This window comes from Tachyglossus aculeatus, chromosome 2, assembly GCF_015852505.1.
Source record: "Tachyglossus aculeatus isolate mTacAcu1 chromosome 2, mTacAcu1.pri, whole genome shotgun sequence".
NCBI classification, from domain to species: Eukaryota; Metazoa; Chordata; class Mammalia; order Monotremata; family Tachyglossidae; genus Tachyglossus; species Tachyglossus aculeatus.
In genome coordinates this window covers 166,734,063-166,878,241 of record NC_052067.1, presented here as the reverse complement: position 1 = coordinate 166,878,241, position 144,179 = coordinate 166,734,063, and the positions used below count along the sequence as shown (strand labels likewise).

General features: G+C 45.9%; 1 protein-coding gene across 1 annotated transcript; it reads right to left on the bottom strand.

Moving 5' to 3' along the window:
• Positions 1 to 36,247: 36,247 nt before the first annotated feature.
• BCAT1 (branched chain amino acid transaminase 1) lies at positions 36,248 to 113,711 on the bottom strand. The gene is made up of 11 exons (XM_038771452.1): positions 113,633 to 113,711; positions 109,754 to 109,825; positions 92,436 to 92,636; positions 84,920 to 85,030; positions 82,643 to 82,762; positions 73,609 to 73,772; positions 61,370 to 61,512; positions 57,906 to 57,991; positions 52,326 to 52,466; positions 47,700 to 47,774; positions 36,248 to 36,471 (listed from the first exon to the last, which is right to left on the bottom strand). The coding sequence occupies exons 1-11, from the start codon at positions 113,690 to 113,692 to the stop codon at positions 36,430 to 36,432; spliced, it is 1,215 nt and encodes a 404-aa protein (XP_038627380.1). The 5' UTR covers positions 113,693 to 113,711; the 3' UTR covers positions 36,248 to 36,429.
• Positions 113,712 to 144,179: the final 30,468 nt, after the last annotated feature.

Below are 144,179 nucleotides of genomic sequence, written 5' to 3'. Positions count from 1 at the left end.
GATAATAATTGCGGTATTTGTTAAGTACTATGTGCCAAGCAGTTAGTAAGCACAGGGACAGATCCAAGATAATCAGTTCAGACACAGCCCCTGTCCCGCACGGCACTCACAGTTTTAATAGGAGGGAGAATGGGCACTGAATCCCCATTTTGCAGCTGAGGAAACCGAGACACAGAAAATTTAAGTGATTTGCTCAGGATTACAAAGCAGACAAGTGATGAAGTCAAGATTTGAGTCCAGGGTCTAATGTTCACTCATCTTTTTGTTGGCTTAGCTAGTAATGCCCACACCCAAGGAATTCAGTAATTAGAACTGCTTTCCCTCCTTAGCCAAACGAAAGTGCAGGGATCTTCTTCCATGTACTTTTTTGTGTATTTTTTGTTTTTATTTTAGTGGTATTTGTTAAAGCCGTACCATGTGCCAAGCACTGGTCTAAGTCCTGGAGTAGATACAAGTGAATCAGGTTGGACACAGTTCCTGTCCCACATGGGACTCACATTCTAAATCCCCATTTTATAGAAGTGATAACTGAGGCCCACAAAAGTTAAGTGACTTGCCCAAGGTCACACAGCAGACGAGTCTCTTTTGAAGGCTCCTTCTCTGCCTCTCACCCGCTAACTGTGGGGGTCCTTCAAGGTGCAGTTCTGGGTCCCCTTCTATTCTCCATTTACACTTATTCCCTTGGAGAACTCATTTGCTCCCACAGCTTCAATTACTACCTCTATGCGAATGCAACCCCAGTCTCCATCTCCAGCCCTCATCTCTCTCCCTCTCTGCAGTCTCGCATTTCCTTTTGCCTTCAAGACATCTCTATTTGGATGTCCTTCCGTCACCTCAAGCTTAACATGTCCAAAACAGAACTCCTCATTTTCCCACCCAAACCCCGTTCTCCCCCTGACTTTCCCCATCACTGTAAATGGCACCACCACCGTTCTGGTCTCACAAGCCCTTAACCATGGTGTTATCTTTGACTCCTCCCTCTCTCTTTCAACCCATATATTCAATCCATCACTAAATCCTGTCAGTCCCACATTCACAACATTGCTAAAATCTGCCCTTTCCTCTCCATCCAAACCGCTACCACATTTGTACAGTCCATCCTATCCCTCCTGGATGACTGCATCGGCCTCCTTGCTGACATCCCAGCCTCCTGCCTCGCCCCACTCCAGTCCATACTTCACTCAGCTGCCTGGATCATTTTTCTACAAAAACGTTCAGGACATGTCACCCAGGTGATTGCTGGCCTGTGGGTGGGGGGAAGCATGGAGGGAGGAGGGGGTTTCTCTCCCTGTTCTACCTGGTAACAGGCCTGGCCCAATCAATGACTGCATGTAAAGCCCCAGCTGTGACACCTAAGGCAGATAAAAAGCAGTCATTTTGAATTGGAAGGGGGCATCTGGAGGCCCACAGAGGAGCAGGAACATGCAGGTAAGCAAGAAGAAAGCATGCCAAGAGCAGCAGCACATAATAATAATGGTATCTGTTAAGTGGTTACTATGTGTCAAGTACTGGGGGGGATACAAGGTAATCAGGTTGTCCCATCTGGGGCTCACAGTCTTAATCCCCATTTTTTTTACAGATGAGGGAACTGAGGAACGGTGAAGTTAAGTGACTTGCCCGAGGTCATACAGCTGATAAGTGACAGAGCTGGGATTAGAATCCGTGACCTCTGACTCCCAAGCCTGGGCTCTTCCCATTAAACCACGTTGCTTAACCCAGATGCTTCTCATTCCTGGACCCCTGCTCTATCCACTAGCCCATACTGCATTTCAGTAGGTTGAGAAACTGTATCCTTGTCCTCAAGGAGCTTACTACTGTATGTAGAACACTGTATTAAGCGCTTGGGTGAGTACAATAGAGTAGGTCGACATGATCTCTGCCCTAAATAAATTTTTCAGTCTTTTGTGTGCAGAGCACTGTAATAAGCACTTGGGAGAGTTGGCATGCACTTTCCCTGAACACTTTTAGGCAGATATGATTTTTGAAACTCTCTAAAGAACTTGAACCACAGTATTTATGAAGTCTGATGCACTAACAGACTGACCAGTCAATATCTCAAAGGAAGTCATCTGAGTAATTTCAATTGTTCTGCCTAATTAAAGAGTAAATAGTTACTTGAATATTCTTTCAATGCTGCATTAGGAAAACAGTGAAAGAGGCAACACCTGTCTTGTCAGCCTGTTTTTGTGGAGTGGGAAGTAGTGAATGGAATGCCTATTTGTGTGCAGTGGAGGGTATAAATGAAAATCAAAACTATTAAGCTGTTTAAAGGAAAAGGCAGATGCCTCCCATCACGATGGTGGTGGTAGTGCATATAGATTCCTTACCTTCCTGGGCCTAGGTTCAGAGTCTTAGAAAGTTGGATGAACAATGACAACCACAATAATAACAACAATAATTATGGTATTTGTTAAGCACTTACTATGTGCAAAGCACTGTTCTAAGCACTGGGAGGTTAGAAGGTGATCAGGTTGTCCCACGGGGGGCTCACAGTCTTAATCCTCATTTTACAGATGAGGTAACTGAGGCACAGAGAAGTTGTGACTTGCCCAAAGTCACACAGCTGACAATTGGTGGAGCCGGAATTTGAACCCATGACCTCCGACTCCAAAGCCCGGCTCTTTCCACTGAGCCACACTGCTAAGCTCTTGATAAATACCACTGATTGATTCCTTCATAGTCAGCTCATCTGGTTTTCCTGGGATGAAGAAGTCTTGGCTAGGGGCACAGACATATTTACTCACTAAAACAGATATTGTATTTATTGAGCACTTACTGTGTGCAGAACACTGTACAATGAGCTTGGGAGAGTTGGTAGACACATTCCCTGCCTACAGCAAGCTTACAGTCTGGAGGGGGAGACAGTAAATACATTACGGATGTGGACAAAAATACTGTGGGGTGAATATCAAGTGCTCAAAGTGTGCGAGGCTACAAAAGATATCAGGTGCTCAAAGAGTACAAGCGGCATGGCTCAGTGGAAGGAGCACGGGCTTCGGAGCCAGAGGTCACGGGTTCTAATCCCACTCTACCACTTAGCTGTGGGACCTTGGGCAAGTCATTTCACTTCTCTCTGCCACAGTTACCTCATCTGTCAAATGGGGATTAAGACTGTGAGCCCCACGTGGGACAACCTGATCACCTTGTATCCCCCCCAGCGCTTAGAAAAGTGCTTTGCACATAGTAAGCACTTAACAAATGCCATCATCATCAAATGATAGCCTAGTCAGGGAAGGCCTCTTGGAGGAGATAGAACTTTATGAGGGCTCTGAAGGTGGGGAATGTGTTGGTCTGTCAGATATGAAGTGGGAGGAAGTTCCAGGCCTGAGGCAGTTTGTGGGCAAGAGATGTAAGCTCATTTGGGGCAGGAAACAAGTCTGCTAATTCTGTTGTAATAGTGATAATAATTATTATTATGATATTTTTAAGTGCTTACTATTCTAAGCGCTGGGGTAGATACAACTTAGGTTGAACAAGTCCCTGTCCCAAATAGGGCTCACAGTCTAAATCCCTATTTTCCAGATGAGGTAACTGAGACACAGAGAAGTTAAGTGACTTGTCACAGCAGACAAGTGGCGGAGCCGGGATTAGAACTCATGACCTCTAGATCCCTAGCCTGTGCTCCTGCCACTAGGTCATGCTGCTCTCCCTGTTCTAAGCAATGAAAGAAGAATCCCACTTCTGACACTGTTCACTCAGTACTTAGAACCATGCTTGGCACATAGAAGCAGCATGGCTCAGTGGAAGAGCCCGGGCTTTGGAGTCAGAGGTCATGGGTTCAAATCTAGGCTCTGCCAACTGTCAGCTGTGTGACTTTGGACGATTAACTTCACTTCTCTGTGCCTCAGTTCCCTCATCTGTAAAATTGGGATTAAGACTGTGAGCCCTCTGTGGGACAACCTGATCACCTTGTAACCTCCCCAGCGCTTAGAACAGTGCTTTGCATATAGTAAGCGCTTTATAAATGCCATCATTAGTATTATTATTATAGAAAACACTCAACAAATACCATAATTTTTAGTAATAGTAGTAATTCAGTACTCTGTGCATAGTAAGTGCTCAATAAATACAATTGATTGAGTGACTGATATTGATTAATTGATGGCAAGATAGATATGATCAAGGTACAGTGACTTGGTTGGTATTGGGTGGGAAGATGAAGAGTTCCACAGCACTTAGAACAGTGCTTGGCACATAGTAAGTGCTTAACAAGTGTCATCATTATTATTATTCTGTCTGGGATACGTTAAGTTTGAGGTGTAGGCCGGACATCCAAGTAGAGACGTCCTCAAGGCAGGAGAAAATCCGAGAATACAGAGAGGGAGAGACATCAAGGCTGGAGATGAAGATTTGGGAATCATCGGGTAGAGTTGAAGCCATAGGAGTGAATGAGTTCTCTATTCAATCATATTTATTGTGCACTTACTGCGGGGAGAGCACTGTACTAAACACTTGGGAGAGTACAGTATAACAATAAAGAGAGACAGTCCTGTCTACAACAAGCTCACAGGGAATGGGTGTAGCTAGAGACTGTCTCTAAGCTGTGAAGAAGAGGCAGCAGCGTGGTATAGTGGATGGAGCAAGGGCCTGAGAGTAAGGAGGTCATGGGTTCTAATCCCTGCTCCACCACTCTCCTGCTGAGTGATCTTGGGCAAGTCACTTCACCTTTCTGGGCCTCAGTTACCTCATACATAAAATGGGGATTCAGGCTGTGAGCTCCACGTGTGGCAGGGAGTGTATCCAACCTGATTTGCTTATATCCACCCCAGCACTTAGTACAGTGGTTTCAACATAGTAAGCGCTTGCTTAACAAATACCACAATTATTATTATTAAACTCTGAGATCTCCCTCTAGCCTCTAAACTCTTTGTGTGAAGAGAACGTATTTGCCAAATCTGTTGTATTGTATTCTCTCAAGCGCTTAGTACAGTGTTCTTCCCATAAAAAGTGCTCAATAAATACCAGTAATTATGAGAATGGAAGACAACCAGCAGTGAACTCTGACAGAGAAGCAGAACTACACACAGTGGCCTACACACCAAGAAATACACACGTCCTCTAGACTATAAACTCATTGTGGGCAGGGAATGTGTCTGTTTACTGTTGTACTGTTCTGTTCTCCCCCAAGTGCTTACTACAGTGCTCTGCACACAATAAGCACTCAGTAAATATGATTGAATGAATGAGTGAATTCTCTCAGATACATATGCACAAAGACACACTGTCAGCTAGGTGTACACATGCAGCCTGTCGCATTTTAGGGAGAAAATAAATAATGCCAGGTTGTTAAGTTTATGATCACCCTTCAGAAAAGTCCATAAACCTCAATTTGGATCTCAAACTTTAAGCATCCTGTTTGAGAGCACGCATTCTTTTGAATCGGTTTTCTCCCTAAGCACCTCAATGGGAGCTGGGGAAATGTTTGTTGGAATGAAATTAATAAACTGAATTCCTTCCCGCCTAATTATCTAAGAAGGCATTGGCTGGCCGACCTCCTGCATTGGAGAAGTCACCTTCTTGCAAATCCCCAGGCTAGAAAAAAGCATTCATGTAGCCCTCACACATGCTAATGATAATAATTAATATTATTTGTGGCATTTGTAAAGGACTTACTATGTGTCAGGTGCTATAATATGGTGGTATTTGTTAAGTGCTTACTAGGTGTTCTAAGCACTGTACTAAATGTTGGGGTAGATATAGGCAAATCAAATTGGATACGGTCCCTGTCCCATGTGGGGCTCACAGTCCTAATCCCCATTTTAAAGGTGAGGTGACTGAGGGCCAGAGAAGTGAAGTGACTTGCTCAAGGTCACCCAGCAGACAAGGGGCAGAGCTGGGATTAGAATCCAGGTCTTTCTGACTAGTCTGGTCTAGTCTATCCACTAGACTTCTCTCATTTGGGCACATAACAACTCTACCAACCCTGAGGACCACCATATCCCAAATGCCAGTTACTTTCAGACAACTTTCTCTGGTAGTGTTGATTCATTCAGTCAGATTTATTGAGCACTTACTGTGTGCGGAGCACTGTACTTAGCATTTAGGAGAGTACACCAATAAACAGACACATTTCCTGCCCATAATGAGCTTACAGTCTCGAGGCGGGAGAGAGACATCAATAAAAATAAATCAATTACAGTTAGGTACATGATAAGCTACAGATAAATACATAAGTAGCCAAATGTCATAGTGAAAACACTCGTTCCAGCAGAGCAAGTGAGAAGCAGTGTGGCCTAGCAGGTAGATCACAGGCCTGCGAGTCATTCATTCATTCAATCGTATTTATTGAATGCTTACTGTGTGCAGAGCACTGTACTAAGCACTGGGGAGGTTACAAGGTGATCAGGTTGTCCCATGGGGGACTCACAGTCTTAATCCCCATTTTACAGATGTGGTAACTGAAGCACAGAGAAGCTAAGTGACTTGCCCAAAGTCACACAGCTGACAATTGGCAGAGCTGGGGTTTGAACCTGTGACCTCTGACTCCAAAGCCCGGGCTCTTTCCACTGAGCCACACTGGTCCCTACCCAAAAACGGGCTCACAGTCTAGAAACATCCCAGGTCCGCCACTTGTCTGCTGTGTGATCTTGGGCAGGTCATTCTACTTAGAGAAGCAGCTTGGCTAGAGAAGCAACGTGGCTCAGTGAAAAGAGCCTGGGCTTTGGAGTCGGAGGTCATGGGTTCAAATCCAGGCTCCGCCAATTGTCAGCTGTATGACTTTGGGAAAGTCACTTAACTTCTCTGTGCCTCAGTTACCTCATCTGTAAAATGGGGATTAAGATTGTGAGCCCCACGTGGGACAACCTGATCGCCTTGCATCCCCTCAGTGCTTAGAACAGTGCTTTGCCCATATTAAGTGCTTAACAAATACCATCATCATTATTATTCTTCTCTGTTCCTCAATTCCATCATCTGTAAAATGGGGATGAAGACTGTGAACCCCATGTGGGACAGGGACTGTGTCCACCCTGATTTGCTTGTATCCACCCCAGTGCATAGTACAGTGCCTGTACTTAGTAAACGATTAACAAATACCACAATCATTATCATTATTCATGATCCCTGCCCACCAGAGACTTACGGTACAGTACGTGCTGAATAAAACCATTGTTATAAATATTTTATTTTAAAATTCTGCAAAGTTCCCAAACATAGGAGCTAATAGGGCTAATATTACAAACGTCCCACCGAAAACTGAGCTTCACACAGCCAAGCCCAACCACCCAAACATAAATAATACGGTTCATTCCCAACAGTTAACTGAAAATGCCATCATAAAATAAATTAAAAGAAAAAAAACATATTGACCAAAATTACGGCAGTGAGCCCGAGATTTTAAGGACAAAGTGTCTTTTGTACAAGGCCGCTGTTTTTCCTTTAATGTCTACACTCACAATTTATCCTTTGAAAATGGGGGGAAAGAACGGTGTGTTGTGGAGCAGTTGGTAAAAAGTCCCCACAGGAGCTCATTGTTTTAGAGTATTTGAGCTCAGAAAATCATGAGCAGCCCAAGGAATCCTCCAAGCCCGTTTTCTGGCCTGGATCAACTGCATCGAGAGAAGAGCGAGCCAACCAGACGTTCCTAAATCTCACACGGCCAACCCGAGATAGCCGCTACAAAAAAAGCACAAGTCTGAGAGTCAGAGAACCTTTTTTGGGGGTGGAGGTGGGGGTTTCAATGGTATTTGTTAAGTGCTTACTATGTGTCAGGCACTTTTCTAAGCACTGGGGTAGATACAAGTTAAGGACACAGTCCCTGTCAATCAATCAATCAATCATATTTATTGAGCGCTTACTATGTGCAGAACACTGTACTAAGCGCTTGGGAATCAATCAATCAATCAATCAATCGTATTTATTGAGCGCTTACTATGTGCAGAGCACTGTACTAAGCGCTTGGGAAGTACAAATTGGCATCACATAGAGACAGTCCCTACCCGATAGTGGGCTCACAGTCTAAAAGGGGGAGACAGAGAACAAAACCAAACATACTAACAAAATAAAATAAATAGAATAGATATGTACAAGTAAAATAAATAAATAAATAGAGTAATAAATATGTACAAACATATATACATATATACAGGTGCTGTGGGGAAGGGAAGGAGGTAAGATGGGGGGAATGGAGAGGGGGACGGGGGGAGAGGAAGGAAGGGGCTCAGTCTGGGAAGGCCTCCTGGAGGAGGTGAGCTCTCAGCAGGGCCTTGAAGGGAGGAAGAGAGCTAGCTTGGCGGATGGGCAGAGGGAGCAGTGCATTCCAGGCCCGGGGGATGACGTGGGCCGGGGGTAGATGGCGGGACAGGCGAGAACGAGGTACGGTGAGGAGATTAGAGGCAGAGGAGCGGAGGGTGCGGGCTGGGCTGGAGAAAGACAGAAGGGAGGTGAGGTAGGAGGGGGCGAGGTGATGGACAGCCTTGAAGCCCAGGGTGAGGAGTTTCTGCCTGATGCGCAGATTGATTGGTAGCCATTGGAGATTTTTGAGGAGGGGAGTAATATGCCCAGAGCGTTTCTGGGCAAAGATAATCCGGGCAGCAGCATGAAGTATGGATTGAAGTGGAGAGAGACACGAGGATGGGAGATCAGAGAGAAGGCTGATGCAGTAGTCCAGACGGGATAGGATGAGAGCTTGAATGAGCAGGGTAGCGGTATGGATGGAGAGGAAAGGGCGGATCTTGGCAATGTTGCGGAGCTGAGACCGGCAGGTTTTGGTGACGGCTTGGATGTGAGGGGTGAATGAGAGAGCGGAGTCGAGGATGACACCAAGGTTGCGGGCTTGTGAGACGGGAAGGATGGTAGTGCCGTCAACAGAGATGGGAAAGTCAGGGAGAGGGCAAGGTTTGGGAGGGAAGACAAGGAGTTCAGTCTTGGACATGTTGAGCTTTAGGTGGCGGGCAGACATCCAGATGGAGATGTCCTGAAGGCAGGAGGAGATGCAAGCCTGGAGAGATGGGGAGAGAGCAGGGGCAGAGATGTAGATCTGGGTGTCATCAGCGTAGAGATGATAGTTGAAGCCGTGGGAGCGAATGAGGTCACCAAGGGAGTGCGTGTAGATCGAGAACAGAAGGGGACCAAGCACTGAACCTTGGGGAACCCCCACAGTAAGAGGATGGGAGGGGGAGGAGGAGCCTGCAAAAGAGACTGAGAAAGAACAACCGGAGAGAAAAGAGGAGAACCAGGAGAGGACGGAGTCTGGGAAGCCAAGGTCAGATAGCGTGTTGAGGAGAAGGGGAGTGGTCCACAGTGTCGAAGGCAGCTGAGAGGTCGAGGAGGATTAGGACAGAGTATGAGCCGTTGGCTTTGGCAAGCAGGAGGTCATTGGTGACCTTTGAGAGGGCAGTTTCCATGGAATGAAGGGGACAGAAGCCAGACTGGAAGGGGTCGAGGAGAGAGTTGTTGTTGAGGAATTCTAGGCAGTGCATGTAGACAACTCGTTCAAGGAATTTGGAAAGGGATGGTAGGAGGGATAAGGGGCAATAACTAGAAGGAGAGGTGGAGTCAAGAGATGGTTTTTTTTAGGATGGGAGAGACATGGGAATGTTTGAAGGCAGAGGGGAAGGAACCAGTGGAGAGTGAACGGTTGAAGATGGAAGTTAAGGAGGGGAGAAGGGATGGAGCGAGAGATTTCATGAGAGATTTCATCATATCTGTAATTTATTTATTTATATTAATTTCACTCTCCCTCTCCCTCTCTAGACTGTAAGCAAGTTATAGGCAGAGAACATGTCTACCAACTCTGTTATATTGCCCTCCCAAGCTCTTAGTACAGTGCCCAGCACAAAGTGAACACTCAATAAGTACAATTGAATGATTGACTTGCCCACAAGGAGTTTATACTCTCTCAAACAGAAGTTTGGTGAAAAAACATTTCTGAATTAAAAGTTTTAATGCTGGAACACCTAGGATGCAAAAAAACCTGGGAGTGGGGACTGTTGGTAAAAAGGTAGCAGTGTGGTCTAATGGATGGGCATGTTACTTCCCTCCTCAAAAATCTCCAGTGGCTACCAGTCAACCTATGCATCAAGCAAAAACTCCTCACTCACGGCTTCAAGGCTGTCCATCACCTCGCCCCCTCATACCTCACTTCCCTTCTGTCCTTCTCCAGCCCAGCCCACACCTTCCTCTCCTCTGCCATGCTAACCTCCTCACTGGGCCTCGTTCTCGCCTGTCCCATCGTCGACCCCCGGCCCACATCCTCCCCCTGGCTTGGAATACCCTCCCTCCGCACATCTGCCAAGCTAGCTCTCTTCTTCCCTTCAAAGCCCTACTGAGAGCTCACCTCCTCCAGGAGGCCTTCCCACACTGAGCCTCCTTTTTCCTCTCCTCCTCCCCATCCCCCCCGCCCTATCTCCTTCCCCTCCTCACAGCACCTGTATATATGTTCGTACAGATTTATTACTCTATTCATTTTACTTGTACATATCTACTATTCTATTTATTTTGTTAATGATGTGCATCTAGCTTTATTTCTATTTATTCTGATGACTTGACACCTGTCCACATGTTTTGTTTTGTTGTCTGTCTCCCCCTTCTAGACTGTGAGCCCATTGTTGGGTAGGGACCATCTCTATATGTTGCCAGCTTGTACTTCCCAAGTGCTTAGTACAGTGCTCTGTGCCCAGTAAGCGCTCAATAAATGTGATTGAATGAATGAATGATAGAGCCCGGGCCTCAGAGTCAGAAGGGCCTGGGTTCTAATCCAGCTCTGCCACTTGTCTGTTGTGTGACCTTGGGCAAGTCACATTGCTTCTCTGTGCCTCGGTTCCCGCATCTGTGGAATGCGGATTAAGGTTCTGAGCCCCATGTGGGACAGGGACCGCATCCAACCTGATTATCTTTTAGACTGTGAGCCCACTGTTGGGTAGGGACTGTCTCTATATGTTGCCAACTTGTACTTCCCAAGCGCTTAGTACAGTGCTCTGCACACAGTAAGCGCTCAATAAATACGATTGATTGATTATCTTGTATCTACCCCAGTGCTTAGAACGGTGTTTGACACACAGTAAGTGCTTAACAAACACCTCATTAAATGTAAAAACATTTCAGACAAACTGTACAAAAGGAAATTGGGAAAAGGGATGTTTCAAACAGACAAAAAAAACCCAACCCCCAAAACTACACTGGCTAATCATGTTCCACCCTTAGTTCTTGCAGGACTTATATCTGTGCAATTTGAATTTGAGGAACTCTTAATTTCCTGTAGAGTCTGACTATTTCTCTCTGTGCAACTTATTCTTGGAATAATCATTCCGACTTCAAACTCAGCACCCGCCCAGTGTACCCTGTGTGATTAATGGCTTCTCTGTGAGGAAGCGAAATTTGTTTTTGGTCTGTTTGGTCTTGGATTTTGCCTTGGTTTCTGAATTTCAATGATCAGTCTAGAAGCAGTGTGGCCTAATGGGATGAGCTCAGGCCTGGGGGTCAGGAGACCTTGGTTATACTTCCAGCTCACCAATCAGCCGGTGTGACCTTGGGCAAGTCACTTCACTTCACAGTGCCTCATTTCCTCATAAGGAAAATGCAGATTGAATAGGGATTTCTTCCTCATGGGCAGGAAATGTGTCTACCAACTCTGCAGTACTGTACACTCCCAACTTACTTCAGTGCTCTGCACACAAGTGCTCAATAAATACTAATGATTGATTGATTAGACTGGTTTTCCATTTCAGCCCCCATGCCCCAAGTCAGTTGGGGATAATAAACTATTTGATATAAAATATAATAATAATAATGACATTTGTTAAGCACTTACTATGTACCAGACACTATACTAAGCCTTGGGATGGTTACAAGCAAATTGAGGTGGACACAGTTCCTGTCCCACGTGGGGTTCACACTCTCAATCCCCATTTTACAGATGAGATAACTGAGGAACAGAGAAGTTAAAAGACTTGCCCGTGGGGCTCACACTCTCAATCCCCATTTTACAGATGAGATAACTGAGGCACAGAGAAGTTAAAAGTCTTGCCCAAGGTCACACAACAGACAAGTGGCAGAGTTGGGATTAGAACCCATGACCTTCCAAGTCCCAGGCCTGTGATCTACCCACTGTGCCATGCTGCAGATAATTACTTCCCTTCCTTCAAAGCCTTACTGGAGGCCCATCTCCTCCAAGAGGCCTTCCCAAAGTAAGCCCCATTTTTCCTTATCTCCCACTCCCTTCTGCATCACCCTGATTTTCTCCTTTTACTCCTCCCCACCTCCCCCTCCACAGCACCTATTTACATATCTGTCATTTCATTTATTTGTATTGATGTCTGTCTCCCCCTCTGTAAGCCCATTATGGGCAGGGAATATGACTGTTTATTGCTGCACAATAAACAAGCGCTCTCTCCCAAGCGCTTAGTACAGTGTTCTGCATACAGTAAGAGCTCAATAAATACGACTGAATGAATGAACGAATGCAGTTTGATATCTTTTATACAGTTTTCTCCCACCTCTAAATAGTGATGTTGGACCCACAGGAAAACATGGGAGTTTCTTTAAAACTCAAGATGGAATATTTCCTTTATCCCTAATCTATTTAAATGTCTCTCTCCCCCTCTGGTCTTTAAGTTCCTTGTGGGCAGAGATTGTGCCTACCAACTCTCCAAAGCAGTTACCTCAGTACCTCACAGCACTCCTCTATCTATTAGAGAAGCAGCGTGGCTCAGTGGAAAGAGCACGGGCTTTGGAGTCAGAGGTCATGGGTTCAAATCCCTGCTCCACCAACTGTCAGCTGTGTGACTTTGGGCAAGTCACTTAACTTCTCTGTGCCTTAGTTCCCTCATCTGGAAAATGGGGATGAAGACTGTGAGCGCCCCCGTGAGACAACCTGATCATCTTGTAATCTCCCCAGTGCTTAGAACCGTGCTTTGCACATAGTAAGCGCTTAATAAATGCCATCATCAATAAATCAATCAAATTCCTTGTGGGCAGGGATTATGCCTACCAACTCTCCAAAGCAGTTACCTCAGTACCCCACAGCACTCCTCTATCTACATTTATGTAATTTATTTATATTAATGACTCTCTCCCCCTCTAGACTGTAAGTTCGCTGTGGGCAGGGAATGTGTCTACCAATTCTGTTATGTTGTAGTCACTCAAGCACTTAGTACAGTGGTCTGCACACAGTGCTCATTAAATGCCATTGTACTTTCCCAAGCACTTAGTATAGTGCTCAGCACAGTGTAAGCGCTTAATAAATAAGATTGAATGAATGAATGATCATGATGATCCATCACTTGTATTTGTTGAGCACTTACTAATAATAAGAGAAGCAGAGAAGAGAATAAGAGAAGCACCGTGGCTCAGTGGAAAGAGCACGGGCTTGGGAGCCAGAGGTGATGGGTTCTAATCCCAGCTCTGCCACATGTCTGCTGTGTGGCCTTGGGCAAGTCACTGAACTTCTCTGAGCCTCAGTTACCTCATCTGTAAAATGGGGATTAAAACTGTGAGCCCCACATGGGACAACCTGATTACTTTGTATTTCCCTGAGCACTTAGAACAGTGCTTTGCACATAGTAGATGCTTAACAAATGCCATTATTATTAATAATTATGGTACTTGTGAAGAGCTTACTATGCCAAGCACTGTTCTAAGCGCTGGGGTAGATACAAGTCAATCATGTGGGACACAGTCCCTGTCCTACATGGGTTCACACTCTAAATCCCCATTTTACAGATGAGGCAGCTGAGGCCCAGAGAAATAAAGTGACTTGCCCAGGGCCACATAGCTGACAGATGGCGGAGTCAGGATTAGAACCCAGGTCCTTCTGACTCCCAGGAACATGCTCTAGCCACTAATCCATGCTCCTTCTCACACTTACCCTGTGCAGGATGCTTGGGAAAGGATAATGCAACAGAGTTAGTAGACACATTCCCTGTCCACAAAGAGCTGCAGACAGGCTCTGCTCTCTGGCAAAATTATCCCTCCATGTATTCCTAGACTCCAGAGAGACAAATTAATTTTTGCAGTTATTTTGGAGAAGGAGCCCAGGACAGAACCTGAATTCTCCTTCTCCCTCCTCCGCCCCAATTCACAATCCAGTAGGAACTCATAATCTCTTTCATGTGCTCTGGTAATTGGGCTCTTTGAAGGCAATCTATGAATATGCGTATGGCCTTTAGGCAATTTAATTGGCATTTCATCCAATTAATGGGTAATTAACCATGTTTCATGTAAGCACCTTTTTCCCTTCCTTTTATCACCAAAGCCTGTACCATGCCTGTAATGATGGAGAACAGGAAATATGCCACATCAGTGAGAGAGCTAACAACCTATAAAAAATCAACACACTAGATATCTGACTTAGTTTGTACTATGTCCTCTGAGATGTCTTCCGTAAATTCTGACATGCTACCTAAAAATAATGATAATAATAATTGCGGTATTAGTTAAGCACTTATCATGTGCTAGACACTGTACTAAGCACTGAGGTGGATACAAGCAAATCAGGTTGGACACAGTCCCTGTCCCATGTGGGGCTCACAGTCTCCATCCCCATTTTACCAATGAGGGAACTGAGGGCCAGAGAACTGTGGTGACTTGACTAAAGTCACCCAGCAGACAAGTGGCGGAACAGGGATTAGAACCGACGACCTTCTGACTCCCAGGATTGTGCTCTATCCACCATGCCATGATAATAATAATTGTGATATTTGTTAAATTTTTACTATATGCCAAGCACTGTTCTAAGTGATGGAGCAGATACAAGTTAATCAGGTTGGACACAGTCCCTGACCAGCATGGGGCTCACAGCCTAAATAGGAGAGACAAGAGGTATTGAATCCTCATTTTACAGATGAGGGAACTAAGGCACAGAGAAGTGAAGTGATTTGCCCAAGGTCACACAGCAGGCAAGTGGTGGAGCCGGGATTAGAACTCAGGTCCTCTGACTTTTAGGTCCCTGCTCTTTCTGAGAAGTTGAGAGGCTGAGAAGCAGCATGGCCTAGTGGATAGAGCCTAGGCCTGAAAGTCAGAAGGGTCTGGGTTCTTATTCGTACCACTTGTATGCTTTGTGACCTCGGGCAAGTTAGTTCTCTGGGCCTCAGTTGCCTCATCTGTCTTTACTTCTATTTATTCTGATTCATTCATTCATTCATTCAATCGTATTTATTGAGTGCTTACTTTGTGCAGAGCACTGTACTAAGCACTTGGGAAGTACAAGTTGGCAACATATAGAGATGGTCCCTACCCAACAGTGGGCTCACAGTCTAGAAGGGGTAGACAGAGAACAAAACCAAACATACTAACAAAATAAAATAAATAGAATATGTACAAATAAAATAAATGAATAAATAGAGTAATAAATATGTACAAACATATATACAGGTGCTGTGGGGAGGGGAAGGAGGTAAGGCAGGGGGGATGGGAAGGGGGGAGGGGGAAAGGAAGGAGGGGGCTCAGAATGGGAAGGCCTCCTGGAGGAGGTGAGCTCTCAGTAGGGCTTTGAAGGGAGGAAGAGTAAAGCATTTACTATGTGCCAAGCACTGTTCTAAGCACTGGGGAGGTTACAAGGTGATCAGGTTGTCCCTCGGGGGGCTCACAGTCTTAATCCCCATTTTACAGATGAGGTAACAGAGGCCCAGAGAAGTTAAGTGACTTGCCCAAAGTCACACAGCTGACAAGTGGCGGAGCCAACATTTGAACCCATGACCTCTGACTCCAAAGCCCGGGCTCTTTCCACTGAGCCATGCTGCAGGGACTGATGACTTGACACTTGTCCGCATGTTTTGTTTTGTTGTCTTTCTCCCCCTTCTAGACTGTGAGCCCGTTGTTGGGTAGGGACCGTCTCTATATGTTGCCAGCTTGTACTTCCCAAGTGCTTAGAGAAGCAGCATGGCTCAGTGGAAAGAGCCCGAGCTTTGGAGTCAGAGGTCATGGGTTCAAATCCTGGCTCTGCCAATTGTCAGCTGTGTGACTTTGGGCAAGTCACTTAACTTCTCTTTGCCTCAGTTACTTTATCTGTAAAATGGGGATTAAGACTGTGAGCCCCCTGAGGGACAACCTGATCGCCTTGTAACTTCCCCAGCACTTAGAACAGTGCTTTGCACATAGTAAGCGCTTAATAAATGTCATCATTATTATTAGTAGTACTACAGTGCTCTGCATACAGTAAGCGCTCAATAAATATGATTGAATGAATGAATGAATGAATCTGTAAAATGAAGATTAAGACTGTGAGCCCCATGTGGGAAAGGGACTGTGTCCAACCTGGTTACCTTGTATCTACCCCAGTGCTTAGGATAGTGCCTGGCACCTAGTAAACGCTAACAAATACTGCTATCATTTCCACTGGGCCACACTACTTTCACATCCCAAGTTTGTATTATTCAAGAAGAAGTGTTTCCAAAGAATCCTGCCACCACTAATTTTACTTTTAGGCAGAGTAAAGATGAAGTCATCCTTCTAGACACAATAAAAATAAATCAGTCTGCAAAGATTTCTTAGCCAATCCATCTCACCCTTACCCACGCTCCGATGGATAGCACCCAGGCCTGGGAATCAAAAAGAGCTGCGTTCAAATTTCGGCTCTGCCACGTAGCTTCTGTGTGACCTTGGCCAAGTCACTTCACTTCTCTGGCCCCAGTTCCTTCATCTGTAAAATGGGGATTAAGAGGGTGAGCCCCACGTGGGCCTGGGACTGGGTCCAACCTGACTGAGTTGTATCTACCCAGTGCTTGGAACAGAACTAGACTTCTAAGCAGTAAGTGCTTAGCAAATACCATTACAAACAAACAAAGGAATCATCTGATGGAAAGTATCAAGGAATAGGAGACCTGGAGGATTTGGTTTCCAGGAAAAATTTGACTTGCCCCACCTAACTTCTAAGGGACCTGGAGTCTGATAAAACCCTGCTGCATTGCAGGACTGAATCGATCGGACACTCAATAGTATTTACTGAGTGCAGAGCACTTTACTAAGCGCTTGGGAGAATGCAAAATAATAGAGTTGGTAGACATGATCCTTGCCCTCAAGAAGCTTCCAGTCTACAGTGTGGAGGCAAACATAAAATAAATTATTATTAAGTGCCATTGAGCCATTTCCAATTCATAATGACTCTATCGATTGATTTTCTCCAGAGCATCCTGTCTTCTACCATAATCTGTAACCTTGCTAATGGTTCTTCCATTATTATTGTTATGGTTTCTATCCATCTGGCTGCCGGTCTGACTCTTCCACGTCTTTCCTGGACTTTTCCTAGCATTAGTGTCTTCTCCAGAGAATTAGTCCCTCTGATTATGCGTCCAAAGTGTGGTAATCTAAGTTGAGATACAGATAGGGAAATAGCGGAGTACAAGGATATGTACCTCAGCTAAGTTGGTAGGCAAAGAATGTGTCTACCAACCCTGTTATATTGTACTCTCTCAAATGCTAAGTACAGTGCTCTGCACATAGTAAGTGCTCAACAAATGTGGTTGATGAAAAAGTGCTGGCATCGAGTAAGCATCGAAATGCTTGCACACAGTAAGCGGTCAAATATCATTGATCAAGTGATTGATGGGGGGGCAGATATAAGGACATAGATGAAGCAGAAGGGAGAGAGAAGAACATGAGGAGGAGGTGAGACTGAAGAAATCTAAAATAAAGGTCTAATGGAAAAGTTCTGGGTAGGTGAGCCATTCAAGGGCTGGAGAAAATAATGCGATTAAATGCAATTATCTTTCAAAGGGAGATAACGCCCCCATGTGGTTATTCACACTATCAAATTTGCTAAGATGTCAAAAGCAATATTCATTCGTTCATTCGTTCAATTCATTTATTTGTATTTACTGAGTACAGAACACTGTACTAAGCGCTTGGGGGAGCACAATACAACAGTGAACAAACATGTTCCCCATCCACAAGGAGCTTACAGTCTAGAAGGGGAGAGTGCCTTTCATTTTTTTTAATGGCATTTATTAAGCGCTTACTATGTGCCAAGCACTGTTCTAATCACTGGGGGAGATACAAGGTAATCAGGTTGTCCCACGCAGGGTTCACAGTCTTAATCCCCATTTTACAGATGAGGGAATTGAGGCACAGAGAAGTGAAGTGATTTGCCCAAAGTCACACAGCGGACAAGCGGGGGAGCCGGGATTAGAACCCACAACCTCTGACTCCCAAGACCGGGCTCTTGCCACTGAGCCACGCTGCTTCAATAAGAAGCATTTAAGACAGAATGAGAAAAAGCAGGGGAAGAGACTTCAGTGAATGCCCAAGGATGTCAGAAGAATAGGGCAAGTTGGTGACGATGAGGTGGAGCTATTTGGGAAACAGGGAGGAGAAGCTGGGGTGAAATGAGGGTAGAGGAGCCACATTATAATAACAGTAATAATTGTGGTAATTATTAAGCACTTATTCTCAAATGTAAGCTCATCGTGGGCAGGGACTATGTCCGTTCATTGTTGCATTGTACTCTCCTCAGAGTTTAGTACAGTGCTCTGCACACAGTGAATGCTCAATAAATATGATTTAATGAATGAATGAATATGTGCAGGCACTGTATTAAGCGCTGGGGTAGATACAAGCAAATCGGGTTCAACACGGCCCCTGTCCCACATAGCGTTCACAGTCTTAATCCCCATTTTACAGATGAGGTAACTGAGGCCCAGAGAAGTGAAGTGACTTGTCCAGGGCCACACAGCAGATAAGCGGGGGAGCCAGGATTAGAACCCATGACTTTCTGTCTCCCAGGCCTCGCTCTATCCATTAAATGTGATGTTTGTTAAGTGCTAACTATATGCCGAAAACTGTAATTAGTGCTGATGAAGCTACAAGATAAGAAGCAGCATGGTATAGTGGATAGAGCACAGGCCTGAGAGTCAGAAGGTCACGGGTTCTAATCCTGGGTTGGACACTTGTCTGCTGTGTGACCTTGGGCAAGTCACTTCACTCCTGTGGGCTTCAGTTACCTCATCTGTAAAATGAGGACTGAGATTGTGAGCCCTACATGGGACAGGGACTGCGTCCAACACAATTTGCTTGTATCAACCCCAGTGCTTAGTACAGTGCCTGGCACATAGTTAAGTGCTTAACAAATGCCATCATCATTATTATTATTAGGTTGGACACAGTCTCTGCGCCACGTGGGGCTCACAGTCTCAAATCCCCATTTTACAGATGAGGTAACGAGGTACAGAGAAGTGAGTGACTTTCATTCATTCATTCAATCGTATTTATTGAGTGCTTACTGTGTGCAGAGCACTGTAATAATAATAGTAATGACATTTATTAAGTGCTTACTATGTGCAAAGCACTGTTCTAAGCGCTGGGGAAGTTACAAGGTGATCAGGTTGTCCCACGGTGGGCTCACAGTTTTAATCCCCATTTTACAGCTGAGGTCACTGAGGCACAGAGAAGTGAAGTAAAAACAAAAAAAAAATGTTTTGTGAATTTGTAGTTGTGTTTGTCTCTTCCCAGTATTGATTCAAGGGGCACTAATAGGTGACCCAAGTTGAGTGATTTTACACGTAGTCATTTGGGTCATTTCTCAGTAAACTAATAGGCTCTGGCATGGTGGGGGTGTGGAATAGACCTTGAAATGGTCATTTTAACTCTGCATCGACCGAGAAGACTACAGCTTTGGGATTTTTTGGGATAACAGCAGCACCTATAGTCACTGGGATTTTTGCAGAATCCCCACAATTTTCCAACCCACTACCTGACCCAGCAAGAAGGGGTGATAGAAGCAGAGTCTTGAATTTGTTGCTGGGGACTCATGATTAGGAACCCTTTTAAAGAGCTAACACTTTCCAGTTCACCTGAAAGAAACTGGACGTTCAGGTAGCATGTTGGAAAAAGGCAAGGAAGGTCTCTGTCTCCCCCTTCTAGACTGTGAGCCCACTGTTGGGTAGGGACCATCTCTATATGTTGCCAACTTGTACTTCCCAAGTGCTTAGTACAGTGCTCTGCACACAGTAAGCACTCAATAAATATGATTGATTGATTGAAGTGACTTGCCCAAAGTCACATAGCTGACAAGTGGCAGAGTCGGGATTTGAACGCATGACCCTGACTCCAAAGCCCGGGCTCTTTCCACTGATCCACGCTGCTTGGGAAGTACAAGTTGGCAACATATAGAGACGGTCCCTACCCAACAACAGGCTCACAGTCTAGAAGGGGGAGACAGACAACGAAACAAAACATGTGGTCAGGTGACTTGCCCAAGGTCACACAGCAGCATGGCTCAGTGGAAAGTGCATGGGTTTGGGAGTCAGAGCATTGAAGCGAGGCTACGTCTGGTGCCTGGTACACTGGATGAGTTTCCCCAGAGCTAATGTAGAGTAAAAAGTGTAGGGTAGCCAGCAAAGAGCCTAGGAAGAACATCACGGGGTGAGAGGAGGAGCAGTCAGAGAGGTGAGTATGTCAGCAAACCTCCTGTCTCCCCCCACTCCAGTCCATACTTCTGCTGCCCGGATCATTTTACTACAGAAATGTTCAGTCCCTGTTTCCCCACTCTTCAAGAACCCCCAGCAGTTGCCCATCCACCTCTGCATCAAACAGAAACTCCTCACAATTGGTTTTAAACCCTCCCTCACCTTCCCCCTCCTACCTGACCTCACTACTCTCCTATCACAGCCCAGTTTGCATGCTTCACTCCTCTAATGCTGACCTTCTCACTGTCCTTCCATCTCATTTATCGCTCAGCCGACTTCTCGCCCATGTCCCGCCTCTGGCCTGGAGCACCCTCCCTCTTCATATTTGACCTACAATTCCTCTTTAAAGCCTTACTGAAGCCTCATCACCTCCAAGGGGCCTTCCCCGACTAAGCCCTCTTTTCTTCTTCTCCCACTCCCTTCTGCATCACCCTGATGCAGTGCTCAGTGCTTAGAACAGTACTTAGTGCAGTGCTGTGCACACAGTAAGCGCTCAATAAATACGATTGAATGAATGAATGATGTGTTACCTTGATTCATTCCCCCCTCCCAGCCCCAAAGCACTTATGTCCAAAACTGTAATTTATTTCTATTAGTGCCTCTCTCCCCTTCTAGACTGTAAGCTCATTATGTGCAAGGAATGTGTCTGCCATATTGTTATATCATCCTCTCCCAAGTGCTTACTACGGTTCTCTGCACACACAGTAAATGCTCAATAAATATGATTGACTGACTGACAAGTGTGGAGAATCAGTTTTGAAAGCAGCCTAGAGGTGAAGGAGAATTAAGTCCGTGAATCATTCATTTAACATAGCCCAAAGGAAGTCTTTTGAGAAGAGCAGGCTCTTCTCTGCCGATCTTGTTCCCACTGGGGCAAGGAATGCAAAGAGCGAGTAGACTGACAGAGGTACAGCATGCTGACGTGAGCATCACTCAATCAGTAAATTATGTTATTCTGTCCAAGTCCCCTCTAGACTGTAAGCTCATTGTGGGCAGTCAGTCATATTTAATAATAATAATAATAATAATAATAATAATAATAATAATAATGGAATCTGGTAAGAACTTACTCTGTGGTTAATAATAATTGTGGCATTTGTTAAGCACTTACTATGTGCCAGGCACTATACTAAGTGCCAGGATGAATACAAACAAATCGGGTTGGACATAGTCCCTGTCCTATGTGGGGCTCGCAGTCTCAATCCCCATTTTACAGGTGAGGTAACTGAGGCACGGAGATGTGAAGTGGCTTGCCCAATATCACATAGCAGACCCATGGCAGAGTCAGGATTAGAACCCACATCCTCTGACTCCAGGGCCTGGGCTCTTTCCGTTAGACCATGCTGAGTGTCCACAGCATCAGAGAAGTTGAGGAGGATGGAAGGTGAAGTAGAGTCCATAAGTTTCAGCAAGGAGGAGGGGACAAGTGATCCACTTTAACCATGGTCTGACTCTCTGTTTTTCCCTGGAACTAATGACATAATAATAATAATTATGGTATTCATTAAGCACTTACTAGGTGACAAACACTGCCCTAATCTCTGGAGTAGATACAAGGTTATCAGGTTGGACACAGTCTCTGTTCACAGTCTTAATCCCCATTTTGCAAGGTGGCTCAGTGGAAAGAGCATGGGCTTTGGAGTCAGAGGTCATGGGTTCAAACCCCGGCTCTGCCAATTGTCAGCTGTGTGACTTTGGTCAAATCACTTAACTTCTCTGTGCCTTAGTTACCTCATCTGTAAAATGGAGATTAAGACTGTGAGCCCCCAGTGGGACAACCTGATCACCTTGTAACCTCCCCAGCACTTAGAACAGTGCTTTGCACGTAGCCTTACTATAATGCCAGCTTAATAAATACCAGCATTATTATTATTATTATTATTATTATTATTATTTTCCAGATGAGGTAACTGAGGCCCAGAGAAGTGAAGTGACTTGCTCAAGGTCACACAGCAGACCACTGGCAGAGCTGGGAGTAGAACTCAGTTCTTTCTGACTCCCGGGCCTGGGCTCTAGCCACTAGGCCATGCTGCACACACTTGGAGCAGGTGATTTACCTGCAAAGACTCAGTCATCATCATCATCATCATCATCAATAGTATTTATTGAGCGCTTACTATGTGCAGAGCACTGTACTAAGCGCTTGGGAAGTGCAAATTGGCAACATATAGAGACAGTCCCTACCCAACAGTGGGCTCACAGTCTAAAAGGGGGAGACAGAGAACAAAACCAAACATACTAACAAAATAAAATAAATAGAATAGATATGTACAAGTAAAATAAATAAATAAATAGAGTAATAAATATGTACAAACATATATACATATATACAGGTGCTGTGGGGAAGGGAAGGAGGTAAGATGGGGGGGATGGAGAGGGGGACGAGGGGGAGAGGAAGGAAGGGGCTCAGTCTGGGAAGGCCTCCTGGAGGAGGTGAGCTCTCAGCAGGGTCTTGAAGGGAGGAAGAGAGCTAGCTTGGTAGTCCATCAATTAACCTATCAAATCAAGCAATGGGAGTGATCAAATAGTTCCTGTGTACAGAGCATTGTGTAAGCACTTGGGAGAGTACAATGCAACAGAATTGGTAGACACATTCCCTGCCCACAACGATCTTACTGCCTAGAGGGGGAGACAGGCGTTAATAGGAATGAATATGTGACAAATACTGATTTAAATAACTGTCATATTTGTTAAGCATTTACTATGTGCAGAAGAAGCACATAGTAGAAGCAGCTTAGAGAAAGAGAAGCAGCGTGGCTCAGTGGAAAGAGCACGGGCTTTGGAGTCAGAGGTCATGGGTTCAAATCCTGACTCCACCAATTGTCAGCTGTGTGACTTTGGGCAAGTCACTTCACTTCTCTGTGGCTCAGTTCCCTCATCTGTAAAATGGGGATTAAGACTGTGAGTCCCCTGTGGGACAAACTGACCACCTTGTAATCTCCCCAGTGCTTAGAACAGTGCTTTGCACATAGTAAGTGCTTAATAAATGCCATTATTATTATTATGTGCCAGGCACTGTACTAAGCACTGGGGTAGATGCAGGATGTTTGGGATGGACACAGTCCCTGTCCCACACTGCACTTACTCTTTTAATCCCCATTTTCTAGGTGAGGTAACTGGGCAGAGTAAAGTAACTAACTTTACTTTAAGTAAAGTAAAGCAACTTGCCCAAGGTGACAGAGCAGACTCATGGAAGAGCGTGGATTAGAACCCAGGTCCTACTACCTCTTAGGCATGTGCGCTGTTCACTAGACCTTGTTGTTTCCCTAAATGCTGTGTGGCTGAGGTGGGGTGAATGTCAAGTGCCCACAGGGCTTTGGATCCAGGTGCACTGGGATCATTAGTCTCCCAAAGCAAGTGGATAGGAACCCCTTGGAGCCGGGATTTACCCCACCCGGTGACCCAGAACCCACCAAAACAACAGCTGCAGTTCTTGTTTGTGCGTTTGAAATGGGTAAATATGCCTAGGGGCTCTCCCATGGTGGCAGAAATTCACCAACCCAAAGAAGATATTGTAAACAGGTAAGTGATAATTAACAGACTGTTTTTTTGGCTTAGTAATTGCAAGGGGGACCACCATGATAAGAAGTCTGGTGATAAGGAGAGATGTTAGGAGTAAACAGAAGGTAAAGGTCAAGGTCAGGAGATCATACCACTAGGAGTTGAGGGGGACAGATTAGAGGTAAATCAGGCCAGATCTTGGGCAGACACATCCATTCGTTCATTCAGTTGTACTTATTGAGTGCGTACTGGGTGCAGAGCACTGTACTGAGCGCTTGGGAGAGTATGATAAAACAATAAATGGATGCATTCCTTGCCCACCATAAAAAAAACCCTCCCTGGACCCCACAGCTTCCTTCAGTTATCACCCTATCTCCCTCCTACCTTCCCTCTCCAAACTCTGGGCGAGTCTATACCCGCTGTCTCAAATTCCTCTCGTCCAATTCTCTCCTTGACCCCCTCTAATCTGGCTTCCATCCCCTTCACTCCATAGAAACAGCCCTCTCAGAAGTCACCAAGGAGCTCCTTCTTGCCAAAGCCAATGACTCCTACTCCATCCTAATCCTCCTTGACCCTCAACTGCCTTTGACACTGTGGACCATCCCCTTCTCCTCCACATGTTATCCAACCTTGGCTTCACAGACACCGTCCTCTCCTGGTTCTCCTCTTATCTCTCTGGCCATTCATTCTCAGTCTCCTTCGCCAGCTCCTCCTCCCATCCCCTAACTGTAGGGGTTTCCCAAGGGTCAGTTCTTGGTCCCCTTCTGTTCTCCATCTACACTCACTCCCTTGGAGAACCCATTCGCTCCCACAGCTTCAACTACCATCCCTATGCAGATGATACCCAACTCTACATCTCCTCCCCTGGTCTCTCTCCCTCTCTCCAGGCTCGCATCTCCTTCTGCCTTCAGAACAGGTCTACTTAGATGTCCTTCCAACACCTCAAACTTAACATGTCTAAAACAGAGCTCCTTATCTTCCCACCCAAACCCTGTACTCTCCCAGACTTTCCCTTCACGGTAGATGACACCGCCACCTTTCTAGTCTCACAAGCCCATAACCGTGGCATTATTCTTGACACCTCTCTCTCAGTCAACACACAAATTCAATCTGTCAGCAAATCTGGTCGATCTCACCTTCACAACGTCACTAAAATTCTCCCTTTCCTCTCCATCCAAATTGCTACCACATTAATATAATAACTCATCCTGTCCCTCTAAAATTACTGAATCAGCCTCCTTGCTGAATTCCCAACCTCTTACCTCTCCCCACTCCAGTCCATACTTCACCCCACTGCCCCAATCATCTTTCTACAGAAAAGTTCAGGAATGTTACCCCCCTCCTCAAAAATCTCCAGTGGTTGCCCATTCACCTCCGTATCAAACAAAAGCTCCTCGCCATTGGCTTTAAAGCCATCCATCACCTCGTCCCCTCCTATGTCACCTCACTTCTCTCCTTCTACAACCCAGCCAGCACACTTCTCTCCTCCCTTCTCACTTTCTCTCTTTTTCTTTCTTTCTTTCTCCCTTTCTTCCTTTCTCTAGAGAGTAATATAATAAAGGATGAGTGAGCCCCACCTGGGAAGGGGTCTGTGTCAGAACTCATTAACGCCCAGGGTCTAGTACAATTCTTGGCAAATAGTAAGCGCTTTACAGACACCATGTTAATGTTGCTGATGATGAGGATGATCCCTTTAATATTCAGGCTCACAATCAATCAATGGAACAGTGAGTTAATACAATGCAAAGGAAAAACACAACATCTCTCATCTATCAAGTGTTTTGTACAGTGTTATGCACATAGTAAGCACTCAATAAATATCACTAACGAAGACCTTTTTTTCCTCCTTTACTCCTTTTCCTGTGAGTCTTCCCCTATGAAGTAATATTCTCCATTCCAAAGCCTCCCCGGATATGCTGAGGGCTACTCACTAAATAGCTACAATACAGAGATGCAGCATGGACTAGTGGATAGGGCACAGACCTGGGATTCAGAAGGAACTGGGTTCTAATCCAGGCTCCACCACTTGTCCGCTGTGTCACCTTGAGCAAGTCACTTCACTTCCCTTGACCTAAGTTACCACATCTGTAAAATGGCGATTAAGAGTGGGAGTGGGACAAGGACTGTGGTCAACCTGATTTGCTTGTGTCTACTCCACAACTATCATTATTATTATTATTAGAGAAGTGAGGGAAGAATATTGTGATGGCGGGATTTCGGCTCAATATTATCCCAAATGCCAATAGGTGAAGAGGTCATAAGGGGTGACTTTTCTTGGTACCCGAACCCATTGATTCCCATATGGTCAACCGACAGGGCATGTGATGGAGTGAAGGCAACCACACTGCTAGAGACATGGCCAGTGACAGGGCGGAAACAAGGATTTCGCCAGGCTCTAAACAAGCCCAAGTCCTGCTCACCAACAGAACCAATGGGGGAAAAAAAGGGAAGCAGCGTGGTCTAGTGAAAAAGAGTCCAGGCCTAAGATTCAGAGAACTGGGGTTCTAATCCCAGGTCTGCTGCTTATCTGCTGTGTGTCCTTGGGCAAGCTGCTTAATAATAATGATAATAATAATAATAATAATAATAATAATAATAATTATAGTATTTGTTAAGCACTTACTATGTGCCAGACACTGTTCTAAGCACTGGGGTAGATACAAGACAATTGGGTTGGACACAGTCCCTGTGCCACATAGGGCTCACAGTCTTAATTCCCATTTTACAGATGAGGGAACTGAGGCCCAGAGAAGTGAAGTGACTTGTCCAAGGTCACACAGCAGACATGTGGTGGAGCCATGATTAGAATCCATGACCTTCTGATTCCCAGACCTGTGCTCTATCCATTAAGCCATGCTGCCTAACTTCTCTGTACCTCAGTTCCCTCAACTGTAAAATGGAGTTTAAATCCTGCTCCCTCCTAATTAGACTGCAAGTCCCGTAAGTGACAGGGATTGAGACCAACCTGATCATCTTGTATCCACCTCAGCGCTTTGAACAGTGTTTCACATGGAGTAAGTGCTAAATGAGTACCATTAAAAACCAAAAAAAAAAAAAAAAAGCCATTCACAATGGTCAGTTTCCTCATCTGTAAGTAAAATGGGGATTCGTTACCTGTTCTTCTTCCCAATTAGACAGTGAGTCCCATATGGGACAAAGGACCATGTCCGGCTAATCCTGTATGTACCCCAACGCTTAGTACAGTGCTTGGCACACAGTAGGTGCTTAGCAAATACCATCATCATCATCGGTTTCCTCCCTCAGGCAGCCTTTCTTTTTTAATGATATTTGTTAAGCGCTTACTATGTGTCAAACACTGTTTTAAGTTCTGGGATAGATACAAGTGAATAAGTTTAGACACAGTCCCTATCCTGCGTGGGAGGCAGAACAGGAGAACTGAGGCATGGAGAGGATAAGTGACTTGCCCATAATCCTTCAGGGCAGGGATCGTGCCTATTCACTCTAATAATAATAATGATAGTGTTTGTTAAGCACTTACTATGTGCAAAGCACTGTTCTAAGTGCTGGTGGGATGCAAGGTGATCAGGTTGTCCCACGTGGGGCTCACAGTCTTCATCTCCATTTTACAGATGAGGTAACTGAGGCACATAGAAGTTAAGTGGCTTGCCCACGGTCACACAGCTGACCAGTGGTGGAGCTGGGATTCGAACTCATGACTTCTGACTCCCAATCCCGTGCTCTTTCCACTGAGCCACACTGCTTCTCAGTACTCTCCCAAGCTCTTAGTAGAATGCTCTCCACACAGTAAGTAATCAATGAATACCATTAATTGATTGATTATCAACCAGCATGACCCAATGAAAAAAGCTTTATCACTTTCCGCTGGGTGACCTTGAGAAGGTCACAACTTCTCTGAGCCTTAGTTGCCTCATCTGTAAATTGAAGGTAAATTACCCCCACTTGCTACCTCTTAGATTATGAGCCCCCCTTGTCTGCCAGGGACTGTGTCCGACTAATTATCTGTAGCCACCCCAGCCCTTAGTACAGTGCTAACCCGGTGCTTAGAACAGTGTTTGACACATGGTAAACACTTAACAAGCACCATTAAAAAAAATACCCCAATAAATACCATAATCGCCAGAAACACCATTGTTGTAAGAACTCCTCTCCCCTTTCTGGGCCTTCATTTGGTGAAATAGTTTTAAAATGCCACACTCTATTTTACACCCACTCAACCAAAATCTGAAGCTGTCGTAAAAATCCATAATTTGACTTTATTACCCGCACCCAACAATGCTGGTTTCATAACACAGTACAAACAGGTGTCCATTAAATTCTTTTATTGAAAATGGAAAAACTGTGTAATTACAGGATTTAATGAGGAAACTGCAAACAATAAATGCATCCACTGCCAGCAAAATACAATTATTACAGGTCTTTCAGATGTACAAATATAAAGCATTTTTTCACACAGGATGGTTTGTGTGTAGCAAAGCCATTAAGCCTGTTTTCATTGTGCTTCCACGAAACCCTTCTTTTAAAAGAATGAGGTAGAATGTCCTCAACTAGACCTACATCTCCGAGATACTTTCTGTGTGCTTAGGCACAGTGCAAAATCACCTTGAGCGGGAACACTGAGGAGATCTAGGAGTCCTGTAGGCCTTTTCATTATCGGCAATGATCCATCTCAATCAATAAATGATATTTATCGAGTACTTAACAATAATAATAATAATAATAATACGAAGAATGGTATTTGTTAAGCACCTACTATGTGCCAGGCACTATACTAACGACTGGGGTGGCTAAAAGCAAATCGGACACAGTCCCTGTCCCACATGGGGTTCACAGTCTCAATCCCTATTTTCCAGATGAGGTAACCGAGGCCCAGAGAAGTGAAGTGACTTGCCCAGTCACACCAAAGATAAGTCGCGGGTCGGGATTAGAACCCATGACCTCTGACTCCCAGTGCTTACTGGGTGCAGAGCACTGTACTAAGCATTTGGGAGAGTCCAATACAGCAGACTTAACAGACCCATTCCCTGTCTGTAATGAGCTTACGGACTGGACTTGTTAAATGTCCTACTTCAAAGACTGGGTCATTTGGAAGAGTCGCTGGCCACTCCGGGAGAAAATCTGAGCTTTCAACAAAAGAGCCAAGGGCACAGATATTTTTGCACCAAGACAGTTCTTCTCCCTCCCCTTCAATCTCTTGAAATCCCAAGGCTGGAAATCTTCCTTATCCCTCAATCTACCATTCTTTTCTCCTCCCGATCCCTTTGGTCCGGCACATCTTTAAACGATGACCCAAGGAGCACAACCGTGTGAACTAATTCTCCTCTTCTTAGGCCTATACTCTCTCTCCACAAAAAGAAAGGACGATTCCAAGGTGCCCAGGGATTAGCTGACTTCTCGACTGGCCACCTAAACTCGATGGGTTTCCCTGTAGCCTAGGAAATCCTGGGCAGGGACTGTCACTCTTTATTATTGTTGTAGTGTGCTTTCCCAAGCGCTTAGTACAGTGCTCTGCACATAGTAAGAGCTCAATAAATACGATTGATGATGATTATTGTTGTAGTGTGCTTTCCCAAGCGCTTAGTATAGAGTTCTGCACACAGTAAGCGCTTAAGAAATTCGATTGAATGAACTAGTTGAGGAGCTCTCTCATGCTCTCTCTGTTCGAGCAAAGAACTTGTTCTGGGTTCAAACATTCAGCCTCCCTCCTCCTGAGTACCATGAGGTAAAAACAAAATGATGTGACCACTGGGCAATTCCTGAAGCTCCCAGGGCCGCCAGCCATGAGGCAGGGAGAGGAGGTGTCGGGGGTGAATGTCCCAAAACTGGGGATCCTGATCGGGCTCACGACCATGAGCGACCATGAGCCCTGTGGGGCTCAACTGACTGTAAAATATGAGATTTTGCGTAGTGGATAGAGACGGGGAATGAGAATGTCTTAGGTTCTAATGTCGGCTCTGCCACTTTTTTTTTTTTTTGATGGCATTTATTAAGCACTTACTATGTGCAAAGCACTGTTCTAAGCGCTGGGGAGGTTACAAGGTGATCAGGTTGTCCCACGGGGGGCTCACAGTCTTCATCCCCATTTTCCAGGTGGGGGAACTGAGGCCCAGAGAAGTGAAGTGACTTGCCCAAAGTCACACAGCTGACAGTTGGCGGAGCCGGGGTTTGAACACATGACCTCTGACTCCAAAGCCCGTGCTCTTTCCAGTGAGCAACACTGCTTGCCTGCTGTGTGACGCTAAGCAAGTCATTTCACTTCCCTGGGCCTCAGTGACCACATCTGGAAAATGGGGATTGAGACTGTGAGTCCCACATGGGATAGGGATTTGCTTAGCTCATCCCTCAATCTCCTGTTCTTTTCTTCTCCCAGTCCCTGTGACCCAGCACATCTTCAAACGATGACCCTAATTCGCCTCTCCTCAGGCCTATGCTCTCTCTCTGCAAAAAAGAAGATTCCAAGGTGCCTAGGGATTAGCTGACTTCTCAACTGGACAACCTAAACTCAACCAAACTATACCAATTCAATTTGCTAGTGCCTGGCACATAGTAAGCGCTTACTAAATACCATTTTTATTATTATTATCATTATTATTAGGAGGTGTTGTCTTAGAGGGGCTCGGGTGAGAAACCTGGAGTGACAAAGAGGTGGCAACCTCTGAGTCAGTGAGGGAAATCTGACCAGGGTTATTGGCCACTGAAAAACGGAGGAGGGATACGGAATCTGCCAAACCAACTCCTGAAGGGTCGGGGGGCCACTTCATCACAAGCACCTGCCCCCTGAAACTGCTGCTACTGACACCTGGGTTGCCAAGCCAAGCCCCCTGACAGCAGGAAAGATGGAGCAAGATGTGGGAGAGTTAGAAGGAGGCAAGGCCGGGTTGGGGCAGAGGCCTCCTTCCCTCAGTGTTCGGCCCCTCTTCTCCTCAAAGCCCCTCCAACGAACAATCGGGGAACAACAGGAGCTCAGACTACTACTACTACTAGTAATAATAATAATAACTGTGGTACTCATTATGCACTTACTGCGTGCCAGGCACTGTACTAAGCGCTGTAGTGGATACAAGCAAATCGGGTTGAACAAAGTCCCTGTCCCATGTGGGGCTCACAGCCTCATTCCTCAATTTCCAGATGAGGGAAATGAGGCACAGGGAAGTGACTTGTCTGAAGTTCTACCACTGGGTCAGTGAGTCTCTTATCCGCCACAGTGTTAGATGCTAAAAAGGGGTGACCACCTGCCCCCCAGTCACTGGACAAGCAGAGATTTCCCTGGTGAGGAGCCTAATCTGCATCCTAACCTACACTGGTTTTATTGCTTTAGTAACAATAATAATAACGACAATAATAATGACATATTTTTTGTATTGCACTTTTGTCCTTCCGAAACACTTTGGCAAAAGTGATCTCAATTTATCCTCACAACATCCCCGGAAAGCAGAGGCAGATAATATTATCCCCATTTGTCTGATGAGGAAACCAAGACCCAGAAAGGTCAAGTGACAGGCCCAGGGTCACACATCAGGCCAGTGGCAGAGCAGGGACTAGAGACCGGGTTTCCTGACAGTGCTAAACTTCTCAAATTCCCAATCCTGACCACAGTAGGGAATCCAATAAAGCACATTCCAATAGATAAGGATGCTAAGAAAGTTAAAAAGTGCAGTTAAAAGGGCAGCTTCGATCTCAAAACCCAGAGTTGCGTATCTTTACCGATACCTGAGAAAGAGGGGATCAGAAAATGATACCGTCTTGTTTGGATTTCAAGAAATAATTCCAATATGACCACTTTGCCTTGGTCAATCTGGCTCGCTCTCATCATTAGGACCGGGAGAGGAGGTGATGACGTCTTTGATTCAGTGGCCATGTGGAAGTTGGAATAAGACAACAGAGCTTTTGGGAACACCCCCGTAAATCATGGTCATTGGAGCACTCTGAAGGATTTCTGTTTGGAATCGAGAAAAGCTGAGGTGCTTCTTGCTCATTCGTCTCACAGATGAGATTTCGAATCCCAATCTCAGACCCAGAATCACTCGAAAGTGGGTCTAGACTGTAAGGTCCATGTGGGCAAGGAACCCTGTCTACTAACTCTGTCGTACTCTCCCATGTGCTTAGTACAGTTCTCTGCACCCAGTGAGCGCCCAACAAATATCTCTGATTGATTGATGGTGTCAGAGGATTCTGCAATTTCAATTTAAGAGCCTATTTTTTTGTTTTTTGTTTTTTTGTTTTTTTTTTTTATCCTGGGGTGTTCTGAGACCGGGAAGGTCAGACTACAGAAAACAGGCAAACATTTCCATTCGTCATCATTCAGTGTACCAGAGGTTTTTATACGCTGGTTCATTTTCCGAATCTCATTTGGTAGACCCGATTAAACATTAAATAACTGAGGCCAATTATGCAAATATCAGCCACGATATTAATTTGTTAATCTGTTACCGGATTAGCCTCATTCGATCCTAATGGAATTCTATCTCCTGTCTTATATGATCAATTAGTGTTACTCTAATGCAGGGCTGATGAATGGATAATTTAGCTAGTTACAATGCACTCTCCTTGCTCTATTAATCCACTACAATTAGATCCACAGAGCCTGGGGAAAAGAGAAGTTGAGGAAGTCCTCTCTTTTTGATTTTTTTTGTTGTTTTGGTTGTTTTTAACGGTATTTATTTAGCGTTTACTATGTGCCAAGCATTGTACTAAGCCCTGGGGTAGATACAAGCTAATCAAGTTGGACACCGTCCCTGTCCCACGTGGTGCTCACACTCTGACTCCCCATTTTCCAGATGGGAGAACTGAGGCCCAGAAGTGAAGTAACTTGCCCAAGGTCACACAACAGACAAGCGGCAGAGTCAGGATTAGAACCCACATCCTTCTGACACCCAGGCCCATACTCTATCCAATAGACCATGCTGCTTCTCAGCAATGTTTTAGAACCATGGGGGCTTAGTCCCAGAACACAAGCTAGAACAGGAAGAAAGAGTAACTTCTGGAAGAGAGAAAATCTGTCCTCATGACGTCCCGGTGGGCGAACAAACTGCATCTGGTGAAGCTCAACGCTAGCTCAACGCTCCCTCCCTTTTACAACTACCATCTTGAGGAAAAAAATCGAACTACGTCGGTGTTTCATCTCTCCCGTCTCTGTATCAGGGCTTTGCCTCTGTCCCAAAAACGTAGCTTAGAACAGTGCTTTGCACAAAGTAAGCACTTAACAAATGCCATCATTATTATTAGCTGCTCAGGTCCGGACCAAGGGCCATCCTGCATTAGATTGGCCTGGGGAGGAAAATGCACCTTCTCGGGGAAATTGATGCTGACAAAGGCATGGGAAAGGAAAATGTGAGCTCCCAAGGGCAGGCTGAGAGTTGGGGATGGTGGGGGGAGGCAGCACCTGGGAATTCAGATCCCTGAGGGGGTTGGGGCGGGGGGCAGAGGGAAGCAGGAAGCAGGCCTTCAACTGGGAGAGGGGAAACAAGGGTTGGTCCACCCGCTAGGCCCACTGGTAGCCTCTGAAGGCCAATCCAGCGAGCTGCCTCGGTCCTGTCATGCCCTCTCCCCTCCCCACACCGTCCATTTGGCCTTGTTCCTCTGTGGACAGGATGTCCAGCCTGCCAACGCTAACCCTGCTGTCTTCCTCAGGGGCCCAGGCCTGTGGGTGGCCTCTCCCCACCCACACATTGACGGCCAAGGATGGCTTCCAACCAGTCCACTCAACGTTGATGTTTGCTCTGAACATATCCTCGCTCCATCGGACGGGGACCCGCTGGGCCCGGATGCCCTGGCGGGGTGGGGAGAGGGGAGGCATGCTAGACCACCTGGGCATCCAGCCCACCATGCCCCGCCCCTCCCTGGGGAATTTCTCCCTGTTTCCTCAAAGAGGGTGCCGGGGGAGAAAGGAAGTCAGGCTGGGGATTACCTCCCTCGTATCTCACTCTACTCAGTCTTTAGGTGCTCTTCAGCAAGCAATACCCTGAACACCAGTGGTTGCCGAGAGGCCAAGTGAGCCATTTTTCCTACCTGATTCATTCATTCAGTCATATTTATGGACTGCTTACTGTGTGCAGAGCACTGTACTAAGCCCTTGGGAGAGTCCAAAAGAATATCGTACCACTTTCAGTCCAATACATGATGTAGTTCATCCTTTGGAAGGATTCCCTAAACCTAATATGTTTCTCTGGGGTCACCTTTAATAATAATAATAATTGTGGTATTTGTTAAGCACTCACTATGTGCCAAGAATTGTTCTAAGTGCTGGGGTAGATACAAGGTAATCAGGTTGGATACAGTCCACGTCCCTCATGGGGCTCACAGTCTTAATCCCCATTTTACAGATGAGGTAGCTGAGGCCCAGAGAAGTGAACTGACTTGCCCAAGGTCACAGGGCAGGCTGTGGCAGTGCCGGGATTAGAACCCACAACCTCTGACTCCCAGGCCTGTGCTCTATGTACTAGGCCATGCTGTTTTAGAGTGGCAACCGATTGACCCCAAAAGTTCCAGGCAAGGGAAGGCAAAAATCACAGTGAGGGCAAAGGGGGAGCAGTCAAGGCAGCTCAAAGTGGACAATAAAATACAGACCCCAATAACAAGCTCTTGTAATTCAGGATCTGGAAAGGGTTACACATGGTGTAATGTTTCTAGACCAACAATTTTGTTCTTAGGTCAGATTGGAAATAGAATGTGGACCTACCTACATAAAAGATGTTGCTGGGAATATTCCAATAGTTTGGAATCCAATTTCACAGCCCAGAATTAATGGCTGGGGGTGGGAGTGAGCCGTGAAGAAATTAGAAAAGGAAACAAAACAGAGAGAGACAGAGACAGAGAGAGAGAGAGAGAGAGAGAGAGAGCATTCTACATCTCAAAGAATATCCTGGAGGTATGGGTACACACCTTTGAGGAACATCAAAGGGAGGCCTTAGGGAGTAGAGTAATACAGAGAAATTTAGGAGTTCAAAAAAAATCCATTTGCAGAGGCTATTAATGTCATTTGCCATGAGATAAGTGTGACAATTAAGCTTTCCACGTGGGAGTTTGCTATGCTCAAGGAAGAACAAAAAGCAATTAAAGAGAAAATGTTAGCACAGACTGGTGTGGGAGGAGAGTCAGGAACCTCTGCTCCTTAAGAAGTAACAACAGTGAGGCTCTTACTGGGAGGTCTTAGGGGAGAAAGTTCCCTGAAAAGAGGGAAAGAGAGAGAGAGAGAGAGAGAGAGAGAGAGAGAGAGAGACAGAGAGACAGAGAGACAGAGACAGAGAGAGAGACAGAGAGACAGAGAGAGAAAGAAAGAGGAAGAGAAAAAGAAAGGGAGGGAGAAAGAGATGAGAGAGGGAGAGTGAAAAAGAGAAAGAAAGACAGAGAGAGAAAAAGGCAGAGAAAGACGAGAAAAAGACAGAAAGACAGAGAGTGAGAAAAAGGGAGAGAGAAAGAGACAGAGAAAAAGGGAGAGGGAGAGAGTGAAAGACAAAGAAAGAGAGAGAAAAAGAAAGGGAGAGAGATAGAAACAGCAAAAGAGAGATGGAGAGAATGAAAGAGAGAATCAGAGAGAGAGAAAGAGAAAAAGAAAGGGAGAGAGAGAAAAAGAGAGGGAGAGAGTGAAAGACAGAGATAAAAAGGGAGAGAGACAAACAGAATAAGAGAGATGGAGGGAGTGAAAGAGAAAGTCAGAGAAAGAAAGAGAAAAAGAAAGGGAGAGAGAAAGATGAGAGACGGAGAGTGAAAGAGAAAGAGAAAGAGAGGGAAAGAGGCTGAGCTCCTTGTGGACAGGGAATGTGTCTGTTTCTTGTTGTATGGTACTGTCTCAAGCATACACTAAGTTTTGCACACAGTAAGTTCTCAATATTACAACTGAATGAGAGAGAGAGAGAGAGAGAGACAGAGACAGAGACAGAGACACAGTGAGAGAAGCAAGAACGAACTAGGGTCTTGGGGTCTAGAAGCAGGCAGGAAAGAGAAGCCCCTTGCCCAACCAACTGCTCCACTGACTCATCAGTTTGCCCATGTGGATTTGGGGATGGAAAAGGGGCGTTCAAGGGGCCGGCCTTCTGTCAGGGGAGCTCAAGGGGCGCGGGAATCTGCCACGACACAGAGACAGGGGCTGAGAGCTGGAGAAGAGGAGAGCATGGGGAAAGGGAGGGAGAGGAGCAGACCCCATTCTCCCAGAGGATGAGGAGGAGGATGAAGTCAGCCGGGAAACTGGAGGTTGTGCTTGCCTCACTTCCCCAAGATGCCGGTGACAGAAGGAACCGCCAACCACAGCTCGTAGACACGGCCCTCTACAACTGGCGGGGAAAGGAACGGGCTTTGTGCTCTGGAGCAGAAGGAGAAGGGGGACTTTGTGGGTGGCACCTAGGGCTTGTGGGGAGCACGAGTCTTGGAGACGCCTCTGGATTTTCTGGCCTCAACTCATTGCAGGAGAAGTTTCCACCAGAAAGCCTGAAGCGTAGAGTAGTAGGGTTGTTATTCACATTTTCTGGCACGAAGAAACAAAATAACCTCTCTGGGAACACAGGAACTACGTTATGCATTTCTCTAAACAGGTAATCAAAGACATCTACCGGAACACAAATATCATGGTGTCTTCTTTTTGAGAGGGAGCGGTTATCCTCTGCTTTTCTCTTTTCTTTCAAGATACGGAGATTGTCCAGTCGCTCTCTTCTCTTCCATACTGCAAAGGAAGCAAAGAGCGGGTTTCAGGAGTGGAGTAAGACACTTCAGGAGGCAAGGAATCAAACCAAACCTGACCTTGCCCGACCCTACATCTCTACCAACTGTCCCTTGAGCACTTCCAGCAGAGGCAGGGTGGCCTAGAGGAAAGAGCACAGGCCGGAGAGTCAGAGGACCCTTGTTCTAATTCTGCCATGTGCCTGCTGGGTTACCATGGGCAAGTTGCTAAACTCCTCCGCACCTCAGTTTCCTCATCTGTAAAATGGGGATTGGCTACCTGTTTGCCCTCCATAACTAGTACATTTTCGGTCATTTCAGAATCAGATACTGCATATATGTATATGCAGTATATATATATATATACCCTCTCATCCCCCTCTCCACCCCCCCGTCTTGCCTCCTTCCCTTCCCCACAGCACCTGTATATATGTATATATGTTTGTACATATTTATTACTCTATTTACTTATTTAACTTGTACATATCTATTCTATTTATTTTATTTTGTTAATATGTTTGGTTTTGTTCTCTGTCTCCCCCTTCTAGACTGTGAGCCCACTGTTGGGTAGGGACCGTCTCTATATGTTGCCAACTTGTACTTCCCAAGCGCTTAGTACAGTGCTCTGCACACAGTAAGCACTCAATAAATACAATTGATTGATTGATTGATTGATATAATAGTAGTTGTCCTTTGGTTGAAAGCTCACCCTGCTGTGGGGGAGACAGTACCCATGAATGTCACTGAGAGAGAGGCTCTAGCCCCTTGAACATTTTCTTTTCAAGAGCATAGTTGTGCACACTTTCTGGCCGTGAGGGATTTGAGGTGAGCGTGGCTCAAACACCGATGGTAAAGAAAAGCAGGGTGGCCTAGTGGATAGAGTATGGATCTGAGAGTCAGAAAGACCTGAGGTCTAATCCCAGCTCTGCTATTTGTCTGCTGTGTCACCTTGGACACGTCGCTTCAGTTCTCTGTGCCTCAGTTACCTCACCTGTAAAATGGGGATTAAGACTGTGAGCCCCATGTGGGACAGGGACTGTGTCATCTAGACTGTGAGCTCACTGTGGGCAGGGAATGTGTTTGATGTTATAATGTCCTCTCCCAAGTGCTTAGTACAGTGCTTTGCACACAGTAAACGCTTAATAAATATGATTAATGATAATAATAACCTGATTAGCTTGTATCTACCCAAGCGCTTACAGCAGTGCTTGGCACATAGTAAGCACATGATTATTATCATTAAAGAGGGGACAGGTATGTACCACCACCAGCAAGCAGGAGTCTTCTTTGCAGTAGCGGCAATGGTTTGCACTGAGCATCCCGTGGCTCAATGGAAAGAGCCTGGGCTTTGGAGGCAGCGATCATGGGTTCAAATCCCAGCTCTGCCACTTGTCAGCTGTGTGACTTTGGGCAAGTCACTTCTCTGGGCCTCAGTTACCTCATCTGGAAAATGAGGATGAAGACTGTGACCCCCCCGTGGGACAACCTGATCAGCTTGTAACCTCCCCAGTGCTTAGACCAGTGCTTTGCACATAGTAAGCACTTAATAAATACTATCATCATTATTATTATTATCCACATTCTTTCACATGGTCACACTTAATTCACTTGAATCTACCTGAGTGCTTAGAACAGTGTTTCACACATAGCATTTAGCAAATACCATTTAAAAAAAAAAAAAAAGAACAACCTGGTCCTCCTGTGCCCAGCATTGCCAGGCGGCTGGTGGGAAGAAGGGGTGCAGTTGATGACCACGGAAAAAATTTTATCTGCTAGCAATTCATTCATTCATTCGGTCGCAGTTATTTAGCACTTTGCAGAGCACTGTACTAAGCACTTGGGAGAATACAATAAAAAAATAAATGGACACATTCTCTGCCCACAACGAGCTTACAGTCTAGAGGTGGGGAGACAGACATTAATAGAAATAAATGATGGACATGTACATAAGCAATGTGGGGCTAGGAAGGAGGATGAAGAAAGGGAGCAAGTCAGGGCGATGCCGAAGGGAGTGGGAGAAAAGGAAAGGAAGGCTTAGTCATTTAAGGCTACTTGGAGAAGACAGGCCTTTAATAAGGCTTTGAAGGAGGGGAGAGAAAATTGTCCGTTGGATATGAGAAGGGAATAGTGCTCCTGGATGGAATGTCTGCAGTTGGAGGCCCAACGGGTCACCTTAGTGCACGCAAGCGCTTAGTGCAGTACAAAGTAAGGACTCAATAAATATCACTGACAAATGGATTGTGGAGTCCAGACCCACCTAAATCCCAAGGCAGCAGAATTTGGTTTGGGAACTCCCTCTCCCTCTTTTGTAAAATGGTATTTGTTAAGCACTTTCATTCATTCATTCATTCATTCATTCATTCATATTTATTTATCGTATTTATTGAGCGCTTACTGTGTGCAGAGCACTGTACTAAGCGCTTGGGAAGTACAAGTTGGCAACATATAGAGAAGGTCCCTACCCAACAGCGGGCTCACAGTCTAGAGTAATAAATACATACAAACATATATATACATATATACAGGAGCTCTGGGGAGGGGAAGGAGGTAAGGCAGGGGGGATGGGGAGGAAGGGGGAGGAAGGAGGGAGGTTCAGTCTGGGAAGGCCTCCTGGAGGAGGTGAGCTCTCAGTAGGGCTTTGAAGGGAGGAAGAGAACTAGCTTGGTGGATGTGCAGAGGGATTGGGGGCATTCCAGGCCAGGGGGATGACGTGGGCCGGGGGCCGACTGCGGGACAGGCGAGAACGAGGCACAGTGAGGAGATTAGCGGCAGAGAAGCGGAGGGTGTGGGCTGGGCTGGAGAAGGAGAGAAGGGAGGGGAGGTAGGAGGGGGCGAGGGGATGGATGGACAGCCTTGAAGCCCAGGGTGAGGAGTTTTTGCCTGATGCGTAGGTTGATTGGTAACCACTGGAGATTTCTGAGGAGGGGAGTAACATGCTCAGAGCATTTCTGCACAAAGACGATCCGGGCAGCGGCGTGAAGTATGGATTGAAGTGGGGAGAGACACGAGGATGGGAGATCAGAGAGGAGGCTGATGCAGTAACCCTAGAACAGTGCTTGACACATAGTAAGCATAGTAAGCATTTACTATGTGTCAAGCACTGTTCTAACTAGAGGCAGTGTGGCTTAGTGGAAAGAGCACGGGCTTGGAAGTCAGAGGATGTGGGTTCTAATCCCCGGCTCCACCACTTGTCTGCAGTGTGACCTTGGGCAAGCCACTTAACATCTCTGTGCCTCAGCTACCTCATCTGTAAAATGGGAATTAAGACCATGAGCTCCATGTGGGACAACCTGATTACCTTGTATCTACCCCAGTGCTTAGAACAGTGCTTGGCACATAATAATAATAATAATAATAATAATAATAATAGTAATAATAATAATAATAGCATTTGTTAAGTGCTTACTATGTGCAAAGCACTGTTCTAAGCACTGGAGAGGTTACAAGGTGATCAGGTTGTCCCACTGGGGGCTCACAGTCTTCATCCCCATTTTACAGATGAGGGAACTGAGGCACAGAAGTTAAGTGACTTGCCCAAAGTCACACAGCTGACAATTGGCGGGGCCAGGATTTGAACCCATGACCTCTGACTCCAAAGCCCATGCTCTTTCCACTGAGCCACACTGCTTCTTAACAAATACCATAACTGTTATTATTATCACTATTATTATTATTAAGTCCTGGGGTGGATACAAGATAATCCATTTTGGACACAGTCCTTGTCTCACAGGACTCACAGTTTGTCAGAAGAAGGAAGATTTAATGCCCATTTTACAGGTGAGGTAACTGAGGGATGGAGGAGTGAATTGACTTACCCAAGGTCACATAGCCAACAAATGGTGGAGCAGGATTAGAACCCAGGTCCGCTGACTCTCCAGACATGGGCTCTTTCCAATGGGCCACACTGCTTTTCCCTGAACCCTTACCAAAATCATTCACTCCAGGTCCATAAGAATTTACAGGCAATGTCCTAAGTTAAAATGACATCCTTCTATTACCTCCCCATTTCCACAACTGTGGCCAATGGATTTTTATCGGGATTTTTTTTTTTTTTTTTTGCTACAGGGTTTTTGGCATTTAGCGTAATACTCTTGGCAACACAAAAGAAAATCTTGGATGCTTCTCCTCATCCAACCCTACCACTAAAAACAATCCTTGTGGCCCGGTGGGTTGTGGTTTTTCGTTCTTGTTCTAAATCCTATTAAATGGCTGCTTATGGCTCGCTCAATCCTGCTCGTGATAGAGAACTAGAGAACTGTGAAAGGATAAACAAAGGGAGCCTGGAGGCCTGGTCTAGAGGTAAAAAGAGTGCCATGTTCTGAAAATGTTCACTTAGCCTGGCTGTAGGGAGAAGGGATTGCTTATGGAACTGTAGGAGAAGAGAAGGAAGGACAGAGAGGGATAAAGAGAAAAAGAAAAACAGAAAGAGATTGCTTTACCTTTAAATGACTCATGAATCTAATCCGTGTTCACTAGGACCCAAATCAATCCAACTACGGAATTTAGTGAGCACTTACTGTGTGCAGAGTGCAACGCTGAGCATTTGGGTGAGCACAATACCACAGATCCCTGCCCACAAGGAGCTTACAATCAATACAAACATCAGCCTGATCACCTTGAATCCCCCCAGTGCTTAGAACAGTGCTTCGCACATTGTAAGCGCTTAACAAATGCCATCATTATTATTATTATTATTATCAACTTAAAATTTGGCACCCTCACTTTAATAATAATAAGAATAATGGTATTTTTTTAGCACTTACTATGTGCTAGGTATTGTACTAAGAGCTGGGGTGGATACAGGCACATGGAGTTGTACACAGTCCCTGGCCCATGTGGGGCTCATAGTCTTACTCTTCATTTTATAGATGTGGTCACTGAGGCCCAAAGAAGTGAAGTGACTTTCCCAAGGTCACACAGCAGACGACAGGCAGAGCTAGGATTAAAAACTATGAGTTTCTGACTCCCCAGCGCATGCTGTATCCACAGGAATAGCAGACAAGTATCTTCACAAAGTTGCCAGTGAAAGACTCGGGGCTAAATACTCTTCCTATCTCGCTGGGAGTTTAGGTTTATTTTGTTTGCTTTTTTTTTCTTTATTTCACTCTAAATCACTCAATCAATCAATCCGTCTATTGCATTTATTGAGTGCTTACTATGTGTAGAGCACTAAGTGCTTAGGAAAGTACAAATCGAAGAGAATTAAGACTGTGAGACCTATGTGTCGCAGGGACTGTGTCTAACCTGATTATCTGGTATCTACCCCAGCTCTTAGAACAGTGCCTGACATATAATAAGCACTTAATAAATACCATTATTATTATTATTATTAATTAGCATATATGCTCCCTGCCCACAGTGAGCTTACATTTTAGAGGGGGAAACAGACATGAACAGGAATAATTTATAATAAATAATTTTAAAATATGAACACAAGTGTTGTGGGTTTGGGGGTGGGATGAATACCAAATGACCAAAGACATCTGTCCTTCACTCAAATGTTTCATTCATCTGAAGCTCTAGCCAAGGGTTGGAAGGAAAATGAAGTTTATTATTAACCTGGGAACTGACAGACAGGGGAGGGAGAGGAGAGTGAGAATGGCAGACAGGTTTGGTTGGGTTTCTGGTCCCAGAAGCTACAAGAAGAAGAGCCCGTTGTTGGGTAGTGACCGTCTCTATATGTTGCTGATTTGTACTTCCCAAGTGCTTGGTATAGTGCTCTGCACAAAGCAAGTGCTCAATAAATATGATTGAATGAATGAATCAATTAATGAAAATACCCTCATCGTGTTGAAGCAATGTGACCAAGTAGCCAGAGCCCAGGACGGAGTCAGAAGGGCCTGGGTTCTAATCCCAGCTCTGCCACTTGTCTGCTGGATGACCTTTGGGCAAGTCGCTTCACTTCTCTGGGCCTCAGTTATCTCATCTGTCAAATGGGGATTGAGACTCTGAGCCCCACATGGGACAGGGACTGTGTCCAACTCAATTTGCTTGTACCCACCCCAGTGCTTAGTACAGTGCCTGGCACATAAGAAGCGCTTAACATATACCATCATCATAACAGACACTTTCCCCATCCACAACATGCTTACTGTCTAGAGGGGGAGATTGTCTGTCCCCCAGCTTAGGCAGGATTTTTTCCTTAATACAAAAAGTGCAATAACTACAATGAATATGATTGGTTATTAATAATATTAATTAATTATGATGGTACTCATTAAGCACTTACCATGTGCCAAACACTGTTCTAAGTGCTGGGATAGATACAAATTAGTCAGGTTGGACACAGTCTTTGTCTCACGTGGGGCTCACACTCTTCTTCCCCATTGATTGATTTACTGGTGGGGAAAGAGATAGTTGTTTCAGGGATGCCAACACCTCTCGGGCCGTGAGCTGGATTTCAATTTCCCTACTTATTGCTGATGGCTTTGCATATATCAAATCTAAACCTTGTCTTGTCTTATGCCGTCGAGTCGTCTCCAACCCATAGCAACACCACGGATACATCTCTCCCAGAACGTGCTGCTCTCCAACTGCAATCGTTCTGGTAGTGGATTCACAGAGTTTTCTTGGGAAAAATTGGGAAGTGGTTTACCATCGCCGCCTTCCCCGCAGGCAACTCGGGCTCCACTTTGGACTCTCTCCCGTGCCACTACTGCCCAGCACGGGGGAGTTTTGACTTTTAGCAGATGGCCTGCCACTCGCTAGCCACTGCCCAAGCTAGGAATGGAATGACTAGGTCTTGGCTTGACTCTCCTTCCTGTAGCCGAGACTGGTAGAGGACTGGAAACTCCCTAGGTGCCACCCTGAGAGGGGATCAAATCTAAGTAGCTTCTCTCAAATCTAAGTAGCGTAGCCTGGCAGAAATAGCTCGGGAATAAGAGACAGGAGGATCTGGATTCTAATCCCAGCTCCATCATTCTCCTGCTGTGTGACCTTAGGCAAGTTACTTAACTTCTCTGAGTCTCATTTTCCTCATCGGCAAAATGGGGATTCAATACCTGTCCACCCATCCCCTTGAGACTGGGATTCCATGTGGTACTTGACTTAGACTGAATGCTTAAAAAACACCACAGTTATTATTAGTTTTGGTCACTTTTTTTCAAGTGTATTCTAAATGCAAGAAAATCCTAAATATTGGATCCTATTAGAGCCCAAAAGTGGGGTGTGGGTCTAAAAGTATTCCAGTAGATGAGTTTTTGCTAGAATATTTTCGGCTTAAATTCACTCATTTGGGGGCCTGAAAGAAAACCAAATCTGCAGACGTGATCTTGGAGGAAGTGACTGTTGAGCCATCGCCACCTCAAAGGCTTTGTGCACTACAATTTTCCCTCTGCACTTTGACTTTCATTGCTCTGTCCAGCCACCAACACAGGACACCTCGTATTGGAGAACTCCACATTTTGCGGTAATGGTCTCGCAAGATATTTCCAATTTCACCACCTAAATAATCCTCTGCTATAAATCCAATTGGATGTCAGAGGGGGCTTTGCTTCTTTAAAAACTAGAAAAACAGGGGCGATAGTTGCTGAATTCAACTAACCAAGAAGACTCTAAAGGATCATTATCTAAATTGGATTAAATGCTAGACCACAGGGATCCTCTCTCAATAGCAGAAGGTTAAAAGGAGAGCCAAATTTGTGGTTGGGAAAGGATTTTCCCCTTGGGACTTCCTGGCTACAGCAGTGAAAGGTTGGTTTTTTTTCTTCCCTCCCAACCCCACCCCATCATTTATTAGAGTATTTGATAGAGAGTATCCACAGTTCTGCGAGATGGCAGAGAGATAAAATGAAAGACACGATGCAAGTCTATGCTTCTCTTTCAATGAGAATTTAAATTATTTTTCTTGGAGAGAATTGCTCAAGCTGAAATCTTGGTTGACAGAACGGATTTGCCACCATTTAAGTCTACTTCACACTACATAGAGCTGGGAGGCCAATGCACTGTTCTGATTTCCAAATGGTCAGGGCTTATATATGCCAGGGATTCAGCATGCACCATTCATTCATTCATTCAGTCATATTTTTTGAGCGCTTACTGTGTGCAGAGCACTGTACTAAGCGCTTGGAAAGTACAATTTGGCAACAGATAGAGACAATCCCTACCCAACAACGGGCTCACAGTCTAAAAGGGGGAGACAAAGACATCTTGACAGATCTGCAAGAAAATAAATGGAAGAAGAGAAAAAACAGCTAAAATTCTGGATGGCCTAAGGACTTTGGATGGATTTTCTCCTTCCCCATCTTCTTTTTTTAGGGGGTCTTTGTTAGGCATTCAGTATGTGTTAAGCACTGTTCCAAGCGCTGTGGCAGACACACACTGATCAAGTAGGACACAGTCTCTTGTCCCACATGGTGCTCACATTCTATGAGAAGCAGCATGGCTCAGTGGAAATGAGCACAGGCTTTGGAGTCAGAGGTCATGGGTTCAAATTCCGGCTCCGCCAATTGTCAGCTGTGTGACTTTGGGCAAGTCACTTCACTTCTCTATGCCTCAGTTACCTCATCTGTAAAATGGGGATGAAGACTGTGAGCCCTCTGTGGGACAACCTGATCACTTTGTAACCTCCCCAGCATTTAGAACAGTGCTTTGCACATAGTAAGTGCTTAATAAATGCTATTATTATTATTATTATCATCATTATTATTATTATTATTATTATTATTATTATGTGGGTGGGAGAACAGGGATTGAATCCCCATTTTACAGTTGAGAAAACTGAAACCCAGAAGTGAAATGATCAGGGTCACGCAGTAGCGGGGTGGCAGAGCTGGGATTAGAACCCAGGTCTTCTGGCTCCCAGGCCCGGGCTCTATCCACTAGGCCACACTGCTTCCCTTCTATTATCTTTTATGTGTTTTTAATTCTGTCACTTGATGGTCTTGGAATGTGGGAGGTTGAAAGTTTCGCCGAGTTTTAACACTGCTAGCTCTGATCTAGACTAAGAAAATGACCGAGGTCGAGAAGCAGCGTGGCTCAGGGGAAAGAGCCCAGGCTTTGGAGTCAGATGCCATGGGGTCAAATCCCACCTCCGCCGATTGTCAGCTGTGTGACTTTGGGCACTTAACTTCTCTGTGCCTCAGTTACCTCATCTGTAAAATGGGGATGAAGACTGTGAGCCCCCTGTGGGACAGCCTGATTGCCTTGTAACCTCCCCAGTGCTTAGGACAGTGCTTTGCACATAGTAAGTGCTTAATAAATGCCATCATTATTATCATTATTTTAAATCCCAGTCCCTGAATTCCACCTAGAATAGATTCTGTTGGATCTGTGATGTAACCAGTGTTTATTTTTCTTCCATCTAGCTCATTACAGGCAGGGTACATGTTTACTAAATCTACTGTACTGGACTCTCCCAATTGCTTAGTACTGTTCTCTGCACCTAGTAAGTGCTTTATAAATACCATCAATTGATAGAATGAGCTAAGTCTCCACCATTTCATCACCTCTTCTCCAAGAGGCCTTCCCTGGTTAAGGCTTCTATTTTTTTTCTTTTTTAATGGTATTGGTTAAGCGCTTTCTGCGCCAGGCACTGTACTAAGCTCTGGAGATACAAGCTAATCAGGTTGCAACCAGTCCAGGGCCCATCTGAAGCTCACAGTCTTAATCCCCATTTTACAAATCAATCAATCAATCAATCGTATTTATTGAGCGCTTACTGTGTGCAGAGCACTGTACTAAGCGCTTGGGAAGTACAAGTTGGCAAAATATAGAGACAGTCCCTACCCAACAGTGGGCTCACAGTCTAGAAGGGGGAGACAGAGAACAAAACCAAACATATTAACAAAATAAAATAAATAGAATAGATATGTACAAGTAAAATAAATACTTAAATAAATACATAAATACATAAATAAATAAATAAATAAATAAATAAATAAATAAATAAATAAATAAATGCAAACAAATAGGGTAACTGAGGCCCAGAGAACACACAGCAGATAAATGGCGGAGCTGGAGGGCTTGAACCCAGGTCCTCTGACCCACTAGGCCACACTGCTTCTTTTTCTTTTCTCTCTTTCTGTCTCTGTCTTTCTCTCTCCCCTCTCCCATTTTTTTTTTTTATGAAACTCTTAGCCAGTTCGCATACACTCCTTGCAGCAATGACTTATTAGTCCTGGAAGGATCCTTCTTCATTTATAAAAGATGACCAGAGTTTTGAGTTCTCTTTCCCTCCAGAGAAACCATCCATCCAACCAAGTCTGAGGAGACAGTATGGATAGGTGAATCCATCTAAATGGCAGTACTAGTTGGGAATAATAATATTACTAATAATGATGATGGTATTTGTTAGGCACTTACTATGTGCCAGGCATTTTACTAGCCACTAGAGTGGGTACAAGCAAACTGAGATGGACAAAGAACCTGTCACATGTGGGGCTCACAGTCTTAATCCCTGTTTTCCAGATGAGGTAAGTGAGGCCCAGAGAAGTGAAGTGATTTACCCAAGGTCACGAAGCAGACAAGCGGCAGAGCTGCGATTAGAAACCATGACCTTCTGACTCCCAAGCCTGTGCTCTAACAGGCCATGCTGCTTCTACAGCATAGACTCCAGAGGCAGAAAGAAACATGGAGACAATAATAATAATAATAATAATGATTATGGTATTTGTTAAGTGCTTACTATGTGCCAAATACTGGTCTAAGAGGTGGGATAATAATAATGATGGTATTTGTCAAGCGTTTACTATGTGTGAAGCACTGTTTTAAGCACTGGGGAGGTTACAAGATGATCAGGTTGTCCCACGGGGGCCTCACAGTCTTAATCCCCATTTTACAGATGAGGTCACTGAGGCACAGAGAAGTGAAGTGACTTGCCCAAAGCCACGCAGCTGACAATTGGCGGAGCCGGGGTTTGAACCCATGACCTCTGACTCCAAAGTCCGTGCTCTTTCCACTGAGCCACGCTGCTTCTTGGGTTCACAGGTAGATACACAGTAGTCACGGGTAGATACAAGATAGGTAGTCCCACGTGAGGCTCAGTCTTACTCCCCATTTTCCAGATAGGTAACTGAGGCCCAGAGAAGTGAAGTGACTTGCCCAAGGTCACACAGCCGACAAGAGGAGGAGCCAGGATTGGAATCCATGACCCTCCGAGTCCCAGGACCGTGCTCTATCCATTATGCCATGCTGTTTCGCCTGATCTGATCCCCTGATCCAGCTGATCCCTTTCCCAGCTCTCAGGCCACGAGAGAGTCTCACTGTCCCATTCCGACAGGAAATGGCACTTACCTGAATGTCAGTCAGCTGGTCCAGGAGGCGGGTTGTCAGCTCAGGGCCGTTGTCCATAGTTGGAATGTGCAAAGTCTGAGGAAAGAGCCATGAGACATCACTCTGAAGCCAAGGTTGATTAATAATATTTCTGGTATGGATTATAATAATAATAATAGTAATGGTATTTGTTAAGCGCTTACTCTGTGCCACGCACTATACTAAGCACTGGAGTGGTTAAAAGCCAACTGGGTTGAACACAGTCCCTGTCCCACACGGGGTTCACAGTCTAAATCCCCATTTTTCAGATGAGGTAACTGAGACCCAGAGAAGTGGAGTGACTTGCCCAGAGTCACACAGCAGTCAAGTGGTGGAGCCAGTATTAGAACCCATGACTTCCTGACTCCAGGCCCGTGCTCTATCTACTATGTCATGCTGCTTCTCATAATGATAATGGCATTTGTTAAGCACTTACTATGTGTCAAGTGCTGTTCTAAGCTCTGGGGTAGATCAATCAATCAGTCAATCAATCGTATTTATTGAGCACTTACTGTGTGCAGAGCACTGTACTAAGCGCTAAGCTAATCACGTTGGCCACATTCCCTGTCCTGCATGAAAATCAGTCTTAATCTCCATTTGACAGATGAGGGAACTAAGGCACAGAGAAGTGAAATGACTGGCTCAAGGTCACATGGCAGGCAAAAACTCCTCACCCTGGGCTTCAAGGCTGTCCATCACCTCACCCCCTCCTACCTCACCTCCCTTCTCTCCTTCTCCAGCCCAGCCCGCACCCTCCGCTCCTCCACCGCTAACCTCCTCAGTGTACCTCGTTCTCGCCTGTCCTACCATCGACCCCCGGCCCACGTCATCCCCCGGGCCTGGAATGCCCTCCCTCTGCCCCTCCGCCAAGCTAGCTCTCTTCCTCCCTTCAAAGCCCTACTGAGAGCTCACCTCCTCCAGGAGGCCTTCCCAGACTGAGCCCCCTCCTTCCTCTTCCCCTCCTCCCCCCTCCCCATCCCCCCTGCCTTACCTCCTTCCCCTCCCCACAGCACCTGCATATATGTATATGTGTTTGTATGTATTTATTACTCTATATATTCATTTATTTTACTTGTACATATTAATTCTATTTATTTTATTTTGTTAATATGTTTTGTTGTCTGTCTCCCCCTTCTAGACTGTGAGCCTGCTGTTGGGTAGGGACCGTCTCTATATGTTGCCAACTTGTACTTCCCAAGCGCTTTTCTAGACTGTGAGCCCACTGTTGGGTAGAAGCAGCGTGGCTCGGTGGAAAGAGCCCGGGCTTTGGAGTCAGAGGTCATGAGTTCTAATCCCTGCTCCACCACTTGTCTGCTGTGTGACCTTGGTCAACTCACTTAACTTCTCTGTGCCTCAGTTACCTCATCTGTAAAATGAGGATTAAAGCTGTGAGCCTCAGGAGGGACAACCTGGTTACCTTGTATCTACCCCAGTGCTTGGCACATAGTAAGTGCTTAACAAATACAATTATTATTATTATTATTATTAGAATAATACGATTGATTGATGGATTGCAGCTCGTCCACGCCGCGCTGTTCTTCCTGGTCTACCTGGCGGCCTTGGCGGGGAATCTCCTCATTGCTACCGTCATCACCCTCGACCAGAGCCTTCACACCCCCATGTACTTCTTCCTCAGAAGCCTGTCCATCCTTGATCTCTGCCTCATCTCCGTCACCGTCCCCAAATACATCCACAATTCCCTGAACGACCAATGGTCCATCTATTATTGCAGCTGTATGGCTCAAGTATTTCTGGTGGTTCTGTTTGCCGGTTTGGAGGTGTTCCTCCTCACGGCGATGTCCTACGACTGCTACGCAGCCATCTGCCACCCCCTGAGCTACGGGGTCATCATGAATGCCCTCCCTCTGCCCATCCGCCAAGCTAGCTCTCTTCCTCCCTTCAAGGCCCTACTGAGAGCTCACCTCCTCCAGGAGGCCTTCCCACACTGAGCCCCCTCCCCCTCCTCCCCCTCTCCATCCCTCCTGCTTACCTCCTTCCCCTCCCCACAGCACCTGTATATATATATATATATATATATATATATATATATATATATATATATGTTTGTACGTATTTATTACTCTATTTATTTTATTTGTACATTATTTATTCTATTTATTTTATTTTGTTAATATGTTTTGTTTTGTTCTCTGTCTCCCCCTTCTAGACTGCGAGCCCACTGTTGGGTAGGGACCGTCTCTATATATTGCCAACTTGTACTTCCCAAGCGCTTAGTACAGTGCTCTGTACACAGTAAGCACTCAATAAATACGATTGAATGAATGAATGAATGAATAGGATAATGTGAGAAGCAACATGGCATGTGGATAGGGCACCGGCCTGGGAGACATAAGGTCATGGATTCTAATTCTGGCTCTGACACTCGTCTGCTGTGTGACCTTAGGCATGTCACTGCACTTCTTTGGGCCTCAGTTATCTCCTCTGTCAAATGGGGATTAAGACTGGGAGCCCCAAGGGGACATGGCCTGTGTCCAACCCAATTATCCTGTATCCATCCCAGTGCTTAATACATGCCTGACACATGTAAGTAAGTTCTTAACAACTACCACAATCATTATTATTATCATTATTATTATTATTAAATTAAGTTGCTCTATAAATTTTCAAGTGGGAACATAGTTTGCATATATATATATACATGTAAAAAAACTATAAATGTAAATGTAAATATAAATTTATGATTGATGGTACATCTCCCTAAAATGACATAGAAATCAAGGAAGTTTCCATATGAAACTTGTTGTATTGTACTCTCCCAAGTGCTTATTACAGTGCTTTGCACACAAGTGCTCAGTGTATATGAATGAATGAATCAAACAGCATGGTCTACTGGACTTTGCGGCAAGTCATTTCAGTTCTCTTGAGGATTAAGACTGTTGCCCCCATGTGGGACCGGGACTGTGTCCCACCTGAGTAGTTTGTATCTACCCCAATGCTTAGTACAGTGACTGGTAATAATAATAATAATAATAATGATGGCATTTATTAAGCGCTTATGTGCAAAGCACTGTTCTAAGCGCTCGGGAGGTTATAAGGTGATCAGATTGTCCCACATAGTAAGCTCTTAAGAAATACTATTTCAACACACAACAACAACAAAAAAAAAGCATGGGCCCAGGAGTCAGGGGACCTGTTTTCTAATCCCAGCTCTATCCCTTGTCTGCTATAAATTATCTGTGCCTCAGTTACCTCATCTTTAAAATAGGGATTAAATTCTAGTTGCTTTCCTTAGACAGTGAGCCTCATGTGGGATGGAAACTGAATCTGCCTTGATGATCTTGTATCTACCTCAGTGCTTAGTAAAGTGTGTGGCACATAACAGTGTTTCACAAATGCCATAATTTATATTTGTAGGATAGAAGCCCCCCCTGTCAGGGTCACATCTGGAGAGTTTCCAGTCCTCTACTAGTCTCAGCTAAGGAAGGGAGAGTGAAGCAGAGGCCTGTCCATTCCATTCCTAGCTTGGCCAGTCAAAACTCACCCGTGCTGAGCAGCAGCGGCCGGGGAGAGAGTCGAGGGCAGAGACTCAAGTTTACTGCGTGGAAGTATTTTTACCAAAAAAACTCCAAGGATCCACTACAAGAACAACTGCAGAAGGAGAGTGGGGCGTTCTGGAAGAGATGTGTCCATGCTGTCACTCTGGGTCAGAAAGGACTCGACGGCATAAGACAAGACAAGGATAGAAGCCAGATGCCCGTGTTCTGCCTTTAAGAAGCTAGCTGTCTAAGGGAAAAAGGAGAATAAAATACCTATTTTGGAAATGCACTCGACTGCCGGGAATTACCATGAATATGGAGGCATCAGAGATGAAAAGGAGCATGCTAGGGTGTCAGAGAAGAGAACTGATAAGAAAATGAGGTCTGTGCCTGCCCTAGTGGATAGAACCCGGGCTTGGGAGTCAGAAGGTCATGGGTTCAAATCCCAGCTTTGCCTCTTGTCTGCTGCATGACCCTGGGAAGACACTTAGCTTCTCTAGATTTCAGTTACCTCATCTGTAAAATGAGGATTTAGAGTGTGAGCCCCATGAGGGACAGGGATTGTCTCCTACCTGATTACCTTGTGACTACCCCGGGGCTTAGAATGGTGCTTAGCACAATGTAAGTGCTTAACAAATACGCTCTAATGGTAGAGCTCAGTCATATGAGATTTCTCAAGAACACAACCCCTCGCCCTACAGGGGAACTGGGTGATCGAGTGTACAGACTAATCCTCGAGGGGAAAATAAACAACTTTTTTAAATGGTATTTGTCAAGCACCTGCTATGTGCTAGGCACCCACTAAATTCTGGGGTAGATATAAAATAATCCAGTTGGACACCATCCATGTCCCACATGAGACTCACAGTCTTCATCCCCATTTTACAGATGAGGCAATTGAGTCAGAGAAGTGAAGTGACTTGCTCAATGTCACACACAGCAGACAAGTGGTGAAGCCGGGATTAGAACCCAGGTCCTCTGACACCCTTGTGAAGAAGTGGTTAACTCCATTTTCCGATCACAGATGGACAAACAAGAATCAACAAAACTCCATCATTCTGGGACTCCGGAAGTAGTGAAAAGTGCAGAAATCAAGGTATTTTCTTCTTACCTTCCCTCCATAGAGTATTTCAGAAACCGGACAAACAATGCAGGCTGTGCCACAGCCAAACATTTCCTTAACTCGGTTTCTCTCCAAGGCGACGATGAGGTCATTCATGGTAAGGTACCGCTCTGACACCTTAAATTCGCCCTAAGGGAATGGTAAAAAGCCAACAATCAATTTTCTTCCTTCATCTTGGACTGGTGGGGCTGGGGGAGAAGGCAGAGGAGAAAGGAGAGGAGAAGAGAGGGCTTCGCAAAGTTGACTCTCTTTTAAACACTTGTGGCAATATCATGTCTACACCTCTGGCATGTATGTTCTGTCTGATACCAGATTTATATGTCTTGGGTTAGGTAATAATAATAATAATGAAGATGGTATTTTTAATAATAATAATAATAATGGCATTTATTAAGCACTTACTACGTGCAAAGCACTGTTCTAAGCATTAGGGAGTTAAAAGGTGATCAGGTTGTCCCACAAGTGGTTGACCGTCTTCATCCCCATTTTACAGATGAGGTAACCAAGGCACAGAGAAGTTAAGTGACTTGCCCAAAGTCACACAGCTGACAAGTGGCGGAGGTGGGATTTGAAACCATGACTTCTGACTCCAAAGCCCGTGCTCTTTCCACTGAGCCATTCTATGCATCAGGTACTGGTCTAAGCACTGGGGTAGATCCAAGCTAATCAGGTTGGAACAGTCCCTGTCCCCCATGGGACTCACAGTCTTCAACCACACAATAATAATAATAATAATAATAATAATAACAATAATAATGGTATCAGTTAAGCACTTTCTATGTACTTGGCACTGTACTAAGCGCTGGGGTGGATACAAGCAAATCGGGTTGGACACCGTCCCCGTCCCTCACAGGGCTCTCACATTCTTCATCCCCATTTTCCATATGAGGGAGCAGAGGCCCAGAGAAGTGAGGTGACTTGCCCAAGGTCACACAGCAGAAAAGTGGTGGAGCCTCATCTTTAAAATGGGGATTGAGTCTCACAAGGGACGGGGCTGTGTCCAACCCGATTTGCTTGGCTCCACTGCAGTGTTTAGTACAGTACCTGGCACATATTTAGCACTAAACCAATACCCCAATTTGTTCATTTTATTTTTATCAAAAGTAAAGCAGAAGCCTCAGAATGGGACACCCGGAACCGGACGGTACCGAGCTGGCCTGGGTGTCCGGAGCCAGGTGACAGAGGACGGAGAGCAGAGCCCCACCCGGGGAGATGGAGCCAATCGGCCGCTTTCTCTTCATCTCCGCCGACCGTGGCTGTCCTGTTTTTATAACCCACAAGGTTACAGAGGCCTCTGACGGAATGTCTGTCCGAGAGGATTAGTTGAGCTGACGGAAAACAAGCTGAGTCTTTGGGAAAAACAAATACGTCAAACAGAGCAGCTTTTTTGCTCTCCGTCTTTATCTGGGGGCTGGGGGCTGGGGGCAGTTTGCCCTGCCTGGTGAGCCCCACCTCACCCCCTAACCTCTTGCCATTTCACATCTCTCTTTTGAAATAGCTTTTCAAAAACCCATCGGGGTTGGGACGTTGGAGGAAACCCTTCCTCCATTAGAGCCTATTTTTCCTGCAGGCTTAATCCTGGAGGATTTTCCACACGGAGTGTGTCGGTGCTTAGGTTGGAAATTCGTTCTTTTTTCTCTTTTCACTAAAACACACACGACTGATCTTCCAAAGTGCATGAGCCCAACGCTACGCAGGGCAGGCTGTTTGAAATGATCCTGATAGCTTTTGCCAACGTGCCAGCCAGGCCACAGCAGGCACCTTTCCCCCTTTCAGAAATCCTTGTCGGGCCGGGGTGGAGAGACGGTTCGCCAGGCACGTGGATTTATCAATATGTTTCTCGCCTGTGGCATTGGACTACAGCGAGGACAGGACCTCATTCCCCGGGCAGTCGGAGATTTTGCCAGGGCCTCTCGAACACCTTCCAAGCGCCCCTGGAGAATTCCGTTTGACGGCTACCTTATCGAGCCTCCGTCTTGGGCAAAATATTTCCCGGAGCCAAGTGGTTGAATGTGTCTGCCGGTCTCGCTGAGGCGGAGAGGTGGGCCTCCAACAGCAGCTGGGAATTTCCTGAAGCACGTTGAGGGTAGGCGGCTCCGTCTGTCGCACATCCTCTGGACCGTAAGCTCGTTGTGGGCAGGGAATGTGTTTGCTTATTGTTGTATGGTGCTCTCCCAAGCGGTTAGTACAGTAAGCACTCAGTAAATATGACTGAATGAATGAATGCTTGGATTCACATTTAAGACGTTGGGCTGGCCAGCGTGGCTGCTTGGGTGAAGCCCAGCATGGACAGAGGCCCCTGTCTTTTCTACACATGCATCATCTACGTGAGCTTGCCCTCCCCACCCACAACGAGAGGCTGTGGTAAACTGTTCTACCTCCACCCCCCACCCCCTGTCCTCCTCCAGGGTTGCCTAGTGGCTAGAGCCCGGATTTGGGAGTCAGGAGGACCTGGGTTCTAATCCCAGCACCGCCACTTGATGATGATGATGACATTTATTAAGCACTTACTATGTGCAAAGCACTGTTCTAAGCTCTGGGGAGGTTACAAGGTGATCAGGTTGTCCCACGGGAGTGTCACAGTCTTCATTCCCATTTTACAGATGAGGTAACTGAGGCACAGAGAAGTGAAGTGACTTGCCCAAAGCCACACAGCTGACAATTGGCGGAGCCGGGGTTTGAACCCATGACCTCTGACTCCAAAGCCCGTGCTCTTCTCCACTGAGCCATGCTGCTTCTCTTGTCTGCTGTGGGACCTTGGGCAAGTCACCTAACTTTTCTGGGCCTCAGTTCCCTCATCTGTGAAATGGGGACTGATAGCATGAGCCCCACGTGGAATAAGGGACTGTGTCCAAGCCGATTTGCTTGTATCCAACCCGGTGCTTAGTTCAGTTCCTGGCACATAGTAAGTGCTCAACAAACACCACAACTATTATTATTATTATTATTATTATTATCCAAGGGGTCCTGGGAACAGTAAGGTCTAGTGGAGCAAGTCGGAGCCTGAGAGTCAGAAGGACCTGGGTTCTAATCCCAGCTCGGCCACTTGCCTGCTGGGTGACCTCGGGCAAGTCACTTCACTTCTCTGTGCCTCAGTTGCCTCACCTGTAAAATGGGGATGAAAACTGTGAGCCCCACGAGGGACAACCTGATTACCCTGTATCTACCCCAACCCTTAGAACAGTGCTTGGCACATAGTAAGCACTTAAATACCATTATTATCATTATTATTATCATTATTATTATTATTATTATTATTATTATTATTAATTCAGCGCTTAGTACAGTGTTTGGCACATAGTAAGCACCAGTGAAGTGCAGGGTGGCCTAGAGGAGAGGGAGCGGGTTTGGTACTTGGGAAATCGGCCTTCTGCTTCGGACTCTGCCACCGGCCCCTTAGTCATTCAGTCAGTCAATCGTATTTACTGAGCACTTATTGTGTGCAGAGCACTGTATTAAGTGCTTGGGAGAGTGCAATAGAGCAATAAACAGACACATTCCCTGCCCACAGTGAGTTTACAGTCTAGAGGGGGAGACAAGACATTGATATGAATAAATTAATGACGGATACAGACACAAACGGTGTGGGACTGAGAGGGGGAGATGAACAAAGGGAGCGAGTCAGGGCGACACAGAAGGGAGTGGGAGAGGAGGAAAAATAGGGCTTAGTCAGAGAAGGCCTCTTGGAGGAGATGGGCTCCCTGTATTGGACTCTCCCCAGCTCTCAGTACAGTGCTCTGCACTCAGTAAGCGCTCAATAAATACCATTGAATGGATGAATGAATGAATGGCAGTGCCTGATATGATCAGCTGTGTCAAGCGTGGCACTTGACACATAGTAAATGCTTCCAGGAACACCAGCATTCCTATGTCCTCTAGACTGTAAACTCATCGTGGGCAGGGAATTTGTCTGTTATATTCTTCTTTTGGACTCTCCCAAGTGCTTAGCACAGTGCTCTGCACACAGTAAGTGCTTAATAAATAGAGAGGCAGCGTGGCTCAGTGGAAAAAGCCCAGGCTTGGGAGTCAGAGGACGTGGGTTCTAATCCAGGCTCCGCCACTTGTCAGCTGTGTGACTTTGGGCAAGTCACTTCACTTCTCTGTGACTCAGTTAGCTCATCTGTAAAATGGGAATTAAGACTGTGAGCCCCATGTGGGACAACCTGATTACCTTGTATCTCCCTCAGCATTTAGAACAGTGCTTGGCACATAGTAAGCACTTAACAAATACCAAAATTATTATTATTAATAAATATGATTGAATGAATGAATAAATAGATATGATTGACTGACTGACTGGGCAGGGAATGTGTCTGTTCTACTGTTCTTTTAAACTCTCCCAAGCACTATGTACAGTGCTCTGCCAAGGGTAAGTGTTCAATAATAATAATAATCATAATAATGATGGAATTAGTTAAGCGCTTATTATGTGTGAAGCACTGTTCTAAGCGCTGATCATGTTGATATTTTTAAATAAAAGTAATAATAATAATGATGGTATTTGTTAAGCATTTACTATGAGAAGCAGCGTGGCTCAGTGCAAAGAGCTTTGGAGTCAGAGGTCATGGGTTCAAATTCTGGCTCCGCCAACTGCCAACTGTCAGCTGTGTGACTTTGGGCAAGTCACTTAACTTCTCTGGGCCTCAGTTAGCTCATCTGTAAAATGGGGATTAAAACTGTGAACCCCCCGTGGGACAACCTGACCACCTTGTAACCTCCCCAGTGCTTAGGACAGTACAATAGAGGACATAGTAAGCACTTAACAAATACCATCATTATTATTAATATGTGTGAAGCACTGTTCTAAGCGCTGGGGGGATAAAAGGTGATCAGGTTGTCCCACGTGGGGCTCACAGTCTTAATCCCCATTTTACAGATGAGGTAACTGAGGCACAGAGAAGTTATGTAACTTGCCCAAAGTCACACAGCTGACGAGTGGCGGAGTCGGCATTAGAACCCATGACCTGTGACTCCCAAGCCAATGCTCTCTCCACTAAGTCACCCTTGGAATAAACACAACTGACCAACAGACTGACGCTAGACTCAAAGTTCATCCTCCAGACTGAAAGCTCTTTGTGGGCAGGGAACATTGTACTGGACTCTCCCAGCTGCTCAGTACAGTGCTCCGCACACAGCAAGCGTTCAGTAAATGCGACTGATTAATTTACCTCTTCTGACCCGAGTGGCCGACAGAGAGGAGGATGGAGAGAAAACCCAGCCAAGTCTTCGCTCCCCACATTTGCAATCGAGACCCCAGCCTGGATGCCTTCTTTCTTTTTTGTTTTCCTTTTCCTTTTTAACTACCCGATCCTGCCCGACAGGTTCCTCTGGATCTTTTGGAACGGGGGCTGGTTATTTGACGGATCCGCCAAGACGGCCGCTTCTAAACGAGATCTCTTCACTCGTGCTCCGATGGGAAGCGCAGATAGGCCGGGTCGGAGCCGGGGGGTGGTGGGCAGAGGCGGGTGGTGATTATTTCGGCGCAAAGGGTGGGCTCCCTTCCACCCCCAACCCCGCCGTTTATCTCCCGGCCATAAAATCTGGAGGTCCAAAGCCGCAAATACCCACCCATCTGCGTGCCAGTTCCAAGATGCACTGCCTCGTCACTCCTGGAAGGATGATCCCATCTAGGGGTGGCGTGGCCAGCTCCTCCTCTGCCGGTGAGAAAAAACGAAACCCGGGGGTGGGAGGAGAAAGGGAAGAAAAGTTCAAATGGGGATGGTCCTGAGCGACTCCGCTCAATTCGGTTCAATTCAATCGGATTTATTGAGCGTCGACTGTACTGTTCATCAGATACAGCGTCAGAGAGATTTGGAAATCTTGGTGATGGTCAGTGGAAATTAGCACATGATGTCATATTCAGCGCTTAGAACAGTGCTCAGCGCTTAGAACAGTGCTTTGCATATAGTAAGTGCTTAATAAATGCCATTAAAATATCTATTTTGTTATATATATTTTATAAATTAGTTAATACATATTTATTATATATATATTTATATTATATATTTCTATATCATATATTAATGTATATATATGAATTAATAAATATGTATTTATTTTTATATGTATCTTGAGCATTGACTGTGTGCAGAGCACTTTACTGAGCGATTGGGAGAGGACAAAAAAAAATATAGAGATACATTCCCTTCCCAAAACTTCTCATCAAACTCCTATTAATCGATCATTTCATTCATTCATTCATTCATTCATTCATTCATTCATCGAAGCAGGGTGGCTCAGTGGAAAGAGCATGGGCTTGGGACTCAGAGGTCAAATCCCAGCTCTGCCCCTTGTCAGCTGTGTGACTTTGGGCAAGTCACTTAACCTCTCTGGGCCTCAGTTCCCTCATCTGTAAAATGGGGATTAAGATTGTGAGCCCCACATGGGACAACCTGATCACTTTGTATCCTCCCCAGCGCTCAGAACAGTGCTTTGCACATAGTAAGCGCTTAACAAATGCCAAAATTATTATTATTCATTCATTCAGTCGCATTTTCATTGAGCGGTTCCTGTATGCAGAGCACTGCACTGAGCACTTGGGAGAGGAAAACAGAACAATAAACAGACATACTCCCTGCCTGCACTGAGTTTACAGTCTCGAGAAGCTTTTCATTCATTCATTCAATCGTATTTATTGAGCGCTTACTGTGCACAGAGCACTGTACTAAGCGCTTGGGAAGTACAAAACAGCAACTATAGAGACGGTCCCTGCCCAGCAGTGGGCTTACAGTCTAGAGCTGACATTATTGAGAGTTTACTATGTTCAGCTCCCACTCAGAATCGCACCTGGAGAGTTTCCAGTCTTCTACCAGACTCGGCTGAGGGAGGGAGAGTGAAGCAGAGGCCTACCCATTCCAGTCCTAGCTTGGCCAGTGGCTAGCGAGTGGCAGGCCGTCTGCCAAAAGCCAAAACTCACTCGTGCTGGACAGCAGTGGCCCGGGAGAGAGTCGAAGGCAGAGATTCAAGTTCACTGTGCAGAAGTAGGCCATGGTAAACCACTTCTGCATTTTTACCAAGAAAAATCGACGGATATGCAACCAGAACGATTGCAGATGGAGGTGGGGCATTCTGGGAGAGAGGTGTCCATGGAGTCGTTATTATCATTATTATTAGGTAGATGTTGAGGGTGGGAAGGTAATAAGAATAATAACATTGGTATTTGGTAAGCACTTATCACTTTTCATGTGTCAAGCACTGGAGTAGATAGATACAAGCCAATCAGGTTGGACACAGTCCCTGCCCCACCCAGGGCTCACAGTCTTCATCCCCATTTTACAGATGAGGGAACTGAGTCCCAGAGTCCCCACAGCACCTGTATATATGTATAAATGTTTGTACATATTTGTTACTCTATTTATTTATTTATTTATTTTACTTGTACATATCTATTCTATTTATTTTATTTTGTTAGTATGTTTGGTTTTGTTCTCTGTCTCCCCCTTTTAGATGGTGAGCCCACTGTTGGGTAGGGACTGTCTCTATATGTTGCCAACTTGTACTTCCCAAGCACTTAGTACAGTGCTCTGCACACAGTAAGCGCTCAATAAATACGATTGATGATGATGATGATGATGATGAAGGGACTTGCCCAAGATCACATAGCAGATAAGTGGCGGAGGCGGAATTAGAACCCAGGTCCTTCTGACTCCCAGGAATGTGGTCTATCCATTAGACCACACTGCTTCTCCGCTGGTCCCGCCTGAGGACCAGACCGTCCACTTTGTGAGGAAAGGTCCTCTGTTCTTCACTAGGTACCTTACTGCTGCAACGCTCTTGTTTCTAGATTTTTTAACATAACTTGCAGCTCATTGTGGTCAAGTAATGTAACTCTTTATTGCTGTATTGTCCTCTCCCAAGCGCTTAGTCCAGTGCTCTGTACACAGTAAATGCTCAAGAAATACAATTGAATGAATGAATGGATAGATGACTCTGTGATAAACGGCAAGTCTGAGAGGGGATATGAGGGAAGTCTACAGTGATGAAAGGTATGGACAGGTTGGAGTAATAGTTTGTCTGGAGCAACTTCTATAAGCAGTGTGGTCCAGTGGAAAGAGCACAGGATCCGGAATGAAGACCTGGGTTCTAATCCTGCCTCCATCTTTCTTTTTTTAATGGTATCTGAGGGGGTAGTTACAAGATAATCAGGACTGACAGTCCCACATGGGGCTCCCAGTCTCAATCCCCACCTTACAGATGAGATAACCGAGGCCCAGAGAAGTGAAGTGGCTTGCCCAAGGTCACACAGCAGACAAGCGAGAAGCAGCATGGCCTAGCGGAAAGAGCCTGGGAATCTGAGGACCTGGGTTCTAATTCCCCATGCACCATTTTCCTGCTATGGGAACTTGGTCAAAGTACGTAACTTCTCTGTGTCTCAGGATCCTCATCTGTTTGATAGGGTTTAAAAACCTGTTCTCCTCTCCCTCCTTAGATTGTGATCTCCAAGTGGGAGGGGGACTGTGTCTGGTCTGATTATCTTGTATCTAGCCCAGTGTTTAGCACTGTGGGACACATAGTAAATCTTAATTAATAGTGCTATCATTATTATTACTATTATTGTTGTTGTTAATGCACTGTATCACATCCTCTTTAAGCGCTGGGATGATACGAGCAAATCAAGGTTTGATGCATTCCCTGTCCCATGTGGGGCTCACAGTCTTAATCCCCATTTTACACATGAGGCAACTGAAGCCCAGAGAAGTAAAGTGACTTGCCCAAGGTCACCCAGCTGACAGGTGGCAGAGCCGGGATTAGAACACAGGTTCTTTCGACTCCCAGGTCCTTGGCCTAGCCACTAACCCACGCTGCTCTGCACACGTTAAGTGCTCATAAATACGACTGATTGATCGATTGTATAGGGTGCAAACTCTCCTTTTCTACAAAAAATTCAAAGGAGGGAAGGCATTCTCATCAGCTCTGTGGAAATGTGAGCTCAACTAGAAGTCAACAGCCAACCAAATCTGTCACCAAAAGTACGAAGGCCTTGACCAACCCGCACAGCGGATAAGGAACGATGAGCTGAAATCTTACGTTACCTCCATCTTCGTTTACCCAGAAGAGAAAAAGATTCATCGTCCCGACTTCAGTTATCTGCTCGTCATCTCCATAGAGCCAAAGAACCTGCTGGCACCCATAATCCGCTGCTTCTCGCTGGGCGAAGATGGAGGATCCATAATTCCTTTTGTGAGAGAGGAGACACAGGAAGCGTTATCGGGCTGGCTTTCTCCTCTGCTCCTCCAAAAGGCAAATGAACTTCAAGGAGCTTAGTGACGATAGTTTCAAAACAGAATAGAAAAAAAATCACCAGCTTCATCCTTGTCATTTAAATAGTTTCGGCTTGAGATTGACACCACCGATCTCAATTCTCTTTTACGCGCACGCACACTCCCACCCCCACACCCACGATTTTAAAGAGAATTATAAATATTAGCTGATGGGCTTCCCAAAGAGTTCTCCGCAAGAAGACAATTCTCTGAGAAAATTCTACTCTCTGGTCAGTTCTCAACTGAAACGTGTTTCAGGCTCCCATCTCAGCAGACGTGGGCTGTTGTTAGAACATTCCCAATTCCCACCCCAGCATTCAATCACTCCATCAAGCCATAAGGGGTATTTATTGAGTGCTTACTGTGTGCAGAGCACTGGACTAAGGGCTTGAGAGAGACCCAAGCACTTGGGAGAGAAGCAGTGTGGCTTAGTGAGAAGCAGTATGGCTTATGTGTTGCCGACTTGTACTTCCCAAGCTCTTAGTACAGTGCTCTGCACACAGTAAGCGCTCAATAAATACGACTGATTGATTGATTGATTAACAGATAGAGCATGGTCCTGGGAGGCCGAAGGACCCGGGTTCTAATCCCGACTCCATCACATGTCTGTTGTATGACCTTCGGCAAGTCACTTCACTTTTCTGGGCCTCGGTTACCTCATCTGTAAAATGGGATTGAGAGTGGGAGCCCCATGTGGGACAGGGACTGGGTCCAACCTGATTAACTTGTATCTACCCCAGCTGAGAACAGGGTTTTGAAAATAATAAGTGCTTAACAAGTACCATTATTACCCACCTTCAAAGCCATCACAGTAATTTAACGTACAACTAAAGTCCACAAAAAGGAGCTCAGAATGGGGAAGAATAAGGAAGTGAGTGGTTTATATTAATGTCTGTCTTCCCCACCCCTAAACTGTAAACTCACTGTGGGAAGTGTATGTTTATTGTTCTACTCTCCCAAGCACTCAGTACAGTCCTCTGCACATGGTAAGTGCTCAATAAATACGATTGAATTAACTAATACTAAAATTCCATATCCTCCAAGAAGCCTTCCCTGACTAAGCCCTCACTTCCTGTTCTATTGCTCCTTTCTGTGTTGCCCCGGCACTTGGTTTTGTTTTGTTGTCTGTTTCCCGCTTCTAGACTGTGAGCCCGTTGTTGGGAAGGGACCATTTCTATATGTTGCCGACTTGTACTTCCCAAGTGCTTAGTACAGTGCTCTGCACACAGGAAGCGCTCAATAAATACGACTGAATGAATGAATGAATGAATGAATTTGTTCCCTTTATACACTTTCAGCCCCACAGCGCTTACGGACATAATCAAAATTAATTTGTTTACATTACTGTCTGTATCATCCTCTGGACTGTAAGTTCCTTGTGAGCAGGGAATGTGCCTACCAATGCTGTTATATTGTACTCTTCTAAATGCTAGGTACAGTGCTCTACAATCAATTAATCAATCAATCTTATTTACTGAGAGCTTATTATTTGCAGAGCACTATACTAAGTGCTTGGAAGAGTACAATATCACAGAGTGGTTAGACATGTTCCCTGCCCACAATAAGCTTGCAGTGCAGAGGGGGAGACAGACATTAATAAAAATAAGGAATTTAGAACATAATAATCATAATAATAATGGCATTTATTAAGCACTTACTATGTGCCAAGGACTGTTTTAAGTGGTGGGGAGATTACAAAGTGATGGGGTTGTCCCACAGGGCTCACAGTCTTCATCCCCATTTTACAGATGAGGTAACTGAGGCCCAGAGAAGTGAAGTGACTTGCCCAAAGTCACACACCTGACATTGGTGGAGCTGGGACTTGAACCCATGACCTCTGACTCCAAAGCCCGCGCTCTTTCCACTGAGCCACGCTGCTTCACTTAAAAGTGAGTGTTGTGAGGTTGAGGGTGGGGCAAATAGCAAATGCCCAAAGGTCACAGATCTAAGTGCGGAGATGAGGCAGAAGGGAGAAGGAGTTGGGAGAAAGAGGGCTTCATTGGGGAAGGCCTCTTGAAGGGGACGTGACTTTAATAATTTATTGAAGGTGGAGAGGGTGATGGTCTGGCAGATATGGACGGGGAGGGTCCCAGGCTAGGGGGAGGACATGGGAAAGGGGTCGGCGGTGAAAAAGATGAGAGCAAGGTACGGTGAGTACGGTGAGTATGGTGAGACTGAGCCCCTTCCTTCCTCTCCCCCTCGTCCCCCTCTCCATCCCCCCATCTTACCTCCTTCCCTTCCCCACAGCACCTGTATATATGGATATATGGTTGTACATATTTATTACTCTATTTATTTATTTATTTATTTATTTTACTTGTACATTTCTATCCTATTTATTTTATTTTGTTGGTATGTTTGGTTCTGTTCTCTGTCTCCCCCTTTTAGACTGTGAGCCCACTGTTGGGTAGGGACTGTCTCTATGTGTTGCCAATTTGTACTTCCCAAGCGCTTAGTACAGTGCTCTGCACATAGTAAGCGCTCAATAAATACGATTGATTGATTGACTGAGTAGTTTGGCATTAGAGGAGCGGAGGGTGCGGGCTGGGCTGGAGAAGGAGAGGGGGAGTTGAGGTAGGAGCAGGGCGAGGGGATGGACGGCTTTGAAGCCATGGTGAGAAGTTTCTGTTTGATGCGGAGGTGGATGGGCAACCACTGGAGGTTCTTGAGGGGTGGGGAGACATGGGGAGATGCTTGGCTCACAGTAAGTGCTCAATGAATATGATTGATTGATTGAGTCCAATAGCCTGAGAGTCAAAGGGCCTGGGTTGTAATTCCAGCTCCACCACATACCTGCTGCGTGACCTTGGGTAAGTCACTTAACTTCTCTGTGCCTCAGTTCTCTCATCTGTAAAATGGGCGTTCAATACCTGTTCTCCCTCCTACTTAGACTGTGAGCCCTATGTGGGACCTGATGACCTCATGTCTACCCCACTGCTTAGTACAGCTCTTGGCAAATAATAGGCACTCAACAAATGCAATAATTATTATTATTAGCATAGGGAGACATGGTCCCTGCCCACCAGGAGCTTACAGGCTAGTGAAAATCCACCACACTTAAAATGTGAAGCAAAAACAGTAGTCTTGAGAGAACTGAACTTGGGAGGGCTGCGATAGAGCCCGGGCCTGGGAGTTGGAAGGATCTGGGTTCTAATCCTCCATCTGCTACTTGTCTGCTGTGTGACCTTGGGCAAGTCACTTCATTTGTCTCAGCCTCAGGGACCTCATCTGTAAAATGGAGATTAAAATTGTGAGTCACGTGTGGGACAGGGACTGTGTCCAACCTGATGACCTTGCATCTACTCCAACACTTAGGATAGTGCCTGGCATATAGTAAGAACTTAACAAATACCATAAAAAAAAAATACAGGCTGGACAGGAGAATCGGGGGACAGAGTCGGCTCATTCCATTTTGCAAGATGAAGACCAGGGGCCCCAACTGAACCCTCAACTCTCTCCCCTTCTTTTTGCCACTTTTCTCCCCACCGTCCCCACTCCCAGGGGGTAGAGAGACACAGAGAGATATGAAGAGGGAGTGGAGAGACACAGCGGGGGCTGAGGAACCCTGGGATCACAGTTCATTCGAGTCCAGGAGATCCTGGGAAGTCAGTCAGTCAGTCAATGCTATTTATTGAGCACTTATTGTGTGCAGAGCACTGTACTAAGTGCCTGGGAGAGTACAATCAACAGTCAACAGACACATTCCCTACCCACAGCAAGCTTATTGTCACCTGTCTACTTGTTTTGTTTTGTTGTCTGTCTCCCCCTTCTAGACTGTGAGCCCGTTATTGGGTAGGGACCATCTCTATATTTGCCGATTTGTACTTCCCAAGTGCTTAGTACAGTGCCCTGCTCACAGTAAGCACTCACTAAATAAGATTGAATGAATGAATAGAAGGCCACTTGGCCTCGACTGAGAGTCAAAACCTCTGGGTTCAAGTCTCAAGATGGCCACAGTGTTGTTGTGCGGCCTTGGGAGAACCTGTTTACTTCTCTGGGATCCTTGGTTTCCTCATCTGTCAAATTGATTTTGGTGATGGGATTTGTTAAGCGCTTACTACGTGGCAAGCACTACTCTAAGTGCTGGAGTAGATACAAAGTTATCAGGTTGTCCCACATGGGGGTCAGTCTTAATCCCCATTTTACAGGTAACTGAGGCCCAGAGAAGTTAAGTGACTTGCCCAAAGTCACAGAGCAGACAAGTGGTGGAGCTGGAATTAGAACCCATGACCTCTGACTCCCAAGCCCATGCTCTTTCCACTAAACCATGCTATATTGCATTCTCTCAAGGACTCAGCACAGTGCTCTGCACCCAGGGGGCACAGAGACACAGAGAGGGGTCAGAGAGACACAAAGATGGGTGGAGAGATAAAGAGAGGGGCAGAGAGACACAGAGAGATACACAGAAAGGGTGGAGAGACCCCGAGGAGGTAGGAGACGGGGCCTGGGAGGGAGAAAACCCAGGCTCACCAGTGCTTTCTTTATATTTTTCGATTAAAAGAATGCCACCGCCGCCTCTGAACAGCCATCTCTAGAGATAGGAAATTCCCCAGGGTTGGGGAATTTATTTTTTATCTCTTTTTAAACAACAACAGTAATACTAATGGCAGTTGTTAGGTGCTTACTACGTGCCAAGCACTGCTATAAGCCCTGGGGTAGTTATAAAGTTTTCAGATTGTCCCATGTGGGACTCACAGTCTTTGTCCGCATTTTACAGATGAGGTAACTGAGGCCCAGAGAAGTGAAATGTACTTCCCAAGCGCTTAGTACAGTGCTCTGCACACAGTAAGCACTCAATAAATACGATTGATGATGATGATGATGATGAAGTGGCCTGCCCTCGGCCACACAGCAGACAAATGGCAAAGCCACTAAGCCATGCTGCTTCTCCTATATCAAACAAATGCCCACTCCTGCCTCTCCCGACTACTCATATCCAGAGACCCGGGAAAGCCCTAGCATTGGGGAATTTATTTCCTAATTTTTTTCAATAAAATGAATACCCAGCCCCACCTCTCCTGGCTCATCATAACAACAGGAGCCCCAAAGCCCAGGCTTTCGCTTTCATTTATTTTCTATTAAAAAGAGAGGCCGCCTCCTCCTCCTCTCCCCACCAGTCCTAGCCACAGATGGGCAGGCAGGGCCTGGGGATTTCTTCTACTTTATTTAGGGCAGCAAGAATCCTGCCTCCTCAGCTCCTTCCTCTCCTCTCCCTCGCTTGGGCTGTTTCCTCTAGGCCCCGCTACTGACAAATCATTCAATCAGTCAATGGCATTTGTTGAGTGCTTACTGTGTGCAGAGCACTGAACTGAGCATCTGAGAGTCTCTAGACTCCTCACTCTCGGCTTCAAGGCTGTCCATCCCCTCGCCCCCTCCTACCTCACCTCCCTTCTCTCCTTCTACAGCCCAGTCCGCACCCTCCACTCCTCTGCCACCGCTAACCTCCTCACTGTACCTGGTTCTCACCTGTCCCACCATGGACCCCCGGCCCACATCCTCCCCCTGGCCTGGAATGCCCTCCCTCTGCACATCCGCCAAGCTAGCTCTCTTCCTCCCTTCAAAGCCCTACTGAGAGCTCACCTCCTCCAAGAGGCCTTCCCAGACTGAGGCCCCTTTTTCCTCTCCTCCTCCCCATCCCCCCTGCCCTACCTCCTTCCCCTCCCCACAGCACCTGTATATATGTTTGTACAGATTTATTACTCTATTCATTTTACTTGTACATATTTACTATTCTATTTATTTTCTTAATGATGTGCATCTAGCTTTATTTCTACTTGTTCTGACGACTTGACACCTGTCCACATGTTTTGTTTTGGTTTCTGTCTCCCCCTTCTAGACTGTGAGCCCATTGTTGGGTAGGGACTGTCTTTATATGTTGCCAACTTGTACTTCCCAAGTGCTTAGTACAGTGCTCTGAACATAGTAAGCACTCAATACATATGATTGAATGAATGAATGAACTAATTAATAATTATTAAGGTATTTGTCAAGCGCTTACTATGTGCCAGGCACTGTTCTAAGAACCGGGGTAGAGTCAAGATAATCGTGTTGGACACAGTCCTTGGCCCAGGTGGGGTTCACAGTCTTAATCTGCATTTTCCAGGTGAGAGAACTGAGGCACAGAGAAGTGAAGTGATTTGCCCAAGGTCACACAGAAGACAACTGGCAGGGGCAGTATTAGAACTCATAACCCTCTGACTCCCAGCCCCATGCTCTCTCCATTAGGGCAAACTGCTTCCCTGTGGGCAGGAAATGTGTCTGTTTATTGTTGTATTGTACTCTCCCAAGCGCTTAGTAGAGTGCTCTGCACATAGTAAGCGCTCAATAAATATGATTGACTGACTGACTGATTACAACAGAGTTAGCAGACATGTTCCCTGTCCACAACAGGCTTCTTGTTTGGAGGGAAAAGGTGGCTTCACAGGTAATTTATTTATTTCTATAAATGCCTGTCTCCCCCTCTGGACTGCTCCTTGTGGGCAGGGAATATGTCTGTTTATTGTTCTACTGTCTTCTCCCAAGTTCTTAGTACAGTGTTCTGCACACAGTAAGCATTCAATTACTGACTTTCCTGGCATACTGTGGTCCCAAGTACCTAATAATATTAATTCTAGTATTTATTAAGCACTTACTTTGTGGCAGGCCCTGAACTCAGTGCTGAGATAGATACAAGATAATCAGTGTGGACACAGTCCCTTTCCCACATGGGGCTCACAGTCTCCATCCCCATTTTACAGATGAGGGAACTGAGGCCCAGAGAATGATAATAATACTAATAATGATGGCATTTATTATGCACTTTCTATGTGCAAAGCACTGTTTTAAGTGCTGGGGAGGTTACAAGGTGATCAGGTTGTCCCACGGGGGCTCACAATCTTCATCCCCATTTTACAGATGAGGTAACTGAAGCCCAGAGAAGTTAAGTGATTTGCCCAAAGTCACACAGCTGACAAATGGCAGAGCGGGGATTTGAACCCATGACCTCTGACTCCAAAGCCCGTGGTCTTTCCACTGAGCCACGCTGCTTCTCAGAGAAGTGAAGTGACTTGCCTAAGGTCACACGAGAGAAAAGTGGCAGAGTCGCAATTAGAACCCACATCCTCTGATGCCTAAGCCAGGGCTCACGTCGCTAGGCCATGCTGCTTCTCTATAACGTCACAATCTGGGGAGGGGGAGGAAGATGCGGGAGGAGGGAGACTCTGAGGAGAAAGGCCAGGAAAAACTCAAGCTGAGCTGGGAAAGGGCAGAGCAGGGAGGGATTATGGATCCAGAATTTGGGGGTGGGAGTCCAAGGCCACCCCCATGTATCTGCACATGCATGCATATGCATGCACACACACATGCACGCATGCACACGCACACACAAACACACACACACATGCAGGAGCCTTGTCTGTTAGAGAAGCAGCATGGCAGAGTGCTTAGAGCACGGGTCTGGGCGTCAGAAGGTCCAGGGTTCTAATCCCAGCCCCGCCACTCGTCTGGCTATGTGACTTTGGACGAGTCACTTCAGTTCGCTGGGCCTCAGTTCCTCATCTGGAAAATGGGGATCAAGACTGTGAGCCCCATGGGGGACAGGGACTGGATCCAATCCAATTAGCATGTCTCTGCCCCCGCGCTTACCACAGTGCCTGGCGCATAGTAAGCACTTAACAGATCCCATTATTACTATTGCTATTAATAATAATAATAATAAATGATTTTGTCCCTAAGTGGGGGGCAGTGGGGGTGTTAGGAAGACCTGATAGGAAAGCTGAGGGAGGAAAGAAGAGGGTAAGGCGAGGCGGGGAGTTTTGGGGGCCGGAATGGGCAGAGGACAAGTGCCGCATGAAGGGGCAGGGAGGGAGACACAGACCGGGCCGTTGGCGTCCGCACAGACTTTGGGAAGCCCTGGACACTGGCGCAGGCTGCGGTCCTCAGTTTCTCCCCCTGCTCGGGTCCCGGGAGCTCCCTGACAGAGGAGAACGTACTGAGGGAGGGAGGAAGGGAGAGAGGGAGGAAGGGGACAGAAAGGAATTTGCAAGGAAGACACTGCCCCACCCCAAGCTTTTTAATGACAGCATTTAGTAAGCGCTCACTATGTGCAAAGCACTGTTCTAAGTGCTGGGGAGGTTACAAGGTGATCAGGTTGTCCCACGGTGGGCTCACAATCGTCATCCCCATTTGACAGATGCGGGAACTGAGGCACAGAGAAGTCAAGTGACTGGCCCAAAGTCACACAGCTGATAATTGGCAGAGCCGGAATTTGAACCCATGACCTCTGACTCCAAAGCCCGGGCTCTTTCCACTGAGCCACGCTGCTTCTCTATTTTGAAAAAGATAACTTGTGGTCTGATTAATATGATAACATAAACTCACAGGCACCTTTCATTATTGTTATCATTTTTTATAGGGTACTTGTTAAGCAATTCCTAGGTCCCAGGCTCTATATTCTATTTTTCTATTTATCTATTTTGATGTTATAGTTTTGTTTTGTTGTCTGTCTCCCCCTTTTAGACTATGAGCCCATTGTTGGTAGGGATTGTCTCTATCTGTTGCTGAATTGTACTTTCCAAGTGCTTAGTACAGTGTTCTGCACACAGTAAGCACTCAATAAATACGATTGAATGAATTAAGCACTGGGCTAGATATTAGGTAATAATGATGGCATTTGTTGAGCACTTTGTGCAAAGCACTGTTCCAAGTGCTGGGGAGGATACAAGGTGATCAGATTGTCCCAAATGGGGCTCACAGTCTTCACCCCCATTTTACAGATGAGGTAACTGAGGCACAGAGAAGTGAAGTCACTTGCCCAAAGTCACACAGCTGACAATTGGCAGAGCCAGGATTTGAACCCATGATCTCTGATTCCCAAGCCCGTGCTCTTTCCATTGAGCCACGGCAATCGGGTTGGACACAGTCCCTCATGGGGCTCAACTCCTCATCTTCCCACCCAAACCTGTCCTCCCCGACTTTTTCATCACTGTAGACGGCACCACCATCCTTCCTGTCTCAGAAGTCTGTAACCTTGGTGTTATCCTTGACTCCTCTCTCTCATTCAATCCACATATTCAATCTGTCACTAAATCCTGTCACGTCATTGCCAAAATCTACCCTTTCTTCTCCATCCATTTATCTGCCATTTATCACACATCCTAACGCTACTGGATTTCTGCATCAGCCTCCTTGCTGACCTCCCAGCCCCCTGTCTCTTCCCACCCCAGTTGATACTTCACTCCGCTGTCTGGATCACTTTTCTACAAAAACGTTCAGGTCAAGTCACCCCGCTCCTCAAAAAACTCCAGTGGTTGTCCGTCCACCTCCGCATCAAACAAAAACTCCTCACCATTATCTTCAAAGCAGCCCAACACCTTGCCTCCTCCTACTTCACCTGGCTTCTCTCCTTCTACAACACAGCCCGCACATTTCTCTCCTCTGGTGCTAACCTGTTCACTGTGGCTCCACCTCGCCTGTCTTGCCACTGACCCCTGGCCCCCGTCCTGCCCCTGGCCTGGAATTCACTCGTTCATTCATTCAATCATATTTATTGAATGCTTACTGTGTGCAGAGCACTGTACTAAGCACTTGGGAAGTACAAGTTGGCAACATATAGAGACGGTCCCTACCCAACAGCGGGCTCACAGTCTAGAAGGGGAAGACGGACAACAAAACAAAACATATTAACAAAATAAAATACATAGAATAGTAAATATGAACAAGTAAAATAGAGTAGTAAATATGTACAAACATATATACAGGTGCTGTGGGGAGGGGAAGGAGGTAAGATAGGGGGATGGGGAGGGGGAGAGGAAGGAGGGGGCTCAGTCTGGGTAGGCCTCCTGGAGGAGGTGAGCTCTCAGTAGGGCTTTGAAGGGAGGAAGACAGCTAGCTTGGCGGATGTGCGGAGGGAGGGCATTCCAGGCCAGGGGGAGGACGTGGGCCAGTGGTCGATGGTGGGACAGGCAAGAACGAGGCCCAGTGAGGAGGAGCGGCAGAGGAGCGGAGGGTGCGGGGTGGGCTGGAGAAGGAAATAAGGGAGGTGAGGTGGGAGGGGCGAGGTGATGGACAGCCTTAAAGCTGAGACTGAGGAGTTTTTGCCTGATGCGTAGGTTGACTGGTAGCCACTGGAGATTTTTGAGGAGGGGAGTAACATGCCCAGAGCGTTTCTGCACAAAGATGATCCGGGCAGCAGCGTGAAGTATAGATTGAAGTGGGGAGAGACAGGAGGATGGGAGATCAGAGAGGAGGCTGATGCAGTAATCCAGTCGGGATAGGATGAGAGATTGAACCAGCAGAGTAGCAGTTTGGATGGAGAGGAAAGGGCGGATCTTGGCGATGTTGCAGAGGTGAGACCAGCAGGTTTTGGTGACGGATTGGAATGCCCACCCACCTCAAATCCGCCAGACAATTACTCTCCCCCAATTTAAAGTTTTATTGAAGGCACATCTCCTCCAAGAGGTCTTCTCACACAAAGCCCCATTTTTCCTCATCTCTCACTCCCTTCTGTGTCGTCCTGACTTGTTCCCATTGCTCTTCCCTGCTTCCAGCCCCATAGCACTTATGTACATATCTGTCATTTTATTTATTTGTATTGGTGACTGTCTCCCTCCCTCTAGACTGTAAAATCATCGTGGGCAGGGAATGTCACTGTTAATTGTTGTATTGTACTTTCCCAAGCGCTTAGTACATTCCCTGCCTGCAACGAGCTTACAGTCTAGAGGGGGAGACAGACATTAATAGAAATAAATAAGTGACAGATAAGGATACAAGTGGTGTGGGGCTGGGAGAAGGGATGAATGTAGGAAACAAGTCAGGGTGATGCAGAAAGGAGTGGGAGATGAGGAAAAGTGGGTCTTAGTCAGGGAAGGCCACTTGGAGGAGATGTTCCTTGAGAAGCAGCGTGGCTTAGTGGAAAGAGCAGGGGCTTGGGAGTCAGAGGTCATGGGTTCTAATCTTAGCTCTGCCATTTATCAGTTGTTTGACTCTGGGCAAGTCATTTCACTTCTCTGGGCCTCAGTTACCTCATCTGTAAAATGGGGATTAAGACTGCGGAACCCCACGTGGGACACTCTGATGACCTTGTCACTACCCCAGTGCCTAGAACAGTGCTTGGCACATAGTAGCACTTAACAAATGCCATCATTATTATTCAATAGGACTTTGAAGGTGGGGAGAGTCCATTTTCTGTCGGATACGAGAGGGAGGTCTTTCCAGGCCTGAGGCAGGATGTGGGAGACAGGTAGGTGGCGAAATGGACAAGATGGAGGGACAGTGAGAAGGTTAGTCCCAAATAGTTGGTAGCCATGATCTTGCCAGCCCACCCAGCCATTGAGGGAGATGAGGGAAGCTCAGGAGTGATTGTCCTGGAGTCGGCAGCTAATGAGGTTCACGCTCTACAGTCACCATAGAAACCACATTTGGGAATCAGGCATTCTCATCCCTCCACCCTCCACCTCTACCTCCTCCTGCTCCTCCTCCTCAGCTTTCTCCTCCTTCTCCTCCTCCCCGCAAATCCTCCGGTCCCAGCACCCGATGAGACAAGCCCCCGTGGGAGCAATTTCCGGTTGAATTGTTTAGTGAGAGCTCCAATCCTGTCAGATCATCATCACCATCAATCGTATTTATTGAGCGCTTACTGTGTGCAGAGCACTGTACTAAGCGCTTGGGAAGTACAAGTTGGCAACATATAGAGACGGTCCCTACCCAACAGTGGGCTCACAGTCTAAAAGGGGGAGACAGAGAACAAAACCAAACACACTAACAAAATAAAATAAATAGAATAGATATGTACAAGTAAAATAGAGTAATAAATAGAGTAATAATAATAGAGTAATAGTCAGATTCCATGTCCCTTTCCCTGTCGTGCCGCCATTTCCCCGCCCTTCGATCGTCCGATGCAGTGAGGCCCCACCTCACGAGCCATCGTCGTGGAGGCCAAATTGGGGCTTTCTAGGGACATGGAACCGGCTGTTGCTGATTAGGACGGAGGGACCTCTCGCAGAAGAGGCAGCGCCGATCCGTCATTCTCTTACCCGCCCATCTTGCAGTCCCCGGTGCCTCCTTTCCAAGCTCGGACGTACTTGGGATTCGCCCACAGGGACACGGGGTTGAAGCTTCCGCTGGCAAAGTAGGGCCCCACCAGACACAGGATGACAAAGAGCAGGGCCTTGGTGGGCTTCTTCACTCCAAGGGAGGGCTGTGGGGGGAGGAAGAGTGTGGGGACAACAGATTGAAGAGACACCCCCCTCCCTCACCAGCCTTCGCATTCAGTCGCCAGAGAAGCAGCGTGGCTCAGTGGAAAGCCACTCTTTGGAGTCAGAGGTCATGGGTTCGAAACCCACGCCACCACATGTCTGTTGGTTGACCTTGCGCAAGTCACTTAACTTCTCTGAGCCTCAGTTACTCATCTGTAAAATGGGGGTTAAGACTGTGAGCCCCACGTGGGACAACTTAATCACCTTGTATCCCCCCCAACGCTTAGAACAGTGCTTTGCACATAGTAAGTGCTTAACAAATGCCATCATCATCATATCATCATTATTATTATTATTATTATTGTTGTTATTGTTATTATTATTATTATTATTATTATTATTATTATTATTATTAGCCACAAACAGAGTATGACCTAGTGGCTATCACCCGGCCCTAGAAGACAGAAGGACCTGGCTTCTCCTCCCGACTCCACCACTTGTCTGCTGGGTGACCTTGGGCAAGTCGCTTCATTTTGAGAAGCAGCGTGGCTTAGTGGGAAGAGCCCGGGCTTGGGAGTCAGACGCTGTGAGTTCTAATCCCGGCTCCGCCACTTGTCTGCTGTGTGACCTTGGGCACTTCTCTGTGCCTCGGATACCTCATCTATAAAATGAGGATCAAGACTGTGAGCTCCAGGTGGGACAGCCTGATGACCTTGTATCTAACCCAGCGCTTAGAACAGTGCTGGGCACATAGTAAGCGCTTAACAAATACCATCATCTCTGGGCCACAGTTTCCCCGGCTGGAAAATGGAGGTGGAGACTGTGAGCCCCATGTGGGACAGGGACTGTGTCCAACCTGATTAGCTTGTTTCTACCCCAGTGCTTAGAACAGTGCCTGGCACATAGTAAGCACTTAACAAATACCATCAAAAAAAACAAACCTGAGCAAATTGGTCCCAAAGGATCCTGGGTCCTTGGCTCAGAATATGCCTGCAGAGATGGGCTGTGTCCACTAGGTGGCCCAGTAGTGTCAAATCACATTATTATTATTATTGTTATTATTGTTATTATTATTATTATTGTTGTTGTTGTCATTAAATTAATCTAATTATAATTAATATAATTAATTATATAATTAATCATTAATGATTATTAATAATATTATTGATTAATACTTTTATTGATAGTGATATTAATGATGATGGTATTTCTTAAGCACTTACTATGTGCCAAGCTCTGTTCTAAGTGCTGGGGTAGTCACAAGGTAATCAGGTTGTCCCACACTCCTCAGGAACCCAGGTGTCCGTGTTGGCACTCCTTCCTCAACCCCACCAACCCCACCAGTGACCCTTTCCCGCCACGCGAAGCAGTGTGGCCTAGTGGCTAGGTTACAGGCCTAGGAGTCAAAAGGCTTCTCCTTCCAGCTCCGCCGCTTGTCTGCTGTGTGACCTTGGACAAGTCGCTTCACTTCTCTGGGCCTCAGTTCCCTCAGCTGGAAAATGGGGATGGAGGCTGTGAGCCCCATATGGGACAGGGACTGTGTCCAACCTGATTGTCTTGTATCTACTCTGGCGCTTAGAACAGTGCCTGGCACACAGGAAGCACTTAACAGATACCTTAAAAAAATACCACCCTTATCAGGAAAAGACTCCGTGGCAGGAGCACAGGATGGGGAGTCAGAGGATGTGGGTTCGAATGCCGGCTCCGCCACTTGTCTGCGGTGTGACCTTGGGCAAGCCGCTTAACTTCTCTGTGCCTCAGTTACCTCAACTGTAAAATGGGGACTGTGAGCCCCACGTGGGACAACCTGATCACCTTGTAACCTCCCCGGCACTTAGAACAGTGCTTTGCACATAGTAAGCACTTAATAAATGCCATTATTATTATTATTATTATACAGACACAAATGCCGTGGGGTTGGGAGAGGAGATGAATACAGGGAGCAAGTTAGGGAGACGCAGAAGGGAGTGTCGGCTCCTTGTGGGCTGGGAATACGTCGCTTCTCTGCTTCGTTCTCATCAAGCACTTAGTACAGTGCTCTGCACACAGTAAGTGCTCAATAAATATGACTGAATGAATGACCAAGAACTTAGTACAGAATCCTGCAACAAGTTGTCTCTACAATTACCAGACTACTACCACTACTGGCTCGAGCTCACTACTGGCTTGTAGCTATTATCACTATTCTGCTGGCTGATCATAATAATAACAGTAACAATGGTATTTGATAAGCGCTTACTCTATGCCAAGCACTGTTCTAAGCGCTGGGGCAGATACAAGGTGATCGGGTTGGATATGGTCCCTGTCCCACATGGGGCTCACAGTCTCCATCCCCATTTTCCAGCTGAGGGAAGTGAGGCACAGAGAAGTGAAGTGACTTGCCCAAGGTCACACAGCAGACATGCGGCGGAGCTGGGATTAGAACCTGTGGCCTTTGACTCCCAGGGCCCTGCTCTTCCCACCAGGCCATGCGTGCAATCAATCAGTCTATCAATGGTATTTTTTGAGCGTTTACTGTGTGCAGAGCACTGTACTAAGTGCTTGGGAGAGTAAAATAGAACACAGTTGGCAGACGCAGACACGTCTCCTGCCCACAACGAACTTATTGCTACTACTACTATTACTATCAATCAATCAATCAATCAATCCTAGTTATTGAGCGCTTACTGTGTGCAGAGCACTGTACTAAGCACTTGGGAAATACAAGTTGGCAACATGTAGAGACAGTCCCTACCCAACAGTGGGCTCACAGTCTAAAAGACTAATAATACTAATACTAATACGAATAATAATGATGATGATGGCATTTGTTAAGCGCTTACTACATGCGACACACTGTTCTAAGCGCTGGGGAGGCTACAATAATAATAATGATGATGGTATTTGTTAAGCGCTTATTATGTGCAAAGCACTGTTCCAAGCTCTGGGGAGGTTACAAGGTGATCAGGTTGTCCCATGGGGGCTCACAGTCTTCATCCCCATTTTACAGATGAGGTAACAGGCACAGAGAATCAATCAATCAATCAATCAATCAATCAATTGGATTTATTGAGCACTTACTGTGTGCAGAGCACTGTACTAAGCGCTTGGGAAGTACAATTTGGCAACATATAGACAGACCCTACCCAACAGTGGGTTCACAGTCTAAAAGGGGGAGACAGAGAACAAAACCAAACATACTAACAAAATAAAATGAATAGAATAGATATGTACAAGTAAAATAAATAAATAAATAAATAGAGTAATGAATATGTACAAACATATATACATATATACAGGTGCTGTGGGGAAGGGAAAGAGGTAAGATGAGGGGGATGGAAAGGGGGATGAGGGGAGAAGTTAAGAGAAGTTAAGTAACTTGCCCAAAGTCACACAGCTGACAGTTGGAGGCGCCGGGATTTGAACTACTACTACTTCACGGGCTAGTAGCTCACTTTCACTACTGTCACTACTGACTAATTATGAGGAAATATTGAGTTACAGAAAGGTTAGTGCCTCCAATTAAAGAAAAGAGAATATTCGGCAGCAGAGGTGTGTGACGCCTACAGATTATTCATATTTAATAATGACGGCATTTGTTAGGCGCTTACTATGTGTGAAGCACTGTTCTAAGCGCTGGATCCATCACCTGTGGGCACAGTACTGGTGCATAAAGGTACATTCGATGGAAGCAGTGTGGTCTAATGGCTAGAACACGGGCCTAGGAGTCAAAGGACTCCCGGCTCCGCCATCATCATCATCATCAATCGTATTTATTGAGCGCTTACTATATGCAGAGCACTGTACTAAGCACTTGGGAAGTACAAATTGGCAACATATAGAGACAGTCCCTACCCAACAGTGGGCTCACAGTCTAAAAGGGGGAGACAGAGAACAAAACCAAACATATTAACAAAATAAAATAAATAGAATAGATATGTACAAGTAAAATAAATAAATAAATAAATAAATAGAGTAATAAATATGTACAAACATATATACATTTATACAAGTGCTGTGGGGAAGGGAAGGAGGTAAGATGGGGGGATGGAGGGGGGACGAGGGGGAGAGGAAGGAAGGGGCTCAGTCTGGAAAGGCCTCCTGGAGGAGGTGAGCTCTCAGCAGGGCCTTGAAGGGAGGAAGAGAGCTGGCTTGGCGGATGGGCAGAGGGAGGCCATTCCAGGCCCGGGGGATGACGTGGGCCGGGGGTCAATGGCGGGACAGGCTAGAACGAGGTACGGTGAGGAGATTAGCGGCGGAGGAGCGGAGGGTGCGGGCTGGGCTGGAGAAGGAGAGAAGGGAGGTGAGGTAGGAGGGGGCGAGGGGATGGATGGACAGCCTTGAAGCCCTGTTGGGTGACCTGGGGCAAATCACTTCAGTTCTCTGGGCCTCGTTTACCTCATAATAATAATGGTATTTGTTCGTCTTTGCTATGGGCAAAGCACTGTTCTAAACGTTGGGGGAGATACAAGTTCATCAGGTTGGACAGTCTCTCTCTGACATGGGGCTCAAAGTCATCTATAAAACGGGGATTCAACATGCATTTTGCCTACTAGTTTTGTCTCTTATTCCACATGGGACAGTTACTGTGTCCAAAGTGATTACCTGGTAATAATAATAATAATAATAATAATAATAATAATGATGGCATTTGTTAAGCGCTTACTATCATCAATCGTATTTATTGATTGATTTATTTTATTACTTATATAATTATTATATATATTATAATTATTCGTTATTTTATTATATTTATTGATTATTACAATGTGCAAAGCACTGTTCTAAGCGCTGGGGGGGATACAAGGTGGTCAGGTGGTCCCACGTGGGGCTCACAGTCTTAATCCCCAATTTACAGATGAGGTAACCGAGGCACAGAGAAGTTAAGTAACTTGCCCAAAGTCACACAGCTGACAATTAGTGGAGCCGGTATTTGAACCCGTGACCTCTGACTCCCAAGCCCGTGCTCTTTCCATTGAGCCACGCTGCTTCTCTAACCCAGCGCTTAGTACAATATCTGGTACACAGTAAACACTTAAGGGGCACCAGAAAAGCAAACAAAATTGTCACTGTTGTGGGCAGGGAATGTGTCCGTTTATTGTTGTGTTGTACTCTCTCAAGCACTTAGTACAGTGCTCTACACAGAGTCAACATCCAATAAATATGATTGACTGAATGGACGAATGTTTTCCCTCTGATTCCACTGTTTGCTGATTTTTTTTTAGGTCTTGGTTACCTACTTGGTTATGAACTCTTTGTGAGCAGGGAGGGTGCTTTATGCTTTGATGATCTTTCCTTTAGGAAGATCAGGGCACTGCACTAAGCACTAAACACCGTTGCTACTACTATTTACTAGGTGACATCACTGAAAAATAAAGAAAAATCAGGGGCTCCGCCACTTGTCTGCTGTGTGACCTTGGGCAAATCACTTAACTTCTCTTTGTCTCAGTTCCCTCATCTGTGAAATAGGGATTGAGACTGTTAGCCCCATCATCATCATCAATCATATTTATTGAACGCTTACTGTGTGCAGAGCACTGTACTAAGCGCTTGGGAAGTACAAGTTGGCAACATATAGAGACAGTCCCTACCCAACAGTGGGCCCATGTGGGAAAGGGACTGTGTTCAAACTTGTGTCTACCCCAGCGCTTAGTACAGTGCCTGACACAGAGTAAGTAATCTTGGACAAGTCACTTCACTTCTCTGTGCCTTAGTTATTTCATCTGTATAATGGAGATTGAGACTGAGCCCAATGTGGGACTGGGACAATGTCCAATCTGATTTGCTTGTATACACCCCAGCATCTAGTACAGTGCCTGGCACATAGTAAGCATTTAACAGATACCATGATTATTATTATTATTATTATTATTATTATTATTATTATAAAAAGGGAAGGGGGGGTTGGGGAGACCAAGAGTAAGTGCTTCACAAATACCATAAAAAGAGGGGTGCTGGTTATCCAGTTGCTCCTTATCCTTTCCCTCCACCCTCAAACCAGCTTTCCCGCTTTTTGCATCCCCGAGCTGGTGAGGGAGATTTTTAAAAGAAATGAAAATCATCTGGGGGCAATTCTGCTTGGCGGTGAAATGCTTACACAGGGAGAGAGGAAGAAAGCTAAAAAGTGCTAGCTATATTAGGTTTGGGGATTATCTGTGAATTATCTCTCCAACCTAGTACCGCAGGAAATTAAGATTAAAACTAAGTACTTTTCTGTGGCTTTGTTGCAGGGGCACAGAGGCTCTAGATAGCCAGCTCCATTTCTGAAGACAACAAATGCCTAGGTTGAATGGTTCAACTTATTGACTTTCCTTTTCAAAACTGACAGGAGACTCGCCGTTTACCACATTTTAGTCACCTCTCTTTGTCATCTGCTAATCGGTGAAGTCCAGATAATAATACTCCCTCTGCCTTCCAGGACTATTTTACAGTTTAATGAAGATTTAATTGAGAGAGAACAGTAGATAATTGCTCAAGACAGTGCTCTGCATACAGTAAATGATCAACAAATACCACTGATTGATAGATTTAGAGGAAATAATCCCTGATTTATAGGATCTGACCGTTTTCAATGTGCATAACATTGTCCTAAGGGTTTAGGAGAGTGTAGTAAACTTAGTAGAGGAGAGCCCTGCCTTCAAGAAGCTTACAGTCTAGTGTGGGCAGAGCACTGTACTAAGTGTTTGGGAGAGTACAATAGAGTAAATACGAATAATAATAAGAATAAGAATAATTATGGTATTTGTTAAGCAGGGTGGCTCAGTGGAAAGAGCACGAGCTTGGGAGTCAGAGGTCATGGGTTCTAATCCCAGCTTCACCACATGTTTGCCATGTGACCTTGGGCAAATCACTTCACTTCTCTGAGCCTCAGTTATCGCATCTGTAAAATGGGGAATAAGACTGTGAGCCCCATGTTTATCCCCCCCCAGCACTTAGAACAGTGCTTTGCACATAGTAAATGCTTAACAAAAGCCATCATTATTATTATTAAGCCCTTACTATGTGCCGAGCACTGTTCCAATAATAATGTTGGTATTTGTTAAGCACTCACTACGTGCCGAGCACTGTTCTAACACAGTAATCAGGTTGTCCCATGTGGGGCTCACAGTCTTAATCCCCATTTTACAGATGAGGAAACTGAGGCACAGAGAAGTTAAATGACTCACCCAAGGTCACACAGCAGACAAGTGGTGGAGCTGGGATTAGGAGCCACGTCCTCTGACTCCCAAGCCCATGATCTTGTCACTAGGCCATGATGCTTCTCAAATGATCCCTGCCCTCAAGGAGCTTACAGTTTACTGTGGGCAGAGCACCGTACTAAGTGCTTGGGAGAGTTCAGTAGAGGGAACATGCATGATCTCCGCCCTCAAGGAGCCGACAAGTCTCCAGTAGAGGGGAACTTGTAGCCGAGGAGACTCAAGGACAGTTGGGGTGGGTTGGCTGGGACTGAGACCTCCATCCCTGTGATCTTGTACATATCTACTTGTACATATCTATTCTATTTATTTTATTTTGTTAGTATGTTTGGTTTTGTTCTCTGTCTCCCCCTTTCAGACTGTGAGCCCATTGTTGGGTAGGGACCGTCTCTATGTGTTGCCGATTTGTACTTCCCAAGCGCTTAGTACAGTGCTCTGCACACAGTAAGCGCTCAATAAATACGATTGATTGATTGATTGATCTTGGATCCCTCAGGTCAGACACAGAGCCTGACCCACATGGAGCTCACAGTCTAAGTGGGAAGGAGAACAGGGATTGAAACCCTATTTTACAATAGGGAAACCGAGAAAGAGAAGATAGAGAAGTGGCATGGCCTAACAGATAGAGCATGGGGCTTGGGGTCAGAGGACATGGTTTCTAATCCCAGCACTGCCGCTTGTCTGCTGGGTGACCTTGGGCAAGTCACTTCACTCCTCTGGGCCTCAGTACCCTCATCTGTAAATTGGGGATTAAGACCTCGTGCCCCATGGGGGACAGCGACTGTGTCCAACCCGATTAACTTATATCCCACTGTATCCAACCCGAATAACTCGTATCCAACTGTATCCAACCCAATTAACAGAGCTGGGATAGATACCAGGTAATCAGGTTGGACACATTTCCCCTCCCACATGGGGTTCACGATCTTGACCTCCATTTTGCAGATGGGGGAGACTGAAGTGACTTGCCCAAGGTCACACTGCGGATAAATGGCAGCGGCAGGATTAGAACCTACGGCCTTCTGATTTCCGGGCCCGTGCTCTCCCCACTAGGCCACGCTGCCTCTTGGTATCCATACTGATTCTTATCCCTATAACAATAATCAATCAATCAATCAATCAATTGTATTTATTGAGCGCTTACTGTGTGCAGAGCACTGTACTAAGTGCTTGGGAAGTACAAGCTGGCAACATATAGTGACAGTCCCTACCGAACAGTGGGCTCACAGTCTAAAAGGGGGAGACAGAGAACAAAACCAAACATACTAACAAAATAAAATAAATAGAATAGATATGTACAAGCAAAATAAATAAATAAATAAATAGAGTAATAAATATGTACAAACATATATACATATATACAGGTGCTGTGGGGAAGGGAAGGAGGTAAGATGGGGGGGATGGAGAAGGGGACAATAATAATTATGTTATTTATTAAGTGCTTAAAGTACTGTTCTAAGAGCTGGGGTAGATACAACGTGATCAGGTTGCCCAACGTGGGGCCCCCAGTCTCAATCCCCATTTTTGGGATGAGGTAACTGAGGCATACAGAGAAGTAAAGGGACTTGCCTGAGGTTACACAGCAGACAAGTGGCGGAGGCGGCATTAGAACCCATGACCTCTGACTCCCAAGCCCATGCTCTTTCCACTAGGCTACACTGCTCCTCTATGAAAGAGAAAAATCCGGCAGCCCTCACCTCGGTGCCGATGAGCGTGGGGCGGATGTAGAGGCTGGCAGCTGTGGAGTGGGGCACCCACTCTTTGTCCACCTTGACCAGCTGGATGATGCACTGGAGCAGCTCCTCTTTGTCAAACTCCTGCAAAGAGGGAAGACCATAATCAGGGCTCGGGGGAACCACCAGGAAATTTCCCACTGGACACTGATGCGGAAGAAAGATTTCCCTTTAAATAGGGCATTTCAGGGGGACCAATTTCAAACACAGCAGAGCATCTTCTAGACTGTGAGCCCACCGTTGGGTAGGGACTGTCTCTATATGTTGCCAACTTGTACTTCCCAAGCGCTTAGTACACTGCTCTGCACACAGTAAGCGCTCAATAAATATGATTGATTGTTTGATTGATTGATCTTGGGACTTAGCTCTAAACCAACCGACCATGTCCCACCTGATTAGCTTTTATCTCCCCCAGGGCTTAGTATAGTGCCTGGCTCGTAGTAAGCACTTGATAAATACCACTGATCAATTGGTCACGCTATACTTCATGCTGCTGACCAGATCATCTTTGTGCAGAAACGCTCTGGGCATGTTACTCCCCTCCTCAAAAATCTCCAGTGGCTACCAATCAACCTACGCGTCAGGCAAAAACTCCTCACTCTCAGCTTCAAGGCTCGCCATCACCTCGCCCCCTCCTACCTCACCTCCCTTCTTTCCTTCTACAGCCCAGCCCGCACCCTCCACTCCCCTGCCGCTAACCTCCTCACTGTGCCTCGTTCTCACCTGTCCCACCATCGACCCCCAACCCACGTCCTCCCCCTGGCTTGGAATGCCCTCCCTCCGCACATCCGCCAAGCTAGCTCTCTTCCTCCCTTCAAGGCCCTACTGAGAGCTCGCCTCTTCCAGGAGGCCTTCCCAGACTGAGCCCCCTCCTTCCTCTCCCCCTCCTCACTATCCCCCCGCCTTATCTCCTTCCCCTCCCCACAGCACCTATATATATGTATATATGTTTGTACATATTTATTACTCTATTTATTTTACTTGTACATGTTTATCCTACTTATTTTATTTTGTTAATATGTTTTGTTTTGTTTTCTGTCTCCCCCTTCTAGACTGTGAGCTTGCTGTTGGGTAGGGACCGTCTCTATATGTTGCCAACTTGTACTTCCCAAGCTCTTAGTACAGTGCTCTGCACACAGTAAGCACTTAATAAATACGATTGAATGAATGAATGAATGATTGGTTAAATACCACAGCTCATTTGCCTTCTTCTCAAATAGTGTAAGCTCATCGCTCTAATGCTGGTGAGATCGTAATTTGAGAATTAAGTTTGTGGGTAAAAGAGGGAGCAAGATAGCAGGGAAAGAGAGAGAATGAGAGATGAGAGAGAGATTTAAAGGGATTATTTGGAACCTAAGAAGAATTCCTCCGCTAATAAGTTGAAACGGTAATAAAAATGGAAACTGTCACCCTCGGCCTTTTAACTTTTGGGGCATTCTGTGGGACCTCTGATGGAGGGCTCACATTCTAGAAGGGGGAGACAGACAACAAAACAAAACATATTAACAAAATAAAATAAATAGAATAAATACGTACAAGGAAAACAAAGAGTAATAAATATGTACAAACATATATCCCTATATACAGGTGCTGTGGGGAGGGGAAGGAGGTAAGGTGGGGGGGATGGGGGGAAGGGGAGAGGAAGGACGGGGCTCAGTTTGGGAAGGCCTCCTGGAAGAGGTAAGCTCTCAGTAGGGCTTTGAAGGGAGGAAGAGAGCCCTGATGACGAGAAGGGTATCTTGAGCCCCATGTTGGCAAAGAGTCAGTCAATCGTATTTATTAAGTGCTTACTGTGTGCAGAGCATTGTACTAAGAGAGGGCAATAGAACAATAAATGGACACATTCCCTGCCCACAGCAAATTTATAGTCTAGAGCAGGGAGGCAGACGTGAAGAGAAATAAATAAATGACAGATATGCACATAAGTGCTCTGGGGCTGGGAGAGGGGGATGAATAAAGGGAGCAAGTCGAGGTGACGCCGAAGGGAATGGGAGAAGAAGAAAGAAAGGCTTAGTCAGGGAAGGCCTCTTGGAAGAGACGGGCTTTCAATAAGACTTTGAAGCGGGGGAGAGTCATTGTCTGTCAGATTTGAGGAGGGAGGGTCGAGAGGTCATTGGCGAGACAGACGAGATGGAGGTACAGTGAGTAGGTTGAGAGAAGTGAAGTGTGCGGGCCGGATTGGAGTAGGAGGGCAGCGAGGTGAGGTAGGAGGGGGTACAGTGATTGAGGGCGGGTACGTACAGGTAAGGTGGCCCTCACGGCCGACCGCAGCATCCTGTCCATGTTCAGCTTCGGGCGGAACAGACGGATCTTCTCATCCACCCCTCGATACGCCTTCAGACCTTCAAATAACTGGAGGGGAAAAAGGACCAGGGACAAGAGGTCAGCAACGATGACCAACACCCTGGGGTATTTGCCAAGCAATGGGGAGATGAAGGATAACCAGTCCCTGTCCCAGTTGATCAAGTCCCTGTATAGATGTTTGTACATATTTTCTACTCTATTTATTTTACTTGTACATATTTACTATTCTATTTATTTTAGTTTGTTAATATGTTTTGTTTTCTTGGCTGTTTCCCCCTTCTTAGACTGTGAGCCCGCTGTTGGGTAGGGACCGTCTCTATATGTTGCCAATTTGTACATCCCAAGCGCTTAGTACAGTGCTCTGCACACAGTTAGCGCTCAATAAATACAATTGATGATGATGATATGTTGCCAACTTGCACTTCCCAAGCGCTTAGTATAGTGCTCTGCACACAGTAAGCGCTCAATAAATATGATTGAATGAATGAATGAATACTGAGCACACTTTGTGTGTAGAGCACTGAACTAAGCTCTTGGGTGAGTACTACACAACAGAGTTGGCAGGCATGTTCCCGGCCTGTGATAAGCTTACAGTCTAGTGGATAGAGCCCGGGCCTGGAAGTCAGAAGGACCTGGGTTCTAATCCTGGCTCCGCCACTCGTTTGCTGTGTGACCTTGGGTAAATCACTTCACTTCTCTGTGCCTCAGTTGTCTCATCTGTATAATGGGGATTAAGACGGAGTGCTCCATATGGGACAAGGACTGTGTCCAATCTGACTGTGTCTAAGAGAAGCAGCGTGGCTCAGTGGAAAGAGCCTGGGCTTTGGAGTCAGAGGCCACGGGTTCAAATCCTGGCTCCGCCAATTGTCAGTTGTGTGACTATGGGCAAGTCACTTCACTTCTCTGTGCCTCAGTTCCCTCATCTGTAAAATGGGGGATTAAGACTGTGAGCCCCTCGTGGGACAACCTGATCACCTTGTAACCTCACCAGCGCTTAGAACAATGCTTTTAACATAGTAAGTTCTTAATAAATGCCATTATTATTATTGTTATTATTGTTATTATTATTATTATTATTATTATTATTAATCTGATTAACTCATATCTATACCAGCACTTAGAAAAGTACTTGGTAAATGCTTAGCAAGTACCATAATTACTATTACCATAATTAGAGGAGAAGACAGACATTAAAATAGATTACGGATATGACACAATTGCTGTGGGGCTGAGGGAGGGATGAATTTCCAAGGCCCTATGAATTTTGAATTTTGTTTGAATTTTAAACGAGTGCATGGGGATGAGGAAAGGAGAGGGAGTAGGGAAAATGAGGGCTTAGTTGGAGAAGGCCTCTTGAAGGAGATGTGACAATAATAATAATAATACCTGTGGTATTTGTTAAGCGCTTACTACGTGTCAAGCACTGTACTAGGCACTGAGGTATATACAAGCAAATCGCATTGTACATAGTCCCTGTCCCACATGGGACTCAGAGTCTTAATCTCCATTTTACAGATTTCATAACTGAGGCACATAAAAGCTAAGTGATTTGCCCAAGGTCACACGACAGACAAGTGGCAGAACTGGGATTAGAACTCAGGTCCTTCTAACTCCCAGGGTCCATGCTCTGTCCACTAGGCCATGCTGCTTCTCTAAAGCATTGAAGGTGGGGAAAGTGATGCTCTGTCAGATATGAAGGGGGACTGAGCCCCCTTTTTCTTCTCCTCCTCCCCATCCCCCCCACCCTACCTCCTTCCCCTCCCCACAGCACCTGTATATATTTGTACAGATTTATTACTCTATTTATTTTACTTGTACATATTTACTATTCTATTTATTTTGTTAATGATGTATATTTGGCTTTAATTCTATTTGTTCTGACGTCTTGACACCGGTCCCCATGTTTTGTTATGCTGTCGGTCTCCCCCTTCTAGACTGTGAGCCTGTTGTTGGGTAGGGACCGCCTCTATATGTTGCCACCTTGTACTTCCCAAGCGCTTAGTACAGTGCTCTGCACACAGTAAACGCTCAATAAATATGATTGAATGAATGAAGGGGGAGGCAGGATTTGGGCAAGGGGTCAGGGGTGAGATAGAAGAGATCGAGGTACAGAGAGAAGTTTGGTGTTACAGGAATGAAGTGAGTGGGCAGGTTTGCAGAAAGTCAGTGAGGTGAGGTAGGAGGGGGCAGGAGATTGAGGGTTTTAAAGCCAATGGTGAGGAGTTTCTGTTTGATGCCGAGGAGGATGGGCAATCACTGGAGCTTCTTGAGGAGTGGGGAGACGTGGCCTGAACATTTTTAGAGGAAAATGGCCCAGGCAGCAGAGTGAAGTACGGAAGGGAATGGAAGCAGGAAAGTCAGCAATGAGGTGGATGCCATAGTTAAGGTTATTTATTTTACTTGTACATATCTATTCTATTTATTTTATTTTGTTAGTATGTTTGGTTTTGTTCTCTGTCTCCCCCTTTTAGACTGTGAGCCCACTGTTGGGTAGGGACTGTCTCTATATGTTGCCAATTTGTACTTCCCAAACACTTAGTACAGTGCTCTGCACATAGTAAGCGCTCAATAAATACGATTGATGATGATGATGAATAGGAGAAGTGCTTGGATCTGGGTAGTAGCAGTTTGGATGGAGAGAATATGCTGGATTTTAGTGATCTTGTGAAAGTCGAACTGACGGGATTTGATGACAGTTCGATATGTGGGTTGGAAAGAGAGAAATGAGTGGTGGATAGAGCCAAAGTTACCAGATTGTGAGACAGGGAGGATGGCAGGCTTGGGAGTTGGAGGTCATGGGCTTGAATTCTGACCCCGCCACTTGTCAGCTATGTGACCTTGGGCAAGCCACTTAACTTCTCTGTGCCTCAGTTACCTCATCTGTAAAATGGGGATTAAGACTGGGAGCCCCAAGTGGGACAACCTGATCACCTTGTATCCCCTGCAGCACTTAGAACAGTACTTTGCACATAGTAAGTGCTTAACAAATACCACCATTATTATTATTATTATTACCGTGATGGGAAAGTCAGTAGGAGGATGGGATTTGGGTGGGAAGAAAAGGAGTTCTGTTTCAGTTATGTTAAGTTTGAGGTGACGGCAGGACATCCAAGTAGAGATGTCCTGAAGGCAGAAGGAGATGTGAGACTGCAGAGAGGGAGAGAGATCAGGGCTGGAGATGGAGATATGGGAATCATACGCATAGGGGTGGGAGTTGGAGCAATAGGAGCAACTGAGCTCACACAAAGCAGAGGGTCTGGGGGTGAAGAGAACCAGAATTTAACCCCCATTTTACAGATGAGGAAACTGAGGCACAGAGAAGTTAAAGGGGCTTGTCCAAGGCCATAATAATAATAATAATGATGGCATTTGTTAAGCTTACTATGTGCAAAGCACTGTTCTAAGCGCTGGGGGGGGGGGGGCTACAAGGTGATCAGGTTGCCCCACGTGGGGCTCGCAGTCTTAATGCTCATTTTACAGATGAGGTAACTGAGGCTCAGAGAAGTTAAGTGACTTGCCCAAGGTCACACAGCAGACATGTGGCAGAGCCAGAATTCGAACCCATGATCTCTGACTCCAAAGCCCGGGCTCTTTCCATTGAGCCATGCTGCCATACAGCAGGTGAGTAGTGGTGCTCAGATTACAATGCACATCCTGATTTCCAGACCCATGCTTTTTCCACTTGGCCTTGCTATTTTTTAGAGTAATGATTTCAGTAAACATACCAATCATTCAATCGGTAGTATTTATTGAGCACTTACTGCATGCCAGGCATTGTACTAAGTGCTTAGCACTGTACTCTACCTTCTAGAATCAAAGGACAAAAATCCCCACATTTATAAAAACTTCAATTTATTCAACTCCTTTATATTTTCTAGAATGCTTTCTAATTCATTCTCCCACTTTGTCCTCATAATAATAATAACAATAATAATATTAATAATATTAATAGTAATAATAATAATAATAATAATAATGAGGGCATTTGTTAAGCGCTTACTATGTACAAAGCACTGCTCTAAGCACTGGGGGGATACAAGGTGATCAGGTTGTCCCACTTGGGGCTCACAGTCTTAATCCCCATTTTACAGATGAGAGAGGTTAAGTGACTTGCCCAAGGTCACACAGCTAACAAGTGGCGGAGCCGGGATTGGAGCCCATGACCTCTGGCTCCCAAGCCCGGGCTCTTTCCACTGAGCCACGCTGCTTCATAATGTACTCATGAAGTAGAGAAGCAGCCATTATAATCCCCAATTTACGGATGAGGAATTCATGGACCAGAGAAGCCAAGCAACTGGGTGACTTGCCTCTCCCAAGCGTTTAGAACAATGCTCTGCACATAGTCAGCGCTCAATTAATACCATCGACTGGTTGATTGATTGCCACATGTCACATTCATTCATTCATTCAACTGTAGTTTTTGAGCGCTGACTGTACAGAGCATTGTACTAAGCGCTTGGGAAGTACAAGTCGGCAACATATAGAGACGGTCCCTACCCAACAACGGGCTCATGTCAGGCCAGCATCAGAATTGGGACTAGAACCCAGATCTCCCGACTCCCATGTAGTATCATCATCATCAATCGTATTTATTGAGCGCTTACTATGAGCGCTTACTATGTGTAGTAGTAGTAGCAGTAGTAGTAATGATGATGGCATTTGTTTAGTGCTCACTATGCGTTGCACTGTTCTAAGCACTGGGGTAGATGAAAGTTAATCAGATTGAAAAAAGTGTCTCTGTCCCTCACAGGGCTCATAGTCTTAATCCCCATTTTACATAAGAGGTAACTGAGTCCCAGAGAAGTAAAGTGACTTGCCCAAGGTCACTCACTAAACAAGGTAGGAGGAGGAGAAGTGGTGGCAGTAGTAGTAGTAAGTGCTTAGTACAGTGTTCTGCACACAGTGAGTGCTCAATAAATACGATTGAATGAATGAATGAATAATTTTATTTATTAAGTGCTTACTGTGTGCAGAGCACTGTACTAAGCTCTAGGAATGGAGGTACAAGCAGAAATTAGAGCCAGATCAAGTCCCTCGAGAGGTTCACCTGCTCAGCCCAATAAACCATCCTGCCTCCCTTCTTAATGCTTAGTCGTCAGAACAAATAGAATTAAAGCTAAATGTACATTATTGACAAAATAAATAGAATAGTAAATATGTACATTAATAATAATAATGGCATTTATTAAGCGCTTACTATGTGCAAAGCACCGTTCTAAGCACTGGGAAGGTTACAAGGTGATCAGGTTGTCCCACGGGGGACTTACGGACAATCCCCATTTACAGATGAGGTAACTGAGGAACAGAGAAGTGAAGTGACTTGCCCAAAGTGACATAGCTGACAAGTGGCAGAGCTGGGATTTGAACCCATGACCTCTGACTCCAAAGCCCGGGCTCTTTCCACTGAGCCACGCTGCTGCCTTCACCATCGACCACGCTGCCCGACTCTCTGTGACTGGCCTGCAGGACTGACGGCTCTTCCAGTGCTTTGAACAGTGCTTGGCACATAGTAAGTGCTGAACATATACCATCATTTTTATTATATTATTCGAGGCTCAGGCATTTAGCAAAATATTAACGGTCCTGGCTTCTGGTTGTTCCCTTGGTGCTTCTCATTAAATGACCTCGTGGTAGGCAGGGAGCATGTCCCCCAGCTCATTCATTCATTCGTTCATTTCATCGTATTTATTGAGCGCTTACCGTGTGCAGAGCACTGTACTAAACGCTTGGGAAAGTAAGATCAAACAATAAGCAGACACGTTCCCTGCCCGCGACGAGCTTACGGTCTCGAGTTTACAAGAGTGTACAGTCAACAACAACCAGCTCTGTTGTAGAGGACTCTCCCAAGCGCATGGTACGCGCTCAATAAATAGCACTGATTGATTGGACCTAACCTTCAGTAACTTTCACAGGGGAGGTTGGAAACTTGAGATCACCTTGATAATAATAATAATTCTGGTATTTGTTAAGTGTTTCCTATGTGCCAGGCACTGTACTAAGGTCAGGGGTGGAGACAAGCAAATCAGGTTGGACACAATCCCTGTCCAATGTGGGGTTCACACCCCATTTTACAGATGTGGTGACTGAGGCCCAGGGAAGTGAAATGACTTGCCCAAAGTCACCCAGCAGACAAGTGGCGGAGCTGGGATTAGAATTGATGTCTTTCTGGCTTCCAGTCTCCGTCTCTATCCACTATGCTATGCCGCTTCTATCCCAGCACTTAGAACTGTCCTTGACATCTAGTAAGTACATAAAAAATACGATTTAAAAAAAAGGAAATGTCAATTCAGATTTCTTCCGGCTCTTGTCAACCCGCTCGGCAATTTCTTCAATACATATTCAAATACGTACTAAACTGGGCTCTGCCCCGTGCCGGCTTACTGACGTTGGGCAAGTCATGGAACTTCTCTGGGTCTGTTTCTTTATCTGTAAATTGTACATTTTCTCCCTCAACCAAACATCAATCATTGGGATTTACCGATTGCTTTTTGTGCTCAAAGCACTTTACAAAGCAATAATAAAAATAATAATAAGTGTGGTACTTGTTAAGGGTTTACGAAGTCTCAACAACTGCTCTAAGAACTGGGGTGGATCCAAGCAAATCAGGTCGGACACAATCCCTGTCCCACATGGGGCTCACAGTCTTAATCCTCATTTTACAGAGGAGGTAACTGATGCCCAGAGAAGTGAAGTGACTTGTCCAAGGTCACACAGCAGAGACGTGATAGAACCAGGATTAGAACCCAGGTCCCCGACTCCCAGGTGCCTGCTCTACCAATAGAGTTGGTAGATAAGCGCTTAGTAGTAATAATAATAATAATGATGGCATTTATTAAGCTCTTACTATGTGCAAAGCACTGTTCTAAGCGCTGGGGAGGTTACAAGGTGATCAGGTTGTCCCACATGGGGCTCATACTCTTCATCCCCCTTTTACAGATGAGGTAACTGAGGCCCAGACAAGTTAAGTGACTTGCCCGAAGTCACACAGCTGACAACTGGCAGAGCCAGGATTTGAACCCATGACCTCTGACTCCAAATCCCACGCTCTTTCCACTGAGCCACGCTGCTTCTTTGCTTACAGTGCTCTGCACACAGTAAGCGCTCAATAAATACGATTGAATGAATAGATACAGTTCCTGTCCGCAAGGAGCTAACAGGCTCTTAGACTGTGAGCCCCATGTGGGACAGGGACTGTGTCTGATCGGATTGTCTTGGACCAATCCCAGCACTTAGCACAGTGCTGGGCACATGGTAAGCGCTTCATACACACCACCATTATCAGTTATTATTAGAACTTAAAAGGCACATTCCAAAAATAAGATCATCCAAGAAATCAGTTAAAACGTGACCGAAATCTTGCAAGGACCCCTCTCCGTAGCGACCGCGGACACACGTGTCCGATGCATGTTTCTTTTCTTCCCCCCTCCACCCCTCGCCCCACTGCTGCCCTTACTTCCACAGCATAATGCAGAGCTGATGAGCCAGGGTGCAACGAAAGATTCTCCAGGGGTCTGATGTGAGGCTTCTCCCATCCGGATTCCGAAGACCACTCGATGGTCAGCATGTGGTCGGTGAAAACGGTCCCGAAAACCAGGCTCTCTGGGTCGGGCTTCTCCTTCAGAACGGTGGCTGGGGTGATCAGCAGATCTTTGGCCTGACGGAGGGAATGGGGGAGAAAGAAAAATGCATTCTGAGTCGCGACTGTCGAGCCCTTGGGGAGTTTCCAGTGGACGCGTGACAGGAGGCCGGAATCTCTGGGCACTGCTAGGAATTCTGGCAAGGGAGTGGTGATCCCTAGCCCAGCCCTCCTTTACCACTGAAAAAGTGGTCAGTTCATTCATTCAATCGTATGTATTGAGCGCTTACTGTGTGCAGAACACTGTACTAAGCACAAATTGGCAACAGATAGAGACGGTCCCTACCCAACGGGCTCACAGTCTGGAAGCGGGGCTCACAGAGAAGCAGCGTGGCTCAGTGGAAAGAGCACGGGCTTTGGAGTCAGAGGTCATGGGTTCGAATTCCGGCTTGTCAGCTGTGTGACTTTGGGCAAGTCACTTAACTTCTCTGTGCCTCAGTTACCTCATCTGTAAAATGGGGATGAAGACTGTGAGCCCCATGTGGGACAACCTCATCACCTTGTATCCCCTCCAGCGCTTAGAACAGTGCTTTGCACATAGTAAGTGCTTAACAAATGCCATTAAAAAAAAAGAGAGACAGACAACTAAACAAAACTGTATTTGGCCTGGGACAGCAGGTCAGCCCTGAAAAAGGAAAAGGAGTCACAGAACCCTAAACCTGTTCTACTTGGTCTCTCTGGGCACCATTTTGATCGCCCTCATGAAACTTTCCGTCAACCCAAAGATCGATCAATGGTATTTATTGAGCTTTATATTGAGCTTTTGCTGCTTTATAGAAGCAGTGTGGCCTAGTGGAAAAAGTCCAGGGCCTGGGAATCAGAGGATACCTTGCATACCTGCTGTGTGACCTTGGGCAAGTCACTTCGCTTCCTCTGTGCTTCTGTTCCCTCATCTGCAAAATGGGGATTCAATCCCTCTTCTCCCTCCCTCCTCCTTACATTGGGAGCTCCATGAAGGAACTGATGATCTTGTATCAACCCCAGGGCTTAATTCAGTCCTTAGCACACAGTAAGTTCTTGACAAATACTATTACTCTGTCAATATTAGTAGTAGTAGTATTGGGAGCTCCATGAGGGAACTGATGATCTTGTATCAACCCCAGGGCTTAATTCAGTCCTGAGCACACAGTAAATTCTTGACAAATACTATTACTCTGTCAATATTGGTAGTAGTAGTATTGGGAGCTCCATGAGGGAACTGATGATCTTGTATCAACCCCAGGGCTTAATTCAGTCCTTAGCACGCAGTAAGTTCTTGATAAATATAATTACTCTGTCAATATTAGTAGTAGAAGTATTACTTCCTTTGTGCAGAGCACTGTACTAAGCACTTGGGCAAACAGACACTTTCCCTTGAGGACCAGGACAGTTGGTCTAGCTTCTGCTGTATTCTCCCCAGATGCTTAGCACTGTGTTTTGTGCTCACTAGATCCTTGATAAATTTCAGAGATAGACTTGATCAGTGGAAGGCAAAATAAAAAATAAAAAATAAAAATCAATGACGGGGTTAAGCACTGTGCCTCCAAAAACGTAAATATGTACATAAATACTGTGGGTGCAGTGATGAGTACTCAAAAGCTCAGTAGATATGGACTCAATAATAATAATAATAATTGTGGCATTGCCAGGCACTAAACACAGCACTGGGATGGATAACAAGTAAATCGGGCTGGACACAGTCCCCGTCCCACAGGGGGCTCACAGTTTCAATCTCCATTTGACAGATTAGGGAGCAGAGGCCCAAAGAAGTGAAATGACTTGCCCAAGGTCACTCAGCAGACAAGTGGCAGAGCTGGGATTAGAACTCAGGTCGTTCTGACTCCAAGGCCCGGCCTCTATCTACTAGGCCGATGTTTCTGATCACTTCCCTCTCCAATGATGGGAACAGTTATTTTAGCCCATTGCATTTGGAATTCCTCCTAATTGTTCTCCATGTCTGTCTACTGTGCTCTTTCTACCTAGATTGGGAGCCTCAAGAATGGACACTGTCCATGTCTGATCTGATTATCTTATATTTACCCCAACGCTAAGCACAATGTCTAGCACAGAGTAAGCACTCAGTAAGTACACTGAATATTACTGCTACAATGAGTATTACTACTACTACTACTACTGCTACTACTACTACTGCTACTACTTCTACTACTACAAATGGGACTGGGTAAGAGCAAACATCACTTTACCTGTGTCTACAATTCCTTTTTTTTTTTTCAACTCTGTCCCAAAACTCTTATCTGAAAGTGTAAATCTCTGCATCCTTGGGGCAGTATCGAAAGGTTCATCTGAATAAGATAGGTCGAGAAATCAAAAGGTGATTTTGTCGATAGGACAATGGCGGACTTTAGGCGACGTACTAATATTTAAAACATGCCCCTCAGACTGTTTGAAAGCATTGTTCCCAGCTCCCCAGGGGCATTTCTGCTGTTTCTGTCTGGTAACGTTTCCTGTCCAACCCGAAGGGAGATTCGGTTTCCTTCCCAAAGCTCCCCATCTAAGTGCCAAACCAGTAGGGATGAAAAGGAATGTCGTTATTGACATCGATATGCTTTGTCCGGTGGATGAAACAAAGCCATATCAGTGTTGTATCAGAAGCACAATTTAAACAATAGAAAGGAAAAAAGGAAATATGGAGGAAATAGCTGGGTCATCAAATAACTTAGGCTTTTACTTCCACCTACGCGGGAATTCGTGTGTGTATCAGTACTCTCTTCGCAGTCGCTGGAAAAGATTTTCTACAGTGAAATTTGGGCCGGTGAAATTGAAGTCAGTCAATCATTCGATCGTCTCCACCTGATGCTCACTATGTGCCGAGCACTGTGCCAAGCGCTTAGGAGGGTCTGGTGCAACAGAAGTAGCTGACACGTTCCCTGCCCATGTCAAGCTAACGGTCTAGAGTCGGTGTGTAACCAGGGCTGACTGTGTGCAGAGCGCTGAGCTGAGCGCTTGGAGGAGCACGATAGGGTCAGTAGGTCCGATCTCTACCCTCAAATTGCTTCCAATCACAAATTCATTCATTCAATCATATTTATTGAGTGCTTACTGTGTGTAGAGCACTGTACTAAGCGCTAGGGAAGTACAAGTCGGCAACATATAGAGACGGTCCAAAGTGTGTTCTCACTCCGACTTCAACTCTGAGTCCCACACAGGTCATCATCATCATCAGTGACCTTACCTCATCAATCATCAATCATATTTATTGAGCACTTACTGTGTGCAGAGCACTGTACTAAGCGCTTGGGAAGTACAAGTCGGCAACATATAGAGACGGTCCCTACCTAACAACGGGCTCACAGTCGAGAAATGCGGAGTAGAGCCATCTACTCTCGCACAGCTACTACAGGCGACGACAAACCCATCTACATGAGAAGCAGCAATGGCGTAGTGGACTCCGCTGCTGGACTAGGCAGGTTCTAATCCCAGCTCCGCCACTTGTCTGCTGTGTGACCTCGGACAAGTCCCTTCACTCCTCTGGGCCTCAGTGTCCTCGTCTCTGTAAAATGGGGATTGAGACTGTGTCCAACTTGATTTGCTTGTATCTACACCAGTGCTTGGTACAGTGCCTGACACATAGTAAGCACTTAACAAATACTATCGTTATTATTACCTACCTTTTGCACATTTATTGTGGTCTTTATTGAGTACTTACTGTGCGCAAGCCCTGTGCGAAGCACAAGAGAAAAATACAGTAGAAGCCTGGCCTCTCTGTGAGGACCCCCAGAACAGGAGAATCACGGCTCCCAACTCTGTGTTCATTCAATTATTATTATTATGATTATTTTTATTATTATTTATTGCCTCCGTGTCCACTCAATTCTTATTAATATCATTACTACTATCATTATTACTACTACTGCTATCATTATTGTATTCATTAAGCACTTTACTATGTCAAGTACTGTTCTAAGCACTGGGGCAGACACGTTTGATTCAGCCCACTATTGGGTAGGGACTGTCTCTATATGTTGCCAACTTGTACTTCCCAAGCGCTTAGTACAGTGCTCTGCACACAGTAAGCGCTCAATAAATACGATTGATGATTGATGAGGTAAGGTCACTGATGATGATGATGACCTGTGTGGGACTCAGAGTTGAAGTCGGAGTGAGAACACACTTTGATGCCCCATTTTACAGATGAAGAATCCAAAGCCCAGAGAAGTTAAATGACTTGCCCAAGGTCACACAGCGGGCGGGTGGCGGATTCAGGGTTAGTCAGAGGACTCTCAGGCCCGGGCTCTTTCCACTAGGCCCAAGCTGCTTCCCATCTTGGTCTTTCCACTGACAAGGCTGAGGAGGAAACTGGGTACGCTGTGCCAACAGGAGAGAAGACCATGAGCCCCATGTGGGCCAGGGACTGTGTCCAACCGGATTATTTTATGTCTACCTCACCGTGCTTGGCATCTAATAAACGCTTAACAAATGCCCAGTTCTCACTGTTACTAGAAGGTTTTCGCGAGCCCGGAGAGCAATTGCTGATCTGGTTGCCAGTATCTCCGACCCGAGTGGCTGTCTATTCACCAGACGGTAACAGGACAACCCCAAAGTACGACAGATGTGAAATGGTGGCCTCACGGGAGTGACGTCCTGTGGGGAAATCTGCCTCCATAGACATCGGCTTCCTGTTGCGGTGACAACTCTGTCAAAGAACCACTCACTGAGTCGTCAACATGTCACTCGGAGCCCCGAGAAAACGTAGAGTGAGACTGACTCAAAACGAGCGATTCTCATTCTTCCTTGACCTCATCTCTCTTCCCATCTGTGTCCAACTCCTCTTTATCTTAAGCACTGACTGCTCTGACTCTGCTACTAGCCATTTGCCCCGAGAAATGATTCATTTGTTTTATTCCTTTATTCACTCATTTCTCCCTTTCTCTCCTCCTCTGACCCGCCCCCAACCACCATTCAACTCAGAGCCACAACACTGCTCAACTTAGTCTTGACATAGCTCCTCTCCTCCTTCTCCTCTTTCCCTCACACCATGCTGAGCCCAAACCCTGGCCCCAGCCTCGTTAGCCTTTAAATTTTTTTTTGTTATTCATTCATTCATTCATTGAGTGCTTACCTTGTGCAGAACACTGTATTTATTCATTCATTCAATCGTTGAGCACTTACTATGTGCAGAGCACTGTACTAAGTGCTCGGGAAGTACAAGTTGGCAACATAGAATCAGTCCCTACCCAACAACGGGCTCACAGTCTAGAAGGGGGAGACAGACAACAAAACACAATATGTGGACAGGTGTCAAGTCATCAGAATAAATAGAAATAAAACTAGATGCACATCATTAACAAAATAAATAGAATAGTAAATATGTACAAGTAAAATAAATAGAGTAATAAATCTGTACAGACATATATACAGGTGCTGTGGGGAGGGGAAGGAGGTAGGTTGGGGGGATGGGGAGAAAGAGAGGAAAAAGTTGGCTCAGTCTGTACTAAGTGCTTGGGAGAGTACCATACCACAATAATCAGACAGATTCCCTGCCCACAAAGAGCTTACAGTCTGGGACGGGGAGAAAGACATGAACAGAAATAAATAAATGACAGATATATAAATAAGTGCTGTGGGGTTAGGAGGGGGGGATGAAAAAAGGGAGCAAGTCAGGGTGAAACAGAAGGGAGTGGGAGGAGAGGAAACTGGGGGCTTAGTCAAGGATGGCCTCTTGGAGGAGATGGGCCTTCAAAAAGGCTTTGAAAGCAGGGAGAGTCATTGTCTGCCAGATTTAAGGAGGGAGGGCATTCCAGGCCAGAGGCAGGATGTGGGCGAGGGGTCAGAGGTGAGACAGATGAGATGGAGGGGCAGTGAGAAGGCTGGAATTAGGGGAGCAGCATATGTGGGCTGGGTTGGAGTAGGAGAGTAGCGTGATGAGGTAGGCGGGGCTAGATGATTGAGTGATTTAAAGCCAATGGTGAGGAGTTTTTGTTTGGTGCGTAGGTGGATGGGCAACCACTGGAGATTCTTGAGGAGTGGGGTGACATGTCCTCGACAATTTTGTAGAAAAATGACCCAGGCAGCAGAGTGAGGTATGTACTGGAGTGGGGAGAAACAGGAGGCTGGAAGGTCAGCAAGGAGGCTGATGCGGTCATTCAGGCGGGATAGGATGAGTGATTGATCATAGGAGTATTATGGTTGTTTTGATGGAGAGAAAAGGGTGTGTTTTAGTGATATTGTGAAGGTGAGACCGACAGGATTTAGTGATGGATTGAATATGTGGGATGAATGAGAGAAAGGAGTTAAGGATGATGCCAAGGTTATAGGCTTGTGAGACAAGAAGGCTGGTGGTGCCAACTACAGTGATGGGAAAGCCAGTGGGAGGACAGGGTTTGGATGGTAAGGTAAGGAATTTTGTTTTGGACATGTTAAGCTTGAGGTGACGGGAGGACATCCAAGTAGAGATGTCTTGAAGGCAGGAGGAAATGTGAAACTGCACAGAGGGAGGGAGATCAGGGCTGCAGATGGAGATTGGGGTATCATCCACATGGAGGTGGCAGTTGAAGCCATGGGAGCAAACGAATCCCCCAAGGGAATAGGTGGAGGTGGAGAATAGAAGGTAAGCCCAGTGTGGGCAGGGATTGTCTCTCTTTGTTGCTGACCTGTACTCTCCAAGTGCTTAGCACAGTGCTCTGCACACAGTATGCGCTCAATAAATAAATTTGAATGAATGAAGGGGACCCAGAACTGAACTTTGAGGGACCCCCACATTTAGGGGGCAGAAGCCAGAAGAGGAGCATTATGGGCAGCGTTGTCTCTCTTTATTGTTGTATTGTACTTTCCAAGCACTTACAAGCACTTAGTACAGTGCTCTGCTCTCAGTAAGCGCTCAATAAATATGATTGATTGAATGACTGAACGAGCTCATGAAGGAGACTGAGAATGAATGACCAGAGAGAAAAGAGGAGAACCAGGAGATGACAGTGCCAGCTATTTGTTAAGTGCTTAATATGTGCCAGGCACTGTTCTAAGCGCCAAGGTGGATACAAGGTTGTCAGGTTAGACATACTGTCCCTGTTAATAATAATAATAATAATAATAATAATAATAATAATAATAATAATAATGGTATTTGTTAAGTGCTTACTATGTACCAAGCATTGTTCTAAGCACTGTGGTAGATACAAGATCATCTGGTTGTCCCATGTGGGGCTCAGAGTCTTATTCCCCATTTTACAGATGAGGTAACTGAGGCACAGAGAAGTTAAGTGGCTTCCCAAAGTCACTCAGCAGACAAGCGGTAGAGCCGGGATTAGAACCCACGTCCTCTGGCTCCCAAGCCCGTGCTCTTTCCACTAAGCCACACTGCTTCTCTAAAATGGGGATTAAGACCAGGAGCCCCATGTGGGACAGAGACTGTGTCCAACCTGACAAACTTGTATCTACCCCAGTGCTTCGTACAATGCCTGGCACATAATAAACACTTTACAAATGCCATCAAAAAAAAAAAAAAATCCAGTATTTTATACGTTCAGGAGTCCACATGGAGCTGCCAGTCTTTGTCCCTATCTTACAGATGGTAGTCAATGAAGCACAGCCAAGCGCTTATTATGTGCCAGGCACAGTACGAAGTGCTGGGGTGGAAATAATCAAATAGGGTTGGACATAGTCCCTGTCCCACATGGGGCTCACAGTCTCAATCCCCATTTTACAGAGGAAGTAACTGAGGCCAAGAGTAATGAAGTGACTTACCCAAAGTCACACAGCAGACAAATGGCAGAGCGGGGAATAGAACCCGCTGTTGGGTAGGGACCGTCTCTATATGTTGCCAACTTGTACTTCCCAAACGCTTAGTACAATGCTCTGCACACAGTAAGCGCTCACTAAATACGATTGAATGAATGAATGAATGAATGAATGCAGGACCACTAGGCTATGTTCCTTTTGGAGAGGGCGAATAGATGGGGAGAGTTGGAGAGAGCCTTTTGGGCTGTGCTCCCCTTTCTGAAATCCTGGGACACATTCCACATCTGCCACTTTGCTTCTACCTCTGGTAGTGGAATAGCTGACAAAGGCGAGACTTTATGGGACACATCATCCATTTTGTTCAAAAAGTACTACTCTATTTAATGGATTCTAATGTAGACTTCCCAAAAAAGAATAAGCTGCCATTATGAGGGCAAAAGGAGACATCAAATAGCAAGCAGCATCCTGGGTGAGCATTTTTACGTGATTTAAAGTTATAAGCTCACTCACGGATCATCCGACTCTCTCAATCCCTGACCCAGACACAAAAACAAAGCACAAAATCCCGAACGTTTAAAATACTGGAATTTTTTTTTATGCCATTTGTTAACCGCTTACTCTGTGCCCGGCATTGTACTAAGCACTGGGGTAGATGCAAGATTGTCGGGTTGGACACAGTTCCTGTCCCACATGGGGCTCCGGGTTTTAATCCCCATTTTACAGATGAGTCACAGAGAAGTGAAAGGACTTGCCCGAGGTCACGCGGTGGGCAAGTGGTGGAGCGGAGATTAGAACCCAGGTCCTTGTGACTCCCATTCTGAGGCTTTAACCATTAGGCCATACTGCTGATGCTGATTTGTCATTCCACACAGCACCACACCTCTAATCATTCTAATTATTCTAGAAGCAGCCTGGCCTAGTGGCCAGAGCCCGGGACTGGGAGTCTGAAGATCATGGGTTCTAATCATTCAGTCGTATTTACTGAGCGCTTACTGTATGCAGAGCACTGTACTAAGCGCTTGGGAAGTACAAGTTGGCAACATATCCCAGCTTGCCACTTGTCTGCTGTGTGACCTTGGGTGAGTCACTTCACTTCTCTGCCTCAGTAACTTCATCTGTTAAATGGGGATAAGATCGTGAGCCCCATGTGGGACAGGGGACCCTGTCTGACCTGATTACCTTGTAGCCACCCCAGTGCTTAGAACAGTGCTTGACACATAGTAAGTGCTAAACAAATACCACACTATAATTGTATTATTATCAATATTATTATTTATAAGAATTATTATTACTATCATTATTAATTACCGATGCCGTAATTATTATTATCACGTAAATCTAAAGCTGATTTTGAAAGACTTCTGTTTTGTAGAAACTGGCACGTGATCCCACTACATCTCAAGCTCCTTGAGGGCAGGGATCATCATCATCATCATCAAACGTATTTATTGAGCGCTTACTATGTGCAGAGCACTGTACTAAGTGCTTGGGAAGTACAAATTGGCAACATATAGAGACAGTCCCTACCCAACAGTGGGCTCACAGTCTAAAAATCTTTCTGGCAGCTCTGTTGTATTGTCCTTTCCCAAGTGCTTAGTACAGTGAGCCTGTTGTTGGGTAGGGACCGTCTCTATATGTTGCCAACTTGTACTTCCCGAGCGCTTAGTACAGTGCTGTGCACACAGTAAGCACTCAATAAATACAATTGAATGAATGAATGAATAAATGCTCAATAAATACCATCAATTCATTGATTGAAGGGCCAGCAGCATCTGTGTGCTCTGAACACAGTAAGCGCTCAGTAAATACGACTGAATGAATGAATGAATCTTCCATTATCACTAAGTGACACTGCCACTAGACTGACAGCTCCCTGTGGTCAGGGAAACACGGCTACCAATTCTGTGATACTATACTCTCTCAAGCACCGAGTACAGCCGTGTGACTCAATGGAAAGAGCCGGGCTTAGGAGTCAGAGGTTGTGGGTTCTAATCCCAGCTCCACCACTTGTCTGCTGTGTGACCTTGGGCAAGTCACTTAACTTCTCTGTGCCTCAGTTCCCTCATCTGTAAAATGGGGATTAAGACTGTGAGCCCCATATGGGACAACCTGATTACCTTCTATCTACCCCAGCGCTTAGAATTGTGCTTGGCACATAGTAAGCACTTAACAAATACCACTATTATTATTATTATTATTATTACAGTGCTCTGCATACAATAAGCATTCAATAAATACAATTGTCTGATTCATTCATCCAATCATATTTATTAAGTGCATACTATATGCAGAGCTCTGTACTAAGCACTTGGGAAAGTACAATACAACAGTAAACAGTGACAATCCCTGCCCACAACAAGCTCAAGTCTAGAGGAGGGGAGACAGACATCAATACAAATAAACAGACATCAATATAAATAAATAAAATGGCAGATATATACATAAGTGCTGTGGAACGGGGAGAAGGGGAAAGAACATATGATCATGAAAGATCAATCACAGGATCTTTTTATGAAAGAGCAATGATAGGAGCCTATGATTAATTGAGGCCAGGGATGATGTTTGGCGTAGTGAAGCAGCACGGCTTAGTGGATAGAGTGCAGAGCTGGGAGTCAGATGGTCATGGGTTCTAATCCGCTCTCCTCCACTTGCCTGCTGTGTGACCTTGAGCAAGTCACTTCCCTTCTCTGTGCCTCAGTTACCTCATCTGTAAAATAGGGATTGAGACCGTGAGCCCCCCGTGGGACAGGGACTGTATCCAACCTGATTTTTTTGTATCCTCCCCACTGCTTAGTTCAGTGCCTGGCATAAAGTAAGCACTTAACAAATACCACAATTATTACTGTCATAATTATTTGAACTCCCTCAAGCAATCAGTAAAGTTCTCCGCACAGATTAGGTGCCCTATAAATACTGTTGATTGATTGATTAATGGCAAGTATTGCCTTGGGAAAAGCCAATACCAAACTATCCAAGACCATTACCCCAAGTGGTTTTCAGAGAACTTGTATGGAAATTTTACCAAATCCACTGAAACAAGAATAATATCTTTGAGTAATATGAATGCTTCTCTCCGATCTTCATATATTCATTCATTCAATCGTATTTATTGAGCGCTTACTGTGTGCTGAGCACTGTACTAAGCACTTGGGAAGTACAAGTTGGCAACATATAGAGACGGTCCCTACCCAACAGCGGGCTCACAGTCTAGAAGGGGGAGACAGACAACAAAACAAAACATATTAACAAAATAAAATAAGTAGAACAGTAAATATGTACGAGTAAAACAAATAGAGTAATAAATCTGTACAAACATATATACAGGTGCTGTGGGGAGGGGAAGGAGGTAAGATGGGGGGATGGAGAGGAGGACAAGGGGGAGAGGAAGGAAGGGGCTCAGTCTGGGAAGGCCTCCTGGAGGAGGTGAGCTCTCAGTAGGGCCTTGAAGGGAGGAAGAGAGCTAGCTTGGCGGATGGGCAGAGGGAGGGCATTCCAGGCCAGGGGGAGGACGTGGGCCGGGGGTCGATGGCGGGACAGGCGAGAACGAGGTATGGTGAGGAGGTTAGCAGCAGAGGAGCGGAGGGTGCGGGCTGGGCTGGAGAAGGAGAGAAGGGAGGTGAGGTAGGAGGGGGTGAGGTGATGGACAGCCTTGAAGCCCAGGGTGAGGAGTTTCTGCCTGATGCTTAGGTTGATTGGTAGCCACTGGAGATTTTTGAGGAGGGGAGTAACATGCCCAGAGCATTTCTGCACAAAGATGATCCGGGCAGCAGCGTGAAGTATAGATTGAAGTGGGGAGAGAGACAGGAGGATGGGAGATCAGAGAGGAGGCTGATGCAGTAATCCAGTCGGGATAGAATGAGAATGGCAGTTTATTTTATTGCAATTATCTGTATCTGTCAACTGACAAAGTAAAAGCAAGATGAGAGTATAAAAAAGTTCAATTTTTAAAGTTCAAGGGAACTATGCAAAACTATGGATTTTTCAGTCACATCACTGAAAAAAGATAATAGATGACTACTTTAAGATCTGCTTCCTTTTTCAAACTATTTAATCTTTTTTGTATTTCCTTCGTAAGCGTTACCAAACATCAAAGCACGGTTCACATAAAAAGAGATTTTTCTCCTGTATAATGAATCAGTGTCCTCAGAGGCTCCGATTATTTTATTCATTTTCCATGCTGAATGTTTAATTCCACGTACTTCTGGAAAAACCTGGCACGTCACAAAGACTGGATTATGAAATGACTGAATAAATAAAGCAGGAGGAGTGAGAAATAACAACTTTTTTGCCAAGACTCATAGTGAGGTGGACTACTGCTTGTGGAAAGCCCCAAGAAAGATGCAAAAAATCCAGGGAATACACTCCCTGCCCACACCGGGCTTACATTCTACCCAATAAAAGAACTTGATATATGTCACTGATTGACTGACTAGGAGGTAGGGAGAGCAGCTGAGGAAACTGAGGCCCAGACAGGGTCACTTCCTTGCCCGAGGTCACACAGCAGAACCACGGCAGGGTTGGAAAGATCCAACCAGGCCCTGTTACCTCTCGTTTTCTTTCCCATTACCCTATGCCTTTCCACTTTGCAAACCTTTTGCAATTCTGTCTACCTGGGGATTTTAATGTCCTTTTATGTCATTTATTCATTTCTATTAATGTCTATATTCCCATCTAGACTGTAAGCTCCTTGTGGGCAGGGAATGTGCCTGCATATTGTTGTATTGTCCTCTCCCAAGTGCTTAGTACAGCACTCTGCACATGGTAAGTGCTCAATAAATATCATTAACCCACTTTACTGACTGACTGACTGAATGACTGGAAACTTCAAAATATTGAATCCTCCACTAACCTGAAATGACCTTTGTTTACTAATTTCACCGTTACCTCATACGGCTTTAGGCACTGATCTTTTTCCACTAATAATAATAATAATCGTGGTATTTCTTAAGGGCTTTAATCTGTGCCAAGTCATGTACTAAGCGCTGGGCGGATACCATTCAACTCGATGAGACACTGTCTGTGAACCACAAGGGGCTCACAGTCTAAGGAGGAGGAAGAAGGATTTAATTCCCATTTTACAGTTGAAAAAATTGAGGCACAGAGAAGTTAAGTGTCTTGCCTGAAGTTACACAGCAGGCAACCGGCAGAGTCAGGATTAGAACTACAGCAAAGCCAGAAATGTGGTTTACTCTACATTGTCAGGCTGATAATAATAATACAATAATAATTATTATTATAACCATAATTGCAGTATTTATTACACTGCACAGAAGCAGCATGGCTCAGTGGAAAGAGTGCAGGCTTGGGAGTCAGAGGTCATGGGTTCAAATCCTGCTCCGCCACTTGTCAGCTGTGTGACCTTGGGCAGGCCACTTAACTTCTTTGCGCCTCAGTTACCTCATCTGTAAGATGGGGGTTAAGACTGTGAGCCCCAAGTGGGACAACCTGATCACCTTGTATCCCCCCCCAGCACTTAGAACAGTGCTTGGCACATAGTAAGCACTTAACAAATACCACCATTATTATTATTATTATTGTTGTTAAGTGCTTACTATGTGCCAGGCACTATTCTAAGAGCTGGGATGGATACAAGCAAATCGGGGTGGACACAGTCCCTGTCCCATGTGGGGCTCACAGTCCTCATCCCCATTTTACAGATGAGGTCACTGGGGCACAGAGAAATGAAGTGGCCTGCCCAAGTTCAGACAGCAGACAAGTGACTGAGCTGGGATTAGAACCCAGGTCCTCTGACTCCCAGGCATGTGTTCTTTCCCCTAGGCCACACTGCTTCTCAGTCTGTTAAGGGGTCAGAGCCAATAGAAATAACAGAATACTCTATTAAATCCTTATTTAACCGTTCCCCAACTACATCAGCTTTAAAAAAAAAAAGCAGCTCTAACACTAGTGAAATGTTCTTAATACAGTTCAGCTCCTCTCCTTCTACCCCTTCGTGTGGGCAGGGATAGAAGGAGAATCAATGCACTCAATAAATACCAATCAGCTTCTGCATTCATTTCCCTCTGCTCTCAGGTTTTCAGCTAGTTCACTGCCTACTATCAATCAATCAATCAATCAATAGCATTTATCGAGTGCGTAGTGTATGCAGAAAACACTACTAAGTTTTTTGGGAGAGGACAACAGAACAGTGTTAGAACAGAGACAATAGAACAAAGTTGGTACACTGATCCCTGTACTTCCCAAGCGCTTAGTACAGTGCTCTGCACACGGTAAGCGCTCAATAAATATGATTATTTTATTTATTTTATTTTGTTAGTATTGGTTTTGTTCTCTGTCTCCCCCTTTTAGACCTTCTAGACTGTGAGCCCACTGTTGGGTAGGGACTGTCTCTATATGTTGCCAATTTGTACTTAGCAAGCGCTTAGTACAGTGCTCTGCACATAGTAAGCGCTCAATAAATACGATTGATGATGATGATGATGTGAGCCCACTGTTGGGTAGGGACTGTCTCTATATGTTGCCAACTTGTACTTCCCAAGCACTTAGTACAGTGCTCTACACACAGTAAGCACTCAATAAATATGATTGATTGATTGATTGATTGAATGAATGGATGAATCCCTCAAGGAGCATAAAGTCCAGAGGAAATCAGATATTAAAACAAATTCCAGAGGTGTATTTCATTCAGTCATTCAATCGTGTGGCTTAGTGGCAAGAGCACGGTCTTGGGAGTCATAGGATGTGGGTTCTAATCTCGCCACTGCAACTTGTCTGCTGTGTGACTTTGGGCAAGCCACTAAACTTTTCTGTGCCTCAGTTATCTCATCTGTAAAATGGGGATTGAAACTGCGAGCCCCACGTCAGGCGACCTGATTACCTTGTATCTACCCCAGTGCCTTGAACAGTGCTGGGCACATAGTAAGTGCTTAACAAATACCATCATTAAATATTTAGGAGAAGCAGCGTGGCTCAGTGGAAAGAGCACGGGTTTTGTAGTCAGAGGTCATGGGTTCAAATCCTGGCTCTGCCAATTGTTAGCTGTGTGACTTTGGGCAAGTCACTTCACTTCTCTGGGCCTCTGTTACCTCATCTGGAAAATGGGGATTAAGAGTGTGAGCCCCCCCAGGGGACAACCTGATCACCTTGTAACCTCCCCAACACTTAGAACAGTGCTTTGCACATAGTAAGCGCTTAATAAATGTCATTATTATTATTTATTAATTTATTTATTTATTGAGAGCTTACTGTGTGCAGAGTACTGTACTAAGTAATAATAATAATGGCATTTATTAAGAGCTTACTATGTGCAAAGCACTGTTCTAAGCGCTGGGGAGGTTACAAGGTGATCAGGTTGTCCCACAGGGGGCTCACAGTCTTCATCCCCATTTGACAGATGAGGGAACTGAGGCCCAGAGAAGTGAAGTGACTTGCCCAAAGTCACACAGCTGACAAGTGGCGGAACCGGGATTTGAACCCACAACCTCTGACTCCAAAGCCCGGGCTTTTTCCACTGAGCCACGTTGCTTCCCTAAGTGCTTGGGAAGTACAAATCGGCAACATATAGAGACGGTCCCTACCCAACAATGGGCTCAGAGAGAAAATTTCACTGTGGTTAGAGCTGAGTTTCTAGGGATGGGGTATTCTGTCATTATACAGCTGATGCAATCAGGAATGAACATTTCTCCATTCATGTGATACAGGGGTTAATGCATTCTCTCCAGATGATTTAGCCACTAAACATAGAAGCAGCGTGGTCCAGCAGAGACAGCAGGGGATTGGGAGGGATTCTAGTGCCGGCTCTGCCCCTTGTCTGCAGTGTGACCTTGGGCAAACCACTTCATTTCCCTGGCCCTCAGTTCCCTCATCTGGAAAATGGGATTTTAAACCTGTGAGCCTCATAGAAGAAAATGGACCCTGTCCAATCTGATTAGCTTGTTATTTCATTCATTCGGTCACATTTATTGAGCGCTTACTGTTTGCAGAGCACTGCACAAAGCTCTTTGGGGGAGTACCTTGTACTAATAATGATAATACACAGCGTGGCTCAGTGGAAAGAGCCCGGGCTTTGGAGTCAGAGGTCATGGGTTCAAATCCCGGCTCAGCCACTTGTCAGCTGTGTGACTTTGGGTAAGTCACTCAACTTCTCTGTGCCTGAGTTACCTCATCTGTAAAATGGGGATGAAGACTGTGACCCCACGTGGGACAACCTGATCACCTTGTAACCTCCCCAGTGCTTAGAACAGTGCTCTGCACACAGTAAGCACTTAATAAATACCATTATTATTATTATTAAGCGCTTACTATGTGCTGAGCACTGTTCTAAGCGCTGAGGTAGATACAAGGTAATCAGGTTGTCCCACGTGGGGCTCACAGTCTTAATCCCCGTTTTACAGACGAGGTAACTGAAGCCCAGAGAAGTAAAGTGACTTGCCCAAGGTCAGACAGCAGACAAGCGGAGGAGCAGGGATTAGAACCCACGTCCTCTGACTCCCCAGCACGTGCTCTTTCCACTAAGCCATGCTGCTTAACAACATGCTGCTTTAATAATAAACAGACACATTTCACATCACAGTCTTTTAGACTGTGAGCCCACTGTTGGGTAGGGACTGTCTCTATATGTTGCCAATTTGTACTTCCCAAGCGCTTAGTACAGTGCTCTGCACATAGTAAGCGCTCAATAAATACGATTGATGATGATGATGATGATTTCCAGTTCTCAATGAGCTTACAGTCTAGGATTATTTTTTTAGCGCTTAGAACAGTGCTTGGCCCATAGTAAGTGCTAAACAAATACCACGATTATTATTATCTACCCAGTACTTAGTACAGTACCTGCCACATAGTTACTGCTTAATAAATACCACTAAAAAAATACATTCATTCATTCATTCATTCAATGGTATTTATTGAGCACTTACTGTGTGCAGAGCACTGTACTAAGCACTTGGAAAGTACAATTCGGCAACACATAGAGACAGTCCCTACCCAACAACTGGCTCACAGTCTAGAAGGGGGAGACAGACAGCAAAACAGAACAAGTAGGTGTCAGTACCATCAAAATAAATAGAATCCAAAGAAACCAAAAACATATAGGCAGCCAAACCTTCCTCGTCCCCCTCTCCATCCCCCCCATCTTACCTCCTTCCCTTCCCCACAGCACCTGTATATATGTATATATGTTTGTACATATTTATTACTCTATTCATTTATTTATTTATTTTGCTTGTACATATCTATTCTATTTATTTTATTTTGTTAGTATGTTTGGTTTTGTTCTCTGTCTCCCCCTTTTAGACTGTGAGCCCACTGTTGGGTAGGGACTGTCTCTATATGTTGCCGATTTGTACTTCCCAAGCGCTTAGTACAGTGCTCTGCACATAGTAAGCGCTCAATAAATACGACTGGTGATGATGATGATGAACGAGCAAGTTCAGTCGAACGAGTGGGTAAGAAGCACTCTTGAGGCAGAAATGTTCAAGCCCTCGCTTCGGCCAGCATCTTACCTTGAAGGTGTCTTGAACTCTCTGTATCCCTCCATTCCCTGCACAACCCACTGCGCATTCAGGATGACAGCCCTGACAAAAAAAAAAAGAAGTCTACGTCAAAAGATGGCCTCGTGCAAATAAATGGGGATCCGACCTAGTCCGTCATAAATATTGAGACCCATCACTCTTGGCTGGGGTCACCTCTAAATCCTGACCCTTTTTCTAATCTCCTAACAGAGACAAATTGGAGGAGAAGAGAAGCAGCGTGGCTCAGTGGAAAGAGCACGGGCTTTGGAGTCAGAGGTCATGGGTTCGAATCCCAACTCCGCCGCATGTCAGCTGTGTGATCTTGGGCAAGTCACTTAACTTCTCTGGGCCTCAGTTACCTCATCTGTAAAATGGGGATTAAGACTGTGAGCCCCCCGTGGGACCTGATCACCCTGTGTCCTCCCCAGCGCTTAGAACAGTGCTTTGCACATAGTAAGCGCTTAACAAATGCCAATTATTATTTCCTTTTTAGACTGTGAGCCCACTGTTGGGTAGGGACTGTCTCTATATGTTGCCAATTTGTACTTCCCAAGCGCTTAGTACAGTGCTCTGCACATAGTAAGCGCTCAATAAATATGATTGATGATGGAGGAGAGGAGGAGGAGGAGCAGGAAGAGGTGGGAGAGCATGTGGTAGAGTTAAACCAGGCTGACCAGTTTGCCCCTAACTGGAAGCAAGTCACAGCATGGCCCGGCAGACAGAGCCCAGGCCTGGGAAACAGAGGACTTGGGTTCTAATTCCAGTTCTGCCATTTCCCACTGTGTGACCTTGGGAAAGTCAAGTCGCTTCTCTATGCTTTAGATGCCGCCTCTATAAAATGAAGATCAAGACTGTGAGCCCCATGTGGGACAGGATCTGTATCCAAACCTGATTAACTGGTATCTACCCCAGCACTTAGTACAATGCCTGGCATGTGGTAAGCACTCAACAAATACCGTTAAAAAAAAAAAAAGAGGTAGGGATTGCCCTTCCTTTTCATTCATTTGTTCATTCAATCTTATTTTTTGAGTGCTTACTGTCTGCAGAGCACTGTAGTAAGTGTTTGGAAAGGACAATACAGCAATAAGGAGAGACAATCCCTGCCCACAGTGGGCTCACATTCTAGAGGGGGAGAGAAGGACATCAATGAAAGTAAACAGGCATCAACATAAATAAATAGAATTATAGATACATACATATATTCCTTTACCTTCTGGGTTTGCATCCTGCCCCCAGCTGTTGGGGGCAGGGAAGTGGGGGGGATGTGGGTCTTTCTGCCCCTGATGGGGTGGGAATTGAGTGTTTACTGTGTTCAGAGCACTGTACTAAGCAGTTGGGAGAGTCCAGTGGAACAATACATGGCCCCTCTGGGCCGGTCAGGGCCCTGTTGGGCAGTGAAGCTCCAGGACTGGGTGGAGGATAAGGGATAATTGTTTGAGGGGATGTCATTGTCCTCCTCATCATATCATTGTGGTGGTCCTGGTGGTCATCACTACCTCCTTCAGAGGAGGCTGGCCAGGACTGGGGGCCAGGAGATCGAGGGTCAGCCATGAGACCCTGGGGGCTGGCGGAGGGGGCTTTAATCATAAGACTAGGGGTGGGATTTGTTAAGCGCTCACCACAAGCCAGGTGCTGTACTAAGCGCTGGGGTGGGCCCTAGCATATCGGGTTGGACCGAGGCCCTGTCCCCCAGTGGGGCTGCCAGTTTCCATCCCCATCTGACAGAGGAGGGAACTGAGGCCCAGACGAGTGAAGTGACTGGCCCAAGGTCACCCAGCAGAGGAGTAGGGGAAGTGAGGTGAGAAGCCGGGTCCTTGGAGTTCCCAGCCCCGGGCTCTCTCCACTAGGCAGAGTGGCACAGTGGAAAGAGCTCGGGCTTTGGAGTCAGAGGTCATGGGTTCAAATCCCAGCTCCGCCAATTGTCAGCTGTGTGACTTTGGGCAAGTCACTTCACTTCTCTGGACCTCAGTTACCACATCTGTAAAATGGGGATTAAGACTGTGAGCCCCCCCATGGGAAAACCAGCTCACCTTGTAACCTCCCCAGCGCTTAGTACAGTGCTTTGCACATAGTAAGCGCTTAATAAATGCCATTGTTATTATTATTATTGTTAGGCCATGTTCCTTCTCCATGAGACAGTGGGGGGCGGGGGGGGGCGGGGGCGGTTGGTGGAACGATGGGAGTCGGGGGCATTTCGGGGGGAGATGGGGGAGGGGTTGGGGGGCGGTGGAGGAGGAGGAGGAGGATGGGGGGCTGGGGTCAGTGTGATGATGGAGGAGGAGGGGGAGGAGGAGGATAGGGGTTGGGGGTCGGTTGGTGGTCAGTATGGAGGAAGAGGAGGGGGACTGAAGGGGTGGGGCGAGGATGGGGTGGGGGGAGGTTAGTTGGTGGGGAGAGATTCATTCATTCATTCATTCAATCGTATTTATTGAGCGCTTACCGTGTGCAGAGCACCGTACTAAGCGAGATGGGGGGCTGGGGGGTCGGTGATGAGATGGTGGGGGCTGGGGAGGTTGGTGGGAAGATGGGGGGGCCGGGGGGTGGTTGGGGGGAGATGGGGAGAGCTTGGGGGGCGGTGGAGGAGGAGGAGGAGGAGGAGGATGGGGGTTGGAAGGTAGGTTGAGGGTCAGTGTGGTGAAGGAGGGGGATTGAAGGGGGCAGGGGGAGGAGGATGGGGGGCGGGGGTCGGTTGGTGGGAAGATGGGGGTCCGGGGGCGTTTGGGGGAGATGGGGAGGGGCTGGGGGCAGGTGGAGGAAGAGGAGGAGGAGGAGGATGGGGGTTGGGGGGTCGGTTGGGGGTCAGTATGGTGGAGGAGGAGGGGGACTGTACTTCCCAAGCTCTTAGTGCAGTGCTCTGCACACAGTAAGCGCTCAATAAATATGAATGAATGAATGAATGAATGAATGAATGAATGAATGAATGAATGAATGAATTGAAGGGGACGGTGGGGAGGATGGGGGAGATGGGGGAGAGTGAGGAGGAGGATGGGGGGTCGGGGAGAGGTTGGCGTGTTGAGATGGGGGTTGGGGGGCGGTGATGAGACAGTGGGGGCTGAGGGGGGAGGTTGGTGGGAAGATGGGGGTCGTGGGATGTTTGGGGGGGAGATGGGGGAGGGTGTGGGGCCGGTGGAGGAGGAGGAGGAGAAGGAGGAGGATGGAGACTGGTCAGCGTGGTGGAGGAGAAGGGGGATTGAAGGGGGCTGGGGGGAAAGTGGAGGGTCGGGGGAGGTTGGGGCAGAGATGGGGAGGGGCTGGGGGGCGGTGGGGAGGAGGAGGAGGAGGAGGAGGAGGGTGGGGGGTCGGTTGGGGGTCAGTGAGGAGGAAGGGGGGGACTGAAGGGGGCGGGGGGGAGGATGGGGGGCCGGGGGGGCGGTTGGCTGGGGGGCGGGGAGGAGACGGTGGGGGCTGGGGGGGGAGGGCTTGGGGGGGGTGAGGAGGAGGAGGAGGAGGATGGGGGTTGGAGGGTCGGTTGGTGGGAAGATGGGGGTCGGGGGGCGTTTGGGGGGGGCGGCGCTGGAGGAGGAGGAGGAGGAGGAGGATGGGGGGCGGGGGGCGGTTGGTTGGTGGGGAGAGATGGGGCTTCGGGGGGCGGTGATGAGACGGTGGGGGGGGGAGATGGGGGAGGGTCGGGGGGCCGGGAGAGGAGGAGGAGGAAGAGGAGGAGGAAGGGGGGTCGTTGGCGGGGGGTGGGGGGGGGGAGATGGAGAGGTGGGGAGGAAGGGGGCGGGGGGCCGTTGGAGGGAGGAGGGGGATTGAAGGAGGGTGGGGGGCGGAGGAGGAGGAGGAGGAGGAGGGTGGGTCGGGGGGCCGGGGGGGGGCTGGAGGGGTCTGGGGGCGGGCGGAGGTGGGGGGGGGGGCTGTTGCGGTTACCTGTCCCCAGCGGGCTGCGGGAGCGGGGCCGGAACCGGGGCCCGGCGGGGACGAGGCCATGCTGCGCCCACCCTGCGCCCCACGCTGCGCCCCACCGGGCTCGGGGGCCTCGGGGGCCTCCGGGGGCTCGGGGCCCTCGGGGGGGGGGGGGGGGCAGCGCGCTCTGCGGAGCAGGCCGAGCAGCGGCAGGACCAGGACCAGGACCAGGACCAGGACGACGAGGACGAGGAGCAGGACGACGACGACGACGAGGACGACGAGGACGACGAGGAGGAGGAGGAGGGTCCCCCGCGCGCACACACACACACACGGACACACACACACACGGACACACGGACACACGGACACACCCACGCAGACACACATGCACACACATCCCCGGTGTCCCCGCCCCTCGCCCCTCCCCTCTTTCACGGAGGGGGTCAGGACCCCATCCCCCTACAATCAATCAATCAACCAATCGTATTTATTGAGCGCTTACTGTGTGCAGAGCACTGTACTAAGCACACACACACCCACACCCACCCACACACACAAACACCCACACACACATACCCGTCCTGCGGGCATCCCCGGGCACCGATGCCTACCTCTTCCCCCCTCGCACCCCCCAGCAAGTCACTTCACTTCTCTGGGCCTCAGTTTCCTTATCTGTAAAATGAAGATGAAGACTGTGAGCCCCCCGTGAGACAACCTGATCACCTTGTAACCGCCCCAGCGCTTAGAACGGTGCTTTGCACATAGTAAGCGCTTAATAAATGCCATTATCATCATCATCATCATCATCCTCCTTCTCCTCCTCCTTCTCCTCCTCCTCCTCTTCCTCTTCCCCTTCCTCCCCTTATCCTTCTCCTTCTCCTCTTCCCCTTCCCCTTCCTCCCCTTCTCCTTCTCCTCCTCCTCATCCCCTTCCACTTCCTCCCCTTATCCTCCTCCTCCTGCTCCCCCTCCATTCCCTTCCTCCCCTCTCCTCCTCTTCCCCTTCTCCTTCCTCCCCCTCCTCTTCCTCCCCTTATCCCCTTCCTCTTCCTCCCCTTATCCTCCTCCTCCTGCTCCCCCTCCTTTCCCTTCCTCCCCTTCCTCCTCCTCTTCCCCTTCTCCTTCCTCCCCCTCCTCTTCCCCTTCCCCTTCCTCCCCTTATCCTCCTCCTCCTGCTCCCCCTCCTTTCCCTTCCTCCCCCTCCTCCTCCTCTTCCCCTTCTCCTTCCCCCTCCTCCTCCTCTTCCCCTTCTCCTTCCTCCCCCCTTCCTCTTCCCCTTTCCTCCCCCTCTGCTCCTGCTCCCCCTCCTCCCCTTCATTCATTCATTCAATCGTATTTATTGAGCGCTTACTGTGTGCAGAGCGCTGTACTGAGCGCTTGGGAAGTACAAGTCGGCAACATATAGAGACGGCCCCTACCCAACAACAGGCTCACGGTCTAGAAGGGGGAGACAGACAACAAAACAAAACATGGAGACAGGTGTCAAAGTCGTCAAAACGAATAGAATTCCTCCTCCTCTTCCCCTTCCCCTTCCTCCCTTCCTCCTCTTCCCCCTTCCTCTTCCCCCCCTTTCACTCATTCATTCATTCAATCGTATTTATTGAGCGCTTACTGTGTGCAGAGCACTGTACTAAGCGCTTGGAAAGTACAAGTTGGCAACATATAGAGACGGTTCCTACCCAACAACGGGCTCACAGTCTCTTCTCCCCCTTCCTCCCCCTCCTCCTCCTCTTTTCCCTTTTTCCCTTTCCTTCTCCCGTTCCCCTTCCTCCCCTTCCACCCCTTCCTTTCTCCTCCTCCTCCTGCCCCCTCCCCTCCTCCTCCTCTTTTCCCTTTTTCCCTTTCTTCCCCTTCTCCCGTTCCCCTTCCTCCCCTTCCACTCCTTCCTTTCTCCTCCTCCTCCTCCTGCCCCCTCCCCTCCTCCTCCTCTTTCCCCTTTTTCCCCTCCTGCCCCCTCCCCTCCTCCTCCTCTTTCCCCTTTTTCCCCTTCTTCCCCTTCTCCCCCTCCTCCCTACCTTCTCCTCCTCTCCCCCTTCTTCCCCTTTCTCTCCCTCCTCCTTCACCTCCTTCTCCTCCTCCTCCTCCTCCTCCTCCTCCTCCTCCTCCTCCCCCTCCTCCTCCTCCTCCTCCTCCTCCTACTCCCTTCCATCTCCCCTCCCAGAGGGTAGACCCTGGCCCACCTCCCGCCCCACCCCCCCAGACCAATCAATCAATCAATCAATCGTATTTATTGAGCGCTTACTGTGTGCAGAGCACTGTACTAAGCGCTTGGGAAGTACAAGTTGGCAACATATAGAGACAGTCCCTACCCAACAGTGGGACCAACACTGGGACCCCTCCCCCAGCCTATGACCCAGCCTCCCAGCCCCCAGTCCATCACCCACGGGGCCACCCCTCTGGATGACCAGAGGTCTGCATTTGCAGTTCATCATGGATGACTTCATCACTAACAATAATAATAGTATTTGTTAAGCACTGTTTTAATCATTGGAGTAATAATAATAATAATGGCATTTATTAAGTGCTTACTATGTGCCAAGCACTGTTCTAAGGGAGGTTACAAGGTGATCAGGTTGTCCCATGGGGGGCCTCACAGTCTTCATCCCCATTTTACAGATGAGGGAACTGAGGCCCAGAGAAGTTAACTGACTTGCCCAAAGTCACACAGCTGACAATTGGCAGAGCAGGGATTTGAACCCATGGCCTCTGATTCCAAAGTCCAGGCTCTTTCCACTGAGCCATGCTGCTAATCAGGCTGTCCCATGTGGGGCTCACAGTCTTAATTCCCATTTTACAGATGAGGTAACTGAGGCCCAGAGAAGTAAAGGACTTTCCCATGGTCACACAGCAGACAAGGGGCAGAGCGGGGATTAGAACCCACATCCTCTCCCACCAGACTTTCACCACTAGGCCAGGCCCAGCACCTCAGAAGCACCCAGAGAGATAAAATACCCTCAGATTGGACACAGTACCTCCCCCACATAGTAATAATAATCATCACGGTGGTATTTGTTAAGCGCTTGCTATGTACCAGGCACTGTACTAGGTGCTGAGGTGGATTCAAACAAATCGGGTTGGACGCAGTCCCTGTCCCAAGTGGGGCTCACAGTCTCTATCCCCATTTGACAGATGAGGTGACAGAGGTACAGAGAAGTGAAGTCACTTGCCCAAGGTCACACAACAGACAGGGGGTGGAGCCAGGATTAGAACCCCTGACCTTCTGACTCCAAAGCCCAGAGTCTACCCCGTGGCTCCGTGGAAAGAGCATGGGCTTTGGAGTCAGAGGTCAGTGGAAAGAGCATGGGCTTTGGAGTCAGAGGTCATGGGTTCAAACCTCGGCTCTGCCCCTAGTCACCTGTGTGACTTTGGGCAAATCACTTCACTTCCCTGGGCCTCCATTAAATCTGTAAAATGGGGATGAAGACTGTGAGCCCCCCGTGGGACAACCTGATCACCTTGTAACCTCCCTGGTGCTTAAAACAGTGCTTTGCACATAGTAAGTGCTTAATAAATGCCATTATTATTATTGCCCACTACACCATGCTGCTTCCCTCGGCCTCAAAGTCAAAGGGGGAGAGTGAAAAGATATTTAATGGCAACCTTACAGATGAGGAAACTGAGGGACAGAACGGCCAAGTGGTCAGATCACACTAGACTGTGAGCTCGGTGTGGGCAGGAATCTGTGTTCAGTCGTACTCTCCCGAGCACTTAATACAGTGCTCTGCACACAGTAAGAGCACAATAAATATAATTGAATGAATGAATGAAAGAATGACTGAAGGCAGGGGTAAAATCCAGGTCTCATGACTGCCATTCCTGTCTGCTTTCCACTAAGTCCTCCCAATGTTTTCCAAGGAGCAGTGTGAAGCCCAGCCTTTGAGCCCGGCCCTGTTTGCTACAACTGGCCCGTTTTTTCACATCCCTAGACACTGACTAGTCAGAGTAAACACAGCCTGGCCCAAATCGAGGAGACGTTTCTTCCCAAGCATGTTCAGTTTTCAGCTGGATGGACTCTTGCCTGGTTCTGTGGGGCAAAGATGTGCCAAACACGTGGCTTCCCCAGGACCTGCCTTCTTTCTTTTTTTTCTGGTATTGGTTAAGCGCTTACTAAGCTGTACTAAGCACTGGGGTGGATACAAGCTAATTCATTCATTCACTCATTCGTATTTATCGAGCACTTACTGTCTGCAGAGTGCTGTATTCATTCATTCATTCATTCATTCAATCATATTTATTGAGCGCTTACTGTGTGCAGAGCACTGTACTAAGAGCTTGGGAAGTACAAGTTGGCAACAAATAGAGACAGTGCCTACCCAACAACGGGCTCACAGTCTAGAAGGGGGAGACAGACAACAAAACAAAGCATATTAACAAAATAAAATAAATAGAATAGTAAATATGTACAAGTAAAATAAATAGAGTAATAAGTGCTGTACTAAGCCCTGGGGTGGACACAAGCTAATTCATTCATTCACTCATTCATATTTATCAAGGGCTTACTGTGTGCAGAGCTCCGTACTAAGAGCTCTAGACCATAAGCCTGTTGTGGGCAGGGATTGTCTCTATTTCTGTATTGTACTCTCCAAGCACTTAGTCCAGTGCTCTGCACACAAGAAGGGCTCAATAAATACGATTGAATGATTGAATGAATGAAGAGCATGGGAGAGTACAAAATAAAAATAAATGGACTCATTCTCTGCCCACAGCGAGCTTACAGTCTAGAAGGGGAGACAGACATGAATATAAATAAATAAATAAATAAATAAATAAGTAAATAAGTAAATACATACATACATACGTACATAAATAAATAAATAAATAAATAAATAAATGAGTGAATAAGCAAGTAAATAAATAAGTAAATAAATAAATAAATAGAGAAGCAGCATGGCTCAGTGGAAAGAGCCCGGGCTTTGGAGTCAGAGGTCAGGGTTTCAAACCCTGACTCCGCCAACTGTCAGCTGTGTGACTTTGGGCAAGTCACTTAACTTCTCTGGGCCTCAGGTACCTCATCTGTGAAATGGGGATTAAGACTGTGAGCCCCTCCTGGGACAACCTGATCACCTTGTATCCCCCCCAGCACTTAGAACAGTGCCTTGCATAGTAAGCGCTTAACAAATGTCATCATTATTATTATCATTATTATTATTAAATGACAGATATGTACATAAGTGGTGTGGGGCTGGGGGCGGGGATGAATAAAGAGAGCGAGTCAGGGTGACGCAGAAAGGAGTAGGAGGAGAGGAAAAAGAGGGGGTTAGTCAAGGAAGGCCTCTTGGAGGAGATGGGCCTTCAATAAGGCTCAGAAGGGGGGAAGAGTCATCGTCTGTCGGCTTTGAGAAGGGAAGGCGTAGCACAGTCCCTATGCCATGTAGGGCTCACAGTCTCCATCCCTATTTGACAGATGAGGGAACTGAGGCCCAGAGAAGTGAAGTGATTTGTCCAAGGTCACACAGCAGATATGTGGCAGAGGTGGGATGAGAACCCAGGACCTTATGACTCTCAGGCCCCGGCTCTATCCACTAGGTCATGCTGCTTCTACTTAATGTTGCCAACTTGTACTTCCCAAGCGCTTAGTACAGTGTTCTGCACAGAATAAGCACTCAATAAATACGATTGAATGAATGAATGAATAATGGGGAGGAGTCAGAGTAGCAGCTGGTCAGGGAATTCCTCACACTGCCTGCTAGGAGCTTAAAGCTAGAGGCTGCAGCACAGATGAGGAGCATATCAGGTGGCGGGACAAAAGAGGAAAATTTGTTTTCTCTTTTTTTATCTGGGGGAGATGGGGAAGGGAGACTTCTGCAGCCCGAGAGGAGAGGCTGGGGACTATTAAGTAGCAAGGCTGGTTTTTAAAAAGCAAGGCGTAGTGAATCGAGCACAGCCTGGGAGTCAGAAGGTCATGGGTTCTAATTCCGGCTCCGCCACCTGTCTGCTGTGTGGCCTTGGACAAGTCACTTCGTTTCTCTGGGCCTCAGTTCCCTCATCTGTACAATGGAGATTAAGACTGAGAGCTCCTTGCAGGCAGGAACTGGGTCCAATCCGATTTGCTTGTATCCCCCGCCTTGCTCTTAGTACAGTACATGGCATGTAGTAAGTGCTTAACAAATACCATAGCTGTTATTATTTTTATGAAGGATTTAGCTTCAGGCAAGGTTGCCAGTCACATCCTTCGTTCTCCCAACCCTAGTAAATCATTTTATTTTTAATTCTACTTCTGCTCAGACTGGTGACATTGGACCTAGAAAACACCAGGCAGTCCAGGAGGTCCACCTAGAAATGGCAATGGATTGAATTCCTGTTTCTCAAGCAAGCTTTTCCCTTTACGTTGGCATAACTGCTCTGATACTATCAGACCCATTTTCAGAGCTGAACACCACCAACAAAACAGTTGGGGAAAAAGGACAGAACATTGAGCCCATAAACATAATGATGATTTGATATGGCTACTTACAGTAATTCCTGTGGCAGAAGAATGTGGGGAAGGTTACCATTTTTTTCTGCTTTTAGAAAAAAGGCAAGGGGGATTGGAATCGCTGTTGGCTCTTTTGCTGCCCTTGTGCCAATGACGTGGTAAGATTCTTGCCAGCCTTTGCCCTACACCAGCCGTGCACTGGTGAAAGAAAGAAACGAGGACCTTCTTCAAGAAAAGTGGCCCAATGCATCAAATTATGATAACTGACCAGAGACATAGAAAGTCTGCCAAGAATGGAAAGATGACAATATCTTAGAAACTCAACTCATCATTAAATTAAATCTTCATCCCTCTGACTTGGTGAGCACAATATGGAAGAGGGACTGTGTCCAGGCTGATTGTCTTGTATCTAATAATAATAGTAATTATGGTATTTGTTAAGCACTTACTATGTGCCAGGCACTTACTCTTATTACGTACCAAGCGATGGGGTGGATAAAAGCAGCGTGGATAAAAGCAGCATGGCTCAGTGGAAAGAGCCTGCGCTCTGGAGTCAGAGGTCATGGGTTCAAACCCTGACTCCGCCAATTGTCAGCTGTGTGACTTTGGGCAAGTCATTTAACGTCTCTGTGCCTTAGTGACCTCATCTGTAAAATGGAGATTAAGAATGTGAGGCCCCCGTGGGACAACCTGATCACCTTGTTACCTCCCCAGTGCTTAGAACAGTGCTTTGCACATAGTAAGCACTTAACAGATACCATCATTATTATTATTATTACAAGAAAATAGGGTTGGACGCAGTCCCCGTCCCAGGTGAGGCTCACAGTCTCAATCCCTATTTTACAGATGAGGTAACTAAGGCACAGAGAAGTGAAGTAACTTGCCCAAGGTCACACAGCAGACAAGTAGCAGAGCGGGGATTAGAATCCATGACCTTTTTACTCCCAGGCCCGGGCTCTATCCACTAGGTCACGCTGCTTCTCTACCCCAGCGGTTAGTACAGTGGCTGGCACATACGTTCATTCATTCATTCATTCATTCATTCAATCATATTTATTGAGCGCTTACTGTGTGCAGAGCACTGTACTAAGTGCTTGGGAAGTACAAATCGGCAACATATAGAGACGGTCCCTACCCAACAACGGGCTCACAGTCTAGAAGGGGGAGACAGACAATAAAACAAAACATTCATTCATTCAATTCATTTAGTCATTCATTCATTCAGTCAGTCATATTTATTGAGCGCTTACTGTGTGCAGAGCACTGTACTAAGCGCTTGGGAAGTACAAGTAGTCATATTTATTGAGTACAGAGCACTGTACTAAGCGTTTGGGAGAGTACAATACAACAATCAATAGACACATCACCTGCCCACAACGAGCTTACAGTCTAGAGGGGGAGCCAGCCATCCATAGAACTAAATAAATTACAGCTCTAGAAATAAATTAAAGACCTAGTAATCAATTACAGCTATATAAATCAATTACAGATGCCGAGCATACTAAGCACATAACAAAGACTATAAAAAATGAAACTAAAACCGAAAACAAACATGATGATGATAAAACGAAAGACTCCGAACAGGTAGCTGAACCTCTGTTGCTGATTTAGCCTTTATGTGACGTTATCAGTCAGTCAGTCAGTCATATCTTCCGAGCATTTACTGTGGGTAGAACACTGTACTAAGCGCTGGGGAGAATACAGTACAGCAGAGTTGGGATTCCTGCTCCCCTTGTCAAAACACACATCTTTGACCACACGACAGAAACACTCAGATTATTCCTCTAAAGACCCCTCCCCTTATGGCTCAAGTTCAAGGGTGTTGAATGTTCTCTTCTTCCACATACACAGACCTAAATAGAGCCCCCGTTAAATCAGGATTGAACTAAATTACAGGGCTGCGCTGACAGCACGCTTGGAAAGGGAGCAGAGAATACTGAAACAGCCCTACTCCATAATTTGGTCCTTTTGGTACCTTGAAACTCAGCCTCCTTTCTGTTGTATGGGGGATTTCATGGCAGGCATCCTCTTTTCCTCTGGGGCAATCGTGTATCCTTTATCAGATTGTGTCCTTTTCTCCCAAGGATGAGTCACGTTTTGGAGCTGCTGGAGACTTTTGTAGTTTTGTGACTGAATGAAGATGAGAGAGGGGGCCCTTAATAACGGTATTTGGTGCTTGCCACTCATCTGCAGTGCATTCTTGGGCAAATCACTTCACTTCTCTGTGCCTCAATTCCCTCATCTGTAAAATGGGGATTGAGACTGTGAGGCCCTTGAAGGACAGGGACTGTGTCCAACCCGATTTGCTTGTAGCTACCCTTGTGCCTTAGTACACTGCCAGGCATGAAATAAACACTAAGCAAATTCCACAATTATTATTATTATTATCCATGACACCTCTTCACTGGGAAAGCAGCCTGGAGGAGTGGATTGAGCAGAGGCCTCAGAGTCAGAAGGCCTGGGTTAAAACCCCAGCTCCACAACCTGTCTGCTGTGTGACCTTGGGCAAGTCACTTCATTTCTCTGGGCCTCAGTTCCCTTATCTGTAAAATGGGGATTGAGACTGTGAGCCCCACGTGGGACAGGGATTGTGTTCAACGCAATTTGCTTGTATCTACCCCAGCACTTAGTACAGTGCCTAGCACATAGGAAGTGCCTAACATATACCACAATTATTTTATTATTAGTAGTAGTAGTATGCTGACACATCGTGTCTAGGAATCCTTCCTTACGAACCAGGAAGGAGGAGACACAGCAGAGTGGAAGAGATTTCTGTTCAGTGTCTGGTGTTCAGTGAGCCAACGGCTGCCTTTTGAAGACAAGCGGCTTTTGAAACAGTGCTGTTCTTAAACCCTGACAATCTGGTAATAATAATAGTAATGATAATAATAATCTTTAACAACAACAAATAGCAACTGCAAAGCACTTACTATGTGCTAAGCACTGTTCTAAGCACTAGGGTAGATACAAGGTAATCAGGTTGTCCCACATGAGGGTTCACACTTTTACTTTCACGTCTTTCCCAGAACAACCCACCTTCCTCTGCAATCATTCTGGTAGTGGATCCAGAGAGCTTTTTTGGGGGAGAAATATGCAATTGTCTCCTTCCGCACAGTCAACTCGAGTTTCCTCCCTGGACTCTCTCCCAGCCCGCTGCCGCCCAGCACGGGTGAGTTTTGTCTTGCAGCAGTTTGCCTACCACTCGCTAGCCACTGCCCAACCAAGAATGGAATGGACAGGCCTCTGCTTGACTCTCTCTCCCCTATCCAAGAATGATAGAGGAATGGAAGCCCTCCAGGTGCAACCCTGATACAGTACAGGCTCAATCTAAAGATGCATCAGTACCCTAGTTCTATTTCACTTTTTTTAATCCAGAGAGTCATCAAGAGCTTACACAAGGAGCGATTGATATTGCAAACCAAAAATGCCAAAGAGCTATTAAAACCAACCTTTGGACAACCAGGACAGGCAAGGGGTGAGCCGTGTGTGTGAATGGATTCTCCCAAGCACAGTGCTCTGCATAGAGTAGGCGCTCAAGAACTACTACTGATTGACTGATGGGGTAAACACAAGATACTTTTGTTCTGGGGAGCTCGAGAGTACCTTAAAAGAGCAGATGGAGTGAGAGCTTTGTCCTTTTAATGATGCGGCAAGTTAATTGGACAGTTTTCCCCCAAGGCTGCGATAGCGTTTCATTAATTAAATATTTGTAAAACACTTGGAGATTTTCTGTCTGGACGAGGTATAAAATGAAAAATAGCCCTGTTACTTTGGGAGCCTAATTAAGGAAATGAATGGATTCCATTTCCTTTTTAACCAGAAGCAGAACAGGGAAGCAGGACCCGGGGAAGCCAGGAGTGCAAGTCCTCAATAATATTCCCAAGTGATATTCCAGAAAAAAAAAAAGTCCCTAAACCCCCAACAATAATCCTCAGTATTGAATGAGGGAGACAGGACTGAGCAAGACAAGGGTTTCTTTGGCCAAGAGCGAAAACAGAAGCAGCATGGCCTAGTGGATAGAACCCAGGCCTGGGAGTCAGAAGGACCTGGGTTCTAATCCCGCCTCCACTCACAGTAAACACTCATTCATTCATTCAATCATATTTATTGAGAGCTTACTGTGTGCAGAGCACTGTACTAAGTGCTTGGGAAGTACAAGTTGGCAACATATAGAGACGGTTCCTACCCAACAACAGGCTCATAGTCTAGAAGGGGGAGACAAACAACAAAACAAAATATATTAACAAAATAAAATAAATAGAATAGTCAATATGTACAAGTAAAATAGAGTAATAAATCTGTACAAACATATATACAGGTGCTGTAGGGCGGGGAAGGGGGTAGGGCAGGGGGGATGCAGAGGGGGAGAGGAAGGAGGGGGCTCAGGCTGGGAAGGCCTCCTGGAGGAGGTGAGCTCTCAGTAGGGCTTTGAAGGGAGGAAGAGAGCTAGCTTGGCGGATGTGCGGAGGGAGGACATTCCAGGCCAGGGGGAGGACGTGGGCCGGGGCCGACTGTGGGACAGGCGAGAACGAGGCACAGTGAGGAGATTAGCAGCAGAGGAGCGGAGGGTGCGGGCTGGGCTGGAGAAGGAGAGAAGGGAGGGGAGGTAGGAGGGGGCTTGGTGATGGACAGCCTTGAAGCCCAGGGTGAGGAGTTTCTGCCTGATGCATAGGTTGACTGGTAGCCACTGGAGATTTTTGAGGAGGGAAGTAACATGTCCAGAGCATTTCTGCACAAAGATGATCTGGGCAGCAGCATGAAGTATAGATTGAAGTGGGGAGAGACAGGAGGAAGGGAGATCAGAGAGGAGGTTGATGCAGTAATCCGGTTGTGATAGGATGAGAATAATTGCAACTGAATTAATGAATCAGTGAATGAGTCTCTGCTGTGTAACCTTAGCTAAGTTACTTCACTTCATCATCAATCGTATTTATTGAGCGCTTACTATGTGCACAGCACTGTACTAAGCGCTTGGGAAGTACAAATTGGCAACATATAGAGACAGTCCCTACCCAACAGTGGGCTCACAGTCTAGAAGGGGGAGACAGAGAACAAAACCAAACATACTAACAAAATAAAATAAATAGAATAGATATGTACAAGTAAATATCAGTTTAAAACTGGTTCACACGGGCCCCTGGCAAATCGGGGGCCTCGGCCTGGAATTCCCTGTTCCACTTGGTTTACTTTGCTCTAAAATCCATTTGTTTGTATTTTGGGTAGTCCATGGTATTTGCCAAAGCCTTCTCCAAGACCAAATTTCAAAGGAATTGATGTTCTTTCTATCCTGTTTTTTTACAGTCCAGTTTTCAGATCCATACATTGTCACTGGAAACACCACAGAACTGACAATTTTTATTTTCATGGCAATTTTTACATCAGCATATTTTGTGAGTTTTTCCACATGGCAAGTCTTCCTAACATTAATCTTTGGCGTATTTCTTAGCTACTAGTTCCTACATTATTGATTATCAATCCCAGGAGGGAAAAATTGTCAACTATATCAATCTTCTCTCCATCCACTACAAATGTGTTAAACCTTCCAGTTGTCATGATCTTTGCTTCCTTGACATTCAAACGTAGGCCCATCGTTTTGCTCTGTTCCTTAACTTTTAATAATAAGCCCTTCAGATCTTCGCTTTCTGCTAATAGAGTTTTATCACCAGCATAACGAAGGTTGTTTATATTCCTTCCTCCAATCTTTACTCCCCATTTGTCTTCATCCAATCCGGCTTCTCTCATTAGGTATTCAGTGTAAGATAATATACATTCTTGTCTTACGCCCTTAATAGTGGGAAACCAATCTGTTTCTCCAGATTCTGTTCATACCGTAGCTTCCTGTTTGTCATGCAGATTCCATATTAATGCAATGAAATAGTCTGCCAGGCCTATTTTCCTTAATGTGCTCCAGAGTTTCTAGTGATCCACACAGTCAAAGGCCTTACTGTAATCAATAAAGCACATGCTGACTTCCTTTGATAGACTCTTGTCCTTTCAATTATCCAACGGACATCAGCAATGATATCTCGCGTCCCTAGTCCTTTCTGGAATTCATTCATTCATTCAATCGTATTTATTGAGCACTTACTGTGTGCAGAGCACTGTACTAAGTGCTTGGGAAGTACAAGTTTCTACTTGAACCTAGGGCAATTCACGTTCCATATAGGTCTCTGTTCAATGCTGTATAACTTTTTGCAGTACTTCACATGCATGTGAGATCAAGGAAACGGTACAATAATTGTCGCATTTAGTTGTATCACCTTTCTTCAGTACTGGAACATAAACTGATCTCTTCCAATCAGATGGCCCTTAAGTGCTGACATAATTTAGTAAGGACTTTAACTGATTTTTCTTTAGCTGCCTGAAACACCTCAGTAGGAAGCCTATCAAAGCCAGCTGCCTTATTTTTGGCGATACAGTGTAAAGCCGATCTAACTTCACTTTCCATGATGAGTGGCTCTAATTCAAAGGGAGTGCCTTCAAATACTTCTTGTATATTGCTCTCTTTCTTCCTGCGGGTATTCTTTTCATCTATGTTTGATTTCACTAGCATCATTTATCATCAGTCCATCTTTGTTTTTGACAAGGCCAATCCAAGGACCAAATGTTCCCTTAATTTCCTTAATCTTCTGAAACAGTGATCTTGTCCACCCACATTGGTTACTGACTTCCATTTCTTTACACACGCTGTTATGATATTCCTGTTTGTCCTCCCTGGCGGAGCACTGGAATTCTCGGCTCAGTTCTTTAACCAGGTTATTTTGACCTCTGATTTTTGCTTCCTTCCTTTTTTTGGTTCCTTCCAGAGTTACGTTTGACATCCATTTTGGCTTTTTCTTCTTCCTGACCATGATACCAAACATGAAATGGAGAAATGCATAAGTACATAACAAACGCTCAATAAATACCACAAATGTCATCCCTCTAGACTGTAAACTCATTGTGGGCAGGGATCATGTCTTCCAACTCCATTATATGGCATAGTGGACACAGCACAAGACTGGGAAGACAAGGCCATCAGTTCAAATCTCAGCTCCACTTGTCTGTTATGGGACCTTGGGCAAGTCAATTCACTTCTCTGGGCCTCAGTTACCTCATCGGTAAAATGAGAATTGAGTCTGTGAGCCCCACTTGGGACAGGGGTTGTGTCCATCTCGATTTCCTTGTATCCAGCCTAGTGTTTAGTACAGTACCTGGCATCTAGTAAGTGCTTAATACATACTACAATTATCATTATTATTATATTGTACGCTCCCAAGTGCTCAGGATAGTGCTCTGCACAGAGTGAGCACTCAATAAATCCGATTGATAGATTGATCAGGTCCTGCTTAGGGTGAATTTTGAGCAGTTGGTTTAATAATAATGAGGATAATAATATTAACAATTTTGGCATTTGCTAGTTGCTTACTATGTGCCAAGCAAAGTACTAAGCACTGGGGTGGATATAAGCAAATTAGGTTGGACAGAGTCCCTGGCCCATGTGGGTGGGGTTCACAGCCTCAATCCCCATTTTACAGGGGAGGGAACTGAGGCTCAGAGAAGTGTAGTGACTTGCCCTAGGTCCCAGAGCAGACATGTGGTGGAGCTGGGATTAGAACCCATGACCTTCAGACTTCCAGTCCTGTGCTCTATCCACTACGCCATGTTGCTTCTCTAACTTAATAATAATAATAATAATGGTTTTTGTTAAGAGCTTCCTATGTGCCGGGCACAGTAATAATAATAATAATAATGATGGCATTTGTTAAGCGCTTACTATGTGCAGAGCACTGTTCTAAGTGCTGGGGGGGGCAATACAAGGTGATCAGGTTGCCCCACGTGGTGCTCACAATCTTAATCCCCATTTTACAAATGAGGTAACTGAGGCTCAGAGAAGTTAAGTGACTTGCCCAAGGTCACACAGCAGTCATGTGGCGGAGTAGGGATTAGAACCCATGACCTCTGACTCCAAAGCCCGTGCTCTTTCCACTGAGCCACGCTGCTTCTACTAAGCGCTGGGGCAGATACAAGCAAATCAGGTTGGACACAGTCCCTTGTCCCCAGTGGGGCTCATTGTCTCAAACCCCATTTTAAAGATGAGGTAAGTGAAGTCACTTGCCCAAGGCCACACAACAGACAAGTAGCAGAGCCGGGATTAGAATAATAATAATGGCATTTATTAAGCACTTACTATGTGCAAAGCACTGTTCTGAGCACTGGAGAGGTTACAAGGTGATCAGGTTGTCCCTTGTGGGGCTCACAGTCTTAATCCCCATTTTACAGATGAGGTAACTGAGGCCCAGAGAAGTGAAGTGACATGCCCAAAGTCACACAGGTGACAATTGGTGGAGCAGGGATTTGAACCCATGACCTCTGACTCCAAAGCCCAGGCTTTTTCCTACTGAGCCATGCGAACTTCTGACTCCCAGTCCTGTGCTCCAGCCATTACGCCATACTGTTTCTGTTCCTTACTTCTGCTCCATCCTCTGCGTCCTCCTGTCATCCATTTCTGCAACTCCCTTTCTCTCCAGCCCAGTAGCAAAATAGAACTTCTTTTGTCCCCCGGTTTACTATGTTGGTCCACTGCCACGAGGGCTTTGGTATAAATTGGAAGGAGAGGGTGGTCTGATTTTGGTATTTGTTAGTGCTTAGTATGTGCCAAGCATTGTAGTAAGCACTGGGGTGGCTACAAGCAAATTGGGTTGGACACAGTCCCTGTCCCACGTGGGGCTCACAGTCTCAATCCCCATTTTACAGATGAGGAAATTGAGGCCCAGAGAAGTGAAGTGACTTGTCCTAGGTCCCATAGCAGACACATGGCAGAGCTGAGTTTAGAACCCATGACCTTCCAGAGAAGCAGCGTGGCTCAGTGAAAAGAGCCCGGGCTTTGGAGTCTAAGGTCGTGGGTTCAAATCCCGGCTCCGCCACTTGTCAGCTGTGTGACTTTGGGCAAGTCACTTAACTTCTCTGGGCCTCAGTTCCCTCATCTGTAAAATGGGGGTGAAGACTGTGAGCCCCATGTGGGACAACCTGATTGCCTTGTATCCACCCAGTGCTTAGCACATAGTAAGTGCTTAACAAATACCAACATTATTATCACTCCAGAATCTGGGAAGAAAAGGGGCAGGATGGAAGGGAGGGGCTCGTTCACTGAATCTAATAAAAAGAAGAATTGTGGCATTTGTTAAGTGTTTATTACGTTATTATTATTATATTTGTTAAGCACTTATTATATGCCAGGCACTGTTCTGAGAGCTGTATTGATGTCTCTCTCCCCTGCTCTAGACTATAAATTCATTGTGGGCAGGGAATGTGTCTGTTTTTTTTTTTTATTGTATTCTCCCAAGGGCTTAGTGCAGTGTTCTGCACATAGTAAACACTCAGTAAATACGGTTGAATGAATGAACGAATAATTGAGTGCTTACTTTGTGCAGTGCACTGTACTAAGCCCTGGGAGAATACAGTACAATAATAGACACATTCCCAGCCAACACTGAGTTTATAATATAGAGGGGGAGCTTACATCTCCTCCATTGACGTGTAAGATTCTTAGGTACCCCAAAGTGGCCTAATGGGAAGGTCATGGGCCTTGGAGTCAAAGGACCTGAGTTCTAATCCCAGCTCTAATCCCAAATAATAACAATAATAATAATAATAAATTGTGGTATTTGTTAAGATCTTTCTATAAACCAAGCACTTATCAGGGTGAGGTAGATAGATACAAGCTAATCAGGCCCCAGGTGAGGCTCACAGTCTAAGTAGGAGGGAGAACAGGGATTGAATCCCCATTTTGTAGATGAGTAAACTGAGGCATGGAGAAATTAAATGATTTGCCCAAGATCACACAGCAGGTAAGTGGTGGAGCTGGAATAAGAACACATGGGGAAGCAGCATGGCTCAGTGGAAAGAGCACGGGCTTTGGAGTCAGAGGTCATTGATTCAAATCCCGGCTCCGCCACTTGTCAGCTGTGTGACTTTGGGCAAGTCACTTCACTTCTCTGTGCCTCAGTTACCTCATCTGTAAAATGGGGATTAAGACTGTGAGCCCCACATGGGACAGCCTGATCACCTTGTAAATGCCCCAGAGCTTAGAACAGTGCTTTGCACATAGTAAGCGCTTAATAAATGCCATCATTATTATTATTATGTCCTCTCACTCCCAGGCCCATGCTCTTTCCACTAATAATAATGATAATAATAATAATGATGGTATTTGTTAAGCACTTACTATGTGCAAAGCACGATTCTAAGTGCTTGGGGGACACAAGGTGATCAGGTTGTCCCATGTGAGGCTCACAGTCTTAATCCCCATTTTACAGGTGAGGTAACTGAGGCACGGGGAAGTTAAGTGGCTTGCCCAAGGTCACTCAGCTGACAAGTGGCGGAGCCGGGATTTGAACCCATGAGGGGTTTCGAACCCACTAAGGCATGCTGCTTTCCATTTGTCTGCTGCGAGACCTTGAGCAAGTCACTTAACTTCTCTGAACTTCAGTTTCCACACCTGTAAAATTGGGGTTTATTTCTTGTTCTCCCTCTCCTTTAAACTGTGAGTCCCACAGGGGACAAGGACTGGATCTGATAGGATTGTGTTGTATCTACCCTGGCACTCAGCCCAGTGCTTGGCACATAGTAAGTGCTCAGCCCAAACCACAATTATTAGTATTATTAGCCAGTGCTGTGGGAGCCAGTGCTCCTTCCCTTCCCCACAGCACCTGTATATATGTATATATGTTTGTACATATTTATTACTCTATTTATTTATTTATTTATTTTACTTGTACATATCTATTCTATTTATTTTATTTTGTTAGTATGTTTGGTTTTGTTCTCTGTCTCCCCCTTTTAGACTGTGAGCCCACTGTTGGGTAGGGACTGTCTCTATATGTTGCCAAGTTGTACTTCCCAAGTGCTTAGTACAGTGCTCTGCACATAGTAAGCGCTCAATAAATACAATTGATTGATTGATTGATTGATTGAGCAGATTGGATACAGTCCCTGTCCCATGTAGGGCTCATAGTTTAGGGGAGGAAGGCAAGGAGGAGAGGGAGAAAGAGGAAGAAGGAGGAAGTTGTGAAGTAGGAGGAAGAAGTGGAAAAAAGGGAGGCAAAGAGAGCTCGTACTCGCCCAGGTTCCCTCCTACCAGCCGGAGTGAGAGCAAGATCCTAATTCATTCATTCAACAGTGTTCATTGAGCGCTTACTGTGTGCAGAGCACTGTACTAAGCGCTGGGAAAGTACAACTCGGCAACAAATAGAGACAATCCCTGTCCAACAATGGGCTCACAGTCTAGAAGACCCCCCCAACCTCAGGACATTTGGGTTGGGATTGGGCTCCTCAAAACTGGCACTGTCAGCCATGAAGAAGTTTGTCTGCTCACTGTATCTAGCCCCGTTCAATTATCTATTCATTTAATCGTATTTATTGAGCACTCGCCGCTTGAAGAGCACTGTACTAAGCGCTCGGGAGCTCTATCCTCACTCCTATCACCAGCTTCTGTTCTAAGGGCTTGAGAGACTGGATGGGGCTGGAATTGAACATAATACTCTTCTCTGAGACAACACTGGTAATTAGACATTTGGTTGAGAAGCAGCGAAGCAGCGTGGCTCAGTGGGAAAGAGCCCGGGCTTTGGAGCCAGAGGTCATGGGTTCGAATTCCAGCTCCACTACATGTCTGCTGTGTGACCTTGGGTAAGTCACTTCACTTCTCTGGGCCTCCATTCCCTCATCTGTAAAATGGGGATTATGACTGTGAGCCCCACGTGGGACAACTTGATCACCTTGTATCTCCCCCCAGTGCTTAGAACAGTGCTCTGCACATAGTAAGCACTTAACAAATGCCATCATTATTATTATTATTATTGAATTACACTCCAACATTAGCAAGAAGCAGCATGGCAGAGAGGATAAATCACGGGCCTGAAAGTCAATAGGTTATGGGTTCTAATCCCTGCTCTGTCAATTGCCAGCTGTCTGACCTTGGGCAAGTCACTCCACTTCTCTGTGCCTCAGTTCCCTCATCTGTAAAATGGGGATTGAGATTGTGAACTCCACGTAGGACAGGGCCTGAGACCAACCGGATTTCCTTATATCTACCCCAGTGTTTAACACATGTCTGGGACATAGTAAATGCTTAACAAATGTCATTATTATTATTATTATTAATAATAATAATAATAATATTAATAAACCTTCTGGGCATTTGGTATTCTTCCCTCCCTCAGTCCTGCAGCACTTACTTATGTATCGGTAAATTATTTGTTTATTGATATTAATGTTTGTCTCCCCTTCTAGACTGTAAGCTCCTTGTGACAGGAAATGTGTCTACCGACTTTTAGCACTCAGCTTGGCTCAGTGGAAAGAGCACAGGCTTGGGAGCCAGAAGTCGAGAGTTCCAATCCTGGCTCCGCCACGTGTCAGCTGTGTGACTTTGGGCAAGTCACTTCACTTCCCTGGGCCTCAGTTACCTCATCTGGAAAATGGGGATTAAGACTGTGAGCCCCACATGGGACAACCTGATTACCTTGTATTCCCCCCCAGTGCTTAGAACAGTGCTTGGCACATAGTAAGCGCTTAACAAATGCCATCATCATCATCATCATCACTCACATGGCCTAGTAAATAGAGCACGTGCCATGGAGTCAGAAGGATCGGGGTTCTATTGCCTGTTCTTCCACTTATCTGCTGTGTGATCTTGGGTAAATCACTTAATTTTTCTAGGCCTCAGTTACCTCATCCATCAAATGGGGATTAAGAGTGTGAGCCCTAGGTGGAACAGGGACTTTGTCCAACCTGATTAGCTTGTATCCACCCCAGTGCTTAGAACAGTGCTTGACATATAGTAAAAGCTTAACAAATACCGCGATTATTATTACTATGTGCCAAGCACTGTATTAAGCACTGAGGTGGATACAAGACAATCTGGTCAGACAGTCCCTGTCACACATGGAACACACAGCTTAAGTGGGAGAGAGACCAGGTATTGTAACAAATACCACAATTCCCTCTAGACTGTAATAATAATAATAATAATAATGGGATTTATTAAGCGCTTACTATGTGCAAAGCACTGTTCTAAGCACTGGGGAGGTTACAAGGTGATCAGGTTGTCCCACAGGGGGCTTACAGTCTTAATCCCCATTTTACACATGAGGTAACTGAGGCACAGAGAAGTTAAGTGACTTGCCCAAAGTCACACAGCTGGCAATTGGCAGAGTGGGGATTTGAACCCATGACCTCGGACTCCAAGCCCAGGCTCTTTTCCATTGAGCCACGCTGTAAGCTCACTGTGGGCAGGAAATGTGTCTGTTTATTGTTATATTGTCCACTCTCAAGCACTTGGTACAGTGTTCTGCACATGGTAAGTGCTCAACAAATATTAGACGCATATAAATATGAGAAGACTATAAATATGAGAAGCAGCGTGGCTTAGTGGAAAGAGCCCGGGCTTGGGAGTCAGAGGTCATGGGTTCTAATCCATGCTTCCCCACTTATCAGCTGTGTGATTTTGGGTAAGTCACTCCACTTCTCTGTGCCTCAGTTACTTCATCTGTAAAATGGGGATTAAGATTGTGAGCCCCACCTGGGACAACCTGATTACCTTGTATCTACTGCAGTGCTTAGAACGGAGCTTGACACATAGTAAGCGCTTAACAAATAGCATCATTATTATTATCACTGCACTTCACTGCACTCCTCCCCCTCTCCATCCCCCCGCCTTACCTCCTTCCCTTCCCCACAGCACCTGTATATATGTTTTTATATATATGTTTTTACGTATTTAATACTCTATTTATTTATTTATTTTATTTGTACATATTCTATTCATTTTATTTTGTTAATATGTTTTGTTTTGTTCTCTGTCTCCCCCTTCTAGACTGTGAGCCCACTGTTGGGTAGGGACCGTCTCTACACGTTGCCAACTTGTACTTCCCAAGCGCTTAGTACAGTGCTCTGTACACAATAAGTGCTCAATAAAAATGATTGAATGAATGAATGAATCTGTTATTAAATATGATTGAATGAATGAATGAATCCCCATTTTACAGATGAGGAACCTGAGGCCCAGAGGAGGCCCTACTGAGAGCTCACCTCCTCCAGGAGGCCTTCCCAGGCTGAGCCCCTTCCTTCCTCTCCCCCCCCCTCCCCCTCTCCATCCCCCCCATCTTACCTCCTTCCCTTCCCCACAGCACCTGTATATATGTATATGTGTTTGTACATATTTATTACTCTATTTATTTATTTATTATACTTGTACATATCTATTCTATTTATTTTATTTTGTTAGTATGTTTGGTTTTGTTCTCTGTCTCCCCCTTTTAGACTGTGAGCCCACTGTTGGGTAGGGACCGTCTCTATATGTTGCCAACTTGAACTTCCCAAGCGCTTAGTACAGTGCTCTGCACACAGTAAGCGCTCAATAAATATGATTGATGGATTGAGTTGCATGACTTGTGACTTGCCCAAGGTCACAAACCCAGGTCTTCGGACTCCCGGGCTCGTGCTCTTTCCACTAGGCCATGTTGCTTTTCAATTAAATGCCTGCTGGGTGTAGAGCACTGTAGTAAGCACTTAGGAGAGCACAATAGAATGACTGGACAAACGCAGGCGAGATGCCCACCATTCATTCATTCAGTCGTATTTATTGAGCGCTTAGGGTGCACAGAGCACTGCATTAAGCGCTTGGGAGAGTACAATAGAAGAATAAACAGAGCCATTCCCTGCCCACAGTGAACTGACAGTCTAGAGGGGGAGACAGACCTTAATAGAAATGTCCCAGGGCTTCTCATCCCATATGCTTCAGGGGGAGAAGATGATGGAGAAGCCACCACTGACACTGTACTAAGCACTGGGGCGAATACAGGCAAATCAGGTTGGTTACAGTCCCTTGCTCAATGTGGGACTCCCAGTCTCAACCCCCACTTTCCAGATGAGGCAACTGAGGCATAGAGAAGTTAAGTGACTTACCCAAGGTCACACAGAAGACAAGTGGCAGAGCCGAGATTAGAAACCCTGACCTTCTGACTCTCAGGCCCGTGCTCTATTCATTAAGCATGGCTCAGTGGAAGGAGCCCGGGCTTTGGAGTGAGAGGTCATGGGTTCAAATCCCGGCTCCGCCAGTTGTCATCTGTGTGACTTTCCTTCCTCTCCCCCTCCTTACTTCCTTGCCCTCCCCACAGCACCCGTATATATGTTTGTACGTATTACTCTATTTATTTTATTTGTACATATTTATTCTATTTATTTTATTTTGTTAATATGTTTTGTTTTGCTCTCTGTCTCCCTCTTCTAGACTGTGAGCCCACTGTTGGGTAGGGACCGTCTCTATATGTTGCCAACTTGGACTTCCCAAGCACTTAGTACAGTGCTCTGCACACAGTAAGCGCTCAATAAATACGATTGATTGATTGAATTAAGCCATGCTGCTATTAATAATAATAATAATAATCGTGTTATCTGTTCATTCATTCACTCATTCAATAGTATTTACTAAGTGCTTACTGTGTGCAGAGCACTGTACTAAGCACTTCATCAGAGGTCTTCGGTTCAAATCCCGGCTCCGCCACTTGTCAGCTGTGTGACTTTGGGCAAGTCACTTAACTTCTCTGGGCCTCAGTTACCTCATCTGTAAAATGGGGATTAAGACTGTGAGCCCCCCGTGGGTCAACCTGATCACCTTGTAAACCCCCCAGCGCTTAGAACAGTGCTTTGCACACAGTAAGCGCTTAATAAATGCCATTATAATTATTATTATTATTATTAAAGTTGGCAACATATAGAGACGGTCCCTACCCAACAGCGGGCTCACAGACTAGAAGGGGAAGACAGATGACGAAACAAAATCATCAGAACAAATAGAATTATAACTTTAATAGAATTATCTGTTAAGTGCTTACTATGTGCCAGGCTCTGTACTGCGTAGATAAGTAGACCTGGAGTAGATACAAGATAATCTGGTTGGACATACTCCCTGTCCCAGGGCTCTCAGTCTTCATCTCCATTTTATACATGAGGAAACTGAGGCTCAGAGACAGTCAATCATATTTACTGAGCACTTACTGTATGCAGAGCACTATACTAAGCACTTGGGAGAGTACAATATGATGATGATGATGGATTTTATTAAGCACTTACTATGTGCAAAGCACTGTTCTAAGCACTGGGGAGGTTACAAGGTGATCAGGTTGTCCCATGGTGGGCTCACAGTCTTCATCCCCATTTTACAGATGAGGTAAGTGACTTGCTCAAAGTCACACAGCTGACAAGTGGCGAAGCCGGGATTTGAACCCAAGACCTCTGATGATATGACAATAAACAGACACATTCCCTGCCCACAGCGAGCTTGCAGTCTACAGGGGGAAACAGGCATTACTAGAAATAAATAAATGATGGACATGGACATAAGTGGTGAGGGGCTGGGAGGGGGGATGAATAAAGGGAGCAAGTCAGGGTGACGCAGATGAAATAGGTGGGTTTAGTCAGGGAAGGTCTCAGCACTTAGAACAGTGCTCAGTGCTTAGAACAGTGCTTGGCACATAGTAAGCGCTTAACTAATGCCATTATCATCTTGAACGAGATGTGCCCTCCACAGAGAAGTGAAATGACTTGCCCAAGGTCACACGGCAGACAAGTGGCAGAGTGGGGATTAAAACCCATGACCTTCTGACTCCCAAAACCATGTTTGGATGCCTGAGGGATGTTAATTTTAGATTAGAAGAATTTTTAATCATTCTGGGATTCAGACCCCATCATGGGAATGTTCTGCAAACGGTAAGTGCCCAATAAATACCATTGATTGATTGATTGGGAGGCTTGGAGGGAAAGTCTAAGTGATGGCACCCTGTTAGTCAACTCCCCATCTTCCTGACTAAATCCTCCCCAAACGTGTGGGGTGACAAAAATACGGGAGAAATAGGAATGAAGATCAGGAAAATTTTCCCGAAGAAATGTCAGAAATACCACCCCGGGGGAAATTTTTCAGCAATAGAGCTTAAATCTAAAAAATGAACTCTAAGAAACAATCTTGCTTTGGCAGAAGAAGATAGAAAAAAAAATGACCTAATGGGTCTTACCCATTCCTAAGTTCCGGCATCTTTTTATGCTCTGAATGCTGTCTCTAAGAGCCTCTTTTGTTGGATTTGTTTGTTGGATTCGGCATTAATTAGTTTGCTTAAAAAGTGCATTGTTTCAACAAAGAAAAACATATTAAACAGCATTGGATCAGTTGACCACCCGTGGCACGTGCTTTCTTTCTACATCCAAATTTAGTTCCTCCCTATATATCACAAAGGCATTTCCGCTCACACAGTGTACGTAGCTGAAAATACCGGCTACTGGCAGTCGTGTTACCTCTGGATTTATTTTTGCTGGCTTTTTTGCTGGGATTTACGTTTTATAAAATCAGGCTACACTCATGAGGCACTTTGTAATCTGAAGCCTTAGAAAGTAGCACTTTTTATGGTATTCGTTAAGCCCTTACTATGTGCCAGGCACTGAACTAAGCGCTGGGGTAGATACAAACTAATCAGATTAGACGGAGTCCAGGGCTCACATGGGGCTCATAGCTTTAATCCTCATTTTACAGACGAGGTAACTGAGGCACAGAGAAGTGAAGTGACTTGCCAAAGATCAAACAGTAGATAAGTGGCAGAGTGGGATTAGAACCCAGGTCCTTCTGACTCCTGGCTCCTTCTCGCAGGCCAGGCTGCTTCTCTGCACTTCACCGGAGACACTTCCAACTTCACAATGAACACAGAAAAGAGCAAAAATATGCAAGAACAATAGAAATGTTGCTATTGACCTTTCAGAATAATATATTTCCAGTGGATTTTTTTTTTCCTAAGGATCCTTTTACTTCCGTGAGGGAAAGAAAGATCTATCTTGATTTGTTTTATAGCACTCAATCAGCAATCTTCCCCACCTGGCTATCCTTCCTTCCTCTCCCTCTACAACCCAGCCAGGACATATATCAGACCGTGTCCGATCTATTTATTTTGTATCTAACCCTGCGAGCTCACTGTGGGCAGGGACTGTGTCTACCAACTCTGTTAATGTGTACTGTTCCAAGGGCTTAGCATAGTGCTCTGCACACAGTAAGCCCTCAGTAAATCAATCAATCAATCAATCAATCGTATTTATTGAGCGCTTACTGTGTGCAGAGCACTGTACTAAGCGCTTGGGAAGTACAAGTTGGCAACATATAGAGACGGTCCCTACCCAACAGTGGGCTCACAGTCTAGAAGGGGGAGACAGAGAACAAAACAAAACATATTAACTAAAATACAATTGATTGATTGATTGATTGATTTGAACCTCACATCCACACATGCTCTTAGCCCTTCCGTCATGGCTGAGACACTCTTGATTCGCTCTCAGCATGGTCTGTGCATGCTGGGCCAAGAATAAAAGCTACTGCTCTGCCTCCTCGGGCCATAATAATAATAATGATAATAACCATATTTGTTAAGCACTTACTATAATAATGATGGCATTTGTTAAGCGCTTACTATCTGCCAAATACTGTTGCGCCAAGCACTGTTCAAAGCGCCTGGGTAGAAACAAGGTAATCAGGTTGAACCCAGTCCCTGTCCCACACGGGGCTCCAGTCTCAATCTCTATTTCACAGATGAGGTAACTGAGACACAGGAAAGTGAAACAACCTGCCCAAGGTCACACGGCAAACAAGTGGCGGAGCCAGAATTAGAACCCACAACCTTCTGATTCCCAGGCCTGGGCTCTATTCATTAGACCATTATTATTATTATTATTATTATTATTATTATTATTATTATTATTATTATTATTATTATTGTTGTTGTTGTTGTTGTTGTTGTTATTATTATTATTATATAATGGTATTTATTAAGCTAGACCATTAATAATAATAATAATAATGACATTTATTAAGCACTTCCTATGTGCAAAGCACTAATTAAATTAAAATTAAAATTAAATTAAATTAAATTATTAAATTATTAATTAAAATTAAAGTTATTATTATTAAGTGGCAGAGTGGGATTAGAACCCAGGTCCTAATATACTGATATACCACTGATTGACTGACTGATTGATAAAGGCTGGGACAAGATAATCAGGTCAGAAGGAGGCCTTGTCCCACAGTAGAACTTCTAGTTTGAAGGTCTTAGATCTGAATCAGCTTAATTTATAGAGGTTCAGTGCCCTCAAATGGATTTTTTTTTCTATGACAAGCACATGAGGAAGCAGGCGAGGGTGGAGAATGCTTTGATGCATCTATTGTTAAAGCGGTTGAGAGGAATCAAAGACCCCCCCGATATTTCATTCAGCAAATCCACTCCAGTCAGGTGTAACATGGCAGCATGATTTAGTGGAGGGAACACAAGACTGGGTGTCAGGAAGCACTATTGTACTATTGTACTCTCCCAGGCACTCAGTACAGTGCTCTGCATACAGTGGGCTCTCAATAAATACGACTGAATAAATGAGGGATAGTCCCAATTATACCGCTGGCATGCAGTATGTCCATAATGTCTTTGGCCCTCAGTTTCCTCATTTGCAAAATGGACCTAAAATAGAAGCAGTGTGGTCTAGTGGGTAGACTCTGGGCCTAGAAGTCAGAAGGACCTGGGTTCTAATCCCGGCTCTGCCACTTGTCTGCTGACCTCTGGCAAGTCACTTCTTTTTGCTTCAGCTCCCTCATCTGTAGCCCACTGTTGGGTAGGGACTGTATCTATATGTTGCCAATTTGTACTTCCCAAGCACTTAGTACAGTGCTCTGCACATAGTAAGCGCTCAATAAATACGATTGATTGATTGATTGATTGATCTGTAAAACGGGGGTTAAGACTGTGAGCCCCATGTGGGACAGGGACTGTGTCTAACCCAATTTATTAGTATTCATCTCAGTGCTTAGAATCCCATCTCTACCACATGTCTGCTCTGTGACCTTGGGCAAATCACTTGACTTCTCTGGGCCTCTGTTCCCTCATCTGTAAAATGGGAATTGAGACTGTGAGCCGCACAAGGGACAGGAACTGTGTCCAACCGAATTTGCTTGTATCCACCCAAGAGTGCTTGGCACATAGTAAGTGCTTAACAAATACCATAATAATAATAATAATAATGATAATTATATTACTATTGTTAAGAGTACCTGGCACATAGTAAGTGCTTAACAAATACCATTATTATTATTATTGTTGTCATTATTATTATTCTCCCTCTTGGATTGTGAGCCCCATGTGTAAGAGAGACTGGGTAACCTAAATATTGATGATAATAGTTGTGGCATTTGTGAACTGCTTACTATGTGCCAGGCACTGTAGTCAATGCTGGGATGGATACAAGCAAGTCAGGTTGGACACAGTCCCTGTCCTGCATGGGGTTCACAGTCTCAATCTCCATTTTCTAGACTTCTAGACTGTGAGCTTCTCGACTGTGAGCCCACTGTTGGGTAGGGACCGTCTCTATATGTTGCCAACTTGTACTTCTCAAGCACTTAGTACAGTGCTCTGCACACAGTAAGCACTCAATAAATACGATTGAATGAATGAATGAATTTTCCAGATGAGATAACTGAGGCACAGAGAAGTCAAGCGACTTGCTCAAGGTCTCAGAGCAGACAAGTGACAGAGGCAGGAATAGAACCCATGATCTTCTGTCACCGAGGCCTGTAATAATAATAATAATAATGATAGCATTTATTAAGCGCTTACTATGTGCAAAGCACTGTCTAAGAGCTGGGGCGGTTACAAGGTGATGAGGTTGTCCCACTGGGGGCTCACAGTCTCTATATGTTGCCAACTTGTACTTCCCAAGCGCTTAGTACAGTGCTCTGCATGCAGTAAGCGCTCAATAAATACGATTGATGATGATGATGATAAAGGTGATGAGGTTGTCCCGCTGGGGGCTCACAGTCTCTATATGTTGCCAACTTGTACTTCCCACGCGCTTAGTACAGTGCTCTGCACACAGTAAGCGCTCAATAAATACGATTGATGATGATGATGATGATGATGTTAATCCCCATCTTACAGATGAGGGAACTGAGGCCCAGAGAAGTTAAGTGACTTGCCCAAAGTCACACAGCTGACAAGTGGCGGAGCCAGGATTTGAACCCATGACCTCTGACTCCAAAGCCCGTGCTCTTTCCACTGAGCCATGCCGCTTGCCTGTCCTATATCCTCTCCGCCACTCTGACCTAATCATCACGTATCAACCTCAGCGTTCAACACAGTGCTCGGCACCTAGTAGGCACTTCGCAGATCCCATCCCAAACCCCCGGTCATACCATCGTTGATTCATTTTGCTACAATCCAACCCCGAAGGGCGACGGGCACGTGGCCTCCTGTGGGGATGTGAAGCTTAAAGGATTAAAAGCCAAAAGCGGGAGCATTTCTGGCCTTAATCCGCAGAGGAGGTCAGGTTTCGGCCCCGTTTTGCCCTCTGTAAAACGAGCCTGGAAGCTACCCAGTCCTCGGGCCGCAGAGAGGAGGGAGGAATACTGGTAGCAGAGGCAACATTTGGGATGGGGTTGGCAATTCCTCGCCTGGGCTGGGAAAACTGGACACCGTGGCATTCCTCTGCCTTTTAATGGCATCCTATCTGTTGGCTTCAAAGAAACCAGGCCTCCCCGGGCTCCTACGGGCAACTCTTCTGCCAGCTGGAAGGAGTCAAATGGCAATCCAGCGCAATAAAATAATCCACTTAGCCCCCGCTAGATTGGAAGATCGTTGAGACCTGGGATCCTTTGTGATCCACTGATGTCCCTCCATCATCATCAATCATCAATCATATTTATTGAGCGCTTATTATGTGCAGAGCACTGTACTAAGTGCTTGGGAACTACAAATTGGCAACATATAGAGACAGTCCCTACCCAACAGTGGGCTCACAGTCTAAAAGGGGGAGACAGAGAACAAAACCAAACATACTAACAAAATAAAATAAATAGAATAGATATGTACAAGTAAAATAGAGTAATGAATATGTACAAACGTATATACATATATACAGGTGCTGTGGGGAAGGGAAGGAGGTAAGATGTGGGGGATGGAGAGGGGGACGAGGGGGAGAGGGACAGGGATGAGGGTCTAATTTCCACTTGCGTCTCCTCTCCCAGCACTTAGTACAGTGTTCGGCACATAGTAAAGTGCTTGGTAATAATAATAATGATGGCATTTATTAAGCACTTACTATGTGCAAAGCACTGTTCTAAGCGCTACTATTACTGCCTCAGTGGAAAGAGCATGGGATTTGGAGTCAGAAGTCATGGGTTCAAATCCTGGCTCCGCCAGTTGTCAGCTGTGTGAATTTAAGCAAGTCACTTCACTTCTCTGTGCCTCAGTTCCCTCATCTGTAAAATGGGGATGAAGACTGTGAGCCCCGCGTGGGACAACCTGATCACCTTGTAACCTTCCCAGTGCTTAGAACAGTGCTTTGCACATAGTAAGCGCTTAATAAATGCCATCATCATTATTATTATTATTCCCATTGCACTCTCCCAAACACTTAGTTCAGTGCTTTCTGCACATAGTATATGCTTAACAAATACCACTGATTGATTGATTGGAGAAGCACTGTGGCCTAGTAGAGAGAGCCCGGGCCCAGGAGTCAGAAGGACCCGGGTTCTAATCCCAGCTCTGCCACTTGTCTGCTGTGTGAACTTGGACAAGTCATATCACTTCTCTGGGCCGCAGTTACTTCATCTGGAAAATGGGGATTAAAACTGTGAGCCCTATGTGGGATAGGGACTGTGTCCAACCCAATTACCTTGTATCTCTCCCAGTGTTTAGTACAGTGCCTGGCATATAGCAAGTGCTTAACAAGTACCATTATTATTATTATTATCATTATTATTATCTTAACTAGTGGGTAGACAATACTGTGCTTGAGAGGGTGTGTGTGACTGTGTGTGTGTGTGTGTGTGTGTGAGAGAGAGAGAGAGAGAGAGAGAGAGAGAGACAGAGAGAGACAGAGAGACAGAGGTACCAAGTTACTTCCAGGCTCAAAACACCATGTTTAACTAACTGCTTAACTTCTCATGATTTGTTTCTTGTTGCTGATAACAGAAAGGCCAAAATGAGCTTTGGGGGGATAAATAAAAATTGAGATGACAATTTGGGAAAAACAAAATCCCACAAAGGAAGGCGTAACATCATTTGAAAATCTGCAATAAAGCAGATTTGGGTCCAAAGTGCATTAGGTTACGCTGCTTCCCTACCCCAGTGCTTGGCACAGAGTAAGTGCTTAACAAATACCACAATTATTTTTAAGAGCACTGCAGTGAGCATTTATGTCTAATTCATTCAATCATATTTATTGAGCGCTTACTGTGTGCAGAGCACTGTACTAAGCACTTGGGAAGTACAAGTCGGCAACATATAGAGACGGTACCTACCCAACAACGGGCTCACAGTCTAGAAGGGGGAGACAGAAAACAAAACAAAACATGTAGACAGGTGTCAAAATCGTCAGAACAATAATAATAATAATAATAATAATAACAATAATAATAATAATAATGGCATTTGTTAAGCGCTTACTATAATAGAATTAAAGCTTTGACAAATAGAATTAAAACCGTGAAATATAAGTATACTGGTAAGAAAATTCCCCTTGAGTTTGCAGGTGCTGCCAACAATGAGTCTGGGCTTGTGGTAGATGTTTGTTGATGAGTTATAAACCAAGCTCTAATGATGCTTTTCTGTTTTATTGGAAACACCTGGCCTGGTGGATAGAGTACATGCATGGGAGTCAGGAGGGCGTGTGTTCCAATCCTGGCTTCATGGCTCAGTGGAAAGAGCACCGGCTTTGGAGTCAGAGGTCAGGGGTTCAAATCTCTGCTCTGCCACTTGTCAGCAGTGTGACTTTGGACAAGTTACTTAGTTTCTCTATGCCTCAGTTACCTCATCTGTAAAATGGAGATTAAGACTGTGAGCCCCCCTTGAGACAACCTGATCACCTTGTAACCTCCCCAGTGCTTAGAACAGTGCTTTGCACATAGTAAGTGCTTAATAAATGCCATCATTACTATTATTATTGTCTGCTGCGTGACCTTGGACCAGTCAGTTCACTTTATAATAATAATTAATACATATTACGGCATTTGTTAAGCACTTACTATTTGCCAGACACTGTTCTAAGCTCTGGGCTTGATACGAGATAATCGGGTTGGATAGAGTCCCCGTCCCACATGGGG

Bases quoted from the DNA above. Each gene is read 5' to 3' on its own strand.
- BCAT1 (XM_038771452.1), bottom strand. From the start codon at position 113,692: ATGGCCTCGTCCCCGCCGGGCCCCGGTTCCGGCCCCGCTCCCGCAGCC. The intron at 52,467-57,905 runs GTGGGTATTTGC...CCATTCCCTTAG, and splicing joins TGGAACTGGCACGCAGATGG to GGCGAATTTAAGGTGTCAGA. The intron at 47,775-52,325 runs GTAAGAAGAAAA...CTCTTTCCTCAG, and splicing joins AAATACTCTATGGAGGGAAG to ACTTTGCACATTCCAACTAT.